The sequence below is a fragment of the Monodelphis domestica genome, chromosome 1 (assembly GCF_027887165.1).
Source record: "Monodelphis domestica isolate mMonDom1 chromosome 1, mMonDom1.pri, whole genome shotgun sequence".
NCBI classification, from domain to species: Eukaryota; Metazoa; Chordata; class Mammalia; order Didelphimorphia; family Didelphidae; genus Monodelphis; species Monodelphis domestica.
This window is the reverse complement of record NC_077227.1, coordinates 376,089,678-376,233,856: the sequence shown is the minus strand read 5'-3', so window position 1 is coordinate 376,233,856 and position 144,179 is coordinate 376,089,678. Positions and strand designations below refer to the sequence as shown.

The window sequence follows — 144,179 nt, the reverse complement described above, 5'->3', positions numbered from 1 at the left end:
TCCTCCTCAAGGCTCCTACTTCTTAGGAAGTGGCAGAATCCTAAAAAGATAGGACCAGGTCTGGGATATAAGGTATGGCTACAGTGATGCCTAAGGATGAAATCATACCAATAGTGAGAAACAGAAAGATCAGTGTGTTAGAATGGAGAGCGCACTGATTTTGGAGTCTGCTAACTGTAATCTTGGGCAGGTCAGACTTCATAGGCCTCAGTTTTCTTATCTGTAAAATGAAGGAATAAATCAATAACCTTAGAATTATAGCATCTCAAAGATGAAAGGGAACATACCCCCTAACTGACGAATATGAATTCCTCAAATAGCATTCACTGACATATAATCATCTGGCCTTTACCTAAATATCTATGGTGGTAAGAAACTCACTGCCTATTAGAGTAGTCCACTCTATTGATGGACAGTCCTAATTGTTATGAAGTTCTTTCTTAAGTGGAGCTGAAATATGCTGTCCTGTAACTTTGGTTCATTGATCTTTGTTTTCCCCTCTGGAGCCATTAATCAATCAAACAATAAGCATTTTACTAAATGTCAATCATATGCCAGGAACCAGACTAAACAAGAGAAGGAACAGTGACATAAATGAAACAAAGAGTCCCTTCCCTCCAGGAGCTTAAATTCTATTATAGTAAGGACATGAACTTTATATACATTTTTAAACAATGTAGTCAAAATGAATACAAGGTCATTTAGAAAGGGAATATGCTGACAACTGAGAGGATCAGGAAAGACTTTCAGAACATGGCACCGGAGCTGAGTCTAGAAAGAGACTAGGGATATCAAGAGGCAGCAGTGAGGTAGGTATGGGGACAGTCAATACAAAGGCACAGAGGTGGGAGTATCCCACACAGAGTGTGAAAGGAAAGAAAGATGTAAGATGACTAAAGCAGTAAGAAGAAGCCAGGGTTTTTGAGAGATTTAAATGTGAAACTGAGTTGTGTATGTTTTATCCTGAAGGCTATAGAGAACCAATGAAATTTATTGAGCAGGGCTGTATATGAGAGAAACAGACACAGATTATCAAAGCTTTACTTTAGGAAAATCACTGTGGCAGCTGTGTGAAGGAAGGATTGGCACAGGGCAAGACTTCAGCCAGGAGGTTAGATTAATCCATATAGGAAGTTATTGCTATAGTCCTGATCATAGGTGAATAGTCCCTGAACTTGGGTGCTGGATGAATGAAAATGAGGAGATATATTCAAGATCTTTTGAAGACAGCATTGCAAGATTTAGTGACTGATATTAAAATGTGGAGCGATTGAAGGAATGACACTGAGGTTGAGAATCTGAGTGATTAGAAGGGTAGTGGTGCCATGTTGGACATATTGGGAGGACAGGTAGGGATTTAGGGGAAAGACAATGAATTCTCTTTTGGTTAGTTGTCATTGAGATGCCTATGATATATCCATTTAGAAATGTCTAATAGACAGTTGGTGATGTGGGACTAGAGCTCATGAGAGACACTAGGGATGGATAAAAAGATCTGGAAATCAGATGCATAGAGATGGTAATTGAATTCATAGGAACCAATAAGCTCATCCTGAGAAAGAATAGCAAGGTAAAAGAGAAGACAGAGCAAAACAGAACCTTGAAGAATACTCATAGTTAGTAGATGTGATGATGTAGATGGTGAATCACCAGAGGAAACTAAAGATAGAAAGAGAACCAGGAAATAGTAGTGTTTTAAATTTTTACAGAAAAAAAGTATTCAGAAAGAAAGTAGTCAACCATGTCAAATACTGTATGAAGGAGAATGAAGATTTACAGAAGGCCATCTAGAATAAATCTAGTACATCTTCTAAATGAAAGGCCTTCAGATATATTTGAAAGCAATTCTCATATCCAAAGGCACTAGTTAATGTTTTTCTATGTTTTCCTTCTTAAAATATGTTTTCCTTCTTAAAAAAATGTTATGTCTTTATAACACTTGTATGTATATATACCTTTTTCATCCCCTTCCTATAAACTGTCCATTATAGCAAAGAATAAAAAAGTGAAAAAAAGAAAGGGGTCATTGTTAATCAAGTACCATATTATATTCATTGTTCTACATCCATAGTTCCTCACTTCTACAGAGAAGGAAGAGAAGTATCATATCATATCTATTCTCAGGAGCCACTCTTGGTTATTTAAACATCATAGGATTCAATTTTAATTATTTTATTGTTGCTATTCTTTCTCATTGTAATAGTTCTTTTTATATATTGCTTTTCTGACTCCACTTACTTCACTTTGCATCAAGCTGTCTTTTTATATTCATTATTTCTTACAATTTGTTAATATTACACTTTATGTACCAAAATTTGTTTATAATTGATAAGTATTATTTTTGTTTCATTTCTTTGCTACTATAAAAAGTGCTGCTTTGGCCTATGTAAGACTACTTACCTCCTTGGGCAGTGTACCTAATACAATGTGTTAACAATCAAAGGTTATGGACATTTTAGTCACTTATTAACCTAGTTCCAAATTATGGCTTCCTGAAAAGCTATCCAGTTCTCTCTCAATTGATTCCCCAAAGTTGGCCTATGATGCCTCCTCCATAAACCTACGAATCCAGGTACATAGAGGTGGTAGGTTAGGATTTAGGAAAATCATTGTGGAAGCTTTGAGGAAGAACTTCATGTGGTAAGGCTTGAGTCAAGGAGACCCAAATTGTAAGTTAGTACTATAGTCTATGGAATAGGTGAATAGGGACTGAATTTGAATGTTGACTGAATGGAAATTTCATCCGATGGTAATTTTTTTCTTGAGCCCCCAATGATAAAAGATGGGATCCCTGAAATACTACATAAAAATACTAAACAATGAGGACCTCACTATAACTTCCAAATAGCCCAGAGATTATGGGGACACCAGGTAGCATCATCCAAGACCTTATGCATGTTCATAATCAAAGACATTTCTCACAAATGCTCAAATATTTTGGCTTTCTTAATTCCCTTTCTCCTTTCTTTAACTTCTTTTTTATCAAACTTTAATAACTCCTAACTTAGAAAGGACATTGATATATTGAAGAGAATCCAAAAAAGGGCAGAGAGGAAAGGAAAAGGGCCTCTGAACACTCAATAATATAGTTACCTTCTTTCCACATGTCTCTCATCTTAAGAATGTATAGAACTGTGTAGTCATAGATCATTGGAAGGGTCAGGAGAGGGCAGGATTTTAGGGTTGTCTGTCTTAAGCTCTTCTCTTTTTGTCTTTCCAAGGTGGATGGCGATATTTTTGTAGCTCTCCTGAAAAGCAGCTGAGTTATCACTTGCTTCCCCCTATTAAATGTTCTAGTTCAACCTCAAATATGTTTCTGTGGATTTTGTTGTGACTTTGTTTTGCTTTAAGAAAACCAGCTAGTAATCCTTCCACCTTATGGATGTTCATTATTTCCTCACACCATAGCCAAGGGAAGGGCTGACTATTTTCTAAATCATGTTAAATAAAACACAATTAGGCTTAATTTAATCCCCAGTCTCTCCTCTATGCAGAATTCTCAATTATTGTAGCCAGACTTATGAAGCCTTGGAGAGTGACCAGCTCCCTTGCAAACTTTCTACAGAGGGTCCTCAACTTGGAGTGTGAAAGGCTGATAGCTCTGAGAATAGCCCTTAGGGTTGTTATACTGACTTAGGCCAAAAAGAAGAAAGGGATCAGAAAAGGGAGAAAATTTCTTGAGTGCAAGGGAAAGGATGCTATCTGTATTTGTGGCTAGGGAGTATTGAATAGGAATCCACTATTACTTATTGTCAGATGAGAAAAATATTCATTCAAAATGAACCAAAAAAAAAAAGGAACTGAGACTCTGGGTATTTGCCAGGTATTCTTTTCACCTCCTGACTCCCAGTGCAGTACTATGCCACATACCTGTAAGTAAACACAATTTACTATTTTTATTTAGCTATTCTTGACTCCCAAGTTCAGTGCCCTATGCTGTCCTACACTGCTCACCACCATAGTGTCTTTGAAACCTTTTCTAAATCTCAGGAGTCACTTTTTACATTGTCACATAAAATGGGACAAACTTTTCCAAAGAACCTAACTCTACAGAAGCTCAGGTCATTGCTCATCTTTTGTTTTGAAGAGGACCAATAACATCATGGGTAATGTATTGACTCACATATTAACTGGATTCAAATGAAGCAGTTTCACAGAGTTATTGACCTCACTCTCTTTTCCTGACTCACCAAAGTCTAGAGGCAAGATAAAAGTCAGAATGACTGGTGATGGCCTGGGATGCAATAGATGTCTTGACATTTTAATGATTGATCAAGTTCTAAGTACCTGACAGAGCCTTCTTTAGCCACTTTTGTGGATGTTGGAACAAATTGTTTTCATGTGCCCCATCTGCCAGGGAGAAAGAAGTCTCCACATGCTCTGGGGTATCAGGTAGAATGGGAAGCAGTAATGAAGTGAATATCCTCTTTCCTGAGGTGGTAGGAATAGTAAGTGGAAAGACATGGAAGAAGACACACAAGATTGAGTTAAAGGCAAAGGAACTATGGGCTTTATACTAGCCCCTTCTTGTATTGGTGCTAAAATGGCAGCTTCTTGTTTTTTGAAACAAGCAAGTTGGAACCATCTGACTGCTTCTGGAGACCAGGATACTCTATTCCCCCACCTCTGCCCCTCCAAGGACTTTCTCTTTTGGGAGGCTGGATGGTACAGTGGAAAGAAATCTGCATTGGTCAACATTCAAATTCTGGATGAATCACTTCACCTTTATGATCCTCAGTTACCCCATCTTAAAGTGGGTTTAATATTCCTTACACTAATCATTTCTTAGGCTATTGAGATAAGAGTGATTTCTAAACATTAAAATACTAACAGAAAAGTCAACAATTCTCATTACTACTATTCAAGAATTCCCTGATCAGAGCAATTCCCTATATCTGATCTAGACCAGACACCTGGTGAATGGAATTGGATAGAAAGTGACAAGAGGTGAATCTCAACAAAGAAACTACTTGGTGGAAACATGCTTATCTGAAGAGTGGTGTATAGAAACACATTCATTTCAAGTCAAGTGTGCCTAGCTACCTAGCAACAAATGGCTAGTTAGATTTTGAAGAATCCTGTAAAGACTATGTGGCATAGGGCAAAGCACACTCAATCTGGAGTTCCAAGTCAAAGGGAAATTTACCAATTCTTAATGTTCTCAACCTGTGCTGCTAGTTATTAAAGAAAACAATTTCCACCACATCACACTTCTCTAAACAGCTTTGCTGGCAAAGCCATTTTATCTCAGGTCTGCCAAAAAGAACAGCTGTCCTGTTTTATTTTCAGAAGACTTTGAGATGGAAAACAGGCAACACCAATACCAGCAGGAAACAATTCAATGTTCCTTTCTTCACTGAACTATTAGGTATTTTTCCCCTCCTAGAATAAAGGAGGCTTACCTATAGAATCTTGACACTCCACCTGAAATGAAATAATTAAAAGGCGGAGTTTTACAAAATCCCCCAGGATCCAAAAGGAAAACATAAAAGTGTGCTAGAAAATTGGGCAAAAATAGGTTATTCACTTTACTGGAGGGTTCAAGATCTCAATAATTCAACCAGTCATTTTTTTTTCAGATATTTCTGAATGGTCAAATTGTTAATGTCTTATCGACCCAAGGGAATGACCATGTTCTTGTTCTCTCTTGATTGTCTGGAATGCTCCAAACCAGCTAGGCTGACAGAAACATGCTTAAATCTGATGGGTTTGAATTCTTTGAATTAGGAACAAGAGACAAATCAGGCAGAAGATGGGTTAAAGATATATAAAGAAGGGGTTTATATTAAACTACTATTTTAAGGGGGAGGTAAAAATTTCTTCAGAGAATATTTTCCATGCATACATGCTAATTACTTCATGAGCACTCATTAATATAAAACAACTCATGAGCTAATTATAAGGAGCCCTGAAACTGAAATTATTTTTATGTGTTCATTCAGGCAGATCTTCACATTCTTTTTCCTTTTGATTCACTGAAGCCACTTTAAAGTAACTAATGAATAAGAGAAACTGCTTGGTATGGTGAATGGAGAGTTGGAACCAAGAAAACTTATGTGTTTGACTATAGGCATGCATAGTCTTTATCTACTACAAGCTGTGGGACTCCATAAAGGTCATGTGGCACTGGTTGAGTGACTTCAAGTCTCAGATCCAAGAACAAATTTCTAAAACTAGAAGTTATAAAGCACACATTGATTTAAATTGGTAAAGGAGATTTATCCACCAGGAATTCCCAATATTATTGAAATCACAATTCTAAGGCTAACAAGGTGGAGTAAGGAAGCCACCTTCCTCAGCACTCTCGAATTTTCCTCCAAACAACCCTAAATAAAAGCCTCACACCAAATTTTGGAGGAAGGAATCAGCTTATTGGACCAGAAGGGTCTGGAGAACTAGCACAAGAGGTCTTTCTCACTGGGGTGAGAGGGGAGCACGATTTGAGCAGGCAGCAGCAAGGGAACACAAAGACCCACCCCTCAGCAGTGAGACCCCAACTTGGCACAAGTCTACATATCCTACAAGTCTCCATACCTGGGATCAATCAGGAGCAGTTATGCTCCTAAGGGCCAAGAAGCACTACAGCCCTCTGGGCCTGGCCAATGAAGTGCCATACATTGGGGCTGGTCAGCAGTGAGCTGGTCTGCCCCCAGAACTATACAGCACTATATACTCCTGGAATTGTCCAGAAATAAGACTCTTCCCTCAGTACAAGTCATCAGTCAGGTCTTCCACCAATGCAAGGCAGCAGTAAGGCTTCCCACCAGTGCAAGCCAGTAGGGAGACTATCTACTAGTAAAAGCCAGTAGCCAGATCCTAAAACCTGATGCAACCCAGAAGCAAAGCCCTAAGCCTCAGCATAAGAAACCTGAAGTAGTACCCTCTCTAATTCACAAATAGGGTTTAACTTTACTATATTGAAAAAAATTACAAAATGAGCTGACAAAAATGAGCAAAAGAAAAAAAGAAAAATATGACTCTAGGTAATTACTATGGGTATCAGAGATATTCAAGATACAAACAAAAATTGACACCATTGAAAAAATAGTTATATACGAAGCATATATATGCTTTATATATATATATATATATATATATATATATATATATATATATATATATATATATATATTGGTCTCAGGCCCAAAAGGACTTTAAAAATCAAATAAGAGAGTAAGAAGAAAAAGTGAAGGAAAAAATGAGAGCAATGAAGGAAAATCATGGAAAAAAAGAATAAAAAACTTGGTAAAAGAAAGGCAAGAAAATGGGGAGAAGATATCCAAAAATTTGCCAGGGGAAAACAATACCTTAAAAAGTAAAACTAACCAAATAGAAAAGGAAATATATATGCTTGGTGAAGAAAATAATTCCTTAAAAATTAGAATTAGACAAACTGGAACATGACTCAATGAGGCTTTAAGCAACAATCAAACAAAAGCAAAAGATTGAAAAAATTGAAGAAAATATGAAATTTCTCATTAGAAAAACAACTGCCCAGAAAGTAGAATTCAGAGAGATAATTTAAGAAGCATCAAACTGTCTGATAAACTAGATTTTTTAAAAAATCTAGAAATCATACTAAGAGAAATTATCAAGGAAAAATGCCCCAACACTCTAGAATTATAGGCTAAAATAGAAATTGAATCTTCCAACCATTTCTTGAAAGAGATCCACAAAATAAGAGTCCCAGATATTTCATAGCCAAGTTCCAGATCTCCTAGAAAAAAGAATAAATGCCTCAAGCAACCAGAAAGAAGAAAATCAAATATTATCAGCCATAACCATGATTACACAAGATACAGCAGCTTCTGCTTTAAAGGACAACAGACTTTGAATATGCTCTTCCAGAAGGCAAAGGAACTAGGATTACCTACCCAGAGAAATTCAGTATAACACTTTAAGGGAAAAATGGATATTTAATGAAATTGAGAACTTTTAAGAATTGCTAATGAAAATAACAGAGTTTTACAGAAAATTTTACATTCAAGCATAAGAAGGCAAACAGAAAAGAGAAAATGTAATGGTTCAATAAGGTTAAATTGTTTAACTATGTATATTCTCATATGAGATCATACTTATAACTACTATCAATATTAGGGCAATTAGAAAGAATATTCATAGACAGAGGGTGTGGGGGTGAATTTTCTATAATTGGAAGATATCCAAAACCCAAAATACAGAGAGGAGAAAGAAGACTGCCCTGGAAGAAGAGAGAAGGAAGATGTAAAATGGGGAAATTTATCTCACACAAAAGAGGCTGGAAACAACTATTACATAGGAAGAAAAAATGGAGAGTATGGCAGGCAACACTTGAACCTTCTTCTCATTGGATCTGGCTCACAAGGAATACTATATATACTTAGATATAGGAATCTATAATACCCTAAAGGGAAGTAGGGACAAGGAAAAGTGGGAAAAGTAGGAATTATAGCAGGGATGCTAGAGGGGACAGCTAGATGGCTCAGTGGATTGAGAACCAGTCCTATTTATTTACAAAAATATAAATTGCCTAGATTAACAGAAGAAGAAATAGAATTCTTAAATAATCCCATATCATAAAAAGACATTGAACAGGCCATCAAAGAACTCCCTAAGAAAAAATCCCCGGGACCAGATGGATTCACAAGTGAATTCTATCAAACCTTCAAAGAACAGCTAATCCCAATACTATACAAACTATTTGACATAATAAGCAAAGAGGGAGTTCTACCAAATTCCTTTTATGACACAAATATGGTACTGATTCCAAATCCAGGCAGGTCAAAAACGGAGAAAGAAAACTATAGACTAATCTCCTTAATGAACAGAGATGCAAATATCTTAAATAAGGATACTAGCAAAAAGACTCTAGCAAGTGATCAGGAAGGTTATTCACTATGATCAGGTAGGATTTATACCCGGAATGCAAGGATGGTTCAATATCAGGAAAGCCATCCATATAATTGACCATATCAACAAGCAAACCAACAAAAATCACATGATCATCTCAATAGACGCAGAAAAAGCCTTTGACAAAATACAAAACTCATCTGTATTGAAAACACTAGAAAGTCTAGGAATAGAAGGTCCTTTCCTAAAAATAATAAATAGTATCTATCTAAAACCATCAGCCAGCATCATCTGCAATGGGGATAAACTAGATGAATTCCCAATAAGATCAGGAGTGAAACAAGGATGCCCATTATCACCTTTATTATTTTAACAATGCACTAGAAACACTAGCAGTAGCAATTAGAGAAGAAAAAGAAATTGAAGGTATTAAAATTGGCAATGAAGAGACCAAGCTCTCACTCTTTGCGGATGATATGATGGTCTACTTAAAGAATCCTAGAGAATCAACTAAAATGATAGTGGAAATAATCAACAACTTTAGCAAAGTTGCAGGATACAATAAACCCACACAAGTCATCAGCATTTCTATATATCTCCAACACATCTCAGCAAAAGGAATTAGAAAGAGAAATTCCATTCAAAATCACCCTAGACAAAATAAAATACTTAGGAATCTATCTCCCGAGACAAACACAGGAACTATATGAACACACCTACAAAACACTTTCCACACAACTAATACTAGATCTGAGCAATTGGAAAAACTTTAACTGCTCATGGGTAGGATGAGATAACATAATAAAAATGACCATCCTACCCAAACTTATCTATTTATTTAGTGCCATACCCATCAAACTTCCAAAATTTTTTTTTACTGAATTAGAAAAAAACATAACAAAGTTCATTTGGAAGAACAAAAGATCAAGGATATCCAGGGAAATAATGAAAAAAATAAAAGGAAGATGGCCTTGCAGTCCTAGATCTCAAATACTATAAAGCAGTGGTCATCAAACCAATTTGGTACTGGCTAATAGACAGAAAGGATGATCAGTGGAATAGACTTGGGGTAAGTGAACTCAGCAAGACAGTCTATGACAAGCCCAATGATCCCAGCTTCTGGGACCAAAATCCACTATTTGATAAAAATTGCTGGGAAAATTGGAAGACAGTGTGGGAGAGATTAGGTTTGGATCAACACTTTACACCCTACACCAAGATAAACTCAGAATGGGTGAATGACTTGAATATAAAGAAGGAAACTATAAATAAACTATGTAAACACAAAATAGTATACATGTCAGACCTTTTGGAAGGAAAATATTTTAAACCAAGCAAGACTTAGAGTCACAAAATATAAAATCAATAATTTTGATTACATCAAATTAAAAAATTTGTACAAAGAAAGCCAATGTAACCAAAATTAGAAGGGAAGCAACAAATTGGGAAACGATCTTCATAACAAAAACCTCTGACAAATGTCTAATTACTCAAATTTACAAATAGCTAAATCAATTGTACAAATAATCAAGCCATTCTCCAATTGATAAATGGACAAGGGACATGAATAGGCAATTATCAGTCAAATAAATCAAAACTATTAATAAGCACATGAAAAACTGTTCTAAATATCTTATAATCAGAGAGATGTAAATCAAAGCAACTCTGAGGTATCACCTCATACCTAGAAGATTGGCTAACATGACAGCAAGGGAAAGTAATGAATGCTGGAGCAGATGTAGCAAAATCAGGACATTAATTCATTACTGGTGGAGTTGTTATTTGATCCAACCATTCTGGAGGGCAATTTGGAACTATGCCCAAAGGGCACTAAAAGACTGTCTGCCCTTTGATCCAGCCATAGCACTTCTGGGTTTGTACCCCAAAGAGATAATAGGGAAAAAGACTTGTACAAAAATATTCATAGCTGCACTCTTTGTGGTGGCAAAAAATTGGAAAATGAGGGGCTGCCCTTCAATTGGGGAATGGCTGAACAAATTGTGGTATATGTTGATGATGGAATACTATTGTACAAAAAGGAATAATAAAGTGGAGGAATTCCATGGGAACTGGAACAACCTCCAGGAACTGATGCAAAGTGAAAGGAGCAGAGCCAGGAGAACATTGTACACAGAGACTGATACACTGTGGTGGTAGTAGTAGTAGTAGTAGTAGTAGTAGTAGTAGTAGTAGTAGTAGTAGTAGTAGTAGTCTCTTGATTGTCTTTGTGCATTTTGAATATAATGGACTTTTCCATTAGTGGCAATGCAGTGTCCCTGAACAACCCAGAGGGATCTATAAGAACACTATCCACATCCAGAGGAAAAATTGTGGGAGTATAAACATTGAAGAAAAACAACTGCTTGACTACATGGGTTGAGGGGAATGTAGCAGTCCACCCCTAGCTATGGGCAAGGGGAACGGTTGGTATGTGCAGATTGCCTTAAAAGAGAGCATGCTCAGTCTTGAGCATGCTCAGTATTGCTCATGGCTGGGAAGGCCTCTGACCCTTGACCCCAGCTTCCCCCAGGTTAGGTGGGAAAACAGGTTTCTTTGTTCTCGCCTGGTTAAGAGAAACCACACCTATGCCTTGTCATTAACCAATGAGGGTCATCCATATGTACTGCGTATCAAAGGGTATATGTAGCCCAGCAAGCTTCACCTCTCTCTCTCTCTCTTTCTTTCAGGCTAGCTGATGGCTGTCCTGGCAGGAGCTTGGCCTCTGGCCAAGCTCCATCTTTAAATCTTCTCTATCTCTCTTTCATCTCTCTGACCTGTGTGGTATTAAATGTGGATCTCTGGACTGGTAAAAGCCTTCGGAAGGGTCCTTTGATCAGAGCTTAGCTGTGGCTCATGGAAATTTAATAAAGACTCATTCTGGCCACCTCATATCTCTACTTTGACTCCGTCATCCCCCTCGTGGTATCTAAAACTTCTATCCTGTCTCTATCTTCCTACCTTAAAGCTTCTCTCCCCTCTGAGGAAGCTTTAGGGAATATGACTGGGGATGTAGATTCTAAATGAACATTCTAGTGCAAACACCAACAACATGAAAATGGGTTCTGATCAAGGACACATGTAATAACCAGTGGGCTATGGGAGGGGTGGGGGGAAGGGAGGGAGGAATAGAAAATTATTTTTGTAACCAAGGAATAATGTTTGAAATTGACCAAATTAAAAAATAATGTTAAAAAAAGATAAATAGCACATATCTAAAACCATCATCAGTCATCATCTATAATGGAGATATATTAGATGCCTTCCCAAAAAGATCAGAAGCAAAGCAATGATGCCCATTGTCACTACTTTTTTCAATATTGTAAAGTAAAACTAGCTATAGCAATAAGAGAATATGATGATATACTTAGAGAATCCTAAAGACTCAACTATAAAACTAGTTGAAATAATTACTAACTTTAGCAAAGTTGCAGGATATAAAATAAATCCACATAAAGCATCAGCATTTCTTTATATTACCAGTGAAGTTCAGCACTAAGATATAGAAAAAGAAATTCCATTTAAATTAAATGGAGATAATATAAAATACTTGAATGTCTACCTGCCATGACAAATCCAGGAATTATATGAACATAATTAGAAACTCTTTTCACAAAAATAAAGTCAAATCTAAATCTGAAACAATATCAATTGCTTATTGGTTGGCTGAGACAATATTATAAAAATGACAATTCTATCCCCACTTATCTACCTATTCAGTGCCACACCAATTCAATTGCTCAAAAACTATATTACAGAACCAGAAAAAAATAATGACAAAATTCATCTGGAAAAACAAAAGGTCAATAATATCCAGGGAATGAATGAAAAAAAAAAACCTGTTGAAACGTGCTCTAGAAATACCAGATCTCAAACTCTATTGTAAAGTTTTAATCATCAAAATAATGTGGTACTGGGTAAGAAACAAGAGTGGTAAATCAGTGAAATAGATTGGTTACAGAATGCATAATTATTTAGTGTTTGAACAACCCCAAGATCCAAGTTTGCAGGACAAAAAATCAGTATTTGGCAAAAATTGCTGGGAAGACTGGAAAAAAGGTATGACAAAAACAGGGCAGAGATCAACATCTCACACTCTACACCAAGGCAAGGTCAAAATGGATACATGATTTAGATGTATAGGTTACTACTATTAGCTAATTAGAAGAGTATAGAATAGTCTACCTGTCAAGATCTATGGCTAAGGGATGAATTTATGACAAATAAAAGACTGAAAGCAATATAGGATGTAAAAGATTATTTTAATTATATTAAACTAAAATGTTTTTGCACAAACAAAACTAATGCAACCAAGATTAGAAGAAAAAGGAGAAAGTAGGGGAAATTTTTTTATGGAAAGTATCTCTGACAAAGGTCTTATTTCTCAAATATATAGAGAACAAAGTCAAATTTATAAGAATAAAAATCATTCCCCAATTCATAAATTGTCAAAGCATATGAACAGGAAGTTTTCAGAGGAAGAAATCAAAGCTATATATAATCACATGAAAAAATGCTCTAAATCACTTTTCATTAGAGAAATGCAACTTAAAACAACTCTCAGATACCACCTCACACCTCTCAGATTGGCTAATATGACAGAAAATGAAAAAAATAAATGTTGGAGGTTTGTGGGAAACTGAGACACTAATGCACTGCTGGTGGGGTTCTGAATTGATCCAAACATGTTGGAGAGGGATTTGGACTATGCCCAAAGGAATTTAAAACTGTTCCTATCCTTTGATCCAGCAGTATGCCATTACTAAATCTATGTCCCAAAAAAGATTTTTGTAAAAGGAGAAAGGACATTTTTGTGCAAAAGTACTTATAGCAGCTCTTTTTGTGTGGCAAAGAACTGGAAACTGATGCTCATTAATTGGGGAATGGCCACTCTAATCATGGGATATGTTAGTAATAGAATACAATTGTGCTATGAGAAATGATGAAAAGGATGATTTAAGGAAAAACCTGGAAAAATCTACATGAACTTATGCAAAGTGAAGTTAACAGAAAACTATACATAGTATCAGCAATATTATATGATGAACATTTATGAATGACAGTTATCTTTAGTAATATAGTAATCTAAGAAAATCCTCAAGTATTCATCATTAAAAATACTTTCCACCTCCAAAGAAAGAACTGATGGAGTCTGAATGCTGACTGAAATTTACTATATGTCAATTTATTTCTTTATTTTTCTTTTGTTTAAGTTCTCTTTCACAAAATGACTAACATGGAAAGATGTTTTATACTATTACACATATAAAATATAAATCAGATTGCTTGCTGTCTCAGGGAGGGGGTTTGGAAAGGAAGAAGAAAGGATGAGGATTTGGCCCAAACTTTTTAAAATGTTTGGTTTTTTTTCATGTAATTAAGGGAAAAAGTAAAAATTTTAAAAAAGAAAAAGAAATCACAGGTCAGACCTAAAACTAGCAACTGATTCCAACTTCATATATGTGTCCTTCCTTTCCCTTAAATGAACCTGACTCAGTGAACCTTCATGCGGCTCATTAGATAAAGGGAGCTTAGAATAGAATAGTAAGATGAGAGCCTGAATCATGAACTAGACATTTATTAGCTCTTTGACCCAGGGCAAGTTAACTTCCCTAAATCTTAGTCTGTAAAATGAGAGTTTGGGACTGAGTATCTACAAAATTTTCTTCTTATTCTAAATTTATACTCTTATGACCCTCGTTAGGATTTTGTTGGGTTTGGGGTAAATCACATTGTGTATTTTAAAAATAAATGGCAAACTGTAAAACTAATAGGCAATGGATTGATTATTAGTTACATGCTGATTTTTGATACTCTGTTTGCTGTGCTCACAAACTATCTTCAGCTTATATAAGCGAAGTGAAGCTCATAAGCGAACTTCTCTTCAGGGCCAGATGCAAGGATGTTAAAGAGACACTTGTTATGAAAAATAAAATATTTATTGAAATATATAAGGATAAGAAGGGACTTCTAACTCTAAGGGATTCTAACTCCACCCAAATAAAACTCCCTGGTTCTACAAGGAACTGCTTCTTCTGTTTCCACAGGCTACACTAATCCTTCCTAATCTGACTAATCCAAATTTTCCCCATTGTAGAATAAACTAACATTCTTATCCTTATAATTCTTAACTTTGCTTCCAAGTTATAAAAATAACAAAGGTTGGCTGGTTAAGTCTCAACAAGAATCAAGTAAGGATTCTGAGAGAAAGTAACTCCTCACTATCTCCCAGAGAGTAACTCCCAACTCCATCAGAGTAACTGCCACACCCAGTGTGTAACTGTCACAGAGTGTGTAACTGTCACAGAGTATGCAACTGTCACAGAAAAACCATTAAACTGTCAACATTTGAAACTGTCATTGTCTTAGATCTGCTTCAAACTCCAATTCTTTCTCAAGCCAACTTCTTTACTTCTTATCTCTAAACTAATATAACAAGACAATTTAAATATCATCCTTATAGTATATATGTACACATATATAGATTTGTATGTATATGAAGTTAAATATGTAAAGAACATACATATATATGTACATACATATATATATATATATATATATATATATATAATAAAAAGAATTGTTAAAAGGAAAAAGGAGAGTAAACTTAAAGGAGACAAGAAGTTACCAAAAAAGCAACAGATCATTGAAATGAGGACTAGCATTATAACTAGCAGAAATTGTGTCTGGGGTAAAATCAATTGTGGGTAGCAGAGCTGAACATAAAGTCACAGGGGACAATTTGATGGGGTTGGATGGGAGCAGGCAGAGCAAAACAAAGATAAGGGGATAGTCAGAGAATGCAAAGTCATTAGAAAGAGGAAGCATTGAAACATATTCCTGAGGAAGAAGAGTACCTCTTTCATTTTGTCATGCTTTTGCAGAACGCAGTTGATTTCTCTTTGGCTATGGCTTTCATGTTGAGGGGAAAGGCCTTAAAGTGAAGAGTGATGACTCCATCTGATTTTCCTTGGATTAAAAAAATAATAATTCCAGCAAGCCAGAGTTATATACTTCTCCCTGATTCCCACTTGCTTTGGCTGCTTCCTTGAGTCACTGTCTAATAGTAAGAAGGAAAATTCTTGAGACAATTGACCTGTGATCCCAAGAAGACACCGTAAATTCATTTTCTTGTCATTATTGAGCAATTAATGAGATTCCCTGATAAAAGTTGCACCTCATCATCCCAATTGCTCATTGTCTCTACCAATCTCCAAGTCATACTTTTCAGAGATATCACAAGAGGAAATTACAAAACTCACTAAATCAGGAAGAGTACTTGGACCTCGGAGAAGCTGAAACAGAAATCAACAATTCCCCCTTAGCCTACTTCTTTTTCTGAAAGGCCTGAGGTTGCTCCACTGTCTGAGTGGCTGTGTAAGTTAACAAATGAACTTCCCAAAAAAGTCCTCCAAAGAAAGGAATAATATTCACAGTTTAGACTAAGTCTCTCTAATGCAAGTCCTCTTCAAGTAATGAAGGGCCACCCAAATCCAGTAAATTGAAACTTTAAATGAAGTTTTCTAGAATGTTGGAAGACTTCATGGTAATAAATAGCATCTATGTTTAATTAGCTTATCTGCTAAAGAACAAAGTCAGGAAGGTTAAGGTTATAGGATCAATGCCCAAAAGTTTAGATAGTATTGCTAACCCAGAAAACTATTTTTACAAAGAAAGACCTTTGACTAAAAAGAAACTCAGGCAAGAGAATTTGAATGGATGGGGAGGGGAAGAACTTTTTTATATTGTCTATATCTACCACAGTTCTTGGCATATTGCTATATGCTTAAAAAATTATTCTTGATTGGACTGGACTGGACTTAGCACAAAAGAAACCCATGTCTCACCGAAGCTCTGCTTAGGTCTTCTTATCTTTCTCTTGCAGATCTATCTCAATTGATTCTCTTAAGTTCTATTGTCATATCTGCTCATATGACTTCCAAATCTATTTATCCAAGTCTATTTTCTCTTCTCAACTCTGGTCTCTTGATACCAACTAGTTGGGACTATGTGACATTTACACCTACATGTTTCATAGCTATGTCAAAGCAGAAATCATTATCTTACCCTGTTAACTTTCTCATCTTCCAAATTTCTCATTATTGTTGAGATTACCTTCCAAGCATCCTAGTTCATAATTTCAAATTCTTCTTTGATGCTTCCCTCTCCATTATCCACCAAATGCAATCACTTCTCAAGTCTTACTCATCCTACCTATACAGTATCTCTCACATCCAAATTCACTTCCAAGATACATAAGGAACCATTAAGATTTATAAGAACAAGAACCATTACCCAATTGATAAATGTTCAAGGATTCAAACAGGTAAAGTTTAAAAAGGGAAGAAATCCAAGCTATCAAAAGCCATATAAAAATGTGCTCTGAATTACTAATGGAAAAACACAAAAAATATACAAATACAAATTAAGGCATATCTAAGTTACCACCTCTGATCCATCAGATCAATATTGTTAACTATCACCCCACAAAAATGAAAATGACAAATATTGAAAGGGCTGTGGGAAAACAGTCAAAGTAAGATACAGTTGATGGAGCTGCATCACTCAAGATTCTGACAGCTGTTACCTACCAGGCTTCAAGTACCTCAGAGGGTTCATTGCCTGGCTCACAGACTTTCCTCTCCAACTCCTCTCCTCATAGTAAGGGATTTCAACATACATATTGTTATTCTTTCAAATATTGTTATCTCCTTTACTTTCTAATTTCCCAAGTCCTCCTCTTCCACCCCAGATAAGCTACACATGAAGATGGTCAAACCCTTGATCTTTCCATAACGTATAAATATTCCACTTCCATATTCTTTTTAAAAATTAATTTATTGATTTATTTAGTATATTTTTTCATGGTTACATGATTCATGTTCTTTCCCTCCCCTCTTCTCACTCCCCTCCAGGAGCTGATGAGCAATTCCACTGGGTTATACATGTATCATTGTTCAAAACCTATTTCCATAGTATTAATATTTATAATCAATTGATCATTAAAAGACAAAATCCTCAATCATTTACTTATCAAACCATATGATCAATCATATGTTTTTCTTCTGCATTTCTACTCCCATTCTTATGCCTGGGAACCAATACACATCTCTGGATTCCACTTTCATATTCTTGAACTCTGAAATTACATTATCTGATCACAACCTGTTGTCATTTTATCTCTTCCTTTACCTTGAAATCCTAAAACTCTCTTCTTCAACCTTACCATAAACTGCAGACCCTCTACCCCTCTGTCCTTTCCAGACCATCAACAGTACATTGTCTGTTCTCTCATCTTTTACCCATCTGGACCCTTTGGTGAATCAGTTCAACTATACAGCGTCATCTTTTCTTTACGTCCTTTGATTCTTTGACCTATCATTGATCTTGCTCTGTGAAACACTAATTAAGATTAATCCTATTATTCTCTATCTTCTCTCATAATGACAAGCAGCTGAAAGGAGCTAAAGAAAATCATGAGACTACACTAACTAGGTCCACTATTAATTTATGTTACATAATCTCAATGGGGGTATCACTATGGCAAGGCAATCCTTTTATAATTTCTTAACTGACTTCATCACCACTTACCAGAGTAGCTTTTTCTCAAATCTCCCATGGTTCCCCTTTCCCCTCCCTCTTAGCTGGGAATCTTGCCTCATATTTTACTGGGAAAAAAATTGAAACCATTAGCTGAAAGCTCCTAATTCTTCTGCCTTTATCACTCAAATGTATTCTGTTATTGTCTTCTCTTTCATTCTTGCCTCACTTGAAGAAGTGGCCCTTCTTTTCAAGGCAATCCCTCTACATGCCTAAGTGATCTCATTCCATCTTGTCTTCCCCAGCAGATTGCCCTCTCTATCATTTCTCTTCCGTCATTTATCCTCAATCTCTTCTTGTCTCCTGGCTGCTTGCTTACTGTCTACAAATATGCACATATTTTCCCCAGCCTCAAAAAAACTCTCACTTGATTCAATCATCCATGCTAGCTATTACCTAGTATCATTCTTCCACTTTGTAGTGAAATTCTTAAAGGTCATCTACAATAGATGCTTTCACTTCCTTCTCCTCTTCTTAATTCTCTACTGTTTTGCTTCTGACCTCATTATTCAGTTGAAATTGCTCTCACCAAATTTACCAATGATCTCTTAATTGCAAAATCTAATGGCTTTTTTCTCAATCCTCATCCTTCTTGACTTCTGTATAGCTTTTGAAACTGTTCATTACCCTCTTTTTCTTGATAATCTTTTCCCTCTAGGTTTTAAGGACACTATTCTTTTGGTTCTCCTCCTTCCTGTGTAGCTACCTCTTCTCAGTTTCCTTTGCTGCATCTTCATCCAGGACATGCCAGGAAATCATTGATGTTCCCCAGGGCCCTGTCCTAAGTCTGCTTCTTTTTCTCCTTCTATATATTTAGTTCAATGTGTCATTAACTCGTATAGATTTCATTATCATCTCCCCAATGATGATTTTCAGATCTGCATATCCAGCCCTAATCTTTTTCCTAATCTCCCAACTGGCATCTCCAATTGCCTACCCTACATCTCAAATTGGATATTTTGTAGACATCTTTGAAAAAAGAAAAACAAACAAACAAACAAACAAAAAAAAACCCCTTACCTTCTGTGTTAGAATCCGTGATGTGTATTGGTTCCCAGGCATAAGAATGGGAAGGGCTAGGTAATGGGGTTAAGTGACGTGCTCAGGGTCACATAGCTAGGAATTTGTCTGAGGTCACATTTGAACCCAGGATCTCCCATCTCTAGGCTTGGATCTCTTTCCACTGAGTCTCTTAGCTGTTCCCTTTTGTAGATGTCTTAAACTCAACACAGTCAAACCTAAATTCATTGTCTTTTCCCCTGACCCTACCCTTTTTATCTTTCCTATTGCTGTGGAAGATACCACTATCCATCTAATTACTCAGGTTCACAGCTTTGTGAATTTTAAAACTATTCCACCCTAATCAGACTACTTTAGAAGATCTGATTCAGCTGTTTCCTGATAGTAACAATGGAGATACTTGGAATAACAGAATCAGGTCTTGGAAACTATACATTTCTCCACCCTTCTTAGTTTAACAAGATTAGGAAGGTCTGCATCAAACTCAAGATTTCATTATCTGAGGAAATGGCCTTCAACAGACATGTGCAGAAAAACCGACAGACCCCTGGGCTGTCCTAAGTCAAGCTAAGAGATCATTGGTACAGATGAGACACAGGAAACTGATGTAAAACCATCCATATAAGGCACATCACTTCCTCTTTCCTCCTATTTCCCTGGAGAGGCGACTCTGGCTGAGAGTGTGCAAGGCATTTTGACATCTTGGAGTGTTGGTGATGAGCTTTGCCCTTGAGCTGATCCAGGTTTGGGCATCTTAGCTGAGCCTATTTGGAGGTCAGGCTGGTTCTTTCCTCTTTCACACTCAAAACCTTACTTTCTAGATCCCCTAATCTTCCTGCCTGGTACTAGTCCCTTCCTTCTTCCTTCTTCTTAATCTCTACTATATCAATTAAATCATCATAAAATTTCCAGCTGATTTTGGGTGTTTCATTAGGATTTTATAAATAAAATCCTTGGTGACTAAATATAATTATTACATTTAGTCTCAACCATAATTTTTACCTTTACAACTTCAGGGTCACCCTTGGCTCCTCACTCAAATATAATCTACATATCAATCTATTGACAGGTCTTACATATAACATCTCTAGAATTTGTGTGTTCCCTTCCCTCCTCTGACCTGCCATCACCCTGGAGGAATTTCTCATCACCTCTGACCTGGACTATTGCAATGGTTTTCTAATTGATCTCTCTGCTTCAAGTCCTCTCAACTCCATTCTGTCTTCCAATCAGCTGTTAAATTGATCTTCAAAAAACACAAATCTTGCCAATTTCACATACATCCCCACTCCCTTCCATTGAATAAATCATAGCATCTCCCTATTACCTCTGGGATCAATGATAAAATTTTCTCCTCATTATTCAAAGCCTTTCATAACTTGCCCCCTTCTTACTTTTCCAGTTTTCTTATACCCTACTATACCTCTTCTCAACTCTCAGAGGCATTGGCCTCATTGCTATTCTTTGAACAAGATATTCTGTCTCCTGACTCTAGGGGTTTTCATTGGCTATATTCTATGCCCAGAATGCTTTATTTTCTCTCTGCCTCCTCTCTCCCTTCTAGTCCTAGCTAAAATCTGACCTTCTGCAAGAAGGTATTTCCTCATTCTCTTTAATGTTAATGCACTTCCTCAGTTGAATAGCCCCAATTTTTTCTCTATATATCTTGTTTATGTATAGCTGTTTATATATTATCTCCCCTATTAGATTGTGAGCTCCTTAAAAACCAGGACTTTCTTTTGCCTTTCTTTATATCTTCAGTGATTTGCTAAGTAGCTTGTTAACTTGACTAAATGTTTATTGACTATATCCTTTGATCTAATCATATCATTAGTAGACCTATTCTCCAAACCAATTGAGGAAAGACAGGTTCATATTCACACTAAAAAAATTCTTTTTTGGCAGTGGCAAAGAACTGGAAACTAAGAGCATGCCCTTCAAATGGAAAATGGCTGAACAAAACATGGTATATCAGTGTGGTAAAATAACATTATACCATAAGAAATTATAAAATATTTATAAAAAATTATACCATAAAAATTATAAAAGGTTTCAGAAAAACCTGAGAAGCTTGCATGGACTGATTCTGAGTGGTGAGCAGAACCAGGAGAATAATTTATATAATAACAATATTGTAAAGACAACTTTGAAATATTTAAGGATTCATCTTAACTCAATGACCAAATACATTTCCAAAAGCTTAATGATAAAGCATGTTACCCATCTCTTGAAAAAGAGGTCATGGTTTCAAAATAACAAAATGACAACATGACAAAAAACACATTTTTAGATATGGCCAATGCAGAAATGTGCTTACTCGAGTATGAGTATTTGTTACAATATTTTTGTTTTCCTCTCTACCATCAATATATGGAAGGAGAGGAAAGATAAGAGGTTGAGAAAATAAATCGTTATTTCTAAAAAACTAAATTAAATTTTAAAAGGGCAATATAGGATTGAGGAACCTGCTATGAGTTACAATTTCATTCATGATAACAGAATCAAGTGCTGAAAGATAAGAACATTTCATTCATTCATTTTACTAAATTCTTTCAGTAAATATATCCAGAACAATGAAGTAGACAAAAAAACAGTGAAAGCCAGATAGTACCTGGTACCCCCTCCGTTGAAATAAGGTGGGAAATATAACTGGTATACATGCAACAGCTGGCTCAGCAAGGATTCCTTTATCCATCCTGGGAAGTGGCTATGTCTGAGGTGATTTTCTTTATCCACTGGGTTTACATTAGTTGAGAGTGTAATATCACTGTTAGCCACCAGGTGGCACTCCCACTGAGTTACCCGGCCAGATCAGCCTCTCCTGGCACTCTCCAGTGCAGTGGAATAGCAACTTAGTAATGGGTTTCAGCATCCCCACTAGCCAGTGGAAAGTTATTAAATCTGTAAATGCCAGACTCCTTCCCAACGGCTCTCCAGCCCCCAAATTACTACTTTTTCACTTGACTAGAAATAAATTTCAGTTGGAGCTAAGAAGTGAAATAAAATATTAGTTAAATATTTAAAAAAATGAAATTTTCTGTTTGTATCTGAGACTAGTCCACAATCCTTTGCAAATATTTCACTCTCTCAAGTGACTTCCTATGGCAGTTAAATTTAGATAGTCTGTTATGTTATTGTATCTTTTTTGATAACATGAAATTTAATGCAAAAGAAAGATGTGAAATCTCTCCACTGTTCTCACTCCCTCTTGAATGATCCATGTAGGCAAGAGTTCTGAACTCAGTTTTTAGGCGGGGGGACCACTCAAAAAACGGGATGAAGGGCATTTATTTCCCTTTCTCAGAATCATGGATGAAAAGAATGCAGGGAAAATGAGGAGAAGAGAAAGATTCAAAGTAGTTCAAGGTTCCCATAAGACCCCAAGTGACACTGATTGTTGACTTGACTGGCTCTTAAGTATTCCACATCCTAGCTGTGTTCATTTCTCATTCAATTACTGCTTCTGCCTCTGTTTCTTGGTGCTGGCATTTCAAAAGAATAAAGGGAAAGAAAAGGGAAAAAAGAACATAAAATGTTTATTTTCCTAGGTAAGAGAGGGTCATCTGGACTCCATTTATATTTGTCTTGTGCTAAGAACTCAATAATTCTCCATTAATCTCTCTAGGAATTATTTCCACAGCCCAGATGAAATAACAATTGAGACAGAAGCCATGTCAATGTCTTCTTAGCTACATACAAATAACATTCAATTTAATAATTATGCTAGGTGTGAAGAATACAAAGACAATGATGAAAGCATTTTCCTTCAAGATATAATAATATTAATAATTATTAACAACATTATTAATAATAATAATTATTAATAACATTATTAATAATAATTAATAACAGAATAGAATTATATAATATTATAAGACAGAATTATAGCCACACCATTCAGAAAAAGGATGTTTAAAAGTGTTACAGGATCCTAGAGGATAAAGAGTTCACATTGGTTGGGGTGGGGGATCAGGAGAGGCTTCAAAATGGAGGTAATATTTGAACATAATTTTGAAGAATGAATGACAAATGTTAGGAAGAGCATTTGAGGGTTATGAACCAAATGAACAAAGGTAAGGAGGTGAGAAAGTATTTGATATTTTTGGGAAATGACAAATAATCCAGATTTTAGGGTACATATAAGGGAATAAATCCAGAATAATAGGTAAGGACCCAGCATTTGGGAGTTTAAACACTTGACTTAAGAGTAGATTTCATATTATAAGCAAATGGAAGATATTAAAAATTTTTGTTTAGCAAAGGAAATACAATGATTGAACTTTGACATATGGTAGGTTACTTTGGCAGGAGTGTAGAAGACAGGTTGATTCATATTAGGATGGTTTCAACATCAATGAGGCAGCTAGAAGGCACTGTGGATAGAGTGCTGGACTTCGAGTCAGGAAGTCTCTTCCTGAGTTCAAATCAGTCCTCATACACTAACTAGCTGGGTGACTCTGGTCAAGTCACTTAACCCTGTTTGCCTCTCTTACCTCATCTGTCAAATGAGCTGGAGAAGGAAATGGCAAACCATTCCAAGAAAACCCCAAATGGGGTCATGAAGAACAAGACATGACTAATTCACTAAACAAGAACAAATTTCTTCTTCAGAATAAATTTATAAAATCTTTTTCATATATTCTTCCACATACTGATATCCTGTCTTGCTTCTCACAGAAGCTTTTCATCTTAACTTTCATTTCTTTTCTCAAGCCTTCTTTGTCCCATACCTCTTCTTCCCCCATGACTAACATGTACTCTTGATCCCATCCTTTCCTGTTTTTCAACAGCATTGTCCAAAAATTATTTCTGAAGGCAAAGGCAGAGAGCCTTATGTAATCAAGAAATGAGCTCTGAATCCCAGTCTTCAATCATAGGATCATGGATTTTAGAGTTAAAGAAGAACTTGAGGCCATTGAGTCCAACCCCCTCATTTCACAGATGAGGAAACTGAGGTTCAAAGAAGTTAAATGACTTGTTCAGTGTCACACAGTAACTTAAGCATCTGGGGTTGGATTTGAATCCAGGTTTTCTTGACTCCAAGTACAGAATCCTGTGTACTATACCACACTATGTGATCTTGTACAAAAAATGTTTAATGTCTATGAGCCTCAGTTTCCTCTTCTGTTTAAAGAAAGTAAAATAATACTTATATTGCCTCTATCACAGAGATGTCAAGAGGGTCACACTTTTTTAAATCATAAAGCATGATAGAAAAGTGAGTTAGTATATCTCTTCTATGATGACTTCTAGAAGGAATAATCACCTGAGATTCCACAAATAATAAAGCAGGATGAACCAGGTTGAAGAGGATGAGTTGGATTGGTACCTATTCAAACATAGAATGGAATAGAATCACAGAATTTTAATTTAAGAAGAACCATAGAGAACATTTAATTTAGGACCCTATTTTATAGAGGAGGAAACTGAGGCCAAGAAGTCACTTGAAGAAAATCACACATTTAGCATCAAAGCCTGGACTAGAATCTGCATCTCCCCTTATTTCTATACACTATACCAGTGGTTCTCAACTTGTGGGCTAAAGTTCCCTGGAATTTCTTGAATCCATAAATGTGCCAAATATAATTTTTCATTTATATTTAGAGCCAACAAAATGTGTAGCATGATTATGATAAAGAAGCAACTATTCCTCTGTGCATTGAATTGTCTTGCACATATTTATATACATATTGATCCATCATCTCACTTCCCATCAAAGCTTTTCCAAACCTTCACTTCTCCTCTTAATCCACCCACACTTGCCTTCCCTCTTTTCACTCTTATCTTAAATGAGGACCTGCCTCTCACTTGACTAAGAAAATTCTTTAAGTTGCTTCTGCTCCTATTCTTTTCATTTCCAGACTTCTTTATTTCATTCTCCTCTCTTCTCTCCCAACCTCTCCCAGTGAGATGGCCTGTCTTCTTCTCCAGGTCAGCCTCTCAATATACTCCATCTCTTCTAGTATGCTCCAAAAGACAGCAACCTAATAATTCCCCCTTTTCATAATCTTCTTTTCCCCTAGCTAATGGCTCTTTTCCTTCTACCTACCTTCAAACATATCCAAGTCTCTCCCATCAAAACAAAACAAAAAGCTTTCACCTTGCCATCCCTGCTAGCTATCATTCTATGTCTCTCCACTTTCTACTGCCATTGAAACTACTCTCTCCAAAGTTACCAGTGGCCTCTTAATTACTGAATTTGATCATCTTCTTTCAGTCTCCAGCCTTCTCAACCCACTGCTATCTACTTCAGTCTTGATTTCCCAGGTAGGATCCCCAAATTGGAAGGAAACTTTTGGTGCTTTTGGGCAGAAAATATCAGATCTCAAGTCATAACTCATCAGAGCTGAAAGGTACTTCAGAGATCAACGTAGTCTAACTCTTTACAGAAGAAGAAACTGGGGTTTGAGAAGGAAATGATTTTGAGAAAGAAGTATTTAACAAAAATAGCTGTTTTTAGCTATATGTGGGAGTTCTGGTTTTTGGCCCTTCTCTTTGCCCTTTAGGCTTTTCCTCCAATAAACTTTTGTGTTAAAACTCATAGCTTGTCTAGCAGTGAAACTAAAATGGGCAAGTCAGTTTCCTGTTCTTTTCTTTTGAAAGATGAAAGATAATTGTCCGGATGTTGCAGTTAACATAGGCAGACAGCAAAAAAGAAAACACAAAGGGGCAAAAATGAGATGGAAATGGGAAAGTGTGGTGGTCAGGTTGAGGGTGGTGTGGAGGAGATAGCATGTAGAATTAGGGAAAGAGATATTTTGATCTAAGGCTTCTGAAGATAAAGGCAGAGCCTGCTTAGTAAAGCCGTGGCTGGGAGATAACAGTCCTAGGGACCAGAAATTTGTATTTTAGTAACCAGAGTTTACAATGTTGGCGTACAAGCCCAAAGTCCTCCTTGACTCTTCGTTCTTACTCAGCCTCATGTTGAATCAGTTGCCAAGTCTCTTAATTCCACCTTTCCAGAATCTCTCCAATCTGTTTCTTTTCCCCCTTCATATTCCAACCATTCTATTTAGATCCTTAGCACTCATCTAGTTTATATCTGCATATATAAATTATATACTTTCATCCCTGAAATTCATCTTCCACACAGCTGTCGACATAATAATTTTAAAGGACAAGTCTAGCCATGTCAGTCACCTTTTCAAGATGCTATAGTGATTCCCTCTAGGAAAAATAACAATTCTTCTGTTTTGTGACAAAAGTCTTTTGAAAAGTAGAACCAGCATGTATTTCTAAACTGACCATACATTACTGCCCTTAAGGCTCTCTACATTCCAGTCAAATTATCATTCTTTCTTCTCTTTGCAGGATAGTTCATTTTCTACCTCCACACTTTTGTGAGTTGTCCCTCATGCCCAGAATTATTTCCTTCCTTATTTATGCCTTTTGGAATCTCTAATTCTTGTTCAAGTATGAATCTGACTAAATGGCCTTTAGGAGGACCCTTTCAACTCTGAGATTCTGTGTAATTTAATTTACAAAAGGTTTTTTTAAAACCCTTACCTACTATTTTAGAATCACTACTGTGTGTGTGGTAAGGGCTAGGATATGGGGGTTAAGTGACTTGCCCATGGTCACATAGTAGGAAGTGTCTGAGGACAGATTTGAACCTAGGACCTCCCATCTTTAGTCCTGGGTCTCAATCCACTGAGCCACCCAGCTTTGCCCCCTACAAAGGTTTTTTTTTTTTTAACAAGTAATATAATGAGATATTTAGGGACCCCCAGCTCTACTAAATAGCAGTCATTTCTCCCACTGGAAAAATAAAAATATTTGGCTTTCTTGAAGAAAACTCAAATGTTGGAAATAGTGAAAAGAAACATTATGGTTTAGGAAAATATGAAGTGCCTAGCATGAAGAAGGATAGGGACTTGTCTAGCAATATCCATGTAAGGGTATGCAAGAGTTACTTAGAGTAATAAATAATAAGAATGATAATTACAATCACAATTTTTTTTTTGCTTTACATTTTATGTTTTGCTTTTCATAATAACTCCCCATGCTCTAGTGGGACTTCAGGGCTTCCAAATCACTCTACCCACAAAAGCCCTGTGAAGTATGATTATTTCCATTTTACAGCTGAGTAAGTTTTATCTCCTTTAATGTTATTCCCACCCTAGGGGTAGGTATCTTATCACTTTCCATCAGCATCCATTATGGAAGCAAAATGGTAGGATAGAAAGCCTGTGTCTGTCTAATCACCAAAAAGTAAGGGCCTGATAATGAGTTGTTAAAGTAACTAATAAAAATGTCAGCAAGTCTAGAGACCCTTTTCTGAAGTCTAAAGAGGTCCTTTGATTGAATTAGAAAGTGAACATAACCTGATCCCTCTATGAATTATGAACAAGTTTCTTGTCTGAATCAGAAAAGGAGAATAGCCATGGGCTGAGAAATAATTGGTCATGCATCATAGGTCCACTGAGCTGCCAAAGTTACAGTCCTGACCAGTTGTAGTGGTCTCCTTACTCAATAAACTCCAGTGCTTCTCTGTTTCCTCCAGGATTAAATATAAAATCTTCTATTGGTCATTCAAATCTCTTAATAAACCTTTCCAAACTTTTCACACCTTTCATCCCCCAATGTACTCTGTGATCCAGTGATCCAGTCACAGGGTCTCCTGGCCTCAAACAAAATACTCTCTCCAGCCTCCAGGCATTTTTTTTTTAAGTTAAATTTAATTAGTTACTTGTTTGTTACATTAAAATATCCCAGTTTGTCCTGTATGTACAATATCTTATTTATAAATAGTTGTTTTAAATGCTGCCCCCCCCATTAAACTGTGAGCTTTTTGGGGATCAGGGCCTGACTTTTGCCAGTCTTTGTATCCGTGGTATTTAGCATGTCTAGCATATCATAGGTACTTAAATGTTTACAGTAGTCCTTCTCTATATCAAGGTTCACTAATCTAATTTTCCAAAACTGGGGGGTTAAAGAACAAATCATAGAAATTATTACTGATTGCATTGAAGAAAAAAAGCTTATTTGCAGGAGTTGGGTTCTCCCATGTTAAATTTAGAGTTCCACATTGGTTTCATCTTCTTCTTTTAAAAGATGTAAATCTATTCCAAAATTCAGATGAAGACAGAATGAGACAATTCCCTGGAAAGCCTGTACCAGATGGCTCCCTGATGTTATCTATGGGGGTGATTGCGTGCGAATGTCAACCATGCTTTAAACATGCTCCTGCCTGAGTTTCATGTTAGTGTTTTTCCTTAAAAAACAGGGTAGATGTCAGTCTTCAAAATACAGTTTTATGCAATTCTATTCATCACAGTGTTTGAGAGGTGCCATAGTTCTGCTTAATCTGAGCATATCTCACATACAGATTACTTACTTTTAAATAATTGATGTACAATCAAGTATACTTGGAATTATATAGAATAAAATTAGATAGAATAATTGCATAATGAGAACAAGTCCATGGATCATGGTTTCAAATCTGTAAGGGATTTTCTAAAAATCATAAAGTCTACCTCATATAATAGGTGATGAAAATGAGGTCCAGAGATGTTGTGACTTATCTGAGATTGCATAGATAATAAGCAGAGCTAGAATTTGAATCTATGTTCTTTCTTTTTAATTTTTAAATAATGAATTTTTCTAGATTATATATCAATACAATTTTAATATTAATTTTCTGATATTTTGCAATCCATGTTGTCTTTCTTTCTCTCATTCTTGCTCCCTTCCCAAGAGGGCAGGTAATATGATGTTGGTTGTACAAATATTATATATAATAGATATTTCCATGTTCCTCATGTTGTGAAAGAAGAATCCATGCTCTTTAAAAAAATAAACAAAAGCCTTATCTTTCTGTCTTAGAATCAGTATTATATGTTGGTTCTGAAGCAAAAGAGCAATGAGAGCTAGACAATGAAGGATAAGTGACTTGCCCAGGTCATATAACTAAGAAGTTTCTGAGGTCAGATTCAAACCTCAGGCCTCCTATTTTTAGGTTTGGCGCTCAATCCACTGAGCTACCTAGCAACTCCTGAGTCTGTGCTCTTTCAAAGGTAGTATTCGTCCTACCTCCCCTCACTGAAGAGAATTACCCAGTGTTGTATGGATAATTAGCAGAAAATTATAGGGTCATAAATCTAGAGCTAGAGACCTTAGAAGCCATGGGATCTGAGCTCTTCTTGTTAGAGTTGGGGAAACCAAGAACTATTGTGATTAAATGACTTGCCTAAGGTCATACAAGTAGAAAGTCAGAAGCAGGATTTGAACCAAGTTCTTTGTCTCCAGATCAAAGTCAACCACTTTCTGTCTAGGTTGCATCATGGCCAAGTACTGCTCAGGGACAGCATGAGGCTGGGACAAACCAATTGAATAATCTGCCTCTAGATTCTTGTCTAGGCTTGCAAATGCTCTGAGGGCAACAATACCACTTTATTTACCCTAAATTATACTTGAAATACAGTGACATTCTAGCCAAAACCAATTACTTCTTGCTTTCAATCACTTCAAAGGATACAGCAACAGGACAGGTTGAGCAATTAGGGATAGTACAGGACCACCTTCTCATCACCTACCTTCAGTAGTAGAGATCCCTGTGTAGAATCTAGAATCATTCCCAGATGGTCAGCAGTTTTTTTGCACTGTTCTTTCCTAATCTCTGTGATAATGAATGACTGAAAAAACCAAATTCTCCTCCCCAATTTTAGCTATTCATTCATTTTCCCTTCCACCTCAATCTAGTCCACTCTGGTACTAGATCTGCCCTTTTATCAAGCTCTCTGGAAGACATTCTCTATAATGAATAAGTTTCCTCCTATCTTACACCATTCATTATCTTGTTGCTTCATCTCCTGATACTCACTGAGACCTAGCTATTTCCTGATGATACTCTAGATACTCTCTCTAGTACTGGTTAAATTTTTACTTATGCTCACTATCATTCACTGGAAGTTGTGGGAAAATTGGAATAATCCTTGTTCCCCATTGCCACTTCAGATACTTCCTCAACTACCATTACTCAGTGCCATCATCTTCTCCTTTAATATTCATTTAATCCAAGTCTATCGCCCAATCTAGATTCTGGTAGCTGCCAAGACATTCTCCCCACTTTCTCAATGAGTTCAGTGTCTGGCTTACAGTTTCCATCTCCAACTACTATTCTCATTTTAGGAATTTCAATAGACATCCAATAGAATTTCAATTTCAATATTTATTTTCCCTCACTACCCTAATTTCCCAGTTGCTCACACTTTACAATTACAGTGATCTGCTCCTCTGACTCAACAACACAAGGGATGGTCATATTCTTGATCCTACCATTACCCACAAGTGTTCAATTTTTATGCCCTAAATTTCCTTCATCATATTTTCTAATCTTTCCATCTATTGGCCTTACTACTTCTAAACATATTCTTTCTCCACACACAATCTCCAATCCTTTCACTCCTCAATATTTTTCCAAGTCATCATCTGTGCTATTTACACTCTCCTCCCTTCCCAGTCTTGACTCTGTGATGAATCATTCCAACTTTACACTATTCACTGCACTTGAAGTATTGCTCTTCTGTCCTTTTGTCACCCATACCTTTGTAGATTGCAACCCGAGATTGCTTCCACAATCTATCTCCTTTGCTTAGACTCATGTACTGCTTAAGAGAATTGGAGAAAACTATAAAGCCATGCTGACTGGGTCCATTGAAAATGTATGCTAATCCAGTGTTTTCACTGTAGCAAGGCAATCCGACTACCTTAATTGAATCCTATCTCACTCACCACATAGACAATTCCAAACTACTTCTTTTCTCAAACCTCTCCTACTTTCCCTATCTCTGCTATGAGACTATTGTCTCATATTTTCCCCAAATTGAAGCTATTTACAGAATTGCCTCTTTTCTTCTCTTCTTTACCTGGCCATTTCTCTGACTTCATCCCCCATTATTTCTTCCTTTACTCTAGTCTTTGATCAAGAGCTGATATTTTTAATTGTCAAGGCTAACTCCTCTCCATGTTCCCCTGATCTTATCCCTTCTCATCTTCTCCAGCAGATACTACCCCCTCCCCTCTTCAATAGTCAATCTTTTTTTATCTACTAGTTCCTTTCATTCCAAATTCTCTGCAATCTAGATTCCAACATCATCATTTAACTGAAATTCTTTTCTCCCAAGTTGCCAATGATTTCTTTTCTTTCTTTTAAAAAACAAAACAAAACTTATCTACTGTCTTAGAATCAATGCTAAGTATTGGTTCCAAGGCAGAAGACTAGTAAGAACTAGACCACTGGAATTAAGTGACTTTGCCCAGTATCACACAGCTAGAAAGTATTCAAAGTCAGATTTGAGCCCAGGTCCTCCTGATGCCAAGAGTGACTCTCTATCCATTAAGTCACCTAGCTGTCATTTCCTCCCCCATGGACCCCCACAAATTTTAAATTGACAAATCTAATAGACTCTCATTGATCATCACAATTCTAGAACTCAGAATTATTTGATCCATTGATAACCCTCTCTTGTTTGTCTCCTCACTGGATTATTATGACTTTCCTTTTTTGATCTTCTCTACCTGTATATATAATCTGTCTTTATCAGGATCTTTTGCTGGATCCCCGTTCAAGTGACACACACTAACTATTACCCCACCCTCCCCCAAACTGGCCTTGACTTTTCTCTTTCTCTCTGTAGTCTCTCATTAGTAACCTTATCAGTTCCATAGGTTCCATAATCATCTCTGAGCAGATTATTACCAGTTCTATTTAGCCAAGTCTAGTTTCCCTCTGAGTTCCAATACATTATTACCAATTGCTTATTGAATATTCTAAACAGGATGTCTCATTGACATCTCAAACTTGACCTGTTAACACAGAATTAATTTCTTTACACTTGCCATTTCAGTGGCATTTAAATTAGAATATACATGTATTTCCTACCCTCCTTCCTCTACTAGTAGTTCTTTCATAGACTCCAGGAGTCTCAGAGATGATCCAGCTGAACCCTTTTATTTTACAGATGAGGAAACCGAGACCTAGAGAGAGAGGTTAAGCAATTTGCCTGAGGATACATATAAGGTAACTGCTAGGTCCTGTGACTGTAGTCATTCACACTGTGAACAAACTTCTATTAAGCACTTCCCATTTTCCATTCACTATTTCTTCATGTTCAATGTTCTTTCTCTTACAATATGCTGCTTTTGTAAGACCTAAAGATCTGTCTTCATTTCTGTGCACCAACCCTTGAATAACTGAACAGCTATTTTAGACACTGAGGTAGACCATGGCAGAGATGCAGTTAGAGATTCCAGGATCAAACTAGGGTACATGACAGCTGTCATTTCATAATCATTTGACCCCAGTTCTCAGAGGTAGGTATCAATCCAAACTGCCAGGGGTTTCAACCCAAGAGGCAATGAGACCAGAGTGAGGTGCTATAGCAGGATTTATTAGAAGCAGCAAGGGGGTCCAATGCCAAGATTAGCAAAAGAGACCCACCTGAGTGAAGAAAGATACAGTGTCTTATAGATTTGGGGGAAGAAAGGAGGTATAAGGAATACCTCTATTGGGTCACCTCTATTAGTGGTTTCTGGGGAGGGTGAGCTACTTGGATTAACTTTATTGGATGTCTCTGAGAGGGGTGAAATGTTGTTGGCAACCATTAACCATGACAACCATTAACCATAGCAACAATTAATCATGGAAACCATTGTGTTTGTTAGCTTTCTGTTGCTTAGCTGGTTTGTCAGTTTCTCATCACCTAGCTAGGGTTTGTTGGCACTGTTGTCTAGTTGGGGGTTTTCAGTTGCCAGGTTTATCAGTAGGTCCTGAAGTCCCTTAAAGCCTCAAAAACTATGGAAAGCTATAGTTTTTAAGAGATGGCAGAACCTCAGTTCAATGCACCTCTACTAGAGGATTGGGGTGCATTGTTGCAAGGTACTAGGAGGATGGTTGAAGCTACCCTAAACTTGTATCTTTAAATAAATTGTATTATCCTATTCTTAGTGTCTGAGAAGACATTGTACCACTGCTTACAATAGTCTTACTTTCCAAATAATGTTCCCTGTTATATAGCTTTCAGTAGTCACATGTCTGCTTTAGTGTTTGAGGTGGGTATAGTTCAGGCTTAGTTACTACACAGTGATCAAGTCTTGTGATTTAAATTAATTTTGGGTAAACTCTCCAAATTAACTCTTGTGTTGGAAGTTTGGGATTTTTTCTTTTTTTCTTTTTAATTTAATTTTCTTTTTTTTTATTTAGTCAATTTAGAAAATTATTCCTTGGTTACAAGAATCATATTCTATCCCTCCCTCCTCTACCCCTACCCTTCCCATAGCCCATGTGCAATTCCACTGGGTATTACATGTGTCCTTGATCAGAACCTATTTCCATATTGTTGATGTTTGCACTGGGATATTAATTTAGAGTCTATATCCTCAATCATATTCCCCTCAACCAGTGTAGTCAAGCAGTTGATTTTCTTTGGTGTTTCTACTCCCACACTTTTTCCTCTGAATGTGGATAGTATTTTTTCTCATAGATCCCTCTGGGTTAATCAGGATCACTGCATTGTCACTAATGGAGAAGTCCATTACATTCGATTGTACCACAGTGTATCAGTCTCTGTGTACAATGTTCTCCTGGTTCTGCTCCTTTCACTTTGCATAAATTCCTAGAGATTGTTCCAGTACACATGGAATTCCTCTTTGAGCACAATAGTATTCCATTACCAACATATATCACAATTTGTTCAGTCATTCCCCAATTGAAGGGCATTCCCTCATTTTCCAATTTTTTTGCCACCACAAAGAGCTCAGCTATGAATATTCTTGTACATGTATTTTTCCTTATTATCTCTTTGGGGTACAAATGCAGCAGTGCTATGACTGGATAAAAGAGCAGATGATCTCTTAGCACCCTTTGGGCATAGTTGCAAATTGCATTAATGTCCCAACTTTGCAACATCCCCTCCATAATTCATTACTTTCTTTTGCTGTCATGTTAGCCAATCTGCTAGATGTGAGGTGATACCTCAGAGTTGTTTTGATTTATACCTCTCTAACAATAAGAGATTGAGAACAATTTTTCATGTGCTTATTAGTAGCTTTGATTTCTTTGACTGAAAATTGCCTATTCATGTCCCTTGCCATTTATCAATTAGAGAATGGCTTGATTTTTTGTACAATTGATTTAACTCTTTATAAATTTGAGTAATTAGAACTTTGTCAGAGATTTTTGTTATAAAAATTGCTTCCCAATTTGTTACTTCCCTTCTAATTTTGGGTGGATTGGTTTTGTTTGTACAAAACCTTTTTAATTTGATGTAATCAAAATTATTTATTTTACATTTTGTGATTTTTTTCTAACTCTTGTTTGGTTTTAAAATCTTTCCTTTCCAAAATATCTGACATTTATACTATTCTGTGTTCACCTAATTTCCTTATAGTTTCTTTATATTCAAGGCATTCACCCATGCTGAGTTTATCTTGGTGTAGGGTGTGAGATGTTGATCCAAACCTAATCTCTCCCATACTGTCTTCCAATTTTCCCAGCAGTTTTTATCAAATAGTGGATTTTGGTCCCAAAAGCTGGGATCTTTGGGCTTATCATAGACTGTATTGCTGAGGTCACTTACCCCAAGTCTATTCCACTGATCCTCCTTTCTGTCTCTTAGCCAGTACCATATTGTTTTGATGACTACTGCTTTGTAGTATAGTTTGAGATCTTGTACTACAAGGGTACCTTCCTTTGTATTTTTTTTTCATTATTTCACTGGATATCCTTGCTCTTTGGTTCTTCCAAATGACCTTTGTTATGTTTTTTTCTAATTCAGTAAAAAAGTTTTTTGGTAGTTCAATGAGTATGGCACTAAATAAGTAAATAAGTTTGAGTAGGATGGTCATTTTTTATTATGTTAGCTCATCCTACCCATGAGCAGTTAATGTTTTTCCAAATTTTTAGATCTATTTTTAATTGTGTGGAAAGTATTTTGTAGTTGTATTCATATAGTTCCTCTGTTTGTCTCAGCAGATATATTCCTAAGTATTTTATGCTGTCTAGGGTGGTTTAAAATGGAATTTCACTTTCTAACTCTTGCTGCTGAGATTTGTTGGAGATATATAGAAATACTGATGACACATATGGGTTTATTTTGTATCCTGCAACTTTGCTAAAGTTGTTGATTATGTCAACTAACTTTTTAGTTGATTCTCTATGATTCTTTAAGTAGGCCATCATATCATCCACAAAGAGTGATAGCTTGGTCTCCTCATTGCCAATTTTAATACCTTCAATTTGTTTTTTCTTCTCTAATTGCTACTGTTAGTGTTTCTAGTATGATGCTAAATAATAAAGGTGATCATGGGCATCCTTGTTTCACTCCTGAGCTTATTGGGAATGCATCTAGTTTATCCCCATTGCAGATGATATGTACTGATGGTTTTAGATAGATACTGTTTATTATTTTTAGGAAAGACCCTTCTATTCCTATACTTTCTAGTGTTTTCAATAGGAATGAGTGTTGTATTTTGTCCAAGGCTTTTTATACATCTAATGAGATAATCATGTGATTTTTGTTGGTTTACTTGTTGATATGGTCAATTATGTGCATGGTTTTCCTAATATTGAACCATCCTTGCATTCCTGGTATAAATCACACCTGATCATAATGAATAACCCTTGTGATGACTTGCTGGAGTTTTTTGCTATTTTCTATTTAAGATTTTTGCATCTATGTTCATTAAGGAGATTGGTCTTTAGTTTTCTTTCTCCATTTTTGACCTGTCTGGCTTTGGAATCAGTACCATATATTTGTCATAAAAGGAATTTGGTAGAACTCCCTCTTTGCTTATTATTTCAAATAGTTTGTATAGTATGGGGATTAGTTGTTCTTTGAATGTTTAATAGAATTCACTTGTGAATTCATCAGGCCCTGGGGATTTTTTTCTTAGGGAGTTCTTTGATGGCTTGTTCAATGTCTTATTCTGATATGGGATTATTTAAAAATTCTATTTCTTCTTCTGTTAATCTAGGCAAGTTATATTTTTTGTAAATATTCATTCATATCACCTAGATTGCCATATTTGTTGCCATATAATTGGACAAAATAGTTTTCAATGATTACCCTAATTTCCTCTTCATTGGAGGTGAGGTCTCCCTTTTCATCTATGATACTGTTAATTTGCTTTTCTTCTTTCCTTTTTTTTATTAGATTGACCAGTACTTTGTCTATTTTGTTTGCTTTTTGTTCAAAATATCAGCTTCTAGTCTTATTTATAAGTTCAATATTTCATTCACTTTTGATTTTATTAATTTGTCCCTTAATTATTAAGATCTCTAATTTAGTTTTCATCTGGGGATTTTTAATTTGTTTGCTTTCAAGTTTCTTGATTTGCATGTCCAATTCATTGACCTCTGCCCTCCCTAATTTGTTAATATATGAACTCAAGGATATAAATTTTCCCCTGAGTACTTCTTTGGCTGCATCCCATAGATTTTGAAAGGATGTCTCTTCATTGTCATTTTCTTCAATGAAATTATTAAGTGTTTCTTTGATTTGTTCTCTAACTAACTGATTTTGGAGAATCATATTATTTAATTTCCAATTAATTTTTTAATTTGGCTCTCCATGTACCCATACTGATTATTATTTTTATTGCATTATGATCTGAAAAGGTTGCATTTATTATTTCTGCTTTTCTGCATTTGTATGCCATGTTTTTATGCCCTAGTACATGGTCAGTCTTGTGAATGTACCATGTGCTGCTGAAAAGAAGGTGTATTCCTTTTTGTCCCTACTTAATTTTCTCCATATATCTATTAACTTTATTTTTTTCTAAGATTTCATTCACATCTCTTACCTCTTTCTTATTTTTTTATTTGATTTATCTAAATTTGATAGTGGTAAATGCAGGTCTCCCACTAGTATAGTTTTACTATCTATTTCCTCCTTCAACTCCACTAGTTTCTCCTTTAGAAATTTGGATGCTATACCATTTTGTGCATTCATGTTGGTTACTGATATTTCCTCATTGTCTATACTGCCTTTTATCAGGATGTAGTTACCTTCCCTATCCCTTTTAATCAGATCTATTTTTACTCTGGCTTTGTCAGATATCATGATTGCAACTCCTGTCTTCTTTCTATCAGTTGAGGTTCAATAGTTTTTGCTCCAACCTTTAATTGTAACCTTGTGAGTGTCTATCCGCCTCAAGTGTGTTTCTTGTAGACAGCATATGGTAGGATTTTGGTTTCTAATGCACTCTCCTATTTGATTTCGTTTTATGGGTGAGTTCATCCCATTCACGTTCAAAGTTATGATTGCCACTTGTGTATAACCCAGCATTTTGATATCCTCTCCTAGTTCTGTCCTTTCTTCTTTTGCTATATCCTTTTAAACCAGTGGTTTGCTTTTAATAAGTCCCCCTAATCCCCATCCTTAATATGTTTCCCTTTCTTCCCCCTCCCTTTTTGTTTCCTTCTTATTTTTTAGGGTCTGTTAAGCCCCCCCCCTTCCCTCCCTTTTGGTACTCCCTGCCTCCCTACCACCATCTTTAGTTTTCCCTTCTCATTTTCCCTGTAGGGTAAGATAGAATTCAATACCCCAATGGATCTAGATGCTCTTCCCTTTCAGAACTGATTTCACTGAGAGTAAAGTTTAAGTATTACCTATTAGCACTCTCTTCCTCTCCTTCTTATAAGAATATACTTCCCCTCCCCTTCCCATGTGTATCTTTGTTTGATAAAGATTATCCTATTTATCTTATTTCTTCAAGTATCTCTTGGTGCTCTCTTTGATTCCCCCCTCCCTTTTCCATTGTATACATATCATCTTATAGCATTTATTACCCCACTCTCTTCCTGTGAATGATTTTTTAATTACTATAAAGTGAATATAATTTTTGAGATTTACAAATAATGTTTCCCTATATATTAATATAAATAATTTGATCTTATTGAAGCTCTTAAAGAAGAAAGTTTGAATAAAAAACCATTTTCCCCTTTTCCCTCTCTTTCTTATTTACCTTTTCATGTTTCTCTTGATCTTTGTGTTTGGATATCAAACTTTCCACTTAGTTCTGGTCTTTCCTTTATAAATACTTGGAAATATTCTATTTTGTTGAGTTCCCATACTTTCCCCTGAAGTATATAGTTAGTTTTGATGGATAGGTAATCTTTGGTTGAAGACCCAATTCTCTCGCATTTCTGAATATCACATGCTGAGCCTTACAGTCCTTTAGGGTGAAAGCTGCCAGATCTTGTGTAATCCTGAATGTTGCTCCTTGATATCTGAATTGTCTCTTTTTGGCTTTTTGTAAAAATTTCTCCTTAGCTTGGAAGCTATTGAATTTGGCAATTACATCCCTGGGGGTTGTCTTTTGAGGATTTAGTGTAGAGGGTGTTCTAACTCTTTCAATGTCTATTTTCTCCCTTGTTCAAGAACATCAGAGCAGTTTTCTTGGATAATTTCTCATAGTATGATGTCAAGATTTCTGTTTATTTCTGTGTTTTCAGGTAAACCAATGATTCTCAAATTGTCTCTTTGCCCTATGTTTTCCTGATCTGTCATCTTTTCAGTGACATATTTTATGTTTTCTTCTATTTTTTCAGTCTATTGATTTTGCTTTATTAATTCTTGTTGTTTTGCAAGATCATTGTCTTCCTATTGCCTAATTCTGGACTTTAAAGAGTGGTTTTCCTTTTCAGTTTTATCTATCCTCCTTTTTATGCCTTCTAGCTGTTTCTCCAATTGGGAGTTCTTGTCCTTTAAACTATTATTTTCTTTTTGAACTATTTCCCACTTTTCTTGCCAGAAGGCTTCTATCTTTTTGATAAGCTCTAATTGAAATTCTTCAAGAGCTTATGGACAATTTCCCTTTTTTGGAAGGTTTTGGTGCATTTATTTGTATTTCCTCTTCTATTTCCTCTGTAGCCTGAGTTTTCCCTCCATAAAAATTATCCAGGTTCAACCCCTTCTTCTTGTTTTTCTTGGTTTTGGGAATTTGATGTTCCCGGGCACTGTTTGCCATCACTGTGGTAGTTTTTCATTCCCTTTCTAGTCAGAAATCTGAGTGAGATGGGCAGGCTCTCTGTGTATGGAGCTAAGGAGCAAGGATTTTGCCTGAGGCCAACTCTCAAATCTCTGCAGCTTCTGCTATTTGCTGCCCTCCTCTGTGCTATATCCCTGCAGGCATCCATGGTCTGTGCTCTTCAGCCTGCTGGGGTTTCAGGTCTAACTGCTCTCAGGGGTAGGTCTTTGGTGTTTTTAGTCAGCTGCCTAGGACCTACAGGTGCCCCCCACTCACTCTAGAGCTGCCCCTCACTCACTGATTCTAGTGTACACTGGCTCTGACTCTGTCTCTGTAGGTGGGGAGGGGGAGGGTAGATCAGTTCACATTTTGATGTGAGCTTTTTCACCCCCTTTTAGTGTATAAATGCCCAAAGACCATGTACCTTCAATGCTGCGCCCTACTGTAGAATTCCTTTCATTCATATGAATTTGTTTTTTGGGGAGTTTTTTTGGTCTTTTGAGGTAGTCTATATTGGTAGGTGCTGAAGAGAGGAAGAGTTTAGAATGACACCATGTTTACCCAGAAGTCGCATATCAAACTCTTAAAGAACAGTTGGTACTCATTCACAAAATATTCTCAAAAATTCTCAAATTGCTCACCTAAATGATTGAATCAGATCACAACTCCACCAGCAATGCATTCTTATTCTAGCTTTCCCAGCTTTCCCAAATCTCTTCCAAGTTTTGTCATTTTTCTTTTCTGTCTGATAGTCCTATAGGTGTGGGGTGGAAACTCAGAATTGTTTTAATTTGAATTTCTCTAATTAATAGTGATTTAGAGCACCTTTGCATGACTAGAGAGAGCTTTAATTACTTTGTCTGAAAACTGCCTGCTCATATCCTTCGACATATTCCTTCATGGAGATAAAAAGTCCAGAAAGGTTACATATTTCATCCTTTAATACTTTTTTAATCAATGTGCTGAGTTTTTTTTCTCTATCAGATGGGATAGTTAAGGGGAGGTAGAATAATACATTTTATAGTATGGTGATATAAGAAACAAAAATATAAATAAAAAATTTTAAAGATATTTATTAGTTCTTTCTATAATATATTCAAATACCTAGTACAGACTGTGAAGGATACTTTTTCTTTTATATTCTGACATAAAAGAATCTATAAAATTGTTGCCAAATCTTGTTATTTCTATCTCTGCAGCAACTCTTCTATCTGTTCCTATCCTTCCCACAACTATTGCAATAGCAGCCTAATTAGTTTTCTGACTCAAGTCTCAAGGGTCCACCCACTGTAATCCCTTTTCCATGTAAGTGCCAAAGGTATTTTCCCAGGTTGAGGTCTTTCCTGGTCATTCTCCTAGTCAATAAACTCTAGGAAAGAGAGACACAGAGAAATAGAGATAGAGAGGAAGAATGGGGTGGGGGGATGAAGATTCCCTGGAGTCAGGAAGACCTTAATTCAAATTTCTTGAGCAAGTCACTTAACCACTGCATATATATAGTTTTCTCATCTTTAAAATAAGAAAAGTAATAGTACATACTTCCTAGGGCTATTGTGCAAGTAAATGATATACTTATTTGTAAAGCACTTTGCAAACCTTAAAGAACTATAGAAAAGCTAGCTATTATTAGATAGATAGATAGATAGATAGATAGATAGATAGATAGATAGATAGAATACATGTTAATTATATGTAATACATAAAATGTAAACTGGTCTGTTTGGCTTTTAAAGCTTTCTCAATGTATTCTCCCAACCACATACTCTCCTCCCAAATTTTTCAGTTCAATCCAATTGGCATACTCTCTGTCCTCATATAGGATAGTCCTTCCCATGACTTTCTTTCCACTGTTTTCCATGCATCCCTCCTTACTTCCTCTTCATACAATTCCCCACTTCCTTCAAAGACTCAACATAATCAATCAATCACTCAATAAATATTTTTTTAATTAGGAAGACTGGCAAGATTAGGTACCCAACACTGAGGTCCTTTCTTGAGCTGAACTGCCAAACATTCAGTTTGTACTACAAAGAATGCAACTCTGATGGGCTGGCCTGTTATTGAAATGCCAAAGTGCACATTTCCCTAAAAGAGTATTTTAGAGAACTCACCCAAGGGAAGAGTTCACAAGGAGGTCAGAAGAAACAATAGAAGGACATTCTCAAGGTCTCTCTGAAGAACTTCAATATCAATTATGAATCATGAGAGACACTGACACAGGATGGACCTGCATGGAGTGACCACCTCAAAGAAAGCACTCTTTTCTGAGAGTGAAACAGAATTACAGTAGCTCAAAGGAAACATGTCATGCACAAATTTGGACACTTCCTTCCCAGTTATTCATATGGTTTTTTTGTGCCCAGCCTGTGATAGTCTTCTGAGCTCATATTGGTCTAATCAGCTACAGTAAGACACACTCTACACTGACCCAACATAGTCACGTCATTTTGGTCCTCATCCAATACAAAGGACAATAACTAACCAACTAATTAGTTATTAAGTACCCCCATATGCCAGGAAAGCACTCCCTCCCCAACTTCCTTAATAATTATGTTGCATACACAGCATCATAGATTTTGAGTTTGGAAGGGGCCTTAGCTCTTCTGTACAAAACGACTGACTGCATGTTCTTTCGGAGTAATGTGTTATCTCCTCCAATACAATATGCCTTCCTTGACGGCAAAGACAGATTTTTATCTTTTTATTTCCAGCAATACCTGGTACATAGTAAGTACTTATTAAATCATTGTTTAAAAATTGTTAGGGGGTATGTAGGTAGTTCACTGGATTGGAAACTAGGCAGGAGGTCCTGGGCTCAAATCTGACCTCAGGCATTTTCCTAGCTGTGTGACCCTGAGCAAGTCACTTCACCCCCATTTCCTAGCCCTTGCCACTCTTCTTCCTTGGAACCAATACACAACATGGATTCTAAGACAGAAGGTAAGGGTTTAAAAAAAAGTATTAGCCAAAGAGAGAACTGTTGTTATCTGAGTGCAGATCAAAGAATGTCATCTTCCACTATATTTCCTTCATTAAATTTCTATCGTATGGGTGACATATATCTTCTATCATGACATGAACAATATGGAAATATGTACTACATGAAAGTATGAGTAAAACCTGCATCAATCTATTCACTACATGGGGGGGGGGGTAAGGAGGAAGAAAATTGGAATTGTAAAATGTCAAAAAATTTGTCCAATAGTGTTTCTACATGTAACTGAAAAAGATATATAAATAGATTGATTGTTAGGAAGAATTCTTTTAGGGTGGGGAGATTTTCTATCATGTTTCAATCCTTCTATATAAATGAATGAATAAAGCAAACATTTCTTGTTTTTCTATTTGTATCCCAAGTGTTTAATATAGTGTTTTGTATTTAGTAAGTACTCAATACATGCTTTAAAAATTATTCATTTGGATTTCTAAAAGATGATTGACAAGTCCTGTCCTTATCAAAGTAGGAACAATAGAACTTTAAGATTCAACTGCTTCTAAAGTGTAAATCGATACTTAATTATTTGTGGAACACCTTTGCTGTTCCTAGTATGGAGTTAGGCATTCATTTATGTCTAATCTGTTGATTCTTCTATAATCTTCAAAGAGGTGACAGCTCAGTGTTCATGTCAGGAGAGGCCCTTCTCTCAAGACCAGAGCAGTCTGATAAAACCATGATATTTTCTTGGTTCTCATGCACAACTAACTTCCTTCTCTGCTCCCTCCACCCAATCAGGTCATTTATTGGATCCAAACCATCTTCAAGGCAGAAGCAGCCCTCTGGAAGGGATGGATAATTCCCTGCTTCCCAGATAAAAGCAGGTTGGGAGAATTTCCTCAATGTCAGAAATAGTCCACTCACATCCCTTGGGGACAAACAAATCTATTACTCTCATTATCTCTTTCCCTAAGGCATTCTCCTTTACCTTCTGTGCTCCTGCTTAATAAATAAGGAAAAAATCTCCTAATGTCACAGGATCACAGATTTCAATCTGGAAGAGATGTTAGAGGTCACTTAGTCCTACTCCTTCATTTCACAGAGAAAGAAACTGAGACCCAGAGATGAAGTGACTTGACCATTGTTATACAGGTTATATAAAGTGGACCTTTTTACTGACATTGGAAATGGGTTCTTCTGACTTCAAAGCTGAGACACTTTCCATTGTACTTTACTATGTGCTGGGCTTTCCTTCAACTCCATCTTATTGGACAGTTTTGCAGAGTCTCAAGATACCTCAAGAGACCCAGATCTCTTCTCTGTAAAAGAGTACAGGCCAGAGAGATTTCTCCATTAGGCTGTGCTATAACTTAAAAAGGACCATAGCAGCTGTGATGACACCTTACATTTATATAGCCTTTAAGTTCCAGGAAATACTGTGCATATATTCTCTTACTTGACCCCCACAAAAATCTTAAGTAGTTACTACAGATTTTATCTCATTTCAACAGAGGAGGAAGTTGAAATGTCCTTCCCATCATCAAGCAGCTAGCAAGCATCAAAGGCAGGATTTGAACCCAGTTGCCCTCCCTCTAAAATCTAGTGCTTCAGTATGCCATAAATTCAAGCCAATTCAATAAGCATTTATTAACTGGCTACTCTATGGCACCATGCTTCAAAGACAGAAACTTAGCAGTCTAAGTTCTCTAGGAGCTTATGTCCTATGAATACAAAGAGATGGATTCAAAATTGATTTGAAAGATCAGACCTAAAGTCTGGTGCAAAATGGCTGTGTTAAGTCAATAAATCAGCATTTATTGAGAACTCACTATATGGGAACCATTGAGGATAACAAAAAATAAACAAACAAATATGAAAGTCCTTTTTTCTTCAAGGAAAACATATTCTATTTTACACATATACATATGTAAGTATTTAGAAAATAAGTACAAAAGAAGTGCAAGGTGATGGGGGAGAGTGAAGACACTAACAGCTGAGTAGATTAGGAAAATCCTCAAGGGGTCTTGAACTGAGACAAAGGAGAAGTCCTTAGTGAAGAAACACAGGACTCAGAATTTGTTACTATTCTATTCAATAACTTTTAAAATGACTCAGATGGGAGACATAGATGACATGCTTATTAAGTTTATGGATGACATGAAGTTGGGAGGGATGGATAATGTGTTTTATGAGAACTTCTGCAATTCATTTTTACATGAATCCACATGATAATAAAGTATGGTTGCTGTCAAACCCATTTTCCTAAGAAGAGGACAGAAGTAATGGAGGCCAGTTGAGTTATTTATATCAGCTAGGCATTAAAATCTAATCAGAGCCATTCCCCAATAGATAAATGGTCAAAGGATATGAACAAACAAGTCTCAAAAGAATTGTAAAGTGTTCTCAAGTACACAATAAGATGTTCCACAACACTAATAAGGAAAGCAAACCAAAACAATTCTGAGGCTTTACCTCTCACACAATGCAAATTGACAAATAATAATAATAATAATGGCATCAGTCAATGTTGCAAAGGTTGTTGGAAGATAGACAGTGTTGGTGCAGCTGTGAAATGCTACAACCATTTTGAAAAGCAATTTGGAATTATGCAAATAAAGTGAATAAATTGTTCATAAAATTGCAACTAGAAATTCAATTCACGGGCTTAATTACAAGGAATCTATTAATAAATTATAAACTCTTTTTGTCTGTCTTTTGTCTCTTTTTCTGTCTGTCTTCCTCTCTCTCACACATTTGATTTATTATATATATCAGCACTTTTTGTGATAGTTGAGAATTGGAACTTATTGTGGAACGTAAATATAAAGGAATATTACTGGTCTATAAGAATAATGTGCTTAATGCATGTGAGAAAGGAATTCAACTCTCTTTGTCTTAAATTAATAAATCAGGGACCTGGAGGTCCTTTGAGATATTCAAGAATACACATGCCCACAGTGAAAGGAAGTTGAAACCAAAGAGGCAGGAAGTTGATACCATAAGCACTGCCCCGTGGGCGGTGCCAGGCAAATTAAGGAACTGTGATTAGTTCCTGAGATGTGATGTGGCAGAGATAAGGTAGAGAAATTGGCTTATAAAAGACAAGAAAAAGGATAATGAACACATTTGGATTGAGATTCAAATTCTAGTGGAGATTCTGAAGGGATGTTTTGTTTTGTTTTTCTCTCTCTCTGGCTCTGGTTCTTGCTGAAGGGACTCTCTGACTCTGGTGCTTATGACCTTGACTGAAGAGACATTATTGCTCTGGTGACTCTTGCTAAAGAGACTCACATGGACTTCTGGCTGGAAATTGGACCGGAAGATTGGACCCTGTTGGTGGTAAGCTGGATTCCATCAGAACCCAATTAGGACATTTAGCTTAACTGTTCCCTACCTCTTTCCTATATTTCCCTCTCTTTACAATCTCTAGTTTGATTAAACTAAATTGTTAAAGCTACTAATAGACTCATAATTTTTAATTATTATAATTTGCCAACTCTTTAATTATTACATGCATTATTAGTAGAGTTGTGTTCTGATCCAACCATTGTGGAAAGCATTTTGGAAGTATGCCTAAAGCGGTTCCAAAACTATGCATGCCCTTTGATCCATCAAAACAACTGTATCACAGAGATTTTTTAAAAATCAGGGAAAAGAAAGGACTCATTTGCAGAAAAATATTTATAGCAGCTCTTTTTGTGATGGCTAGAAATTGGAAATTGAGGGGATGCCCACCAACTGAGGAATGGCTGGACAAGTTGTGGGATATGATGGTAATGGAATACTATCATGCTATAAGAAATGATGAGCAGGATAATTTCAGAAAAACCTAGAAAGATTTACATGAACTAATGCAAAGTAAAGTGAGTAGAACCAGAAGAATACTGTACACAGTAACAACAATATTATTTGATGAACACATGTGAATGAACTAGCAATTCTCAGAAATAAAGTGATCTAAGACAATCTCAAAGATTAATGATGAAAAACTCCATCTCTCATCAGAGAAAGGAGTCTGAATTCAAATCAGAATATTTCTTCCCCTCCTCCTCCTCTTTGTCCTCCTCTTTTTTCCTCTTCCTCTTCTCCCTTTTCCTCCTCCTTCTTTCTTCTCCTCTTTCTCCTCCTCCTCCTCCTCCTTCTCTTTCTCTTCCACCTTCTTCTCCTCTTTCTTCCTCTCCTCCCCCTCCTCTCCTTTTTCATCTTCTTCCCATTTCTCTCCTTTCTTATTTTCCTTTTCCTGTTCTTCTCCTTCTCCTCCTCCTTTCTCCTCCTCCTACTTATTCATCTTCTTCCTCTTTCCCCTCTTCCTCCTCTTCCATCTCTTCCTCTTGCTCTTCTTCCTCTTGTTCTTCTCCTCCTCCTTCCTCTTAGTTCTCCTTGTTCTTGTTATTTTTCTTCTTCTTTTTTTTTTTTGTTCAAGATCTAAAGAAGATGGAACAAACTGATGCAGATGGAAGTAAGCAGAGCCATGAAAACAATATATACCAGTGCTGGTAAACATTTTTGAATTTGTGTGACCAAGCTACAACTTCAAGCTGCCTGTAAGCCCCTCACATTATCCCAGAGAGTAGAGGGAGGAAGTGCTCACACTGAGCAGTTGGACAGAGGAGTGAGGCATGCAAAAAGTGTCCTCAGGCCCTGGGAAGAGGGGGAACAGAGCAGCTCCCCATGCCAGCCTGGCACACATGCCAATACTTCACCAAAGTTGATATATATGGTAACTCCATGTTTGTCCTTCATTTTGAAAGGGACCAATTAACATTACAGGCTATATCTTAACTTGCTTGTGAATTGGATTTAAGTAAGACAGAGTTGAACAAAGTCATCAATCTCGCTCTTTTTTCTAGAGTCATTGAAATCTGATGGCAAAACAAAGGTCAGGGTAATGGCTTGGGTTGCAGTGGATGACTTTGGCATCTTCAATGTCTGGCCAGGATCCAAGTGCTTCACAATGCCTACTTTAGTCTCCTTCATGGAAATTGGAACAAATTATTCTTATCCTCATATTTTGCCAGGGGAAGTTTTTACATGATTAATTCACTGTCAAGTTTTCAGCCTATCAGTTACCCTTAACCTGATTTAGCCCATCTGCTGAGATGGTTTTATAAGGGTGTGACTGCTGCATATGCTATATAGCTTGTTGAAAGCACAGGTGAGAGTTGTGGGACAGGTAGACACCAAAGATGGATGAACAGCCCTGAAAAGGGCTCAGCAAGCCCTCACACTAGAAATGATTGTCCTTCCTGCATCCCCCCCACACACCCCACGTTAGCTACAACAATGTAAGTGTAAAGAGCAATGGCACACCCCTTCCAAATCAAAAGAAAATGCAACAAAATTATAAAGATCAAGTGGGACTCAGGTGAAGAGATAAGAAAAGATAGGCTGAAAACATACCTTTGTGTAGATGAAAAGTGTTAAGGATAAATTTTAGGGCTGAGACTGAATATATTTTTTTTGTGGTTGCCAGGGATTTAAATTCTAAATCCCAATGAAATATTCAAGCCAGGATGGAATTTTATGGTGGTTTATTTACAATAGAAGGAAGAAATTAGGAGTGAGAGAGAGAGAGGGAAGGGAAGACAATATGCTCCAGCCTAGTCTGAGCCAGGGGGAGTTCAGAGGTCTCAGTCAAGAGTCCTTCTCAGAAGATTAAAACTAGCTCGGTTTCCAACCCTGAGGCCTCCTCCAAGATGAGGGGCCTCCTTGGCGGCTGGTGACTTCAGAAAGGTCAAGAAGAAGGGGAGTCAGCCTCATCACTCACCATGTGGTTATCTAAGGGAAGCAGTCTCAGGTCCCATCCTCCAACCCTTCCAAGCAAGTACCACCGCCAAGTCCCTCTCACAGGAAGTGACGTGAAATATAAAGGCAGTTCTTTATATTACTTCCTTTCACATGTACCAATGGTGGCTTAAATGAAGACAGCCCAGGGGGTCAGTCAATTGTTTCTGATTTGTCACTTGCTAACACGTGGATCATAGACCTTCCTCCCCCACACTTAATCCTGGTTGCTAAAATTATAAGACTAAGCAGGGTGGAGTAAATCTAAAATTTACAAAGTCTATAGAAGTTACACATTGCACATATTTTTGGACTTTTTCAATGAATTGATCAGTTGTGTTAACTTTGTTTTCTTTCTAAAATAAAACCATATGTTATATGGGACATATCTCAGGGAGAAGAGGGAAGGATACTTGAGATGCCATAGTGATATAAGAAACAGAAAATATCAATTAAAAACTTATAAAAATTGGAAAAAGAATCAAGAATATTTTTCCTTGAAGTACTTGGAAATATCCACTTTGATCTTTATGGCCATATTAACCTTTGGCATAGCCTGTTTTATACTAAGAATTTGCCATAGGTTTTCTTCAAAAGTAATATATAATACCTCAAATCTTGGGAATGAGATGTCTATCCGCAAAGGAATATTTGTTAAATACTGGAATCCTCACAGTCAAGAAAGGTCCCAAAAGAAGTTGTGAAGGAGGCAAAATTAGATTGTCTAGTAGCTAGCATCTTGGTTTTAAAGTCAGGAAGATTGTAGTTCAATTCTAGATGTGTGACTTTGAGTAAATCACTTAATGTCTTTCTGCCTCTGTTTTCTCAACTATAAGATGAGGATAATAATAGTATTTACCTCTCAGGGTTCTTATGAAGATCAAACAAGATATTTTAAAGTATTTAGAACAGAGAAGGTACTTAGTAAATGCTTGCCCCTCCTCTTGATGTGGCTGTGCAGTGGTAAAGGATGAGAAAGGGTGCTTTAAATAGGATGACTTTGAAATCTTATTTTAAATGATACTTTGAGATCTTATGCTTCTTACTAGTTAGCAGATATTGTCAAATAGAATGCAGATTCCAACCCTATGCCCTTGCTCCCAGATGGTAAGGGCTTGCCTGATGTTCCAAGCCTGAAGAGGTGGGGCTTCCGAGCTAACCTGAAGCTATTATTTTCTCCCAGTTGGTAAGAATTTGCAAGGCTGAGAAAGGACACCAAAACAGCCTTGAAAGGCCAGACAGATGATGTTAAGCAGGAAAGGTGGAAACATCTTACATGTTCAGTTAAGCCTGGAACTCCTCTGGAGCTCCAAGGGAAGAAATAATCTGAAGAAAGGTAGATAATTCCCTAGAATGGGAGGAGGGAATTTCCCCATACCTAAAAAAAATCTAGAAACCTGAATTTTAGCAGTGCAAGTTTGTGGGGTATGTGGTTCTAAATCATTCATAGACAACCTGCTTTCCTTTGTTCCCTCCCCCGGTTTCAGCAGTGAGGGTAGAGGTGGGGGGCCTCAGAGTCCAGCACCAGACCAGTGCATTTTTTCCTAAGAGCAGTTTTATTTTGAGCAGTTCCCCCCCCCACAGCAGGTTTATTTTTTTTCCCCATCATCCTAACCACCCTATCTGTAGCATCCTTGAATAAACACTTTTATGCCTTCATATGAATGGGTCTGAGCTGCAATTCTTTGGGTGAGAACCAGCTTTTGCTCTCTCACCACAAATTCTCTATTCCACAACACTCTTACTGTCTCCCTTTCCATGTTGCACACATACTCACACACACACACACACACACACACACATTCACCACTATAACCATGCACCTATGAAAATCTGCACTCAGGGAAGAACCTAAGTAGATTTCAAGTAAGGCATCAATGAGACTTAAAGTTTTACCTCTGTCAGGAGTTTTTCACATTTTACCAGGGATCAAAAGTTCTATATGGTTTAAGCCAAAGTAAAAATCAACAACAAACCTCTAATTGAGACATTTCTTCCAACAGGAAGCCATATTTTTATGTCTGGGGGATGAAGAGGAACATGTCAAAGTAACAGGATTCTGGGATAAGGATGTAAAGATCAGGTAGAAACTGGAAGTCAGAGCAGGCTAAAGCTGAGAACTGGGTAGGTCAGTGAGAGCCACAAGTGATAAAGTCAAAGCCTCCAGCCCCCAGTCGAAGAGGAATGGTACTCTATCTGTCTGTCTGTCTGTCTGTCTATCTATCTATCCATCCATCCATCCATCTATCCATCTATCTATCTATCTATCTATCTATCTATCTATCTATCTATCTATCTATCTATCTATCCATCCATCCATCCATCTATCTATCCGTCCATCTATCTATCTATCCATCCATTTATCTATCTATCTATCTATCTATCTATCTATCTATCTATCTATCTATCTATCTATCTTTCTATCTATCTATCCATCCATCCATCTATCTGTGTGACTACACCAAGTTTACAGTTCCCAATTAAAGAACCCCTTCTCTAAAGGTAGTGACCAGTCCCTCCAAGTGGATGCAGGCAAGGACTGGGAATATAGATTGAAAGTTTCTGGTTGGGGAACAGTGGGGTGAGGGATAGGAGGATAAGTTAGGGCAACAAGAACACGCCATTTCCTTATACAATGGGGGAGATTTGGCAGGGTAGGTAGGAGGGGTGTGTCTTTCCTCTTGCTCCCAAAATTATACCACAAAGGCAGCTGCATCCCCCCCAAAAAAGGTGAAGTCTATGGAAACAAACACATCTATTACAGTATAGATCTGTCTTTTCCTTCCCCATAGCTATACTCTTTTTGTAATTCTAATGATTAGTCCAGTGTCTGACCCCTAGTAGATATTTCACAAATGTTTATTGATTGATTGACTCCCCTGTATTAACTGATAAGAGAAAGATTCTTTCTCAACACATATTATATATAACATATATATATATATATATGTTATATATAATTGCTTCCTCTCAGTTCCAATTTGTACCCTTTGGTACCCATTTTTCAGTAGTAATCTGAAAGTTACCCTAGATAGTTGAGATCATCTGAGAAGGCCAACTAAATTTAATGAACACTTCAGACAAGGGCCCTGTAAGGAAGTCCAAAAAAGTACTTCCTCCCACCCACTATTCACCTATTGAGTCACCTCATTTAAACTGTTATAAAAAAAAAATGAATGAGTGAGTGAATGAAATACGGAAGTGTGACCAAATGGAAAATATTACTCTTTGTTGCCCCCCACAAATCTGGCTTATGTTTTCCTTGTGAACGTCCAATCTCAGGGTAAAGGCAACTTGCCTACCAGTTGTATTTCTAAGTACTAGCCCCAGTTTACTTCCTTACTAAAAGAAAGAAGTTTAGAGAAAAGATTTGGTGCTTGCATCAACCAAACAGAATTTAAGCATTCTTAAGCCTTTAAAACAAGCTAGGTGGACAATGGGTAGTGACAATCAGGGAGTCAGGAAAGATGTAGGTTTAAATTACAAGAATATGTTAATATATTGTAAGTTCCTAAAAAGAGGCAGCTAGGTGGCTCTAGTGCTGGACCTAGAGACAGGAAGACCTGGGCTCAAATCCAGTCTCAGACATTTTTTAGCTATGTGACTTTGGATAAGTCATTTATTCCTGCCTGCTTTATTCCACTGAAGAAAGAAATGGCAAATCACTCCAGGTTCTTTGCCAAGAAAATAGATGATTCTGGAATGCTATGGTCCAACTGAACAACAATAACAACAAAAAGTACTCAATAAATGTTAATTGAGTGATAGGTCTATTTTATCTTTTTATCTATATAACCAACCAACTAGGCTTTATTAGCCCCATTTCACAAATAAGGAACCAGAGGCCCAGATATTAAGGAACTTTCTCTAGGTCATACAACTAGTTAGTAACAGATAAAGGCTTCCATCCTTGATTCCTAATCCAATTCCTTTCTTTTACACTATACTACCTCCTGACTGAACTCAATAAGCTGTCTAAACTGATCAGATTTACTGGATGATTGCTGCCAGCCAGCCCCATTAAACGCTGTTCTTTCCACACATTTAAATGTGTTAAAATGTAATCCTAATGCATTATATAGACATGGAAATTAAGACTCAGTTTTGCCTTTTCCATGGAGTAAGCAATATTCAAACAGTGATCTTTCAAAGGCGAGTACCACCATCAGTTCCCAGAAGCACCAGGAGTATCAGACTTGCTGAATAGGACCAGGACTTCAGTGTTGAAGTTGAAATGAATTTAATCTAAATCATAGTGAATCTGTTTAGTATGTATTCTTAATCAATCAATTAAGGAATCAATATACACTTATTAAGTATCTACAATACATCAGACACTGTATTAGATGCTGGGGATAGAGATACAAAAGAATTACTACCTACCCTTAATGAGCCTATATTTTATTGTGGGAAACAACATAGGCATATATAAGCCTATTTAAAATAGATATGCAATAAATATAATGTAAGGTAATTTGAGGAGAGAGAGGTAGCTGTAGAAATTAGGCTACCTACAGAAGGTATTGCTTGAGTGATTTATATGTCAATACAATTTTTAATAATCATTTTCTGACATTTTGTGATCCATGTCGTCTCCTTCCCTCCCATTCATATATATGTAAATATATACATATATTTATACGTTCATAATATTGTGGAAGAAGACACATATTGCTGATACTAGAGAAAAATTCATGAAGGAAATAAAGTGAAGATTGGCATGCTTCAATCTGCATTCAGACTTCATCAGTTTCTTCTATAAACCATGGATAACCGTTTTTGTCATGAGTCCCTTGGACTTGTCCTGGATCCTGGCATTGCTGATAATAGTTAAATCATTCACAAGTGATCATCATCATCATGGTACTTTATTGCTATTACTGTGTACAGCAATTCTCTTGGTTCTACTCACTTCACTTTGCATCACTTCTTATGTCTTTCCAGGGTTTTTTGGTGATCGTCTTATTTGTAATTTCTTGTGATGCAACAGTATTCCATTACATTCATATACTGAAACTTGTTCAGTCATTCTCTAATGCTTGAGTGAAGTCTTGAAGGAAACTAGAAATCCTTCAAGGTAGGGAGAGAGGGAGTACATTTTAGCCATGGAGGCCAGCCAATGAAAAAGGACAGAGATGGGAGATGTTATTTAGTTGTATAAGGAATGATAAGAAGTTCAACTTAGTTTAACTACTGAGTATGTGAAGAAACAATAATAACCCTGGAAAAGTAGTATAGGGTTAGACTAGAGGAGCTTATATTGGATTCTGGAAGTAAGAGGAAGTCTTTAGAGTTTAATGAGTAGAAAGTGGTATAATCAGACCTATACTTTCCAAAAATGGAAAGAGCTACATGAAATTATGCAAATTAAAACAAGCAGAAACAAAAGAACATTATATACAGCAATAGAAATATTGTTTGAAGAATAATCTCTAGAAAGAACTGATAAATAGAAATAAGACATAGTTCTAAAATATACTTATATCTTTTTGTTAAATGATGCCTTATTTAGTATGGGGATTGGAAGAAGGGAGGGAAATACCTGGGAACTTTAATGTAACAAGCAAACACATTATTTAAAAATGGCAAAAACTGATGCAGCTGTCACATTGGTAGTTGTGTTGTAAGGATAATTTTAGGGATGTGACCTAATCTAAAATAATTTGGTCGCCAGAGAAAATCCCAAATAAAATACCCAAGTCAGTTTGGAATTTATGGTGATTTTAATTAGTATAGAGAGAAGGAATTAAGGAGAAGAGAGAGAAAGAGAGTATAGGATTTCTCCCACCTGCCCTGTGCCAGGGGGAATTCAAAGACCTCTGCTACAAGATCTTTGAAGAAGATTAGAGGCTTTTCTAAGAGGATAGTATTTGGAAGGTAAAGGAGAAAAAAATCAGCCTAAACTCTGAGAAAGCTCAGTAAAGATGCCTCACCTGAACTAGGCTACTAAGCTTCTCCCAGTATAGTGTCAAGGAAAACTCACCACCAACCCCAGACAATAGCTGCCACTACACTAAGATGCTGAAATGCTCAGCAAGCAGCTGCCAGAGCCACCTCTCTGCTGAAAGAGACAAGAGAAAGGAAGTGACGCAAAATACATAGATGGTTTTTACATCACTTTCCTGTGTCTCACATGTACCAATGGTAGCTTAACCTTGACTTAGGACAGCCCAGGGGTCTGTCAGTTGTTTCTCATTTGTCATTTGCTAGCACATGTCTGTCATAGGCCATCCTCCTAAATATTTAATCCTTAAGTGTGGGTGTAGACATTCCTGTTTTTGTTAGACTAAGTAGGGAGGAATAATCTAAAGTTTACAGTATGGAGGTATGCTTTCCTATTTTGAACAATTTGCATCACCCACCCAGAGTGATGGGAGCTCCTGAGAGTCCAAAGGCATCTCACTTTTGCATTTTCTTCCTCAGTGCCTAGAAGAGGTCAAGTATTTAATAAATATTTTTAAAATGTTTGTTGATTGGTTGAAAATTTTTGGTTTTTAGTTTCTACAATGTGAAAAGAATTAGATGAAGGAATCAACAGCATTTAAAAATTTCAGGAAGTTGAGCTGCAGTGTGATGTGAGCCCTCATCTTTCTCATCTTGCTATCTCAGAACCAGCTGGTGTCTCTGGTGAAGAAGGATCAGTTCCTTTACCCTAATGACCTCTACCTTCCCTTCAACTTAGCTCTTCAGCCTCCTTTTGAGAAGGAGAGGTCTAGATGTGCATCTGACTCCCAAAATTCAACTCAAGGGGCTTCTACTCTATGTGCACATCTCTGACTTGGAGCCTGACACAGACCTGTGCCTTCTGGTATCTACTGACCTGACCAAGAAGATTTCTTCTTCATGGTTTCAGACTGCTGTCACCATTTCCAGGGCAGGTGAAAAATTCATGAGTCCCATTATGTGCCAAGGGAGGCACTATAAACCCCCTTCTATAGCATGACCCAAGTAGTGTATGGATTAAAATTGGGGTTTGACTCAATAAGAGTTATAAAGTAATATTATGATTGCTGATTTTAAAATATTATCACTTGTCAAAATGACATTTAGTAGCTTTTATTTACAAAGAGGTGGAGAGAGTAAAAGTGGGAAATGTAGATAAAGAGACAGACCAGCCCTAAGAGCTTCTCCTTCAAAGTGAAGTCCAGTTTAGCTCGCTGACAGGAGGCTTCTTCAGGTCTCAATTTCCATGTGGACTCTTCAGCCAGAAGTCCACCAGCTCAGCCTCCTCTATAGCCTGAGCCACTCACCCAGCAAGCCTACACAGAATCCAGGGAAAGTGTCTCCTCCAATGGCAAGGCAGGAATCTCAGCCAATCTCTCCACATGCCAGGAAAGGAATGGTAGAAGGCTATGCTTTCCAGCCCATGTTATACCCCATTTTCTATGTCATTTCCTATTTCTCCCCCTTCTTCACAGAAAACAATTGCAGTTTTTCAATTTACTTAGTCCTACCCAGGTCTGGGCAATCCCCTCTGGAGGGGAGTGTTTTTGACTTGTGAACTCTCTTACTTAAGTGTTAAGTAGGGATGCTTTGAATTCTTAATTGATTGAGTTAAAGGTTTCTAATTGATTTCATTAAAATAAATAAAGAGAAAAAATTCTATCTTCACAGTAAGCATCCCAGACTTTCACCACTTCATCTACAGTCCAAGAACTCAGGGCTTCTCAGCAGCCCAGAGATCAAGGGTTTGCATGCAAGTGAGGAGGAACAGGAGCACCTACTGGGTCTCTGCTAGCCCCTACACAGCTGCAGGGGGCTGTCAAGCCACGATGTCTTGACACAGTCACATGTGGAGTCCAGGAAGTCACAAAGTGGCTCTTTGGCAGGATGGAGATATCCACTCAGTCCCACTCTATGTGACTTCTCTTATTAACATCCCTTACTAATGGAATTGCTATGATTATTGTTCTCTCCCTAGCTTCAGGGAAAATAATATGAGAGCAAAATACTTGCACATTATCCCCCCCAAGAGTACCACCAAAAGATCATACTCACAAAACCAAACCCAAAAGACTATCATGGGTTAACTTCTGTTTATGCATATAACTCTTAAGAAAGCTGTGCTCAGAAATTCCCCACTCCCATGCACAGAACAAATTCTCCTAAGCCAGTATATCAGCTTGTACACCATGCCTCAGTAACTTGATTTACCAACTGAAATCCATCTTGGGAACTCCCCATGAAACTCTGAAAAAATTATTAGTTTAATATTAAAACTGAGTTGTGTTTCTATTACCCCTTTGAACCCTCAACTTGGCCACAATATTTGTTGATTGTCTCTAGAACTTCTGATTGATTATCTATTTTTACTAAAAGTGACAAATGATTTTCTTTGATAGTACACAAGTCCAAGTATCTCACAGATTAATGAAAAAACTGACCTCTAGCTACACCACCTGTGACAAAGTCATTTATCTTTTGTAAAAGCTTTGTGTATGCTGTCAGAATCAACAGTAACAATATAAGTATATAGAATGATCACAGAATGTTAATCAAATGATTTGTTAAAAGTTAATGTATCACTTATCCATTATATGCCTTGAACATGTATGTTGAATAATGTAGCTGTATGCCAAGAAAATGTGTATTCATTGGGGTATAAAAATAAAAGCCAACTCTGGGCCTGGTAAAGCAGTTCCATGCAAAGTGTGGCTCCAGACTGACATACACAGCTGTCTTCCATCCTTCATTTATGCATTTGCTGACACACCTGTCTGGGAATCCCTGAAATCATGAGCAAGGCAGGCCCTGAGCTCACGGCACACATCCATGCCCACAAAGTCATGTCCCCTCAAAACCATCTACTACAAAGGTCCCAATGAGAACCTCCTGGTTTTGATGACAGGAGCCTTTGGGCTGTACATGTGCTATGGCCCCTTAGGTGCCAAGGCATCCTCCATTAATGCTATGCACAAGATGATGTGTTGAATACAAAAAGGAAGAGAACTAGATATTCATTTTCACTCCTCCGAAGTTCTGGTGGACATTGGAGTTAGCTGAGACCAGCTGGAGAAGAAATACTGGAGGTGAGCACAAATGGAGGCTGAGAAGGCTGGGAATCTTCTAGGCTTGGGAGCAATTCCTGTATTTAATATTTGCATTAAAGAGTGGATCCTGGGAGAAGGGGGTAGGCAGCTAGGTGGTTCAGTAAATAGAGAGCCAGGCCTAGAGATGGGAGGTCCTAGGTTCAAATACAACCTCAGATACTTCCTATCTATGTGACTTTGGATTCCCTTACTGTTTTTCTGCCTTGGAACCCATAGCTAGTATTGATTCTAAAGACAGAAAGTAAGAATTTTTTAAAAAATAAAAAAGAGGTACTGCAAGAAAATGGAATTATAACTGAATTATAACTCTAGAAAACTGGATTATAAAGCCTGAACCACATGGAGTTTACATACATGACCTGATCCAACCTCCCAATTTGGTCCCTTTCCACTTGCTCAGCTCTTTTTTTCCACTATTATTCTCACCTACATGAAGCCTCCAACCATTCCACAAACATGCCTTGAAGTTTTCCACCTCCACGTTTTTCTCATAATATTGCCAATGTAATTTCATCCCCTATCAAAATTACCTATTGAAAGCTGATCCTTCTTTCCATATGCAAATTTCATTAAAAAAATTTATGAACTCGTTCCTAATTATCCCAATGGGAGTAATGTCTTTCTCCTCTGGGTACCCATGACACTCAATATCTGGATGATATATGCGCACATCATATACAATCTTATTTTAGTGTCATTTGTGTACCTGTCTTATCTTCCTTTTGACACTGAAATATCCTTAGTCATTCAGCTGAGTGGAGTGGCTAGGTAGCACAGTGGATAAAGAGGCAGGTCTGTAGTCAGGAGGACCTGAGTGTTCAAATCTGGCCTCAAACACTTTGTAGCTGTGTGACCCTAACCAAGTCACTTAATCCAGTTGCCTAACCCTTGCCACTCTTCTACCTTAGAAGCGGTTTCTGTATTAATTTTAAGATAGAAAGTAAGAGTTTAAATTTTTTAAAAGCTTACTATGGGATAGCCCCTGTGCTAAGCACTCAAAATATAGTACTTGTCCTCAAGGAACTTCCATTCTTCCATTCTAATGGGAGAAGACAACACATAAGAGGAGATCTGGAAAGGGGCTAAGAGTTACCCAGGTGGATAAATCTAGGAGAATAAAGACTCCTGACTGGTTTTGGATCCTTCCTCAAAATAGAGGTTCCAGGAATAACTCACCAAAGGGACCAGAGACAGATGACTGCTAAGGCAAAGTGTAACAAAGAAGGGATGTCTAGTCTGGGACCCTTCCTCAAAACAGAGGTTCCCACACTTGGGATCTATTCCTGTATTATGTTCATCCTTGTATTATTTATGTACCCCAGTAGAATAATCCATAACACAAGTTCTCATAGGCATCAGGTACTTAATGATTCTTAAGTTTCTTTAAGAGAGACTTATTGTCAAGAAGAAAGGTAGCTCTTATATGTTTTCTTTTGGACACCATGCATACTGAAGGATATTGGTAAGTTAAAGAGCCTCTAATAGGAGGGCAGCAAGAAGACCTTCAACTGATGTCATATAAAAATCAGTTCAAAGACAGAGATGCCTCAGTCGGCTAGTTTTCTTCAAATATTTCAGTGTCTTGCCATTGGAAGAGGTAGGAGACTTGGGAAAATTTAGATTTGATATAAGAAAAAAAACTTTCTAACATGTAAAAGTGTCCTAGTACAGAAAGGAATATTTTGGGTGATGTTGAGATCCCTCCTATTGTAGCTCTTTTAGCAGAGGCCAGATAGCCAGTTGCCAACTCTGCTATTGAGAAGGATCTTTTCCAGTTATGGGTTAAACCAGATGGTCACAGAATTTCCGTCTAACTCCAAACAAATGTAGTTTGTTTGTGATATGTAGATATGTAGATGTGATATGTAGAACTTGGAATGTGTGATTGATTTCAGGAAGGCTTCCAGAAGTGTCACCCTCACATGTTTGGCACTGGAAGGGATATTAGACATAGTTCAATTCAACTTCAATTTATAGATGGGGAAATTAAGACTTAAGATATCTTGTGTTAGTTCTTAGCACAATTTCTGCTACATAGTAGGTATTTAATAAATGTTTATAGATTGATTGTTAGCTCTAAGGAGGAGTCAAAGGAATCTTGAGTTATCATGGGTGGCATGTTTCTTTGATAAACCTTTGGGGAGTGTCAGAAATCATAAAATAATAATTTTCTCTGCAGATTTATCAAATTTATCACTATTTCAGGTAAATTCTCAGAATAGATTATTATTTCACAAGCCATTGCCTACCTGGGACACATTTGTGTGAATATCCATAAACGTGTTAATTAGTTTGCATTTGTGTTTTTTTACTTTTTTGTAACCTCAGAGTAAGCCCTTTAATAGATGATCATTGACCGACTGCCCTCTGTTTATGCATATGTGCATGTGGCTTAGGTTAAACAGAAAAAGGCTCAAGTTAATATTTAAAAGCATGTGTAAAGTCTTAAGCCCTTTAATTGCTCCTCCCATCATAACTGGGGAGGGAAATTACCAGGCGAAATGATGAATATGTGTTCCAAATTTCAACATCCCCCCCCTCCAGAGTTGAACTTCCTTGTTTACTTATTTAGAACCCAGCAAAGGAAGTGGTAAAGGAAACGAGCTAGCTGGTTTTCTGAGAAGAGACCATATTTGTTCGTAGAGGAAGCCGTTGTTGTCTGGGCTACAACTGCCTTGCAATGCAGACACTGGGTAGTCTTGCTTCATGAAGAAGAAGGCACTGGCGCTGGCTGGAAACTAGGACTCTTTGACTTGCACTATTATCTCGGTCCATGGGTGTCCCACTCATGGCCTGGATGTGAGGGTCCTCTGAAGAGCTCAAAAGAAATGGCTTTAAGTAATGTACCTTACCGGTCTGAGGTCCTGGCCTGGGGCCCTGATGAACTGGCAGAATACTTCAAGAAGGTGAGAATTTTTTACTTTTGGTGGGAGGGTCTTTCCCCCAAAGTGCTACAGAATAAGAATGTGCCCAGGGAAGGAAATGAAGCATGTCCCGTAAGACCATTGTTGGCCCTTGAAGTTGATCAATCAATAATCCTCCTTGAATTCTGGACTTAGGCAAGGCCTGATCTTTGAGAAATCCAGAGATCTCAATCCTATCTTTATCTTATGGCCAGTCAATTTTTTTCCTAAACTGTTTGATATGACATCATACAAATTCTAATGCAATGGGATACTCTCTGAATATCTCTGATTCTCTTTGGAATTAAAGATTTTACAAATTATTATCGGGATTGGAAGAAATTATAAAATGTCAGAGCTGAAAGGGATTGTTCTATTCAATGAACACTTAACAAAAGAGGAAACTGAGGCCCCAAGAGGAGAATAGATGACTTGCATAAAACCATAGTTAATTAACGGCAAAGTAGGCTTTAGAACCAGGTCTCCTGAGTCTTAGACTAGGCTTCTGGTGAGCAATCTGTGGTCTTTAGTTTCCCCATGGGGAAATGAAAGACTGATGGGGGCAGGTAAAGAGAAAGAAGTGCCTATCTTAAATGGGAAACGTTTAATTCTAAGGAGCAGGGAAAGCATTGGCAAAACCTATTGGTGACTCTCATCTTCTAAAGGCAGACTCCCACGCCTAGAAGACAAAACCAAGTGACAAAGTGAACCAAATAATGGTCAAATCAGCCTCTAGGGTGAAAGGCTGGGAATGATCCTGGAGCCAATGAAACTATTAAAAGATATGAGTTGGTAGAATCTGGGCTGTTTTAATCATGGAAGATAGAGGGGGAGAGAGAAGAGTAAGCAACATTTCCTAAGGAAGAAGCCAGCAAGAGACTTCCCCAGCCCCCGCCCCCAAAGAAACATTCATTAATCATGAAATGAGATAATATATGTAGATTACTTTGCAACTGTTAAGGCCCTCTATAAATGCTAACTATTATTCACCCGAGAAAATAGAGGAGCTTTCATGCCCCCGTTGGATTGTTTTATTGGCTTAGTCTTGTCTCCCAAATTTAACAGTAAACTTGAAAGCTGGGAAGAGTTCTTCTATTTCTTGATAATTCCCTTTCTTACCCGTCCTCTCCCACAAAGCCTCTGTGGTAGGTACATCATGTTTTTTGATTGGTTTTCACTGGAGAAAGTGGAAGCTAAATGCCTTCTAAGGTTAGAGTGGTCCAAGAGCACTAGAACTAGAGCTATCTCTATCAGTAACTTCCTGTGTGACTTTGGGCAACTTTCTTCATTGTTGGGCCTTATTTTTCCAATCAATAAAATGGGAGGAAGAATTGGGTCAAATGATTTTTAAAATCCTTCTCTGAATTTTTTTAACTCAATGGAATTCATGGGAGAGACATTTTTGGTTTTTGGATTCCAATTGGTAGGACTCTCCCTTTACAGCTCTAGAATTACAGTGAAAGCCAGAATTATGCTTTATATACTATTAGATGCTATGTACTATTGTATACTATACCCTTTAGTCATTGATGATGCTAAGTTAGAAGAATTGAATTTACTTTCCCCAGAATATAAGGCTGACAAACGTCATTAGGCATATGTCTATAAGAGAAACAACTTGCAAAGACCCTGAGGACATGAAAGCTCATCTGAAAAGTTCAGTTTTCATTAGCTAGTCAGACAGTGATACCCATTTCTTAACCATAAACCAATGTGATAGCAATCTCCTTCCTCATGGGCTTGGCCCTCTAACCCTCTACAATGGAGAACTAGTCATTACAGCAGTTTGAGAGGTAGTGAAAGCCTATTAGAGTAATCTGAGAAGTCCCCAGCATTTGGGGAAGACAGGGCTGGCTCTGTTGCTGCTTCCCCCATTGCTAGGCTCCTAGGCTGATCTGAAGGTGAAGGGAGACAAGCAAAGGACAACTCGTGCCTGTTCATGACCCTGCTTTTCCCTTTCTGTTGTTAGCTTAACTACAAAGATTGTGAGAAGGTTGTGAAGAAGCACCACATAAGCGGTCCAAGGTTTCTGGTAAGTGTGGGCAGTTTTGAGCCTGGATTTCTCTTTGGAATTGAAATATCTGAATGCTTCTCTCCCCACGATCGATCTCACCCTGCTGGCTCTGCAGTGCAGTCAGACATCCTGGACCAAGCTGAGGCAAAATGGAGAAGTAGGAAAATTCTATTTTCAATGCCCTCATCCCTTCTCACTCCAACTCAGCATCATTGGTTCAGTGCCCAGTGCTCTCTCTCTGCCCTTTCCGCTATAAAATGTTACTTTCAAATTTTGCACTCATACTGAGCTACAATTGACTGATAACAGCTAAATTAGATATGTTCTAGGGGCAGCTTGGTGGTATGGTGAATAGAGCATTAGATTTGGAATCAGGACAATCTGTCTCCCTAAATTCACATCTGGCCTCAGATACTTAGTGACTATGTGACCCTGGGCAAGTCACTTAATCATATTTGCCTCAGTTCCTCATCTGTAAAATGAGCTGGAGAAGGAAATGACAAATTATTTCATTTCTTTGTCAAGAAAACCTCAAATGGGGTCACATAGAGTCAGATACAATTGATTTGTCTGAATAATCACAGCCATGTTCTGGAAATATAGGGATGAAGATACTCTCATCCTAAAGTGATTATAAGGTTATTTTAGATCAATATATGTGAGTCACTAGTATAATACTTATTCAAAGCAATGGGAAGTGTTCACTAAATGCCTGCTCTGTGCCAATAACTGTGTTATGAACTAGATATGCAAAACAAAATGAAATATTCTTTGTCTTCAAGGAACTTGCATTCTATTAGAGGAGACAAGAGCATATACAAGCAAAAAAAAAAAGAAAAAGAAGAAAGGTAATAGGGAAGGGGTCCGAAATTAGATACTGAAATGCAATGAAGATCCATTCTTTACTGCACTGCCATACCTAGGCCAAGAAAAGTTGCATTTACAGCTAACAGTCCCAGGAAAACAATTTGGGCCAAGACTGATTCTGGATGGCCTGCAGCTGCCTTGTGGCTGTAAGGTTTATATACTAGGCTAGACCAAGGTAGCTAGATGTTCTAATTTAGGATCAATCAATTGCAGATGTCTTTGAAGCCTGTGATGATAAATTTAAAAACTCAGGGGTTGGAAGATCTTTTTTGGAGTCAGGACCTATACTTGTGGATATTCGCCAATTTACTAGGTAGACATTCTCTCTCTACTGTGGATGAAGGAGGTTAATAGAACTTATTTGTACTAAAAGTTTCTGGTTCCTCTTCTGGGCAAATTTTCATTTTTATAAGGATCAGAGCCTTGAGTTATAATGATAATTCCAATGATACCATCTCAAGAACTGGGAACCTAAGTTTGTAGGAATTACCACTGAAATCACAAAAGTAACCTAGTCTAATCTACTTACTGACAAGATTATCTATGATTGTACTAAACCCTCTTTCCAAACTCTTTATTTCCCCCTGACAGTTGTATATCTAAGGATGAATTGTTTGCTTGTTTGTTTGTTTTTGCCAAATAGGAAACCTCCCCCAAGTTATCCAAAGAGCATGTGTATCCTCCTAGAATTTGGGACTGGGAAGTTTCTTTAGCCCTAAGCAACTTGTAAATGGATCAGTCAATAAATATTTATTAAATGCCTACTATTTACCAGGTGCTGCACTAAGCTCTAAGAGGACAAAAAGAGTCTCTGCCTTCACAGAGTTTACAATCTAATGAGGGAGAGAACATACAGATATATACAAAGTAAGCTATAAACCAGATAAATAGGAGACAACAGAGGAAATGCACTAAGAATTAATGAGGATTTTGGAAGGCTTAAAAGTGAAAGATGGGATTTGGGGGAGCAACTTAGTCATGGAATCCACATCAGAAAGGATTTTTAATAATTATAAACTCCAAACTCATATACCCTTTCTACTTGAATGTTTCTCCCAAAACGACCCTTTTCATTTCTTGATAGCTCTAGATGTTCACAGTTTGGGTTTTTTTTTTCTTATACTGATCCCAAACCCATGATACAGAGTGGGTTTAAGCAGATTGAAATATATCACAAGCAAGGAACTGTAAAGGAGAAGCAATGTTCAGGAGGCCATTAGAGAAATGAAACATCTAATGAGAAAAAAAATGATGGGAAAAGAAGAAAATCCAGGTTATGTGACAAGAGGAATACCAATGAATAGTTCACATACTCTACTGATATACTTGTACACCAGAAAGGCTCCCAGATGTTCAGGTAGATTCTCTGTTAAAATTATGGGAAGAGACATGAAGAAAAGTCAGTCAGAATAGAAAGGCATGAATGGATTGAATTCAGCCCTGAAAGGAATATTCACATAGATGAAATCAAAGTCCTACCAGAGTATTGGAGTATTAATAGTTAATAGCTAACATCGATATTGTACTTTACATATACATATGTGTGTATATATATTTATGATAACTCTCTAAGGGAGATTATAGTCCTCTCTATAGATGAAAAAACTGAGATAGAAGTTAAGTGACTTTCCTAGCTAGGGTCACATAACTAATAAGTATATGAAGCAAGATTCGAATTTAGATCTTAAATTTATGACCCATACTCTATCCGCTACAACAAAACAGAACAACCCTCTCTCTTCCATATAACCCTACATCAGAAAAAAGGTATCGTCTATTCTATGTCCTTTTTTCTTCTGCTGTCTCTACTAAATGTTGCTAGTTCCTACACCAGAATATATCCAAATCTTTCATAAATGTGGCACCAGGATTGAACCTAATCCTTACCAAAATAGACAACGAGACTGCAATTTGCTATGATTGGGGCACTGTATTTTTCTCAATGCAACCTCAGTCTGTTATTTGCTTTAGCAGCTCCATCACATGACTGACTCACACTGAGTGTGTCATCAACTAAAAACCCCAGGCTTTTCCCCATATAAAATGCCTTCAAACCAGATTTTCCCCATTCTAAGCCTCATTCGCCATCTCCCTTTCCTTAGTCTCTCACATGTATTTTTGGGGTTATGCTGGTATAGCACAGTGTTGTTTAAAGAGATAACTAGACTTTGGAAACTTGTCTTATCTCTTCTTGACCATAACTAGCTGTGTGACCCCCTAGACACTTATTCTTTCTAAGCCTTAATTCCCTCCCCTGTGAAATGCGGGGTGATCTTTAAGACATTTCCCATAGATAATTTAGTCTCCAGAAGTCCCTCTCTGGCTCTCAGCTCTCCTTTAGACTCTTCTATGAAGACAAAGTTTCCTTTGCTACTCTGAGAGCATCAAGGTGTTTCTGATCTTTTTGTCTCTCAACTGTTACTTGAGTTTCTATTGGCTCTGGCCACCTTAGAAAATATTCTGGCTGCCCATGAAATGAAGAAATTAGGGAAGGTAAAAGAGGGAATGAGAGAAATGGATGATGGACAGAAGATTTTTGTCCAAGAAAATACTTAAAACTTCGATTTATGTGTGTGTTCTTTGGGGGTATGTTGGTGTTGTTATTAGTTGAGAAACATTCTCAGACAACCTAAAATGTGAATTCCCATAGTCTTTGGAAAATCTTTGTAATTCTCCACATAACTTTGTCGACATTTAAGGAAGACTCAGTTCCTTCTCCTTCCAGCTTGATAAGAATTATCTGATAGATAGCTATTCCACCACTGCTTTGAAAAGCAAGATATATCCATTCACTGGCAGTCAATCAACTGAGTTGATGGAAAATGTTTTTCTATTCTCTAAACAGACTGGCTAAATGACACAATGGGACCTGGACACTAAACACTAATCTTACATCTCCACCCTTCCAAATATATATACCACTCGTCTCCCTAGTTCAGAAATGAGCTCCATGTTTAAAGATAGCTGCCACAAGGATGAGGGTATCCTGAGAGATTATAACATCTGCAGACCCTAAATTACTAGTGGCCAGGGTTTAAATGGACAAAAAGTCCATGCCCCCTTTCCCCAACCAATGGATACTGAGATAGTATGAGATATTAATGCTTGTGATTATTATTTATCATTATTGCTGTGATGTATAGTATAGTTATTCACCATGTTACAGTTTACAAAAATCTTTCTTCACAACCATCCTTTCAGAGAGATCATGTGAGGTATATTAATACCATTTTGCAAATGAGAAAAGTGAGGCAGATTAAATGATTTGGCAATAATGATCCAGCTTTTAAATGTCAAACTATGGACTCAAACTGCTGTTGCTATGTACAGTTTTTTGAAGAGCCTCAAGATCTTTCTGATGCATGATGCTTTATAGATATTAGCACTCTATGATTCAACCACTCTCTTCTCTTCATGACTATTCCAACGTGTTTCCTTCACAAGTTATTATTCTAAGTTGGAAATTCCAAATAATGGCTAGGAAAAGAAGCTGCCATATACGCCTTCTCTTTACTTCAACTTAAGTGTGGCAGGCATATAGAGGTAGTTTTTTAAGCTTAAAGTGATTTTTAATGATCATATAATCTAGCCTCCTTATTTTACAGAAAAGAAAATTAAGGTCCAGACTAGGGAATCAATCTATCAATAAACATTTATTAAGTGTCTACTATGGGCCAGGCACTCTGCTAAGTGTTGAGGATATAAAAGGAGGCAAAAGACAACATTTACTTACAAGGAGCTCAGACCATATAGGAATTGCCTTCCTTCACACCCTCTACTTTCAAGCTTCTTACACTGTCATCTGTGGCCCTTTCAGCTACTTCTCTGCTTGGTATACATATATTGAAGATACAAACTATTTGAAAATTGGAAATCACTTAAACTTTCTTTTGGGAGAATTTTTGGTATTATATTTTATTTTAACATTTTTATTTGATTAAGTATTTCCCAATTATATTTAAAATTTTTTAAACATTGATTTTTTTTTAAAATTTGAGATCCAAATTCTCTTCTTTCTTCCCACTGCTCCCTCATTCATTAAGAAGGCAAGCAATATGTCAATTATCCAAGTGAAGTTGAGCAAAATATAAATTCCATATTAGTTACAATGAAAAAAGATATATCCAAAAAAGCAAAAAAAAAATGAAAAAAATATTCTTTAATCTGCATTCAGAGTTCATCAATTCTCTTTCTGGAAGTGAGTAGTATTTTTCATCAGAAATCTTTTGGATTTGTCTTGGATTGTTGTCTTGATCAGATTAGTTAAGTGTTTTACAATTGATCATCATTGCAATATAGTTGTTCTGATTACTTCACTTTGTATCAGTTTATGTTGGTCTTCCAAGGTTTTTCTGAAACCATCTGGGCAATCATCTTTGTCATTTTTTCTTTCCAAAAATTTTGTTATATATTTTAATTTATTTTCCTTTAAAATTAGTTCTAAATTCTCTCCCTCCTTACCACCCCTCCCCTACCTACTGAAAAGGAAAGCAAAATTATATCAATTATACATGTGAAATCATGAATAACATATTTTAATACTAGGCACATCACAAAAAATAGAAAAAAATGAGAAAACTATACTTCAATTAGCAGTCATATTTTATCAGTTCTCTCTATGGAAATGAATAGCATTTTTCCTCATGACTCCATTGAAATTGTTTTGGATCATTGTACTGATTAGAGTGGTCAAGTCTTTCACAGTTGATCATCATTACCACATTGCTGTTAATCTGTATGATGTTCTCCCCATTTTTCTCATTTCATTTTGAATCCATTCATGCGAGTCTTGTTAAGTATTATTTGTGAAACCAAATCTCCTCTTCCATTTCTTATGTACTGCATCACAGACATTTTCCATAGCCTATTCAGTCATTTCCCCTACTGATAAATAACCCCTCAATTTCCAATTCTTTGCCACCACTAAAAGAACTTCTATAATTGTTTTTGTACAAATAGGTTCTTTTCCTTTTTCTTTGATCTCTTTGTGGTATGTATCTATTGCTGGGTCAAAAAGGTATGCAAAGTTGTATAGTCCTTTGGGCAGCATAACAAATTGTTCTCCAGAACAGTAGAACCAGATCACAAGTCCAATAATAGTTCGTGAGTGTAAGTATTTTTCCTCATCCCCTCCAGAATTTGTCATTTCTGATATTGTTTTAATTTGCATTTCTCTAGTCAATTGTGATTTAGATAATTTTTGCATATGACAATTAGCTTCGATTTCTCCTTCTGAAAACTGCTTATTCATATTATGTGAAAATTTATCGAATTGGAAATAGCTTGCATTTTTTGTAAATTTGACTTCAATTTCATGTATATTTGAAAAATTAGGCCTTTCTCAGAGAAATGTAAAAAATTTTGGTATCACTTCACTATCTATGGTATGTTTTAGCAAAATATAGCTTTCCTTATTTTTTCTTTTAATTAGATCTATTTTTATTTTTGCTTTGTCTGAGGTCACAATTGCTATCCCTGCCATTTTTTACTGTCTTTATTTTAACTGTGTGTCTTTCTGTTTCAAGTGTATCTATTGTAGACAAAATATTGTTGGATTCTGGTGTCTAATCCATTCAACTTTCCTCTTCCATGTTATGGGCTAGTTCATCTTATTCACATTCAGTTATGAGTGCTAAATGTATTTCCCTCCATCCTATTTTTTTCTGTTTAATCCTTTTCTCTCTTTTTTAAACTATCCCTCATTAAAAGTCCATTTTTCTTCTGACCATTGACTTCTGGTCTTAAGGCAGTTAGAAGAAGTCTAAACAGAGGAAAGGAATGTCTGAATCAATTATATTAGGATGATCTCAAAAAAATGAGGGGATGAGAAAGAAGGATGCACTTGGAGAGGGGGGGAGAGAGAAGTAGAATAGAGAAAAATTTTCTCACAGGTTCACAAAGAGCTTTTATAGTGGGGGGAAAGTGGTGGGCAATTCTCAAACCTCTTATGAAAATTGGTTTGAAGAGGGAAGGCTGCATACATATATATGTACACACATATCTACATACATACATACATATACATATGTATACATATATTTTTGTACACACTCTTAGTTTGGTATAGAACTCTATCTTGCCCAATACTGAAATAGGAAGAAAGGGGGATATAAGATATGGGGAGAGGTGGAAAATAATAAAAGGAGAAATTGATTAAAATAAAGTCTTAGGAGTTATTATTATCATCTTCCCATATAGGAATATAAATGGGTTTATCTTATTGTTTCTATTATGATTTCTCTTTCATGTTAAACTTTCAAGAACTTAGTAGCCACATCTATAAAATGAGTATTATAGTAGCTGCAGTACCTATCTCACAGAATCATTTTGAGTGTCATATGAGAGATCATACATATGATACCTTGAACATCAGGTACCTATTGTTGCTACTTCTGCTGTTCAGGTATTGTCTTCTCTCTCTTATTGTATTTGGTCACCTGATCACATTGCTACCTAAAAAGCAGAGTTTGGGGCCTTTAATTCTGGCAGACCAACCAGCAGTCAAATTCATATGGCAAATGTCTGGGACTCTGCAAGAAAATTGGAAAATGATCTGTGTTCCAAACAAGCAATCATGTAAGGGGAAGGAGGGGAAAGAAACTTCCATGATCACTCTACACATAAACAGAACTCCAGTCATGCAAAGAGTTGAGGGTGAGTTTGGCCAGAAATGGGTACTTTCTCAAGTCCAGTTCTGCATCATCCCAGCCCAGGGCACAATATCACTTTTGGGGGGCAGTAGGCTAGACAGAGTCCAAACTTGTGGTACCATCTTTATATAGAACTTCAAATGTGGAAACTCCCACCAATGAGGATGGATAACAGAAGCAATTTATATTTTTACAGATTTGCCTGTAGCAATAAAAATTTAGGGGAAGGTAGTTATGTATCATCACTAAGCTAGTATATGTCAGAGAAGGGATTGGAACCAAAATATTCCTGAATCTGAGATCATCCCATTATGGTATTAGGCTGTCTCTTGTACTATGAACAAATACGTGAATGAATAAATGAATGAACGAGGCACTATGTATAGGAGATGCTTAATACCTGTTTCCAGAAAGTCTCTGTGTGTTTTCAAAAGCCTGGAACCCATTCTCCTCTCACATGCCTGCCTCTTAGAATTCCTAGTTCTGCTCAAAATTTAGTTCAAGCACCATCCACAAGGTGTCTTACTGGATGCCCTCAGGGGCTAGTATCTCTCTGCCCTCCAAATACTTTGTATTTATTTTGTAGGTATAAATTTTTTCTCCCTTTGTAAAAGATAAACTCTCTGAGGGCAGGACTATCTTCATTTTTGTCTTTGTAACCTTAGTGCCCAGAACAGTGCCTGGCACATTATCGGTGCTTAGTAAATACTTTTTGATTGATTGACTGATTGAGGATGAATAGTTCTGGGTCAATAAGGCTGACTCTTCTGGAATATAGCCTCCACCAGCACCAGCCCCTGTTATTCATTACTGTTAAAAGTCGACAGAAGACACAGCAGTGACACTGTACTTCATCTTTCCATTGACCTGATGGGTATTGATTTCCGTAGGATACAAGCATAAAGAACAATGCACAAGGAAACATAGGACCAGAGCTGCAGTTCAGGCTCTGCCAATTCATTATCATTATGACCTCTGCCCAGTTCCTTAACTTCCTTTATCCTCAGTTTATTCTTCTATAAAATGGAAACTAGAGTATCTGCTTAATTCACAGGACTTGTAAGAGATTTAAATGAGAGAGTAAAAGAGAAAGAAAGTATCACATGAAAAATAAAGCTATGCTAATATTAAATATTGTGTCTAGCAGCTGCCTCTTCCAAAGTGTGAATGCTTGGTTAAAGGGGTTGAATAAGTGAGAATTTTAAGTGATTAAATGTTTTTCCATTTACTCAACAAAAAAAGGATGGAAATAAACCGTGGCAGCAAGGTCAGGGGAAAGAATGTAGGATCTGGAGGTGGAGGAACTGGATAAAAATCCCAACTGTGTCACTTTTTATATGTTAGCTTCAGCAAGTCACTTCCTTTCTTTGGGCCTCTGTTTTCTCATCTATCAAATGAGAGCGTTGAATCAGAAGATCTCTAAGATCATTCCCAAATGATCTATGATACTAGTCTTCTTAAAGTGCTCTTCCTCCTCCAAAAGTTCAGCATGTAAGACAAGGGTTGCCTCCATAAAACTATGAGGGGAACACTATATCAATTTGAGGAATATTCAAATAAATAAAGCATTGGAGTTTTTCTTGATGAAGAGAATGATAAGTCAATCCTTCTTCAAATCCTTCTGAGGATTTATTCCACTACAATCAAACCTCGTATGAAAATTGGTTCAAAGAAGGAAGGCTGCATACATATATATGTACACAAATATATACATACACACACACACATATATATATACACACACATATATTTTTATACACACTCTCAGTTTGATTGTTTTTCTCTGGCAAAAGAGTAGAGGTTCCTAATGTCTTTATTCTGCACTAATTATATTCCATTTATATTTTTGTTTCAGAACCTGTCTGAAAATGACATTCAGAAATTTCCCAAGCTTCGGGTTCCGTAAGTACTCACATCTTATCAAATGGCCCAGTCAGGTTGAATTAAAAGGGAAGCCATTTTAAACTATGGTGAACCATAAGATTTTTGTGTTTATTTCTGAAAGGGGAAGAATAATTGGAGGATGGTAGAAGGGGGAGTAACTAATATGCAGGCCTCTATGACCTCATAGTGTGAGCTTGTTTGGAAGATAGAACATCTATCACTTATTTGGTTAATGATGGTTGTTGGATTTATGGTCTATCAAATCCCAGGTTGTTTTAGGGTTAGGCAAACCCTACCCTTTGTGTCTTGAGTCATCCTTGTTTTTTTTTTAACCCTTACTTTTTGTCTTGGAGTCAATACTATGCATTAGTTCCAAGGCAGAAGAGTGGTAAGGACTAGGTAATGGGGGTTAAGTGACTTGCCCAGGGTCACACAGCTGGTAAGTGACTGAGGCCAGATTTGAACCTAGGACCTCCCTTCTCTAGGCCTGGCTCTCAGTCTAATGAGCTCTCTAGCTGCCCCCTTGAGTCATCCTTTTGGAGTTGGAGAGCTCTCAGATCGTCTAGTAATGGAATCAATAAATGGAAATGAGACATTGTTTTGAGTAACTAAGGTAGATTTAGAACTAAAAAGACGTTAAGAGGTCACCTAGTTCTACCTTCTCATTTTACAGGTTTTGTAACTAGGTCCCAGAAAGGTAAATGCCTTGCCCAAATATCACAGACAAGATTTGAATTCAGGTCCTTTAATTCCAAATCCATCAATCTTTCTATTGTTCCTCCTATTAAGTAAAAGGTCAAAGAAAGTCATAGACAGAGATTTACTTGAACTATATTCATAGTTCGTCTGCCATCAACAAGGGTGAATCTAAAATTGGATCCTGTTTTATCCCCCTCCCCCCTTTTTAGTCTACACTAAATAACAATGGACAGAGAGCAGGAGACTTAGATATGGAATTTTGGGCAAGAGAACATTACCTCTTTTGGCCTCAGTTTGGTCTTATGTAAAATGAGAGAGTTATCATTGATGATTCTTTCTTGAGGATGAGAAAATGCAGTTTGGAATCTTGATGTTGATGTGGTGGGGACTAAAGGAGAATGAGCAAGTCAGCCAAAACTGAAGTAAAAGTTCTTTCCAGGAGAAAAGTCTTAAAATGTAGAGTCAAATCCAACTCAAAAATAAAAACAAAATCTGTGAATTTAAGGCCAATTTAAGGTTCTATTAGAGCTTTTTTTTTTTTTTAATCCTTACCTTCCAACTTAGAAGCAATATTAGGGATTGATTCCAAACCAGAAGAGTGGCAAGGACTAGACAATGGGGGTTAAGTGACTTGCACAGGGTCACCCAGTTAGGAAATGTTTGAAGCTAGATTTGAACCAGCACCTCTAGCCAGTCTCTAGGCCTGGCTCTCAATCCACTGATCCACTTAGCTCCCTCCTGCCCCAACTAGGTTTTTGTGATTATTTTTATTAAAGAGATATATGAAAGAGAAGAAGGACCACTTGGTAGACAAACCAAGCAATACAAATTTGATTAAGTTGTGAAAAGTAGAATTTCTTCCACTTTGTCACCATGAAATAATTAGAATTCTTACCAAATATTATCCTGAGCAACAAAGTAGTTAGAAATGATGAATCCATGTTCTATATGGGGAAACAAAAAGATTTAAGAAGTTTATCCAGGAATATAGGGAGAAGTACCAGGGAAAGGGGCCAAGACTAGAATTCTGAACCTCTCACTTTTTAGTGCTTTCTTCAGATTTTCTGGCTTAGTTATCAATAACCCTAAGTTTTAGTAATCAAGAAGCAAGGAAATAATCAATTGACAAACATTTATTATATTCCTTCTTTGTGTCCAGAACTGAAGTGGGTGGGGGGGCAGGTCTGGGGATACAAGGGAAAAAGCAAGAGTCCCTGCCCACAACAAGCTAGGGAAGGTGAAATCAACATGGATATCTATATCTATCTATCTATATTTCTATCTATCTATCTATCTATCTATCTATCTATCTATCTATCTATCTATATATATATATATATATAGAGAGAGAGAGAGAGAGAGAGAGAGGGAGAAAGAGAGGGGGGGGGGGAGAGAGAGAGAAGTGTCTATTTAAAACATTCACAATAAATACAAGATAATTTTGGAGAGTACGATGATAGCAGCCTGTGGGATCTCGAAAGGTTTCATGGTATCAACCTGGAAAAACACAGAAAGACCAAAGTAGCTATAAAAGAACAAATCTTTAGTTGAGATAAGGGAGAAAATACTCTTATGATCACCACACAGAGTCATAGGCAGCACTACACAGAGCCAAGCTCTGGGAGCACTGTCTTTGAGAAAATCCACCATGAATGGGAATGTCCATCATGGGACCCAAGAAGATGCTTAGTTCCAGTAAACTAGAGAGTGTAAGGAAGGGGATTAACATGTAACAAAGCTGGAAAAGTAGGCTGGGTTAAGAAGAAAGTGAACGGAGAGAATAAAAAGAGATGAGGTCTAGGCAAAAATAAAATCACGAACCTCATCCCCAAAGTCTTAACTGTCATCTTAGTCATATTGATTGAGTGCCTAAAGGGAGAGAGACGCTCATTTATTCACTTTTTCATTTAACCAGAATTAAGTACTTATTATGTGCCAGACACTACAGTAGATGCTAAAGATACAAAAGCAAAATTAAACTATCCCTGACCTCAAAGGGCTTAGGCAACATTAGATTCGTATCTGGTATGCAATCTATGGCATTTCTAATATGAGGACCCATATTTCCAGTACAGAACTAATTTCTTTGGTATGGAATCCACATCTCAGATAGAGAACCCAATTCTCCAGTACAGGGTCTATAACTCTTTGCATAAGTGAAAAAAGAGACACTCAGGAGAACTCGAGATAGTTAAGCCACACCAAGAACTCTGTATCCCATTCTGGGCACCATATTTTAGTATAGATAATAACAAACTGGCAATCAGAATGGTAAAAGGATTGGGGAGGATTATTTCTTACTGTGGAAAGAATGAGACTCAGTGGGATCTGAGGGCCCTTCTAAGAGCTTTGGTGACTAAGCACCCCATCTCTTCTCCTAACTGCTCTGTGAGTGTGTCGGCTGGGGAGGGAGGTGGAGACTTTGCTCCCCAGTAAAGTAGAAAGAGAGTCAAGCCAGAGGCAGGAAGATAACACTTCTGTAGTTATTTAAAAATATGAAAAAAAAGATGGGCCTGTGGTATGAGTCACCACACTCAAAGCTTCAGCTCAGAAGACAACATCAAGGCCTGCAGCCCTCAATGCAGAGAAGGAAGCCTAGGGAGCGGAAAAGGGATGTCACAAGAGGCATCCTCCCTCAGCTACCCCCTCCCAAGCCCATTTTGGGATCCCTGAGCTCACTGGTATAGAAGTGAGACCAAGGAAGTGGGGGCTGAGAGGCTCCCTACGCCCATCATTGGTTCCTCTGGTTTTACTTCCAAATTATGAAAGCAGGGACCTTTTTCTTTTTTCCTATTTTCTGTTTTCAGAACTTTTCTATATTCTACCTTTCTATAGATGCCTTCCCATCTATAACCCCCATCCAGGTACCTAGCCATCATGCTGTTAAGACTGCTCCCATCTTCCATCCCTCTAAAAGTACTCCAACCTCTAGACCCCATGGATTTCTTTCCCATAGTCAAAGGACCTCACAAACCTATTCATGCATGCTAGGCACTAATGATGGATATAATGGATGAATACAGGGAGTTCCCCAAAAGTCTTAGTGCAGTGTTAAACAGTTGAAGCCTAATACTGCATTAAGACTTTTGGGGACATCCATTATTGTGTCATTGCATCCAGGAGAGTGGTATTCTAGCAGAGGATTGTGCCTGTCCATCAAAGGAGTTTAGCTCTAGAGAGCTGAAAGGGATCTCAGAAGCATCTAGTCCATTGCCTTCATTTCAAAGAGAAAGAAACTAATGACCAGGGAAATTAAGCAACCTGCACGGGTAGCAAGCATAAGAGCTAGGATTTGAATCTAGATCTCTGAATTGATCAAAAGGGCTGAATTTCTAATCTAATTTCAGGCTGATTTAAGACTTGCAAGAAGAGGCATTTAGGGGGAGTAGGAGGGCTCGTTCCATACCCTTAAATCACACTGTGTAGACACTGCCCGCCTCACAGACAAGGAGCTCTCTGTGAAAAGGTAAATTCAACAGAAGGGCTCTGCTGAAGACAGCTGGTCCTCTGGGCTGACTCTTGAAGAGCTCCTTTGATGTCATAAATCCTTGCTTTCCATCTCCTTTGGCTTCTGGGTAATGACAAGAAGGGAAGGGTTTGGCTCTTTAGGCTAGGCAGTTTGCTTTTTAAGTGGACAGTGGTTTTTATTTTTATTTTACTGGAAAAAGTAGTGTCCTTGTCTGTGAAATGAGGGACTCGATGATCTTTAGGGTCACTTCCAGTGCTGAGGGTCCAGGATGGTATATTATAATATCTGTATTGCTTAGCCTCCTCTCTTCCTGGCTGAATGGGGAAGAGAGATGTGAGAGAAGAGGGAGAGAGACAGACAGACAGACAGATAGACAGACAGAGAGGGAGAGAGAGAGAGGCACAGAGAGACAGAGGAGATAGCCCGGGCAAGATGGTTAGTGATAGAGATGCAGATGTTGTGTGGTGTAGAAGTATACCCCTGGGGTTCAGGAAGTATACTTTTCTCAAGAATGCAAGACTCCAATACTTAATTTAAAAGTAAAGAGAGAGATTTATTAGTAATGTTGAATTTCTGGCCAGCAAGACAGCAGGAGTGGATCAATCTCTCCCAGAATGCCTCCATTCTGGTGTTTTTATATTCTTCTACAGCATCTGGGACCTGACTCTGGAGCAAGGGGTTGGGGAGGGGGAGGTTAGCCTGAGGGCATGGGATGGTTCTCGAGATTTGGAGGATGAGTGAATGAGGTCTGTCTCTTTGTCCATCTCAATTCCATGGGGCGATCAAAGGAGGGTAATCTCCCTGGTCAGGTGTTTTGGGTTGGGAGTCTGGAGGACCTAAGGGAGCAGAGGAATTTCCCTGATAATAGTTTGATAATAGTTTGGGGGCGGGGTACAACGCCCATGCCACAAAGACAAGCACAGAGCAGTGTTAGAAAGAAAGGGCATGGAGTTACTCCCTTGATAAGTAATGACGGCTCCCAATTCGCAGAGAGTGCAAGATATACTGTGGCTATGGGGAGGCAGCCAGGACCTAGACCAAGCTAGGGAATATTGTAGCCATTCTTGGGTGTCAGATTTCATGCCTTCCCACCACCCCACCCCCAACATTGGAAAGAGTGATAGATGTGAAGTCAGAAGAACTGGGCTCATGTTCCTTTTCTGGATATGATGGGCAATTCAGTTAATCTCTCTGGATCTCAGTTTTTTCATATGTAAAATGGAAAGAAGGGTGGTTTAGGTCATTTCTTGAAGGTCTGGTACTGAAATTACAGAGTAAGATTTATAAGGTAATGGGAATAGATTTCTTCTTTTTTTCTGTACATTCTAAAGTTTCCCCATTATGTAAAGCGAGGGGGTCCCTTCTTTCTCTCCATTTATGATCATATTGTCACAGTGACCTCAGTGGCTTCTTCTATCTGCCTGTCAGATATGGTACATTTCAGCCTTCCCCCAGAGCTCCACACAACCCTTAAGTGGGGATTGGGAATGACTGTCTCTCTGTCATTGGATTAAACCCCCAATAATTTTGTTCCCTTAATTTTAAGGAGTCCAAGAACCCAGTTCTATTTGACCACTTCATGGTCAGAGTAACTTTATTTATTTTAAAACTTTACCTTCTGTCTTGGAAATAATACTATGTATTGGTCCCAAGGCAGAAGAGTGATAACAGCTAGGCAAATGGGGTTAAGTGACTTGCCCAGGGTCACACAGCTAGGAAGTATCTTGAGACTAGACTTAAAACCAAGTCTTCTTGACTCCAGGCCTGATTCTCTATTCACTATGCTACCTCGTTATCTCAAATATATGGCTGTTATTTTTAAACTCTAAAATAGAAGAGTGGCAAGGGTGGCAAGAGAGGCAAATGGGTCAAGGACTTGCCCAATGTTACAGAACTAGGAAGTTTCTGAGGACAAATTTGAACCCAGGACCTCCTATTTCTCAATCCACTAAACTACCTTGATGCCTCAGATTAGCTTTTACAAAGGAATATTTCTTTCAAATGTATAGCAAAAACAAACATAACTGTCCCTCTACCCACATCCCATCCTGGGGAGTATAAACCACCCCCTCCCTGTGTCTTGGGTGGAGTAAGAGATTAGGTTCAGGGCTGAACTCAACTCCTATGTAGCATAGTCCCACCAGGTCCCAAATTCCAAACTGAACAGAGCTCCAGTGCTGGCACCCTGGCTTCTATGCAGCTGGCAGGAAAATCTGATCTTTCATCCTACTTCCACAGTTTCATTCATCTGCTACTGGGTCAGCAGATCCTAAAGACAGATGAAACAATCCAAAAAATCACAAACTCTATTTATTCCTGGAGCTCCCGAATCTAAAAGGGAGAAGTGGGGAGGCAGTCCTTCCTCCATACTGAGACTGAGACTGAGTTTGCTGGTTCTAAACATGGCAGCCAGTTCCAAGTTCCAAAGTCAATGCAAAGAAGCTAATCCCCCATTTGCATGGCAGGAGAACAAAAGGTATCCTCTCCCAGGAGTCAGACCCTGCTGTCTCTAACATGATTTCCTCCCCTTTAGATGATGGGTACAAGCAGCAAAACCATGTTACCTACTATGATTCTGCCTCTAACTAAGGGAAGACATTTGTGAAATGCCTAGAGCGGACTAAGAATTCAGATCCATAAACCATTAGAGCTAGAAGGAGCTTTTAAAATAATTTAATCTAGAATCATCACTAGAGGTAATTGTGCCTAAGGCAAATTCAATTAAATGTGTATGAGGTGCTTGTAAGAGTGTGAGGGAAGGGGGAGGAGGCACAGGAGTTGTGGCACTTACAGCTTCAATCATTATCAGAAAGGGACTATAACCCATTCAGCAAAAATCCTGACCTTTGGCCCTGAGGGTCTTAAGTAGTAAGGTGGACCCTGGGATAGGCCCAGGGACAGTTGAACCACATTGCCACCAGAGGAACTTAAGACAAGCCATGGGGACAGTAAAAGTTATTGATAAAAATAAGGCTCCTGCCTGGTGCTTAACCTGTACCAGTACCCTTGGGTCAAAGGCCCCCATCTACCTCTTCTGTTCCTTATGGGCCGGATCTAGTCCATCTTTTTCATTTTACAATGCAGCGTTAAGGCCAGAAAAGAAACATAATTTGCCTAAAGTCACCAATGAGTTAGCTTAAACACTAAGTCTCTTGACTTCCAATATTGTTTACAATTTGTCTGCCTTTTTCTGTTCCCTCATTTTCCTCCATATGCATTACTAACAATATCCAAGAAAAAGAAAAAAAAAACATTTTCTTCTTTCTTGAACCAAAGGCAAAACAGGTAGGCAGCCTCTGGACTTCCTTTGTCTTTGGTGCCTTCTCTAACCCACACTATATACAATATTCCTAATATAGTTCAGTTCAAAGATTTTCTCTGTGTAAAGTTACATAGCCCAAACAGAGACCATTCCTTTGGCTTTAGTTATAGCATTTCTTTCTTTTTTTTTTTAAACTTGAAATATTTTAATTAATTAATTAAGAATATTTTTCCATGGTTACATGATTAGTGTTCTTTCCCTCCCCTCTCCCACCATATTCCTATAGCCAATGCACAATTCCACTGGGTTTTACATGTGTCATTGATCATTTTGGTCATTGATCAAATTGATCATGACCCATTTCCATATTATTGATAATTGCGCTAGGGTGATCATTTAGAGTCTACATCCCCAATCATATTCCCATCAAACCATGTGATCAAGCAGTTGTTTTTCTTCTGTGTTTCTGCTCCCACAGTTCTTCCTCTAGATGTGGATAGTGTTCTTTCTCATAAGTCCCTTAGAATTGTCCTGGATCATTGCATTGCTGCTAGTAGAGAAGTCCATTACACTCGATTGTGCCACAGTGTATAGGTCTCTGTGTTCAATGTTCTCCTGGTTCTGCTCCTTTCACTCTGTATCAATTCCTGGAGGTTGTTCCAGTTCACATGGAATCCCTCCAGTTCATTATTCCTTTGAGCACAATAGTATTCCATCACCAACATATACCACAATTTGTTCAGCCATTCCCCAATTGAAGGGCATCCCCTCATTTTCTAATTTTTTGCCACCACAAAGAGTGCAGCTATGAATATTCTTGTACAAGTCTTTTTTCTTATTATCTTTTTATTCACAGCATTGCTATTCCTGTGAGTTTATCTGGAACAATAACTCCATCCCTACTCTTCACAATTGTCTGCCTGCTCTTGCTATTGAGACATCTTATGCTATAATCCAACAAACATACAGTGTGTGATAGCTAGCATTTGTTGTGGTTTAGTCATTTCAGTCATGTCCAACTCGTAGTGGCCCCATTTTGGGTTTTCTTGGCAAAAATACTGGACTGGTGTGCCATTTCCTTCTCTAGCTCATTTTACAGATAAGGAACTAAGGCAAATAGGGTCAAGTGACTTGCTCAGAGTTACACAGTTAGTAAGTATCTGAGGCTGGATTTGAACTCAGGAAAATGAGTCTTCCTGATTTCAAGTCCAGCTCTCTATCTACTACACTATCTAGCTGCCCTAGCTAGAATTTAGATGGCATCTTAAAATTGGTAAAGCACTTACATATTTTATCTCATTTGATCCTTACAAGGCATCAATGAAAAGAAGAAAATAGGTATTTGTGCTCATTTATATATGAATAATGGTGGCTCAATGGATAATGCTAGACTTGAGAGATGAGTGTTATTATTTCCATTTTAAAAATGAAGAAATTACAATTTAGATAGGTTAAGTGATTTACTCAAAATTACACAATTTAATGAACGTCTGAGGATTTGAACTCAGGTTTTCCTGATTGTGAGCCAAGTGTGCCTCTGACTAGCTCAGTATATAGAGAGAATCTCCTACAGGACCTTGCCTGTGCTAAGGGTTATGGTGGATTCAAAACAGCAGAAATATTAGACATTTTCATCTGGGCTCAAGAGCCTATACTCTGCTCAGGGAGACAAGATTTAAATATAGGAAGCTAATATAAAACAAGAGAGAGTATGGGATTCCTGGGATAACTGGGGCTTGAGAGGGTCTTAAAGGAGGCTAGAACAGGGGGGAAAAATTCCAAATTCTGAGGCTGGTCAACTAGTGGGGATTACCAGAGAATGTGAGGGAGATGGAAAGAGCTAGAGTTACCAGAGGAAACCTTTTTTGGGGACTGTTTCAGGAAAAGGTATTTTCTTGAAATTAAATTGTTACAGCTTGAGGAATAAATAGTAAAGAAGAGCCCTCCAGAGGGACATATTTGGATTTGTACAAGTACAAGGCTCTGCAGAGGCTACTGAGTCTTACAGGGATTCTGTAAATCCCTTCACTATTTTAAAATTAAGTTTAATGGATCAAGTTGACTCACAAGGATTGGTTGTTGTCAGCTGTTTATTAAAGGACCAGCATTCATCTGGAAAATACAAATGATGCTTTCAGAATAACTGAGTTCATTTCCTCATCCATATGGAGGAATAATTGAAGATAGGAATTTTTCTAAATGAGCTGTGAAAAAAAGGATGGAAAAGCTGGAGGAGCTATAAGTATAATAGATTAGAGTAAGCCACTTAAGTATGAAAACCAAAGAGAAGAGGACTGGGAGGGACTGGTTTTAGATGCAGGCTCTTCTCTTTCCTGTCTATGTGACTTTGGATAATTTATTTCTTGGGGAGAGAAGTCCTGCTGGGAGGAAATGTCTCTAAGAATAATAACTAATATTCTTAGAAAACTTTAAGATTTTCAAAGCTCTATAATAATAATAACAGTGATAACAATTGCTAGCATTTATACAGTACTTTACATGAATGGTCTCATTTAACCCACACAACAATCCCATTACTGGGCAAGTCATTAAATCCCATTTGCCTCAATTTCCTCAACTGTAAGATAAGCTGGAAAAGGAAATTTGTATTATTAGACCCATTTTACAGATGAGGAAATTGAGGTTAAGAGAGTTCATCAGGGTCATTTCTATTATGTCTCAAAGGGAGAATTTGAACTCAGGTCTTCTGACTTCAAGTCTAATACTCTATTTTGTCACTTTATTGCCTGTTCTTTACAAACTGTCTCATTTGAGCCTCACAACAATCCTGTGAACTGAATTCTATGGTTCTTACTGTCAGTATTGACATTTTACAGAAGACCTGAGGCTAAGTAAGCTCACGAGACTTTTCTGATATCATACAAGCATCTCGTTTGAGACTCAAGCCTAGGGCTTTCTGATTCTACTTCCAGCTCTCTATCCACAAAGGCAAGGCATAGAGAAAAAGAGGGAAATGGTCATTTGTGTTCATTTATAGATGAATAAAAGTGGCTCAGTGGAGAATGCTGGACTTGGACTCAGGAAGACCTGAGTTCAAATCCTCCATCAGCCATCAGTCATCAGCCATCTGGGGAACTCATCCAACTTCTCGCACCGTCAGTTTCCTGATCTGTAAAATAGCAGTAATAATACCTCCTTCAAGGACGTTGGAAGAATCAAATGAGATAACAAGTAAAATAGTTTACAAACCTTTAAATACAATATAAAATTGAGACATCATAATAACTCATAAAATCATCCTGGGAGATATAACTCCTGACCTTATATAGGCAAAATCGAACCACAGATATATCTCTTCCACATCACTGAGGTTAGGGGCACAGCACCCCCATGATGTGGAAGCTACATAAAAAAATGTTTGGCCCTCCCTTCATACCAGAGAAGCCTGAATTTTTTTTTCCTTTTCTTTTATAAGGGATTTACAGTACTTTATTGTAAAATTTGGGTTAAGTATTTGGTCACAAGCTATTTTATGCATTTCTGAGTTTCTAAACGTTGTCTGTGTCATCTGCTGGCTATTGCTTGTTGTCTGCAGCCTCTCTAAAACTCCCCAAAGAATCTCATTTAATTTCTTATGCTGGCTCACAATATAGTGAAACTGTGATGGGGAAGACATACCTGTATTGTCCAAGAAAACATGAGGGGAAAATGTCCCCAGTATCCTTTTCTTCACTCCTACACAGAGCCCTTCTAAGAGGGATACTGAGCGCTGCGGGAAAGGCGTATGATTGAAGTGGCCCTGCTATCTTAACACTGGTCCGACATCTCTGCGGCTTAAAAAAAGTTTCATGTATATTATGCTACTTAAACCTTAATGATAGCCAGGTCTTGTGATCTCCATTTTAAAGATGAGCAAACTGTGATAACAAGAAATCCACTGACTTGTTTAAGGTTCCCTGTGTCAGTAAAAGGGCTAGGATTAGGACATGAATAATCTTTTGATCTTTTTATTCAAGTGACTTACACAGCTTCCCAAGAACTAGTCAGGACCTAGATGGACCTTAAGGCAGCTGAGTGGCTCAGTGGATAGAGTGCTGGGCTTAGAGTCAGAAAGATCCATTTTCCCAAGTTCAAATTCAACCTTAGACACTTATTAGCTGTGTGACCCTGGGCAAGTCATTGAATCCTATTTGCCTCAATTTCCTCAGCTGTAAAATAAACTGGAAAAGGAAATGGCAAATCATTCCAATATCTTTGCCAAGGAAACCCCAAATTGGGTCAGGAAGAGTCACACTGACTGAAAAACAACTGAACAAAAATAGCCAGTCTTGTTCAGAGTTTCTTCTTATTCTGCTTCCCAGGGAATCCAGAGGAACACAGAAAACTACTGGCACCATCTTTTTGACTCAGTAGAAAAAGAGGGATTGCTGCCTTCCATGTACTCACCAGTCCCTACACCCTGCCCCAGCCTCTTTCTCTGGTCTCCAGGTCTTGAATTTGCAGGGGAGGAGGGGAAATGAGTCACCCCCAACTATTTACTGTCCTTTAAGGCAAAGGGAAGGGAATATCAGACTGGCTGTTGCTAGTTCTCAGGGGAAGGCTTCACCAAGCCAGCTTCAGAAAGGACCAGCAGGAAAAATGTCACCATACCTTAGCTTAGCAAGCATTCTTGCAGATGCCTTGGATGTTCCTGAATAGGTGGAAAACTTGGGCAAGCAAGGCTTCTGAGAATGCGATCCTCTGGCCTAATTCTAATTCTGTTAGCCCCTTTGGTTGCAACACTATGTGGCTCTGTGGTTTGCTACTTCCTTCCTTGAGTACTTACATGAGCCCTGGCAGCCTCATGATGTGACATTCACACATACAATCTCCCAACACTTATACATGACTATGTGGTGCTACGATATTTATATATATATATATATATATAATATATACACACAGATATGTAGAGACATAGTTATATATACATGCACACACATGTTAACACACATACTACATATATGTGCATAAAACAAACGTTTTAATGTAAGAACATGCCGTTTTTCCAAGAAGCATTTTAATTTGAATTGGCGTTTAACTAGAAACTCCCAAATAGTAGTCATATTGGATATAAAATTAAAGTGGAATGGAGAAAAAGCTTGTTGGTGGTGGAGTCCTGCACTAAGGTTATATGAGAGCTTGTCAAAATGAATGGTGATTGGGGCAACTGGGTAGTTCAATGGATAGAGAGCCAGAACGAAAGACAAGAGGTCCCAGGATCAAATCTAGCCTCAGACACTTCCTAGCTGGGTGACCCTGGACAAGTCACTTAACCTCCATTGCCTAGCCCTTAACACTCTTCATTGGAACCAATATTTAGTATGGATTCTAAGATGGAAGATAAGGGTTTTAAAAAAATGAATGTTGAAGTTCCCAGGCATATGGCAAGAAAGTCCACAAGTCAAGTGCTAAGGTAATGGAGAATAGGCACAAAGATCTGGAGAACAGTGATAGGAAGGGTATGATAGTTAGTGCAGGAGCAAAGTCATGCATCTCTCCTCCTGTCTCTGAGGCTGGGACAGTGAAGGAATGGCTTCCAACGGAAATGACATGAAGAGATGCCATCTGGTCACTATTTTGTTGTTGAAGGGTAGTTCTAACAATGGCAACAAACATGAACTTGGACAAGCTTGGGGAGAGAGCGGAGGATAGAAGCCTGGTGTGCGATGGTGCTTGGGACCACAAAGAGTAGGATAGGATGAAACCATTTAAGAACAACAGAATCTGACAATAGCAACTAGTTTTCCAGGTCTGTTCCTTAGAGCACATTTATGTCACCTTCATAGAGTTTTGAGGAACTCAATCAACAAGCATTTTAAAAAAACCTAACCCTGATAAACCCCCAAAGTTTATTTACACAAGATAATTCTAGCACTGGATCTTTCACATAGCAAAGACAACTTAGTATATACATGCACATACATATAGATATAGATAAATAGATGGATAGAAAGACATGCAGATGGATAGATAGATAGATAGATAGATAGATAGATAGATAGATAGATAGATAGAAATTACACACACAGAGCAAGGAATGGGGAGCAAGGCTGAAACAAGGGTGCTTTGTCATTGTCAACAGTTAATATAATTTCATAACTATGGATCTACTGCTTCACTTTCATTTGGAGAGACTTTGCTTTGCTCCTGACCCTCAGTGTACATTTCTGAGACTGAGGTCAAAAGTGTTCTCACTGGATAGCACATGAGGGAAAGGGTAAATGGAGGGGAAAAGAAGCCTCAAAATATTACTTGGTGTGGTCTGATGTCCCATCAGCTCTAGCTCTTTATTAACTATTAGCATGGAATTGGTATAAAGAATATTTTGTGGTTTTGTTGCTATTCATTTTTAAAAGGCAAGTTATTATACTTAGTAACAAATTTAATGCAAAATTTCATGTAAAAAATCTGGGAAAGTTTCTCTTTGTCTCACCTACTATTGTCTGCTATGTGAAAAAATAGCTACCTTTGGTACAGTCAACTCTACTCAGGAACCTTGACTATTAGAATAAAGGAAGACAGGGAGGAAGGAAGGAAGAAGGAAGGGCAAGTGTTTAATTTTCAAAGTCAACTTTCAAACTAAAATTACATGCAAGTGAGTGAGCTGGAGTTAGATTTAAGTCACCAAGACATGATTCATATTGAATGGAGATTTTTATGATCTGTGTGCACTTTGGATAAGTTTTCAATATCTATTAGATTGCATTACATTGGTTGGGCCAGTGTACCCTACTGCTCCTCTGGACTTAAAGTGATTGAGGTATTACTGTGAAGAATTGGGTTCTCTTCCTCCTTCCCCTTCCTTCCTGCTTCCCTAGAAAATCTGTATTTTGGTAGTCTCTGGAAAAGAGCACAAAGATACCACATCTCCCAAGGTGTGGGTTGGTGGAGGAGAGATGGTGAGAACTGGAAGAGATTTCCAGCTAAATGCAACAGCCAGGAATTGGGTTGGTTCATCTTTAAAGGTTCTTGAGATGAAGAGTTGGGATTAGGATTAGGTTGGGGAGACTCCTCCATGAAATATTCTGTCTGCAGGTAATTTGTCAGGTAACCCCCTGAGTTATAAAAAAATCAGATATAAAAAGAATAAATCAACTTATGATAATTTTTTATAATGACAACTACTATATATCCACAAGAAACTATTCAGACACAGCACCTCCAAAGTGTTTCATCCCCTCCCCTGGCATGCAAAAATCCCCATATTGGAGGTGGCTTGACAGTTCAGTGGATAGAGGATAAACCTAGAGTGAGAAAGACCTAAGTTGAAATCCTACTTCACACCAATATTAGTTGTATGACCCTGGGCAAGTCACTTAACCTCTGACTTAATCTACTACCAGAGTATAACAATATTTGCCAAGAAAACCTCATGGATAGTTTTGGAATGATTTGGTCCACAGAGTCAAAAATAATTTATACATGACTGATTAACAAGAATACATATTGTGTTAGGTTCTGAAGGTACAAAAACCCGCCACAAATTAATAGTCCCTTCTTTTTTTTGGGGGGGGGTAAATTTTCATTTAATTAATTAATTTAGAATATTTTCCCATGGTTACATGATTCATATTCTTCCCCTCCCTTCTTGCCCCAACCCATAGCTGACATACAATTCCACTGGGTTTTACATGTATTGTTGATCTGATTTCCATATTATTAATATTTGTATTAGGGTGATCACTTAGAGTCTACATCCCCAACCATATCCCCATTGAATGTAAGCACCTTGAAGGCAAGGATAATATTAGGTGCAGCACAGTATCTAGCACAAAGTGCTTAATGCATTATTTTTGCTTCCCTTCAAAAGATTTACATTCTATCAAGGAAGGTATTGTTCTTATTCAATCTTTTTTCAGTCATGTACAACTCTTTATGACCCCATTTGGGATCTTCTTGACAAAGTGGAGTGATTATACCATTTCCTTCTCCAGATCATTTTACAGATGAAGAGACTGAGGCAAACAGGGATAAGTGACATTTCCAAGGTCACATCGCTAGTATTTGAGTCCAGATTTGAACTCAAGAAAATGAATCTTTCTGACCACAAGCCCAGTGTTCTAACTACTACACAACTTAGGCTGCTCCATCAAGGGAAATAACATATATATATATATATATATATATAATGCAGAAAAAGATAAATGCAAGATAATTTTGCAGAGGAAAAAGATACAAATCCCAAAGGGGATCATGAAAGGTTTCTGTGCTTAAATCGAGCTTTAAAGGTGTTGAAGAAAAATATTAATACTGTACTTACACACAAGGCAGTCAGAAATAATTTTTACTAAATTTAACATTATTTGAAATCTAAGCATTATCCTTCTCAGAGAGAAATGTCCAAACTGGCAGAATTCCTTCATACCTTTAGATCTCTTTGTATAACAAATTTAAAGTAGCACTTATTGAAATGTTGAACAAAAAAAAGCTACAATATAACTATTAAAAAAAATTGAGACAGAAAGTAAATGACCTCAGTAAGCTGGTGTTCAAAAATCCCAAAGACCTCAGCTTTTGGGACAAGAACTCACTGTTTGACAGAAACTGCTGGGAAAATTGAAAAATAGTATGGGAAAAATTAGGTTTAGATCAACATCTCACATGTTATACCAACATAAATTCAAAATAGGTAAATGACTTAAATATAAGAAGTGAAAACATAAATAAATTAGGTTGAACATAGAATAGTTTACCTGTCAGATCTATGGGAAATAAAGGAATTTAAGAGCAAGCAAGAGATAGTGAATATTGTAAAATGTAAAATGAATGACTTTGATTACATCAAATTAAAAAGGTTTTTTTACAAATAAAACCAATGCAACCAAAATTAGAAGGAAAGCAAGAAACTGGGAAAACATTTTTATAACAAAACTCCCTGAAAAAGGTTTAATTTCCCAAATTTATAAGGAACTAAGTCAAATTTACAAAAAATCAAGCCATTCCCCAATCAACAAATAGTAAATGGATATAAATAGGCAGTTTTCATACAATGAAATAAAAACTATCAATGAGCACATGAAAAAGTGTTCCAAATCCCTCCTGATTAGAGAAATGCAAATTTAAACTACTCTGAGGTACCACCTTTATGTGATTTTTTTCTCTCTCCTGCATATTGTTTGCTGATTGATGATGAGCCTACTTTCTGCTAAAAGCCACAGATTTTTTTTTTCAGACATTGCTAGTAGGGACACTACTCTATTTTGTATTTGTGAAGATTTTATTTGTTAACTTAAGACTTTTATATGTATCTCCATTATTAAGTTCACACTGTAGTTTCATTCTTTTGATATCTTTTTGGATCCTGATTCTGAGATTTGATATGTGAATTATCCCAACTTTATATGTCAGTTATAAATTTTATGAAAATGACATCTCTACAATTCACCCGTCATTAACTAAAACATTAAACAGCAAAGATGGTGGGGTCAAATCATTAGATACCTCCATCCAAGTTAACATTGAGACATTAATGACTACATTTAGGTTCCATTCTTTTAAACAGTTCCAAATATATCTAACTCACTATCATCTAGACCATGTCTTACTATCTTGTTAATAAGATTGGCTTCATAGAATTAGCCAAATGCCTTGATAATATTTCCAGTGCACATTGAAGACCTTGAAAACTAGACTGAGAAATGTTTTATCAGTCTAATAACATCATCAAAAATCAGAAAGAGGTTAGTCTAACAAGACCTGTTCTTAGTGAAAACATGCTGGCCCTGAGTGGTTGTTGATTTTGTTTGTAAAAAATCACCAGCCATCCCTTTAGTATTACCTCTTAGAATTTTACTAGGAAACCAAGATCAAGTTCAACAACCTATTGTTGGAATTGCCTTTTCTTTGTTGAAAAGTAAGACATTTGCTCTTTTCCAATTTTCCAGTATTTCCTCTCATTTCTTTCAAAGATTGCTGACAATGACTCCATAAGCTGATCTGTAAATTGTCTTAGTAACTCAAGATTTAGTTTGTTTAAAAATTACTTCTGACTCAAATATAGTTAAATACTCTATCTGTTCCGTTATATTGAGTTTCAAGTCTAGTTAACCATTTTTTGTTCTGTCCTTTCCAGGCTGAGGCTCAGTGAACTTTGCAAAAATTAATTCATGATTGAATATATCTGCCTTTCTGTCATCTATTATGATGGCCCCATCTCCCTGGAGAGATATTTCTCTTTTGATCCTCTTCTTTTTTTCCAAACTAACTAAAAAAAAAAACCAACACCACCTTTCTCTTGTCTTCAATATTCACTTCCAATTATAGTTTACTCTGAATATTAGTGATCCTGGCTCAGTTATTACAGGGTCATAGCAAGATTTTGTATTCATCATTTATTACTTATCCTTGCTTTTAGTTTCTCTATTTGCACTTTTAAAAATCTAAATTGGAGAATGAGCTCCCAGTTCATCCTCTTTGGTCACTTTCAACAATTCTTTGTTTTCTTCCTCCTGCGACGATACTTGTGTTTTCAAAATTCCATTCTTGAGTGTTTTCCCATTCTTCTTAGGTCTATATTGCCTATAGAGTTAAGGGTTAAGTACCTAAAGGCCTGCCTAGCCTTTCTTTTTTAAATTTTTTCTCCCCAAATCTAAGTTATCTCTGGCATTGCCTTCCCTTTTTTGTGATTCATTCTAAGACAGAATGATCACTCCTCCTTCAAAACACTTTCCTATCATTTCCACATCAGTGACTAGTTCCTTTGTTGATCAGAATCAGAGCAGAATAACTGTTCCCCTTGTCACTTCCTCTTCTTTTTTTTTTTTTTGAAGTATTACATTGTCATTGAGGCAAAACAAGAATGCATTGTTTCACTTTTGGTAGAAAGAACTCTAGTAGAAGATTTTGGATTATGTCCCTGGGACTAGGGGCTCTGGTCTTATCTTGCCCAGACCAGGCCATTTCCCAGTCATTTCCAAGTCATTCTGATTCATGTTTAAGAACCTGCCCCTGAAATACTCAAACAAATCTAGTTCCTTTTAAAATATTGTCTTCTCCCATTAGAATACCAACCCCTTAAATGTAGAGGCTATCTATCTGATATTGGGGCAGATTCTTAGCTTGAGTTTCTTGAGAGCTCAGAAAGAAGCTCTTTCACCTGCCAAGGTCTGCATACTGGATGTCAAATAAAGAGAATACTAGCCAAGCTCACGTTATAAATAAATAAATGTATAAGCTCACATCAGAGCAATGCTCAGGGGAGTAGCAGTATTAACTTCTCCAGGTAGAGATTGGATTTTTATAGCTTCTTAGGCTCACCTAGAATACACAGATGACTCAGAAGAAATGAAATGGGGGAAATGCAGAAAACTTTGGGTGACAGGAGTTGCTAACAGTCAGGTTAGATCATGTGGGAAAATGCATTTCTCTGTGGTTCATCTTATTAAAATTCCCTTTTTTGGCAGGTAATTTTAAAAATGGCAGAGGCTTCTTTTAAAATGGAACAAGTCTCATTCATTCTGTTACCAATAACGAAGAAAGTCAAATATGAACCCCAATCCTCTGTTTCCTTGGTCTCAGAAGTCACTTTTTTTTTTTGAGAAATTTCCCTAAAATCTTACTCAAGTTCATCCTCTTCTTCTACCCTTACTTGTATCTTGTATGTGTTCTAGGTAGAGTTTCTGGCAAATAGTATGCACTTAATGGATGCTTTTTAATTTGTGCATTCTTTTATTCATGTATAAATAACTGAATTCCTCCATCCCTATACAGCATGCCTCCATGTTAAACTTAAAAAACATTATATAAGTAGGAGTTTTTGGCCTGGTGGTGGTGGTGACTGTGGTGATTGTTATTGAAAGAGGACTAGGACTATATTAGACATGTAAAATATAACGGTTTGTTTGCTATCTCAGAGAGAGGAAAGGGGAGGGAAGGAGGGTGAGAATTTAGCTGAAACTTAAAAAAAAGATTAAAAAAATTTTATGTAATTGAGAAAAAATTAAAATATAATTAAAAAAGAAGTGGCAGGATTTAGTTAGGTAAAGAATAGAGAAGGATTATTCCAGGTCAGGTGATACCATGAGAAAAATATAGAAGTGGTATATCTTGTCTGTGCTGACTCCTTTTCCCATAGCCAGTCTATTTCATCTTCCTCTCAGGGTTCCAGTGGTTGGAGCATCTCCATTATTGGTTGGTGTCCCAATGGGTTGTGTTCCACTAATATTAGGGGCTGACTAATACTCAGTTCCATTTAACCACCTGACATCAATTAGATTTTGCAATGTGATATTTACTGAGAAGATACAGTAAAGAATACCTTTAGCAACATACTCACCTCTAGAGCATCTTGGTCTCAGGGGAAGCTTAGGTTCCAGCCCAGTTCCTACATAGCACGGGCAACACCCAGAGGTAGCACTGACTAGGATGGGGGCCCACAAGTTATTATTTCTTGATCCTCAAGATACTGCTTGCCCAAATGGACTCTGGAATGCCAAGATACTGAGGGATAACATTTTCATACCTTAAACACCAAAGCTGTGTTGGCTATAAACTCTGGAAAGCCAGGATGCAGAGATGCTGTCTGGCTGCACCTTTCAAGCACATGTAGTCATAGGCTCCTCTTCTCCCTTCTTCAGGCTTCACTCCACTAACCCTTCTCAGTGATAAGTGAAGTAGTCACTAAGGTCCCTTGAGAGCATTGAGGTTATAAAGAAGTGGTTGTTGGGGGGCAGTGAGGTGGCTCACTGAATAGAAAGGGGAGATCTGGGGTTCAAATCTGCCCTCAGAACAGCTGTGTGAGCCTGGGAAAATCACTTAACTCTCACTGCCTAGTCCTTACTGCTCTTCTGCCCTGGAATCAATACACAGTGTTGATTCTAAGAAAGAAGGTAAGGGTTTAAAAAACAAAAAAACAAAAGGGAGTTGAAGTTGAGAGTCTTTATTGAATATTTCTTCAACCAAACCAAGAACCACTTTTGGACTGTGATTGTAGTTGACTAGAACCAATTATATGATGTTCAGACATGCTCTAGGGTACACATCACGATTCTCCCAGAAGCAGAAATCAGGGTTCCTTGTGTCTCCAGAGGGGAGATGCCATCAGAGGTACCTATACTAGACCCCCAATTACTAAAGGAATGTTTATGGCATATTTGGGGATAAAAGGTTAAAAATGGTTTGACAAGGATGGATGGATCCTGCTAGGGAGCAGAAAGCTGTGATGGGATAGTAGAGAAAGCAATCATCCAGCAGCCAGCAGACTTGGGATTTCATCTTTGCTACTCTTTTGTCACATGGTCTGGAGCAGATCTTAACTTTCTTGGATCTCAGTTCCTACAAAATGAAGGGATTTGATTAGATGGTGTCTCATGTTCCTTTTAGTGCACTCATTCTCTAAGGCTGGACAAATAAAATAGGTTTGGACTCTCTTTGGACACTCTTTGGAGTGTTTTGAATGCCAGATAAAGTCTGCACCTCAATCTACTTGGCAACTTTTCCTTTGTACTGTCTAAAGAGTGGGACAGCTAGGTGGCACAGTAGATAGCGAGCATGTCCTAGAAAAGGGAGGTCCTAGAATCAGATGTGGTCTCAGACTCTTCCCAGATGTGTGACCCTGGCAAAGTCACTTAACCCCCATTAACTAGCCCTTCTTGTTCTTCTGCCTTGGAACTAATATTTAATATTTATTCTAAGATGGAAGATAAGAGTTTAAAAAGTAAAAGAGTATAATGAAGCTAGTTACACAAACTGAGTTATTGAGTGATCTATAAACTCTGGATTTGTAGTTTTTATGTTTTATATACATATATGTATTTTTTGTTTGATTTACAGAATTTTAAGCAAGTTAAGTCAAGAAATCAACAAGAACGAAGAAAGAAGAAGTTTATTTGCAAGAAAGTGAGTTGTATAATAATGATTTTTTATTTCTTAAAATAACCTTTCTTTAACAAAATAAATGTATGCCAATATACACATACAAATCACAAAAGAACACTCCTCCAAAACAGTTTAGCAAAACAACACAAAACTGCAATTGTAACTGATTTTATTTACAACCATTTTGTTGTTATTCACTCATTTCAGTTATGTCTGACTCTCTTGATCCAATTTGTAGTTTTCTTGGCAAAGATACTGGAGTGGTTTGCCATTTCCTTCTCCAGCGCCTTTTACGGATAAGGAAATTGAGGAATTAGGGTTAAGTGGTTTGCCCAGAGTCACACAACTGGGAAGCATTTGAGGAGAGATTTAATTTAGGAAGATGAGTCTTTCTGACGCTGTTCTCTCTGCTGCACTAACTAGATAAAAAAATAACATAAAACCACATATTTTTGTAATTTACCATTTGTTAAAGGAAAGGAAAACTGAGAAGGTTTAGACTTTTACAAGCTACATTGTCAATTGTTATTTCATTTGTGTTTGGTTGTCATCTAATATCTCCATGTATATTATTGTAATTTATCTCTTAAAGTTTTTTAAAACTACTTTTTTCCATTCTATATCATTTCATGTCTTTCTATATTTCCTCTAATTCTTCATTTTTGTTTGTTCTTATAGAATAAAATATTTTATTATATCCATATGCCAGTTTATTCAATCACTTCCCAATCATTGGGCACATAGTAACTATTTGCTATTATATTCATAGTTATGAATATTGCTTACTCAGAGAGCTTTATCCCTCTTATTAATAAACTAATTGAGGTATAAATTCAGTAGTAGAATCAATGAGTCACAAGAAAAAATAATTGCTTAAGTTTTATTGTACAATTCTATATTATTTTCAAAAACAGACTAATTCACAGCATTACTGGCAGTTAATTGCTGTTTCTGTTTTCTGCCAAACTTGCCAACATTGAAAATATTCTTCTTTCACTATTTTGACAACTTAATGACTATCAAGTGATACCTAGGACTTTTAATTTGCATTTTTCTCATTATTCACATTTTGAACACATTTTTTCTTAGCTGACTGATAATATTATGATGATAGCTTCTGTTTTTTTTTTTTTAGCTGACTGAAGAACAACAATAAAACTGTTGTTTTACTTATGATGGTTTCTGTTCTCTGTTTTTTAGCTGACTGGTGAACTTTGATGATGGTTTCTGTTTTCTGTTTCTAAAATTTCCCATTCACACCCTTGACTACTTAGTCGTTGAGGAATGTATCTTAGTCTTATAGATTCGTAATAATTCCCTGTTGGTTTTGAATGTCAGAATTGCTTCAGAGAAATTTATGCAAATATCCTCCCCCCTCAAAATATGCATATTTTTCTCAATCTGGATGTACCAATTTTATTTGTACAAAAATATTTTGTTTTTATATGATTGAAATTGTCTTTCATATTTTATTCTAAAATATTATTTATGAAGAGCATGATAGATGAAGTCACTGAGGAAACAAAGGTTCAAGCTTCAGAGTATTTAGATTTGTTTAGCAATGTGTACCACATAGCCAACAAATCAGAGGACTAGCCTCTTTCTCAGTTTAAAACTGGAACTCAAATACAGTGAGAAACAGACTTTTATGCATTAAAAAATTAATCTAATAAAACAAATTAATTAAAAGGAAGTGATACAACATTAGGTAATCTGATTTCTAATTGAAAGAAAGTTCAGGGAGTCAGTGAGTGAAGAGGTCCATTTCCCTGAAATGCGAAAAAGAAGCATCCTGTCCCCTCTAAGTGACTGTAAACAATCCAAGGGACATGGAAACAACAATTGATTGATTGGTATGGGGTCAGTTTTTAGAGGAGATATATGGTTTGCCTGAGATAGGCAATTGTCAGAAAACTCCTTCTATCAATATTTGGAGCTGACTGGGTTTCTGGTCAGCATAACCTAGGTCCTTAGTTAAGGGTCTCTAAGTAGCAAGGAAAGGTGGTCCAATTTCTCAGCCACACAGGGCTAGATTCAAACAATGCAATAAGGTTTTCTTCCAATTCCCACAATTGAATAAAGTTTTCTTACAAAGAGGAAATTGGACTAAACCCATAATTGAATAGAAACTAAGCTGGCTCCAGAACCGAGTCATAAGGTGGAGTCAGTGTGGTTCACTCAATTCCCACAATTAACCACTTGCTGTTCTAATCCCTTCAATTCCCTCAATTTCCTGAGTTAAGAATTATTCCCCCACTTGCAATTATGAAAGTTATTACATGGCATTCTCTAATTTTATGGCCTGATTTTTAAAATCTTTAAATAGTTTTATCCACTTGGAATTTAGTGTTGTGTATTATATAAATGCTGATCAAAACACAATTTTAATCAAACTCCCTGTTCAGTTTTTCTTGAATAATTTCATTCCCCAGGAATTTGTGTTTTCATTTTATTGAATTCTAGACTGCTGTGAATATTTGTAGCTAAATCTTCCATAGCTAATCTAAGCACTAGATTTCTTTCTTCTTTTTTTTAAATCCACTATCTCTTTGGACAATTACTGCTGTATAAAATAACATGAGAGGCTGACATTCTATCTTCCCTTCTGTCCTACTTTTACTTGCCTCCATTATTTCCTTTGATTTTCTTAAATATTTGTGGTTTATGATCATATTATAATTTTGTTTAATTCTAAAAATAACCTCATTGGTATTTTCTTAATATAGCATTAAATCTGTGAATTCATTTGGACAGTTCCATCATCTTTACCATAAGATCATTGACTGGCCAAGGACACTGAATACCTTTCTACTTATTTGGATTTTCTTTTTTTTTAATTATACAGTTGGATTTGCATGTCTTGTGTATATGTTGGTAGGTTAATGACCACAAATTTCATGCTTTGTTATTTTAAATGGTATTTCTTTTTATATTTATTACCAATGTTTGTCAACAATGTAGCATGTAAAAATATGGATATTTTAAGGAATTTCATTTATATACTAGACTGTGCTGAAGGCATTTATTAATATGTTTAGTTATTATTATTGTAGTTTCTTCTTTTAGGTTTTCTTACTAAAGTATGTAGTACCACAAATGAAAATATTTATGCTTTTCTTTGTCAATGATTATTCCCTTAATTTCTGTATTTCATTTATTCCTAGAACTAATATGTCATGTCAAAGAATAATTATGCTTTATGGGAAATTTTCCAGTATTTCTCCATAATAAATAATGCCAGCTCTTTGTTTTAGATAAATGCTTTATTATCATATTGAGGAAATACCATTTCTTCCTTGCATTCCTCATCTAACTATAACTTATTAATAATGAACATTTTTGATAGAATTCCATAGTCTTTTTTCACTTTTCCCTGCGTTTTATATATATATGTTTGCATTAATTTTGATTAGTGATATTTGTTTGCATATTTCTTTTTCTCATTATCCTTTCTCGGTTTAGTGTAATTCTATATTTAATAAAATATTTTATAAAATTACTTTCAGTTTAACCATTTAAAGATTCAAACAGCTTAAATGGAAGGAGGGCCTCTCTTACCTTCTTATTTATGGTTTTTTTCTGTAACAGCCTCAAACTATGGCTCACCCTACCACCAGACTGGCATTTTTTAAAGTGGCAGCCAGAAGACATATAATACAAACCTTGAGCAGGTCCTTTATTCCTGCTTAGTTGGATTCAAGACATAGTGGTTTTCTATTCATGAAAATAGAAATGTTAATATCCATGTCATTTGTCATTTCAGGCCCCATCCACAAAAATTTGCTGACGAGAGAGGTAATAATTTATGATTTGAGTAACTCTTTGATTTAATTGGCAATTAATATTTAAGTTACAGTTTCAAGTTCTTAAAATGGCTATCATTTAAGTAGCTTTAGTGGTCTAGTTATCAAATTGCTTCCCTAAGTAAGAATTTGGGCAGAGTTTGGTGAGAAACGTAAACTTGCCATCCAAGATTCAGCCTTTCATCCTTCTAAATCTCTGCTCTCAGGTAAGTTTCTTTCTTGCATTGATGGTCAATCCCCAGAGGAGACCAAAGTGGAAAATTATGTAGCTACTGAAAGGCCAGAATCCAGTCTCATATTTCCATCTCCTCTCAGAGAATTGTTTTGAAATTATCTCCCACTTGGCTTAAAATATGGAGATTCAGGGTGAAATTTTAATTTACCTTCTAATTGAACTTTAGTTACCCCCTAGAAATTAGGAGTGGATTTATATTAGACTAGGATGCCATTCTCCCGTTTCACTAGGGAAATGATCTCAGGAAAATCATTTAATTTTTGGGCTTTGATTTCTCCCTTCTAGATGGATTGAACTAGATAACTTGTAAAGTTTCTTTTTGCTCTAAAATGAAGAAACAAAACAGTTGAGAAACAGCATCTGGATCTCAGGAAGAAAAACCTTAAAGCAGTCCTAGATGACTGAATTTGGCCTTTTTTCCACCTAGTTTTAGGACCCCAAATATCTGCTGCTACCCTGTAAACTTAAGCTTTATTATGTAATATTATGGAAAGAACATTAGCTGAGAAGGTAGGAGCCCTGGATTCTACTTCTTGCTCTACAACTATAGGTAACTATCTAGTAGACCTTGGATAAATCTCTGATCTTGTTTCCTCATTGGGAAGAAACAGAATGATCCCTATATCTCTAAGTGAAATTTCTATTATTCTTCCTGAAGTTCTGTCTTCTACTTTCACCACCCCCATCCTTAGCAATTGCTTCTTGTATTTGACCATCAGTCCTTGCCCTGGGCATTTTGAGGTTTACCTAGTCTCCAATATGCTCTCCTCCTCTGGACTTCTCTTTTCTGTGATCTCTCTCAGCAGCCCTACTCAGTTAATGTCCAATCAACAAATTGTTTAGTAAGCATTTGAGTAAGCAGAGTGGGAAATACAGAGAAATAAAGGATGCTGTCCAGGATGCCCTGGAGCGTTTTTCAATCCAGAAAGGATGACCATATATACCTACAAGACTACATATAGTAAAAAATATAGTAAAATTCTGGGATTATATATATATTTATGTGTGTGTAAAGTGCTGTAAAAGATTGAGGCAAGGGGATTTGGGGAGAATAAGGAGTAGTAAAGAGGGGAAAGGGCTCCCAAAAAAGGTTTCATAAAAGTGTTTAAAAATAGACTTTAAGAATTTGAAGTTTTTATGAAGGCACAAAAAATTATTTTAAAGAAAAATATTATTTTCTGAGAGTTGAGGTTTTTTTCCACTAATAGGAAACAAATAGGGAGAAAGCATTTCCCCCATTTTTTTTTAGTTTTTTTCTTTATTACCTTCACATTTTTACATATACTGAAAATGATCATTTTAGGAGCAAATTACGTTACACACAATGTATTTAAGCTCCAAAGCTTAAAAAGTGGCTGATACTCTTTTGAAAATGGTCCCTAAAATAATTACATCTAGTTAGTTAGTCATCAAGCATTTATTAATGCTTACATGCCAGCCACCATAATAAGCACTGGGGATACAAAACACTACAAAATACATTTTTTGTCCTCAAAAACTCATAGTGCAATGGTAAAGAAACTATGCAAACAACTATGTGCAAGATATAAATAAGATAAATTAGAAAAAAAACAATAAATTATCTTCTTCAGTTTCCTCTGAAAGTCTTAGAACAACATTGGAGCCAGGCCAGGAGATGGGAGGTCCTGGGTTCAAATTTAGCCTCAGACACTTCCCACCTATGTGACCCTGGGCAAATTCACTTAACCCTAATTGCCTTGACCTTACCGTTCTTCTGATTTGGAGCTAATGCTTAGTACTAATTCTAAGACAGAAAGTAAGGGCTTTTTTCCCCTTGATTAAAAAAATTTAGGGGCAGCTAGGTGGCTCAGTGGATAGAGAGCCAAACCTAAAGATGGGAGGTCCTGGGTTCAAATGTGACCTCACACATTTCCTAGCTCTGTGTCCCTGGGAAAGTCACTTAACCTCAATTACTTATCCCTTACCACTCTTCTGCCTTGGAAACAACATAATATTGATTCTAAGATAGAATGTAAGGGTTTAAAAATTTTATTTAAACAAAGAACTACATTAGAAAGGACCTCAATGATCATCTAGCCCATCACTTTCATTTGAAAAATAAAGGATTCAAACTTGGAAACTTTGGCTCTAAATTCAGTGTTATTTCCACTGTACCATGAAAGTCTTTATCACCTCCCAAAGCGTTGTGTATTCCCAATTTCTAGAAATTTCATCTTTCTATGATATCGTCCTCCCTTTTATATTGAGCCTCGAAGCAAGGGAATGTCCTGAATAATCCAAGGAGACACCCTAGAGATATTTATGAATAATTTCCAAGTATATTTGGGGGGAGTGAGCCAAAACTGGGTGAGTTGGGAAGTGGGTGAGGGTAGGATGGGAAGACTGACTTTCCTTGCTATGTTTATTTGATGCCAATGATTTATATTCACTGTTCCTCCAGAGTTCCAAGAAGAAGAAGATGGTGGCTGGTCATCCTTTGTGAGTATTACAAGCAGAGCTTTGCATGGAACAGGCATTTTAAAAGGTTGCTTTCTCACTTGCTTGCTATCAATTATTGTCCTTAGTCTTTATAAACTTCTTGAGCAATGTACAATTTTTGTTGGAAGAGTTTTAACTCCAAAAAGGGACAAGAGCACAGGCTCAGATGAATGAATGTTGTTAGCACCACTTCCCAACACCCAACATGAACTTAAAAAGATTATAATAGGTGATACATATAGAGAGAGAGTGGTCTTAAGTTTTTAAAAGTGATTTGTGTATTGTTCAATTAGCAAAAATTTAAACACTTCATCTAAATGCTAAAAATACAAAGCCAAAAGTAAAACAGTCTCTGCCCTCAAGAAGCTTATATTCTAATAGGGGAGACATCATATACATTCATAGGTCTATACAAGACACAGACAAATGGAGTACAGGTTCCCTTGGATAGGGAAGGCACTAGCAGCTGGAGGATCTAGGAAAGCCTTTCTGTGGGAGATGCTGCTTGAGTTGAGTCTCAAGGAAAACCAAGAGATGGAGGTGAGGAGGGAGAGCATTCCTGGGACAGGAGACAGATAGTGCAAAAGGTGAGAGATGGGAGATAGAATGTCATGTGTGAAAAAAACAAATGCCCCAATATGCCTAGAATGTAGACAGTGTGGAGGGGAATACTATGTAAGAAGAGTAGAAACACAGGCAAGGGACACAATGTTGAAAGCTTTAAATATTAGACCAGAGTAGTTTCTAATTGACTCCAGAAGTGATAAAGAGGGAGCCATCAGAATTTAGGAGGGATAAGAGGGTTAAACTTGGATTTTAGGAAAATCATTTTTGAAGTCTGAAGGAGGATGGACTGAATAAGGCAAGATTCAGCAGAGTCCAAATAGTCTAAGAAAGAGGTGATGAGAACTTCAAACTAGGTTGGTGGTAGCTTGAGTGAAGAGAAGAGGACATCTGTGAAGAGATTTGGACCTGGAGTCGGAAAGCTTATCTTTATGAGTTCAAATCTGGCTTCAGACACTTACTCTGTGTGACTCTGGGTAAATAATTTAACCCTATTTGCCTCAGTTTCCTCACCTATAAAGTGATCTAGAGAAGGAAATAGCAAACCACTATGTATCTTTGCCATAAAAACCCTAAATGAGGAGACAGTTAAAGTCACTGAAATAACTGAAAAACAAATGTTTAAACACTTAGTTGTTATATAACACAACAAGTAAGGGGATTCTGGATGCTGGATTCAAGCAGAGATCCCTGCATCTCTGAAACAGAGATTTTTTTGGTTCAGTCATTTTTTAAGTAAATAAGCTCTTCAGAAGAATTTTCTGTTGGGAAATACCCAGTTACATAAACTATTCAGATCACTGTCAAGTATCCTTGAGGATAAAGCTTCTATAATTTCTAGTCCTAAACTGCTATCACCAACGCATCCATTTCCACAAACAAATCTAAATTATTTAATTGTTTTGTTCTTTTTTGATATGTTGTTGATTGATTTCAAATGAATGTTACCTATTTTATTTATTTTATATTTATTTATTTTTACTTACATCTTTTTTTCATTATATTCATTTCCAAATATGAAAGACATTTTGATTCTATTCTTGTATTTTAGGCTCTATCTGGAGATAAACTACTTCCACTTATATGTGACAAAGTCAAGCATGTGTTTGTTATTAGCCTTAGTTATGGCCCATATCTGATAATATATGCTTATTCCAAAAGTGTTCCCATAACTTTTTGGCTTTTTAGCTTATTTATTTTTATATGGTTTATTATATTTGTAGCCTTCCTTTGCTTAACCAACTTTGCATTCTTGACATAAAACTAGCCTGATCAAACTGAATAATATTTCTTTTATGATATGGTAGGCTGCTTGCTAATATTTTACTTAAAATTTTTGCCTCAGTTTTTATTGGGATATTAGCCAGTAGTTTTCTGTCTCAGCATTTTCTCTTGTGTCAAGACAATATTTATATCAAAAATCAAAATGATATTTTCTTCATATTGCAAACAGTTTATATAGTATTGGAATTATTTTTTGAAGGTTTAATAGAATTCACTTGTAAATCCATCTGGTCTTTAAGTTTTTTCTTTGGGGTTATATTTATGGCTTGTTCATTTTCTTTTTTCTGATAATTGAGTTATTTAAAGAGTATCTTTCTTTTTTAGTTTATCTAAGTATTTTGTATTTTTGGAAGTATTCTCCTTTTCCTCCAACTTATCAATTTTGTTAGCATGTTTCTAAGCAAAATCATTGTTGATAATTTCCTGTATTTCTTCTTAAATTGTTGTTAATTCCCTTTTTGTCATTTTGGATATGAATAATTTAGTTTCCTTCTCTCTTTTAAAAATAATAGGATTAGCTATTTGTCTATCTTAGTTTTTAAAAATAGTTCATATTTTTGTTTATCAATTCAATAATCTTTGCACTATGAATTTCAATAATCTTTTCTTATTTTTTAAGAATTTTACTTTGTTTAATTGAGGATTTTTGATTTGGTGTTCATTTTTTTTGCTATATGTTCAATTCTTTGATTTGCTTTTGTCTTTTTTGTTGAAGAAAACATTTTGATATTTAAAATTTCTAATAAATCACTTTAGCTACATTCCATACATTTTATTATATTGTTTTTCATTGTTGTATTTTTCTTTGATCAAATTTTAATTGTCTCTGTAATTTGTACTTTTACCCAACAGTTCTTTAAAATTATAGTATTTAGTCTGAAATTACTTTTAACTTATTTCTTAAGGACCCTTTATTTAATATAATTCTTATTGCATCACAGTCACTAAGTGATTTGATTAGTATTCTGACTTTTCTACATTTCAGTGAAGGTTTCTATGCTTCAATACATGGTCAATTTTTATAACTTCCCAGTGTACAGCCTGTACAGAGAAATATATAAATTCCTTCTTATTCCTAGTCATTAACTAAATGGAAATCTATCAGATCTCTAATGTTTCTGAAGTTCTATTTAGGCCTACAACTTTTTTTTTCTTTTTTAACTTTTGGCAAAATTTATCTAGATCAAAAGGGATACATTATTTTAGTTGTACTATCAGTTTCTCCCTCCAATATCATTAGCTTTTTCTTTATTATTTTTAGTTGTCATGTTATTGGGATATGCATGTAAGAATTGATATTGATTTTCTATAGTGCCATTCGGATAATGTAATTTCCCTGCTTGAAGCAGCTAGATGGTTCAGTGGATATAGAACACTGGGCTCACAGTAAAGAAGACTTGAGTTCAAATCCAATCTGACATTAGCTGTGTGACCCTGGGCAAGTCACTTAATTTCTATATGCCTAAGAAAGTTGTATGTGATTGAACAACTTAACAACCACAAAAATTTCCCTGCGTATCTCCTTTTATCATATCTACATTTACAGTAAGTTTATCTGAAATTATAATGGCTAACCATATTTTTTTTTTAGTTCAGCTGAAGCATAATTTTTGCTCCAGGCCCTCATTTCAACTATGTGTGAGAATATTTATATTTCATGTGTGCATCTTATATACAACATTTTGCTAGATTATGTTTTCTAATCTATTATGCTGTCTCCTTCTGTTTTATATTTGAGTTGGTCCCAATCTTATCCTCTATTAATTTTTTAGATGTGTTCTTCCCTCCATTCTGTCTTTTCTTTGCTCCCTCTCCTCTTTGTACAAATAAAGTGATAAAGGAAAAAAAGTTTGCCTAAAATTTAATGATCCATAAATGAAATACTCCATTTCCCCATTACAACTCTTCTCTTCTCCTCAACCTGCCCCTGATCTAAGGCTTTTGCTCTTCCCTCTTTTTCTTTTATTCTCCCTTAACTCTTTGAATTCCTCTTCCTGGCATTCAAGGTTCTTTTCCTTAAGACTATTCCTTTATCCTATCTTTTCTCCCTGTCTCTTCCCATTTTCCTTTTGAATTTAATGTATTTTTATACCAAAATTTCTATGTGTGTATTTATGTGTGTGTGATTTGTTCAATCTTCCTTTATCTAGATCAGAGGAAAGTAAAATTCATGGAAAACAAATTTCTCACTCCCTTTCCTCCATGATTGTATAATGCTCACCTTCTCATTTCTCCTAAATGACAGTGCTTCTCCTACCCCTTCCTCTTCCTTTCTTCCATAGTATAGTTGCCTGTCCCTCCTGTTTTTGTTTCTTCTTAAACCATTAAAACAGAACACAATGCCTACAGACCCTCTATCATTTTAATCTCTCTCTATGGCCCTTAAAGCTATTAGGATTTAATGTGTTTTTCAGTGGAAACATAGTTTGATATTACCCATGTACATCAAATGATCAATGTGATATCTTTATCCACCTCTCTTTAATTTGAAAGTCACACTTAATTCTGCTAAAACTGCAGACCCAAAATTAGCTTAACTTGTCTTCCTAAAAAGTACCCTATTTTAAATCAGTTAGTCTTTACATTATTTTTGACATTTTAAATAGAGAATAGTTTTCCCAATAAATATCAAATATTCTAGTATTCTCATAATTCATGTACTTATTTTCATATATATATATTTTTTAATTTTATAGTATTTTATTTGATCATTTCCATGCATTATTCATTAAAGACAAAAATCATTTTCTTTTCCTCCCTCCCACCCCCCGTAGCCAACGCGTGATTCCACTGGGTATCACATGTGTTCTTGATTCAAACCCATTGCCATGTTGTTAATATTTGCATTAGAGTCTTCGTTTAGAGTCTCTCCTCTGTCATGTCCCCTCAACCGCTGTAGTCAGGCAGTTGCTTTTCCTCGGTGTTTCTACTCCCTCAGTTTGTCCTCTGCTTATGAATAGTGTTTTTTCTCCTAGATCCCTGCAGATTGTTCAGGGACATTACACTGCCACTAATGGAGAAGTCCATTACGTTCGATTATACCACAGTGTGTTTGTCTCTGTGTACAATGTTCTCCTGGTTCTGCTCCTCTCGCTCTGCATCACTTCCTGGAGGTCGTTCCAGTTTCCATGGAACTCCTCCACTTTATTATTCCTTTTTGCACAATAGTATTCCATCACCAACATATACCACAATTTGCTCAGCCATTCCCCAATTGATGGGCATCCCCTCGTTTTCCAATTTTTGGCCACCACAAAGAGCACAGCTATGAATATTTTTGTACAAGTCTTTTTGTCCATTATCTCTTTGGGGTACAGACCCAGCAGTGCTATGGCTGGATCAAAGGGCAGACAGTCTTTTATCGCCCTTTGGGCATAGTTCCAAATTGCCCTCCAGAATGACTGGATCAGTTCACAACTCCACCAGCAATGAATTAATGTCCCTACTTTGCCACATCCCCTCCAGCATTCATTACTTTCCATAACTGTCATGTTAGCCAATCTGCTAGGTGGGAGGTGATACCTCAGAGTTGTTTTGATTTGCATCTCTCTGATTATAAGAGATTTAGAACACTTCTTCATGTGCTTATTAATAATTTTGATTTCTTTATCTGAAAACTGCCTATCCATGTCCCTTGCCCATTTATCAATTGGGGAATGGCTTGATTTTTTTGTACAATTGATTTAGCTCTTTATAAATTTGAGTAATTAAACCTTTGTCAGAGGTTTCTATGAAGATTTTTTCCCAATTTGTTGTTTTCCTTCTGATTTTAGTTACATTGGTTTTGTTTGTACAAAAGCTTTTTAATTTGATGTAGTCAAAATTATTTATTTTACATTTTGTGATTCTTTCTATGTCTTGCTTGGTTTTAAAGTCTTTCCCGTCCCAAAAGTCTGACATGTATACTATTCTGTGTTTACCCAATTTACTTATGGTTTCCTTCTTTATGTTTAAGTCTTTCACCCATTTTGAATTTATCTTGGTGTAGGGTGTCAGGTGTTGATCAATTCCTAATCTCTCCCACACTGTCTTCCAATTTTCCCAGCAGTTTTTATCGAATAGTGGATTTTTGTCCCCAAACCTGGGATCTTTGGGTTTATCGTATACTGTCTGGCTGAGGTCACTTGCCCCCAGTCTATTCCACTGATCCTCCTTTCTGTCTCTTAGCCAGTACCAAATTGTTTTGATGACTGCTGCTTTGTAATATAGTTTGAGGTCTGGGACTGCAAGGCCCCCCTCATTTGTGTTTTTTTTTTCATTATTTCCCTGGATATCCTTGATCTTTTGTTCTTCCAAATGAACTTTGTTATTGTTTTTTCCAAATCAGTAAAGAAATTTTTTGGGAGTTCCATGGGTATGGCACTAAATAGATAAATAAGTTTGGGTAGGATGGTCATTTTTATTATATTGGCTCGTCCTACCCATGAGCAGTTAATGTTTTTCCAATTGCTCAAGTCTAGTTTTAGTTGTGTGGCGAGTGTTTTGTAGTTATGTTCATATAGTTCCTGTGTTTGTCTTGGGAGATAGATTCCTAAATATTTTATTTTGTCTAAGGTGATCTTGAATGGGATTTCTCTTTCTAGTTTTTGCTACTGAGCTGTGTTGGAGATATATAGAAAAGCTGATGACTTATGTGGGTTTATTTTGTATCCTGCAACTTTGCTAAAGTTGTTGATTATTTCAATTAGCTTTTTGGTTGAATCTCTTGGATTCTTTAAGTAGATCATCATGTCATCTGCAAAGAGTGATAACTTGGTCTCCTCCTTGCCTATTTTGATGCCTTCAATTTCTTTTTCTTCTCTAATTGCTACTTCCAGTGTTTCTAGTACAATGTCAAATAGTAGAGGTGATAATGGACATCCTTGTTTCACTCCTGATCTTATTGGGAATGCATCTAGTTTATCCCCATTGCAAATGATATTAGCTGATGGTTTTAGATATATACTGTTTATTATTTTTAGGAATGGCCCTTCTATTCCTATGCTTTCTAGTGTTTTTAATAGGAATGGGTGTTGTATTTTATCAAAGGCTTTTTCTGCGTCTATTGAGATAATCATGTGGTTCTTGTTGGTTTGCTTGTTGATGTGGTCAATTATGTGGATGGTTTTCCTAATATTGAACCAGCCCTGCATCCCTGGTATGAATCCTACTTGATCATAGTGGATGACCCTTCTGATCACTTGCTGGAGTCTTTTTGCTAGTATCTTATTTAAGATTTTTGCATCTATATTCATTAGGGAGATTGGTCTATAGTTTTCTTTCTCTGTTTTTGGCCTGCCTGGCTTTGGAATCAGTACCATGTTTGTGTCATAAAAGGAGTTTGGTAGAACTCCCTCTTTGCTTATTATGTCAAATAGTTTGTATAGTATTGGGATTAACTGTTCTCTGAATGTTTGATAGAATTCACTGGTGAATCCATCAGGCCCTGGGGATTTTTTCTTAGGAAGTTCTTTGATGGCCTGTTGGATTTCATTTTCTGATATGGGATTATTTAAGAATTCTATTTCTTCTTCTGTTAGTCTAGGCAGTTTGTATTTTTGTATATATTCATCCATATCACTTAAATTGGTATATTTATTTCCATATAATTGGGCAAAGTAATTTTTAATGATTGCCTTAATTTCTTCTTCATCAGAGGTGATGTCCCCCTTTTCATCTTTGATGCTGTTAATTTGCTTTTCTTCCTTCCTTTTTTTAATTATATTGACCAGTACTTTGTCTATTTTGTTTGCTTTTTCAAAGTACCAGCTTCTTATCTTATTTATTAAATCAATAGTTCTATCACTTTCGATTTTACTAATTTCTCCCTTAATTTTTAGGATTTCTAGTTTGGTTTTCTGCTGGGGGGTTTTAATTTGGTCACTTTCGAGTTTTTTATTTGCATTTCCAATTGATTGATCTCTGCTCTCCCTAGGTTGTTAATATATGCACTCAGGGATATTTCATATATTTTTTTACATTTTCAGTACATGAGTAACCAGTGAGGGTAGAACTGACTCAAAGACCATCATTATAACATTACTTTTACCCCTCCTCTTCTTTCTCTTCCTCCTCCTCTTGCTACTACTACTTCCTCCTCCTCCTCTTGCTATTACTACTTCCTCCTCCTCCTCTTCCTCCTCCTACCACTGCCACTATTACTGTTACTGCTACTGCTACTGCTGCTGCTACTGGTTTCTGGTTTAAATGAATTGGCTTTTGATATTAACTAAAAGCCAGGTGTCACACCAGGGCTATCTCAATGAAGAATTAACTTTCCTACTGACTCTAGGTAGATTTTTTGGTCAGTAACAATTGGAACAGATAACTGATGGTATCTTCTGACCACTGGTGGCTACTGGAATTACTCCTCTATTGAAAAAAAATAAAATTCTCTTGCTTTTGAGATAATTGAGGTCTATGAGAAATGATGTGATATTCAAGAATGTAGAAGTAATGGTTATTCTGTTTATGACATCTTATATTTATACAGGTTTTCTACTGTTCAAATACCCATCATGCATATCATCTCCTTTGACAAAAAAAAAATTATCCAAAGTAGGTTGGACAAATGCTATTTCATTCAATGGAGATGTTCCGTAGCTAAATGAAAGGCACACATATAGAAAGGCTAAAATGTATGAACCCATTTGGCCTTCTTTTTTATTGTATTTATAGTTTGAATATTTGTATTTTTTAGGAAGTATGGCTTTATGAGTTCTTTTTGTAAAACTACACTCTTGGAGATTACTCTGAGAGGCCTTTAACCTGACAGGCATGACTCAATGAAGACAAAATACTTTTACCTTCTTTAGTAATAGAATATAGTAGAAAGTATTAGACCCGGAGTCAGAAATCCCTAGTTTGAATCACAACTCTGAAATAGCCTAGGAAAGTGACTTCATGCCTCTGAATTTCAGTTTCTTTATATGTAGGTCTTTCATCTACATTTCTAATATGACTTTTCTTATCTATAATAGTGTAATCTTCAAATTGTAGGCAAGTGAGTTTAATATCAACTAATAAAATTCCAAATTATATGATTAAAATACTTCTATGCAACTCCTCTTTTGATGATGCCTTCTCTTGACAAACAGGTGCTTTTGGTGCTTTTTCAATCAATTCCAGCAGATAATGTCATCTGTCAGATTCTTTCAAAGTTGAAAGGCTTGAAAAGACAAGTGTCTGCTGTTTGAGGATCAGCCTAGTTGTCAGAGAGATTCTGCACCAGCTTGGTCACAAGATGATAGAATTCCATCCATAAAAACTATCAAATGATCTGCTAAGCTGCAGAAAGGTGGCAGTCTGTGTTGGCCCAGGACAAAGTCCACATCATTAGAAATCCTCAAAGTAACCAAGCATTATTAAAGAGATGGTGTAAAGAGAGAAATCACGAACATGAAAAGTCAGAAAGATTTTTTCAGCTTCAGGCCATATAAGACTAATCTCTCTCTACCTCTGTTTCTGTTTCTCAGTCTCTGTCTCTATCTTCTCTCTCTCTTTTTTCTTTTGACATTCACACTTTGCCTAAATACTACCAAAGGATATAACAAATTTTCTTATGCTATTTTATATGCTGTTGTTGTTTGGCCATATCTGACTCTTCATGATCCCATTTGGGGTTTTCTTGGCAGAGATACTTGCCATTTCTTTCTCCATCTCATTTTATAAATAAGGAAACTGAGGCAAACACAGTGAAGTAACTTGCCCAGGGACACACCACTAGTAAGTGTCTGAGGCTGGATTTGAATTCAGGAAGATAAATCATTCTGACTTCAGTCCCAGTGTTCTAGCCATTATGCCATTTAGCTGCCCAAGTTATCTTATGTACAATATGACAATTAGGTGAATTCAGAAATAACTGAATAAACAGGCCCAAAGAATAGTAATTAGTGGTTTGATGCCAAGTTGGAGGGAGGTCTCAAGTGAAATGCCAAAGTGACCTATCCATCCTCTGTATGTCATTAAATTAAGGATCTGGATTTGATGCCTGTAAAGTTTACATATAAAACAAAGTTAGGGAGAGACAGTATGTTGGATGAGATTAGGGGTCCAAAAATATATCAGCAGGCTAGGATGAAATTTAATTTAATGAAGATATATGTAAAGTCCTAAAGTTAGATTGAAAAAAATTCTGAAGTACAAGATGGGGTATAAATGGCCTGATAATAGTACTTGTAAAAAAAAAAGATTATGAGAGTTTTAGAGGTATGAATCATCCACATGACATGGCAACCACGAAGGCTAACACAATCTTAGGCTGTAATCTATTACTGGCCTTGTGTCCAGAGAGAGGGAGATAATAATCAGGCTGTATACCATCATGGTCATACCAGATCTGGGGGATTATGTTCTATTATGAATATAAATTCAATATGTTAGAGATAAGGTACTATGCAAGAAGCTGGTATGTATCACAAAGACAAAAACTAAACCGAGCTTGTTCTCAAGGAACTTATAGTGTCCTAGGGGAAACAAGTTATATAAGTAATAAGTAAATATAGGGTAACTTGATAAATAAGGAAGTTTTAGCAACTTAGGGAATGCTTCTGGTGCAATGTGATACCCAAATTTGAGCCATGAAGGAAAATAGTAATTCTAAGAGCTAATAGTAAAGAGAGAGTGTGATTTGAAGGACTAGGGAACAGTGTAATCAAAGGCATGAAGATAGAAGAATATCAAGTTTGGCAACAGATACTAAACCATTTTGCCTGGAACATCCAATCAGAGAAGTGTAATATGAAACATCTCTGAAAATGTGGGAGAAAGCCAGGTTGTGGAAGACCTGAAATGCTTGGCTTAGGATTTTGTGGTCTATCCTAAAAATAATAGAGAAGCATTGAAGATTTTTATAATGAGCAGGGGAAGGACAAATTCAAGCCTGTGTCTCAGAATTATGAATTTCACAGTGATAGGAAGGATGGATTTAAGGAGAGACATTCGAAGCAGAAAGATAAATTAGGAAAATATTGCATTAGTCCAGAGGAGAGGTAAACAATGTAGTAGTTATGGAAATGAAGAGGAGATAGAAGTGAGAAATGTGGTGGAGGTAAAAATCCACAAGATCAGGGAAAAAATTTAATATGGGGATGAGTTAAGGAAACCTCCAAGGTTGTGAAAGAAAGTTATTCCCTTTGTATAAAGAAATAATTCTGGAGGAAGGGTGAACCTAGGAAGGAATGCCATGAATTATATCTTAAACATTCTGAATTTGACATCCAGTTGGAGATATCCAACAGGCAGTTGATGATGGGTAACAGGAGTTTGGGAGACAGAGTCAGTCTGTATGTATAGATTTGGGAGTAGATAATACTTGAACTCATGGGTCTAATGATAACGCCCAGAGAGGAGAGACAGACAGACAGACAGAGACAGTACAGGGAGAAGGAAATAAAATGATAGCTTCAAGATACCTGTGCTTAATGCAAAGCTAGTGAATGATGATGAATCAAAAAATGATGAGAAACAATGAAATAGGCTGAGGAAAACCAAGACAGAGCAACGTAGATAAGTGGAGGGAGAGTGATGAATGCTACAAAAAGCTGCATAGAAGTAAAGAAGAGTGTAGAATGAGGGGAAAATGGTACTAGTTGATGGTTACCTCTGAGAGAGCAGTTTCAGTGGAATGGTAAAGTCAGAAGCTAGATTTTCAAGGCATTGCAAAATGAAAAGGAAGTGAGTAAGCTCCTTGAGAGCAGAGACAGGCATTCTTTGTCTTTATAATCTCCAGCAATTTGCTCAGTGCCTGGTCCAAAGAAGGCACTTAATAAGAGTTTGTTGATTAATAGAGGAAATGCAAGAATTAGAGGGAACATAATAACTGTCTTTAGGCTTTTGAAGGGTTATGTGCAAGAGAGATTAAGACTTGTTCTACTTGACTCTAGAGGGCATTGACTAGAAGTTACAGCTGGGAGGTGTACTGAAGTTGATTTTAGCTTCATTTTAAGAAAAAGCTTTTTAAAAATGGAAGCTTTCCAAAAGTATAATGACCTGCCTCAGGAAGTAATAATGATAATAATAAAAAGTTACAACATTGGTATTAATAATAATAACAGCCAGTATTTATGTTGCATTTTAAGGTTTACAAAGTATTTTAAATATATTATCTCATTTGATCCTCTTAGCAATTCTGTGAGGCCATTATTATCTCCATTTTAGCAACGAGGAAATCAAGTCTAAAAGAAGTGATTTGCTCAGGCTCATAAAATAAGTGCCTAGGATTCCTCAACTTCCTCAAAGTCCAATACTCTATCTACTGCACTGCCTCACTTTCTCATTCCTCTCTTGCTCAGATTGAAATGTTTTATATCCTTGGAAAATTGACCAAGATACGTTTTGAACATACTTTCCATTCCCCCTTCTAGCACAGTTCTCTGGGGTCTTAGTGAGGAAGCAGGTCTTCAAAGAGGGGTTGGATTCTCACATACATGAGTTACTGTCAGAGTTGGATTAACCAATTTCTTAGATCTCCCTTATGTCAGCTCTTACATTCTGTGAATCTGAAACCTGAAGATCATGCTCTCCTGACAGCAAAGGATAACTATAATATCGTTTTATGCAATTTAAATTTCCATGGTATTTGAATATGATATATATCATTGCTCTTATTTTTCAACCTCCCAAGTTTTTCTTATTCATTTAAATTTGTTTAGGATATTTCAGATACCATTCTCTGAATACAAGCCATAGTGAATGCCACTCTCATGGCCAATTTTATATAGCCAACCTAAGCCATGTTTCACATTCATCCATCTTCTTGCCATCTGCCCTCCCATATCTTCCAGTCTCCTCATGCATACGCTGCTTCCTCTGTAATCTTAATCAACTCCATCCTACTAATGTTTCTGGATGTTTTTTAACTTACTATTCCTGGAACTTTCCAGAGAGCTAACCATTTCTGTATATGTGTTGTCTTTTCCTATTAGAATGCAGTCTTCTAGAAGTCAGGAATTATCCTGCTTTTCTATTTGTATCTCTAGCATTTAGCATCATGCTTGACACATAATAAATGCTTCATCCTTTCTTTTGATCATTTAATTTGTAACATCCTCAGTATTAGTACTCTCTCTGCTTAGAGCTGATCATAATCTGTTCACCTTACTCAATTCTTGCCCAGGTATTCCATAGTTCCTCCACAGAGGGTCTATTTGACAAATGAGATGCCTTCCATTAATTCCTTTAATAATTTGAAAATATTCATACAGTATTTTAGTTATCTATATTTTCTCCTTCATTCTTACCACATGACTAGCCCCCATCCATTTCTGGTTGAATTTTTTTAAATATTTCTCACACATAAGCAATTATTCCTAATAGATCTAATTAGAGCCTCCATTTACAACCAACTAGGGATACCTTTGGGTCAACCATAATTCTGAGTCTCCTAGAATCCTACTGGCTTAAGAATCTTAGCCTATTATCATCAATGGGAGATATTAGTGTTACAAAGACAGAATTTTGCATCAGTGAAGAGGTTGGGATTCTTAAAAAGTGTTGCACGATTGCTCAAATGTGATTTACTCTTTCCCTATTCATCTCTGGCTCCTGTTCACTCATATGAGACACATAGCCAGAAGACAGATTTTCAAACTGAATTTCCCTCTGTTTAGTCAGATTCATTTCAGTATTCACCAAGTAGTGTTGTGTTCTCTCTACCACTTAGTGAATTGTGAGATGATGAAAATGAGGTCAGCTATGCAAGACTATCTGAAAAACTTTCAAGTCCTGTCTTGTGTTTCTACCAAGAAATTGTGTTGATGACATTCATAAAGATTTAATAAGGATGAGATAGTAGGCAGATGGGTTGGTTCTGAGTCTTTAAGTGTAAAACATGCATTGCCATCATTGGCAGGATGAGGATGACGACTATGAAAGCCCAACTGAGGATGCAGATGGAGAGGAAGATGGAGACTATGAGTCCCCCAATGAGGAGGAGGCACCTGCCCTAGAGGATGAGGCTGATTATGAGCCCCCTCCCTCCAATGATGAGGACACCATGCAGAACACAATCCTTCCTGCCAAGATCCCTTCTGGCTCCATGTACATAGGTAATGGGTTTCCTTTTCCTGAATTCTTGCAGGTAGAATTAAGACATCTCAATTAAGCTCTTAGTTATTATAGAAGAGAGAGTATGACAAAGGAGACTGAGGGTGGTGGATGGAGGGTATCCACTCCTTGGAATAAAAAATACTTAGCTTCATCTCTGAGACACACTAGCTATGTAAATATGAGGAATCACCTAATCTTATAGAACCCCATACAAATCTTTAAAATGATGACTCATGATGGAGAAAAGCATTTCTATACCCAGAGTTCCCTAGACCACTGAAATTCTTCTTAAAAAACTAAAGAAAGTAAATCTAATAGTCCTGCCATCAATCCATTTTGTGACTCAACCAGGTTATTCATTTCTCTTTCCCTCTCTAGCTTTCTCCCCCTCCACCATTTCATGGTTCCTCAGATTTGTGAGATAGTGCATAGTGCATAGTGAATAGAGAACTGGCCTGGGTGGTAGGAAGATCTTGCAATCCTGTCTCTTCCATATGTGGGTTGTGTGACCCTGGGCAAGTTTCTTAATTTCTCAGGGCTCTGAGGCAGTTCTCGGACTACAAATTGCAAAGGAGGTATCAACCTGCATACCTACCAAGAGAAATTTAACTGAACTCCCTACAATAAAGAAATTACTGGTCTAATTCATATTCTTTCATGCTACTCCAATACCCTAAGGTCCTTTGCAAATATTCAAATATAAGTATAGAAGTTGCATATGGAAGACAAGGGGACCCAATTGGGCTTTCGGGGTCACTCTATTTCATTTTAAGGAGCTTTTTAGCAAAAGTTATTATTCATTACTTTTTTACCTTTTATTGTGTTTCTTCTAAGACATTTTTTTGTTCTCTTCAGACAGGCCCCTAACTGGGAAAACCCCTCAACAACCTCCAGTTCCTCCTCAGAGACCCTTACCAGGCACTGGTGGCCGAAACAATACAGTAGGTTTTCTCTGCTTTTAACCGACTTCATCTTCATTCTGTTCCAAAGATCTCCTTAGTCTTAAGTAATGCACAAATCCCCTTCTGGGTCACAATTTCCCAATATTGAAAATGAATGGGAAAATTTACTTTAAAATAAATATAAATGGGACCAGCTTAACATAATAACAATATATGGAGCTATCTATATGACTTATCTTCAGGAACACCAGGAAAGTCCCTATATTCCTCTTACAGGTACCTCCATTTCTGGCTGATGCCTGAAATTCTTTGTTAAAAGGAGATAAATTGAGGTGGCTCAGAGGATAGAGAACAAGTCCTGGAGATGGGAGTTTCTAGATTCAGACACTTCCAAGCTGTGTGACCCTGGGCAAGTCACTTAGCCCCAATTGTCTAGCCTTTATCACTCTCCTGCTTTGGAGAGGATATTTAATGTTGATTCTAAGTTATAAGGTAAGGGCTTAAAAAAATGAGCTAAAAATGTTCACTTTTCAATTAAATAGGACATGAAATGTATATATGTATTTGGGGAGGGGAATCATTTCCTCTCTATAGTTCTTGTTTTTCTCATCTGTAAAATGAAAGACTTGGACTAGTTAAATCTAAGTGCCCTTATCACAGGTATAAATTTCTATAATCCTGTGATTCTAGTTAACACAGTCTTGTTAACTACTTGAAATTCCTACTGAGGTACAAATGTCTGGTAGGTATCCTTGAAAGGAGATATTAATAGAGAGACTGGAAATGGTTGAAATGTAGCTGTTCAGATGAGGAATGGGGGAACGGAAAGAAGATGCTAGGTTGAAGACAAAGTCAAATGTCAACATGAGGCTTGGCTTAAACTAAATATAAAACTTTCCCCTCCTCTGCCTGCCCACAAATGTTGCTTGTCTTCTTTTCTGAACAGCCTCCTCATCTTCCACAACCCAGTCATGAAGAGCCCATGAGAGGCAGAAACCATCGAACACCCAACTGTAAGTACAAATCCTTATCTCTCTACAGATCATTTTTCTCCTCTTCCAGTGACTAGATCTATTTAGCTGACCACGTTTTTCTTTCAGTTCCTGCACCATCCATAGACAGAAGTAAAAAACCCCCATTGGATCGTACATTACCTCAATTTGAAAGAGATTCTTTGGCAATAGGTGAGTTTATATCATGTGTTATAGATAAAGGTCCTTTCTACAATTCTCTATACACCTTTGGTAGGGTAAAACAGACTCAGGTCATAAGTCAGGAGACCTGGGCTCTTTGTCCAGTCTCTTACACTGAGTGGTCTTCATCAAATCACTTCCCTTTCTAAGACTTGGTTTCTTCAGTTGTAAAATCAGATTGGGTTAGATTCAACTTAATATAACAAATGATTTGTTGTTGTTTAGTCATTTTCAGTCATGCCCAACTCTTTGTGATCCCATTTGGGGTTTTCTTGGCAGAAATACTGGAGTGGTTTGCCATTTCCTTCTCTAGCTCACTTCACAGATGAAACTGAGACAAACAAGGTTAAGTGACTTTCCCAGGATCACACAGTTGTTAATTGTTTGAGGCCATATTTGAACTCAGAAAAATGGATCTTCCAGATCCAGGCCCAGGACTCAACCCACTAAGCCACCTAAATACTCTTAGCATATGGTTACCAAGTAAGTGCCTAATAGGCAGCAAGGAGGCACAGAGGATAAAGTAGTAACCTTGGACACCTATCTTTGAATCCTGCCTCAGATATTTACTGATTGTATGACTCTTGCTAATCACTCAACCTCTCCCAGTCTCAGTTTCTGCAATTGTAAAATAGGAATAATTATAGCATCTACCTCCCAGGATTGTTGTGAAGATCAAATGAGATAATAATTGCGAAAGGCTTAGCATTACCTGGCACATAGAAAACACTATATAGAAAAAAACCCTATAAATACGTATATATATATATATATATATATATATACACACATATATTATCTATGATGATGATAATTGATGAGTTTTTTTAAAAGTCTTAGAATCATTTAAAATTAATAAACTTTAACATCTTATATATAAAGCACTTTGCAAACCTCAAAGTCCTAATAAATACTTAGAGAATACAAAGAGAGATATGCCCTGTCGTCAAGAAATTTACAAGTTTAATCTCAGGGAACTCAAATACTCATTATCCTAGGAAAAGTGGTGTACGTGCATATAGACAGCTCCAATCACAGTCCTATGGGAAATCTGAGCAGGTAGACATGGCTTTCACCAGGCAAATGGGTGTCAGCTGGGACAGAGGAAGAACTTGGATTAAGTCTTGAAGGAAGGGAAGGCGCTTTGTCAGAGGTGACAAGAGCCATGTGAACAAAGATATGGTATGAGGAGGGAGAAAGATGATAATGGTGTCCTTGGGTACTACTGTCTCACTTTCTTCTCTGATCTACTCTTCATTTGCCTTTTGCCCACTGATGGTCTGAAAGCACTGGTTTGATCAAACCACCTTCTGCTTAAGAAGCTCCTGTCTTTCCCTCTTGCTTCTAGGATAAAATACAAACTTTTCTGTGTGACTTCCAACATCCTTCATAATTTGGTTCCAGCTCCCATTTTCAAACCTACCATATTGTTCTCCTTCATCTACTCTGTATTATAATCAGTCTAACCTACTTGCTATCACTTAGAAGACTCCATTTCCCATCTTCCTGCCCATACATAGGCCTATATCCCATGATTGGAATGAATTACCTTGACACTTTTGTCTCATAAAAGCCTTCAAAATTCAGCTCCTGTCATTTCCTGTGGAGAGCTTTTCTCACACTCCCAATTAAGAGTGTTCTCCTCACCCAGAAAGTAAATGTTATATATTTTGCATTTAATTTTATATATTCATGTTTTTTTTATTTTTTTTAAAGTAAACCCTTACCTCCAACCTTAGAATCAATACTGTGCATTGGTTCTAAGGCATATGAGCAGTAAGGGCTAGGCAATGCTGGGTAAGTGACGTGCCCAGGGTCATATGGCTAGAATGTAACTGAGTCCAGATTTGAACCCAGGACCTCTAGAATCAAAGCCTGGCTCTCAATCCACTGAACTACCTAATGCCCCCTCTACTCTTCTTCCTAGAACAGAAGTTCTTCAATAACTGGCCTGTAGTAAGTGCTTAATAAAAAGTTTGTTGAATACTATTCAATTGAACAATGGTGGTTGCAGTGAGAGATGAGATGAAGGTATGGATGTGAGATATGGCAGAAATACAGTCAACCAGACTTGTCAACATATAGGATGTGAGGAATGAAGGAGATGAAAGTCAAAGGGTTATGATCCTAAGTTCCTAGAAAAAAAAAAGGTGACACCATCTATAGAAACAGAGATTTGGGTTGGGAAGGGGAAGATTTTGCAATCATGCATTTGCTGTTAGCTATACATACTGAAGCCATGGCAAGCAATTGGAAGTATACGCCTGAAGCTTTGAGGACATGAAGCTACATTAGGGGTTCCTTCCAGATGCACCATTCCATGATTCCATGATTCTATCCTCTCTAGTTGAAAACATTGCCCCTGGAAGAGATGGCTGTCATCTCTTCTCTCTTCAAGACTTCAACTCTACTTTCATTCACTTCATTAATCTTCTCCACATTTCCCTTTGGCCTGATGTAAGATTTCCTCAGGGATAAGGCTCGCTCTTCCACCTGTGCTCCTGATCCCCATCCTCATTCATCTCCCCTCTGATTGTGCTTCATCAGACATCCCATTTCTAATGCATCTTCTTGTTTTTAAACTCTTACCTCATATTTTAGAACTGATACTAAGTTCCAGTGCCATGGCAGAAGAGTGATAAGGGGAAGGTGTTTGGGATTAAGTGATTTGCCCAGGTGTTTGGGATTAAGTGACTTGCCCAGGGTCACACAGCTAGGAAGTGTCTGAGGCCATATTTGAACTCAGGACCTCTTTTTTCCAGGCCTGGTACCCTATCCACTGAGCCACCTAGCTGCCCTTTCATGCATCTTCTGTATCCCCCTCTCTGCTAATGCTTTCATTTTTAACTTACAAAAATGTTTAGATGTCCCCAAATATGGGACAGAAGGGAATCTCCCTTTGACCTTACTATCTCCTCAGAGTATAGTTCTTATTCTTTTCTCCCCATAACTACTAAATACACTTTTAGAAGGCTCCATTGTCTCACTTCAATTGCCTGTAAATTGGCTTCCATCTCCACCATCCTGCTAGATGATTCACTGGCAAGTAAAACTCAATGTGTCCAAAATTGAATTTATCACCTTTCCTCCACTTTCTCAAGTTCCAAGACTTTTGTCTCCACTTAAATTTTCTCTTTCATGGTACCATCATTCTCTTCATCATCCAACTTCAAAATTGGTCATCTTTGACTCTTGCTTCCTTTATCTTCATGTTTTAATTGCTTGCAAAATACTGTCCATTCTGTCTCTACAATATAGCTTGTGACTCTCCACCCCACCCCTTATCACTCATGGAGCTCCGCTATCTTACTTCAGACCTTCATCACCTCTGGCCAGGACTATTTTGTCACAATCTCCCCACTGCCTTTTCTGCCTCTGATGGATCCCTTGTCTAATCTGCTCTTCCCATCTTCCTAATGTATTGTTCTGATTAGGTTACTCCTCTGCTAAAAAACCTTCATTGACTCTCCATTGCTTTCCAAATACACTTTAAACTGTAACCTGGCATTCAAGGCTTCCACAAGTTATTTCCAACTATCTTTCCAACCTTGTTTCAGGTAGCTTTTATCTTCCTTTCAACTTTATGTCTTAAATGGAATATTTGGAATGAATGAATGAAAAACATGAGTTAAGTGCCTACCATATGCAAAGCATTGTGTTAAGTGTTGGCTATACAAATAGCAAAATACAAAAATCTCTTATTTCAAAGAGCTCACAGTGGGAAACAACATATATGAGTGGTTTTAGCTGAAAGTCAGTGAGAAAGGTTAGTGGTCCTTAGGGTACAACAACAAAGAAGATAGTAAGGCTTCTTCTTTCATGAAATTTCCATTAATAAAACCATATCCGAGAGCAGCAAGGTGGCTCAGTGGATTGAGAGCCAGGCCTAGAGATGGTTCAAATCTGTCCTCAGACACTTCCTAGCTGTGTGACCCTGGGCAAGTCACTTAGCCCCAATTGCCTAGCCCTGATCACTCTTCTGCTTTGGAACCAATACACAGTATTGATTTTAAGGATGAAAGGTAAGGTTTAAAATAAAATAAAACCATAAACTCTTCTGATGTTAAACTATTTGATGGTGTCAAAGGCTTTGGCATCTACAATTTGTTTTTCTAGGGCTGTGCTATCAAGGAAGTAGGGGCTGTAGTTCTTGCAGAGGTAGTTGCTTAGCTTCCACATGGGTTGCTTCCTTGGATAATGGCTGTGGACCAAGTTGGAATCAAGGCCAGTGGCATGAAAGGGGGGAGAGGTTATTATTCCCCAGGGCTGATAAGTAGCTGTTGGTTGGCAGTTGATGGAAGTGGAAGGAACAGTTGGCCCCTTCTCCAAAGAGGCTGGCCCCTTGGATGAAACCCCATTTCTGACCATTAAAATCTTGACCTTCCTTCAAAGTCCAACCAATGCATCAATTTCTCTATTATTTTTCAGCTCTTCCCAGGTAAAAATAACCTCTTCTTGCTCTTGAAAAGTTTCATAGCACTCTGTCTGAATTTACATTTTACAATATTTAAAATGTGCAATATTACATTCTAGAATTATAGCAATATACTTTGAATCATAATTATTTGTGTATTTATTCCCCAATCAGATTAGAATATTCTTGATGCCAGGGAATGTCATTTTTCATCTTCCTATCTCCAGTGTGCATAGGGATTCTTACTTAAAAGGCATTCAATATATATTTGATTCATTTACTTAAACTCTGTGGGACTGACAAAACTAGTAGTGGACAACACTCTCCATTGTACTTGAAACGATGGCTCCCAAATGAGAGCTATTGCCTAAGAGCTAAGTACCTAAGGTTTCAAACATCTTGCATGGACCCTAGCCATTATGGTTTAATGGAAAGAACGTTGGTTCTGAATTCAACAAGACTTGAGTTTGAATCCTACCCCTAATGGTTATTAGCTATATAACTTAGGGCAAGTCATTTAAATTTCCTTGGTTTCATTATCCTTCTCTAAAAATGAGGGAGTCTAACTAGATGGTCTCTGAGTTCCCTTCCAACTCCTGAACTAGGATTCAATTATTTTTTAACCCTAACCTACTTGCTGCCATTTCCCACTTGGCTCATAGTTATGCTGAGGCATTTAAAGAAATGATGAATATCTTGAATGACACTAGGTTGGGGCTACAGAAATTACACAGGTAAGAAGGCAAGTTGATTTATATTCAAATTTAAACTATCCTCTGAAATAACTTGACTCATAAATGATTAAGCAATGACATTTCTTTACAAAAAATAGCTTTCCCAAGGAGCTTCTCTTGAGTAAAAACAAAACAAAACAAAACAAAACAGTTCCTATCTAGTACCTAAACTCAGGGCTCTACACCCAGACTCCTACCTCTATAGTTGATGTTTTAAGTATGCAAATATCTCCTTCAAAATGTAAAATTTTAGAAAACGAGCTGCTGACCAGGAACAGGGGCAAATCAACAGACTTTTAATTAAAACTTATTTAAGAAGAGCAACTAGATGGCACAGTGGGTAGAGAGCCAGGCCTGGAGTCAGGAGGATAGGGGTCCGATACTTCCTAGCTGTGTGATCTTGGACAACTCACTTAACCCGGACTGCCCAGCCCTTGTTGCTCTTCTGTCTTAAGAGTTAATACAAGGGGAGAAGGTAAGGTTTTTTTTTTTTTTAACTCATTTGGGCCACAGGGTACAGGCTATGTCAGTTTCTTTTTATTTTTTGGTATCCTTGGTATGGTGTCCTTGGCAAGACCCAACCAAATTAGAAAACAGATTTTATGAAAAGAAAAAGGAATGATAGAACAACAAGAAAAAAACAAACTAAATGAAACTCTGGGCATTTGGCTTATCACCCTGAGGTCCTGGTAGGTCCATTTCTAGGGCCCTGAAGCCTGGTGACTATTATTCCAGAACAAGGCTGCTACAGCCTTCACACAAAATATCAAAGAAATTTCACTGAATGGTTTTTAATATACTGATCCTAACCATTATTCTTATAATCCCATACTTATCCAGAGAGCCTGCAGGTAATGGAGAAGTAATTTCCTGTTCCAAAAGAAAACCAAATTGGAGCTATGCAAAGTGTTCAGAAATAAAGTCAGCTTTAGGAAACTAAGATAAAAGTCATACTAAAAATCATATTGGTTAACTCAGTGCCTTGGGAGCACAATGCAAGGGAGCATTAGACTGGGAGTCAGAAGACCTAGGCTTGAATCCTCACTTGTTATTGATATGGCCTTAGGTCTTACATCTGCTACACTCCTCTATCTAGACATGACTTGCTTCATGTGCAAAAGGAAAGGATCAAAGGTTGGGTTTTCCAGCTCTGACATTCTCAGGTGCTATGATACAATTGGAAAATCAAGATTGCTGCCTAGAATGGCATAAATTAAACCCTTTCTTCACTAGATCTCTCAGAAGCAAAGAGCAAACTATTCTTCCAAATCTGAGAATCTGATTTTTTTTTTCCTGAGGGAGAGGAGAATTGAAGAAAAGGAAAAGGGTAGGTGGGAAAAGGGGAGATAGTCATTTCTACATTTTTAAGGGTAAAATTGCTAGGGTTTTTGTTTGTTTAGGAGGGTATTTTTTTAAAGTTCTTTCATTCTACCTTTACATTTTGACCAAATATTTTAATAAAATCCTATTTCCCTCCTTTTCAGCATAGAAAACTTTTTTCACTTCCTGTTTTAAGAGGGAACCAGAAAGTTAGAAATTCTATTTTTAGGGAAAGAATCCTTATGATTCTGTAAATAATGGAGATAGTGCTGCTAAAGCATTTTTTTCTCACCTAAGTATTCATCACTATAGACATGAAGGATATGTTGAAGATATGGACAGAAAAAGAAAAAAAGACTAATCACAGATATAGAGCTGGAATGGATTGTAAAGGTCATAGATTCCAACCTTCTTCATTTTACAATGAGGAAATTTGAAAGAAAAGTTGTGACTTGTGCAAGATCACACAAATAATAAGTAGCAGATTCAAACTCAGATTCTATAATTCCAAGTAAAAGAAGGAAGGAAGGAAGGAAGGAAGGAAGGAAGGAAGGAAGGAAGGAAGGAAGGAAGGAAGGAAGGAAGGAAGGAAGGAAGGAAGGAAGGAAGGAAGGAAGGAAGGAAGGAAGGAAGGAAGGGAGGGAGGAAGGAAGGAAGGAAGGAAGGAAGGAAGGAAGGAAGGAAGGAAGGAATGCTTGTTGTATTTATTACTTGTTATGTACAATATGAAAAGGAACTCCAGGAACCTCAATGTTCTTTGCATTCATATAAAACTATGTGTCCTTGGGCAAAGCAGTTCCCTCTGGATTTCAGTTTTCATTTTAATAAAATGAAGAAGTTGGATGAGTTGACCTTGAAGGGCCTTTCTTACTTGTTTCAAAACCTTTTTTTTTAATTCTTATGTTCTATCTTAGAATTGATACTGTGATTTGGTTCCAAGGCAGAAGATCTGTAAGGGCTAGACAACTGGGGTTAAGTGACTTGCTCAGGGTCACACAGCTAGGAATTACCTGAGGCCAGATTTGAACCTAAGGTCTCTCATCTCTAGTCCTGGCTCTCAATTCAATGAGTTACCTCACTTCCTCATCTAATAATTTTAAATTGAAGGAAAACACATCTATTCTGGAAGTCTTCATAACTATGTGTTGCTATTTTTCACTTCTGTCCAACTTTTCATCTAGGGTTTTTTTGGCAAGGGTACTGGAATGGTTTGTCATTTCCCTCTCCAGCTCATTTGATAGGAAAGGAAACTGAGGCAAACAGGCTTACATGACTTACCCAGAATCATGCAGTTAGTAAATATCTGAGGCCAGGTTTGAACTCAAGAAGATGAATCTTCCTAGCTCCAGACTTGCCACTCATCTATTGCACCAACTGACTGCCCCTCACAAGTATGTGGTTGCTGAAAATGCTTAACTATGCATTAGACTATTTCTAGGATTCAGAGTTAAAGAACTGTGAACTGAATTCAATCCATTAATGTTTTTTTTTTCCATTTGTACTTTGCAGGGAAGAAACCACTTTTTCCTGACAAGGTAAGACATCCCTTACTCTAAGACAGCACATTACACATTTATACAATGAAACACTGCAAAAATTCTGATATATTTTTATGGTATTTTTCAGCCTTCAGCTCCTGCATTAAGGTAAGGAGAAGGGAGTATTTGGGGAGATTAAAATGATCCACACTGTAGAACTCTAACTTATAGGATTCAGTTGATTTTCTTTAATACATCTGCTCTCTTAAATACCTCAGGCCTGCTGGAGATCACTTACCTAAGATACAAAAGCCTCCTTTGCCACCTGGAGAAAGACCGGAGAGAAATTTTAAGAAGCCACCTGTACCAAAGTAAGCTCATCTCTCTAACAGAGCATGAGAATCACATAATAGCTGAGACACATTTAAAGAAAATAATGGAAGGTATTTGGTAGTAAATGGTATGGTTTGAGGTTGGGAATTTAGGAATGTTCTGACTCCAAAAGGTATTCAGTCATATCAATCATTTCTGACTCTTCATGATCCCATTTGGGATTTTCTTGGCATGGATACTGGTTTTCCATTTCCTTCTCCAGCTCATTTTATGGAAGGGGAAACTGGGGAAAATAAGGTTAAATGACTTGCTGTGAGCCACACGACTATTAAATGTCTGGGGCTAGATGTCTTCCTGACTCCAGGTCAGGAACCCTATACTCTATTGTACCAATTAGCAGTCTTGGCTTAGCTGGGGATTTGAGGGGATGAAGACAAAGAAAGATGAAAAAGAAATCCCTGTCAGAGAAACAGTCTTACTCAATGTAGTAAGAATTACTGAGTTTACATTTTTCTCAGAGTATTTCTAGCACAACATCCTATCCTCAGTTCCTGAGGACCAATTTTCACCACCATTTTCTCTTCCTCTAGTGGTAGAAATAACTGGGGCACATTTCTTCCTCCCATTCTCTACAGGAACCTTTTCCACTGTCCAACTTGCAGTATCTTAGAGCACATTGGGGTGGTTTTATTGTCCTCATTTGTTGAAGAGAAGTTTTTGGCACATTTTCCAAGGGAAGGAATGGTAAAGAAGAATATAAACCAGAGGATCACAGAGGGAAGAACACTCAATGATGAGCTCTTATAACTCCCTCATTTTATAAATAAAGTTATTGAAGAGGGGTCAAATAACTTGAACAAGGTCAGGAAGATTTCTATAAATGTGAAGAAAATTTTGGCAGAGCTGAGGCCATGATGTTTTTTGTTTCCTAATCCAAAGCTGCTTCTACGGTCTCAGAGCAGCAATCTCCACTGAATGCAGATGTCAGCAACAACTTTTAGGCAGCTGGTATAAAATTTGTTATGCTGCAGGGTTGCTCTGGGAAAACCAGGCTAAGTCAGTGTGGAAAATCCCTTGTGCAGCAGCATTTTCTTAATTTCTTCCCTTCACAATGTAAGGGAACATGGTCTGGGACTTAACAATGTTAAGGAAGGAGAGTGCTTATTTTTAAATCTTTTCAATTGTTATGAGGGCCATCTTTTCTGTGTAACTTGTATGCCCTGGCCTAGAAGTCATGTTGCCTACTTTTGGTCCTCACTCGAATACTACTAAATGCTTGACCTAAGGCAAATCATTTGACATTTCTTTATATCGGTTTTCTCTTCTAAAATAAGGTGGTTAAATTTAGATGATCTTTAAGGTTCCTTTCAAGCTCTAACTTGACACGATTCAAATTCAATAGCAACTATACATAAGGTTTGCTGAATAAATAGCTTTTTTTCCCCCATTATTTCTATTCATAGCAAAAAAAGATAATTTTCGTCTTGTGGCTCATGATATTGACAGAAAAATTAATTGCTGCAACTCTCTTTACACAGCAATTCCCTACATCCTTCCTTTCCCCAGTGGTTTTATTTCACATTTTAACTAATTTTAAATGGGCTATCTTTTTGGTGATTTAAACTTAAATATCCCAAAACAAAAACGTAATGATTCAAATTTCAACCAGTTCCAAAGGGGATGAAGTTAATTCTTTTTATTCTTCCTACTTCATTTTCAGACATGGATGGGCAGCAGACAGAAGAGATGTGAGTACAAAACAAATTGCTGTCAATAAGATGTGCAGTAAAATATACCATAAGTCATTGGAGGGTAGGAGTTGGGGAGGGCAATCAGTCCATATGAGACAACACAAAAGAATCTCCATGATCCTAGGCCATATTCCCCAGTTTTCAAAATCTTTGCTATGCCCTCCTGACTTCTGGAAATGCCAGATATACATTTTATACCAAGGTCACCCAGAGAATGATTAATTTAATTAATCAATAAATCAAATTTTATTGGATGCCTACTATGTCCCCAGGCTATGCTTTATACTGGGTAGTGGGAAAGGGCCACATACAGAGTATTAAGTCAGTATCTCTACTGTCAAGTAACAGACAATCCATCTGAAGAGACAAGACAGAGGCACTTAAAACAATTAAGGAACATCATGAGTTTTAATTTAAGTTCTGCATTGGGATACAATTATTTGGGGGCTTAGAAATCAATATGTACTAGAAGAGTTGTCTTCAACTGCCAATGGAAATAATGGTCAAAAATACTGTTTAATTAGGAAACCATATATTTATTTGCTATTGAATTAGAATCATATCAAGTTTGACCTAGAAAGGGACCTTGGAGATCATATAAAATTTACCCAAATGAATGGCAGAATTATAATTAGGAATTTTGGGTGGGAGGGAAGGTGGAAGTATGGTTGCCAAGGGAAAAGGAAACATTACTTGGGTCGCCATCTTTGTTACTAAACACTGGCTGGTTGGGAGGACAAAAACATGTCTTGGTATAATACTGTTGACAGCTTCTAAATTTTAGTATTTTGAGACAAACCTCCATTCTCCCCAACTTAGTTATGGCTCTGGTAGTATGTCTTGAAAGATTGGAAGGATTTCAATAAAGAGTAAAAACAGGCTGAAAGGGAAGCATGAGCAAAAATAGAAATGAGTATGGCGTGTTTGTGGAAATATTTATAACCATAGCAACATGCTATGTGTGCTGGGGGTAGGGAGCAGTGGTTGTGGGAGATTAGGTTTAATAAATCTTAATATGATTAGGGAAGACACAGACTATGAATCTAAAAAGAATGTAAACAATGTGGTAGGAAAATATGAAGCAAATATGTATTCTCAAGTAAGGTGTTAATAGGATGAAAGGAAGAGTGTGTTTTAGGGAGTCCTATCATGTCCTAAGGGGACATTTGAGGTCTACAACTTTTCCCTTGCCTTTTCCTGAGAACTACATGTGATCTAGAAGGAGCTGGGTGGTGCAGTGGATAGAATGCAAGATCTAAGTCAGGAAGACCTGAATTCAACTCTGGCTGGTTCTCACTAGCCCTGTGACCTTGGACAAGTCACTAAATGTCTTCTATAAACAAACCTTCTTAGCCTTTCTCAATTGTAAAATGGGGATTATAATAGCACTTACCTCCCAGCATTGTTTTGAGGATCAAATGAGATAATATTTGTAAAGCACTTAGGATTGTGCTGAGCACATAGTAAATAGTTATCTTCAATATTCCCCTGGTGGGCTCAGTGATAATGTTTGGGACAATTCTTTTCTTTAATGCTCAATATAGAATAGGACTACAGAAAACACTTCTGTTGGCTGGTTCAGGTTGGTCTTTATCTACATACAACAAGAAAATGAGGTTGAGAATGGCCAGAGTATTGCTTTTAAAGATCAATAAAATATTGGAAAGAAGATCAATATCACTATCTAGAGCTATATTTGCCATGAAGCCTGGCTAGAGACTATTTTTACCCTGTTACTATCATTTGCTAGATCCTGCCTTTTCTCAGACTAAATTCATTCTCCTTACCTAATTAAAGATATAACAAGGAATGAAGGAAGCAATAATTTATTAAGTACCTACTATGTGTTTCACAAATCCTCACAACAAAACTAGGAAGTGTGGGCTATAATTTCCCCCATTTTATAATTAAGGAAACTGAGACAAATGGAAATTAAATGCATTGCCCAGGATCACATAACTAAGAAATATTTGAGGCTGGATTTGAACTAATCTTCTTGTCTCCAGGCCCGGTTATTCTATCCACTGTAACTATCATTTAGCAACTAGTAACAACAATAACAACAATCATTAATTTTTATTAAAGCTTTCTATATAAAAATAATAATAGTAATGCTAACAAGAGGCAACCAGGTAGCACAGTGGATAGGTCTGGATGAACCTAAATTTAAATTTAGCCTCAGATCACTTAACCTCTGTTCTCAGTTTCCTCAAACATAAAATGGCAGCAATTATGGCACCTATCTCCAAAGTTGTTGTGGCTCTCAAATGAGATATTTGTAAAGCACAGTGTCTGACACATAGTAGGTACTATAGAAATGGTAGCTATTATTAGCCCTTATTAGAGGAAAAGTCAGGAATGGAGCCCAGAGAAGAAAGAAAGAGATATTACAAGCATTGCCATTCCCATTTTCTAAATTTTATAGAGAATCCTACCATTCATCATTATACATTTAATATAGATTAATGCGATACTGATTTTTTTTTAAAAAAAGACAAGTCCATATTAGATATAATAAAGATGGCAATGCCTTGGGCATTTCATACCACTGAAAAAAATAACATCTTATTCTTTTTTCTCCCCATTCCAGGAAGAAGATGATGGTACGTAAAGAAAATGCCACTTAAACCATTTCATTTATTCTTCCAACTTATCCCTCAAATGAAAATATTTAATGTAGGCAAAACAAAGACCTGATGATAGCCACATAGTGTTTTATATATGGATATAAAATGAACTCTGACAAAACCATATCATTATTATTTTAAGTGAGAAAGCAGGCTGGACCTAAAATTTCATCAACAGAGTGATTCTCTGTATAGAAATTATCTATACCAATGCAGATCTCATCAGAAATTTATAGACTTAGAGAGTTACCTAAGGCAGAGAAGTGAAGTGATTTGCCCATGGTTATATAGCTGGTATGTGTGACCTGCCTGATTCCAAGGTTTCTTTTCAACTTACTATATCATGCTGCCTCCTGTAATTAAGTCAACAAGAAAAAAACAACTGTTGAGTTCATACATAATGTAGTCCAATGTGATTTCTGAATTTTACAATGTAATTATTAACATGAATGCACTGGTTGGTAGTTAAAACAGGATCCCAAACTCCTACATTTATCCTAACACATATGGAAAGAATGAAGATAAAATCTAGAAGTATAATAAATTTTTGAAAAATTATTTCTGAAAATAGGTTATTTCTACCAACCTAGCGTCAATAGAGAAACATGTCATGTGATATAATAATAACAATATAATAATAAAACTTGCAGCTTGTCAAGAGAAAGCAAAATCAACTTTTATATAAAATGTTATCTTTATACTTATATCACATAGGCATTCCAAGAGGGAGAACTAGCCAAAATGTTTTTTGGAGGATGAGCCAGATCTTCAGAACCATCATCTGATTAGAGGCAGGGCTTCCTCTTATCACTTTCTACACCCATCGTGTTTAAATTATAACCCTTCAAGCAGAAATGTTAATGTGTGATCATTTAGGTAACCCCTGTGAATCCATTCATTCCTGACTATCTTAACTCTTCTTTTTTCTTCACCACAGTACAACAAAGGCCACTGCCTCAACCAGCTCTTCCCTCTTTCACTTCCAATACTTTCCCTTCAAGATCTATCAAGCCACCATCCAGGTTTCCCCAATCAGGATCTAACAGTATGCCTGGGCCAATGACAACAAGGTTTGTCCCCATCATTGCCTATTCAGAGGTCTCAAGCTAACACGATATCTGTTGCCATTTCAGAGCATGGTGAGGCACAACTTCCTGGGCCAAGAAGTTGTGCCAGGTGGGTTAATGGGGGAAACAGATCATAGCTAGGGTCAGCGAAATGAAATCTTGACCAGTCCCGCTCTTTCTGCTTCCCCACTTGGCAATGCTGATGGCCTCTGTCATCAGCCTAACAATAGAATCAACACCTGGAAAAGAATTGAGGAAACTTAAAAAAAAAGGTAAATAATTAGAAACAGTTGAAAATTTTACACACACACACACACACACACACACACACATCAGGAGCTTGGAGATATCTTGCTTTTTTTTTTAAACCCTTAATCTCCCATTTTTAGAATCAATACTGTGTCTTAGTTCCAAGGCAGAAGAGCAGTAAAAATGGGCCACCCTAAACAAAAGCATTTTGAGTAATCATAATCCCTTCCTTACTGTTGTAGCAGTTAAATTAGTTTCTCTGCTAAAGGTATTATGAGTGTGAGTATTATGAGTATGAGGTTTATTAAAGATTAAGAAATAAAGAAAATACAAAATAAGAAAGGCCATGGCTAGGAGGGCCGAAAGGCCATGGCTAGGAGGGCCAAAAGGCCCATTCAATTTCACTTACTACATCTTGGGAGACGTGTGTCCCTAGAAGCGGAAGCCGAGAGAGAGAGAGAGAGAGAGAGAGAGAGAGAGAGAGAGAGAGAGAGAGAGAGAGAGAGAGAGAGAGAGAGAGACAGACAGACAGACAGACAGACAGACAGACAGACAGACAGAGACAGACAGAGAGACAGAGAGAGAGAGAGAGAGAGAGAGAGAGAGAGAGAGAGAGAGAGAGAGAGAGAGAGAGAGAGAGAGTGTAGGCAGAGAGTCAGCCTAAATACAATTTCTGTTCTCTGCCCAGGTGGGAATTCAGGTGAGGTCACAAAGCATTCTGAGGAGTGCCCAAGGACTTCTGGGAATTGAAGTCTGGGGTTCAAATCTCCATTTTTACATTCCTTGTTTGATTGTTTGGGAAAAGATTTTCCCCCAAAAGGATCATGAAAACATAATCAACTTAAGGATTACAATAATTTGAGGATAAGAGGAAAAAAGAAAAAAACAATAATTGCTGGACACACTGACAAAAAACCAGTTAGGGGTCAGTCCCCTTTGGCATGAAAGTATACATACAAATAAATGTTCAATCAACCACACCCAAAGTTCATTCTTGATCTTCTCGTGCAGCTTGTGGTCTGGAGGCATCTTCATGGTGTCCTCTCCAAACAGTTCAGTTCTGTATTCCCCTGGATTTAGAGTAAGCAGATACTTAAGAAGAAGAGTTTTTACCATTTCCCCTACCTCCACACTGACAACCCCACTTGTTATTTTATGGATCTCTATTTCTTATCTCCACAGTATTTTTCCTTCAAGTTCAACCCTCCCACCATACTTGTCAAAAGGTGAGTATGTGGTTTAGAGTTTCTTTTGTAGTTGTTGCCAAACCTAGCATATTTCTGAACTTACAGAAGACCTTTTCTTAAAAAAATAAAACAAAAGAAAAAAAACTATAGTGTAGCATTGCAACTTTAGTGACAATTTTTCTTTTAAAAATTATTTCAACAAAAGGCTTCCTGGCAGACTGAAGTAATGTTATATTAAAACTAAGAAGGAGACTTAAATATCCATGAATCCACAGTGGTTTGGGTTTGATGAATTTTTACTTCCAAATATCTTGACCTGGTTTTAACGTCACATTTAACCTATACTATAGTAAGTAGGCATTTTGTGCTAAGCTTTTTAAAGAGATCTGGGTATTCCTGCCAACAGTGAAAGAGCATTATCATATGAGAGAATCTAAGTGGTATAACAGCCACTGCTGTATTGCTATACCATACATGCAATGTGTAATTTTACATATGACACGGGATAACATACTGCTAAGGGTTAGACCTCACAGTATACTAGATAAAGGGTGGGTCTTGGAATCAGGATGATCTTGGCTCATCTTCTGCCTCTATGACCCAGGACAAGTCCCTCAGCTCCATAATTCCTAAGACAAATCTCTCAGATTTTCAAGTAGAGGACTCATTGATCTTCATTATTAGAGGGAATTTCAACATCAGATGCTGCTGTCCACACTGATGAAATCATGGGTTAGTGGGTGGAGTGGAGTGGGAACCAGTAAAAACTGAATACACTTGTTTGGGGGAAGCAAGTGTTTCTTTTTTAGCTGTAGCCCCCTCAGTATCTAGCACAATTCTAGGCAAACAGTACCTGTTGTCTCTTTGTACCTGTTATATAGCACACAAATTCGATTTTACAGTTATGAACACAATTTTTCTTTTTTAATTAATTTATTTAATCAATTTAGAACATTATTCCTTGGTTACAAGAATCATATTCTTTCCCTCCCTCCCCTCCCCCCCACCCTTCCTGTAGTACTGGCTATATTTTAGCCGTTGAAAAAATGGAGAAATTTAGGTCTGCTACAGAATACTGAGTTCCTAGCCTAAACTCTGCTATTACTGAACCTGAGCAAGGTTCTTAATAGCTCTGTGCCTCAGTTTCTGCTTCTGTAAAATAAGGGTGTAGAGTGTAGCAATTCCACTGGGTATTACATGTGTCCTTGATCAGAACCGATTTCCATGTTGTTGATGTTTGCACTGGAATGTTCATTTAGAGTCTACCCCCCCAGCTATATCCCCTCCATCCATGTGATCAAGCAGTTGTTTTTCTTCTGTGATGAACACAATTTTTCAAAAGTCAGAGTGCTGTTGTAGAAAGACCATTGAACTTGACAGGATCCAGGAGAGCTGGGTTCTTTCGAGCTTACTAGCTATATGATCTTGGTCAGGTCACTTAACCCGAACCTGTGTTGTCATCTCCAAACTGAGGCTAATACAACATTACCTGTTTCAGAGGATGACGAAGAAAATGACATGAAAGCAAGTTATCATTGCTACACTTGCATTTTGTAAGCTATACACATAATTGTATGTTGAATTGTTAAGAACAGTTGCTAATGTCAAGGATCTTATAATTTGGTGGAGAGTAAAGACTTATCTATGTAAAGTAACTAGGAAACAATACAAGATAATAATGTATTCCAAAAACAAATAAATAAATAAATAAATAAATAAGGCCTAGCAAGGGATCTTGCTCTCATTCAATGTTTATATAACTAGTTTGTGTAGAACTGGCTATATTTTTTATTTTTTTATTTTTTAAATTTTATGTAGTCAATTTAGAACATTATTCCTTGGTTACAAGAATCATATTCTTTCCCTACCTCCCCTGCCCCCACCCTTCCCATAGTACTGGCTATATTTTAGCCGTTGAAAAAAAGGAGAAATTTAGGGCTGCTACCAGAATACTGGGGTCCTAGCCTAAACTCTGCTACTTCCTGAACCTGAGCAAGGTACTTAATACCTCTGTGCCTCAGTTTCTGCTGCTGTAAAATAAGAGTGTAGAGTGGAGATTACTGTAAAGTTCTTTCCATACAGTTCTGAGATTCTGTGTGAATATAGGACCTAAATATCTAAAGATGGATACGATTTCGATTAGTAGACAGGAGTGAAATTTCCTGAGTAGTAAATATGAATGGCAAAATTCTAAAATGAAGGTTCTCTGAAATGCATCTGACTGTGAGGTAACCCATGTCATTTTCCCCATCATATGTGCATTAGGAAGAAACTAATATCTCTACTGAATTGGTTATTCACATTCCATACAGGAAATTGCTTAGATACTTGATCTAAATCTCCTCTTGCTTTAGAAAGGAACAAAACAGCATTAATTAAGCATTTACTACATGCAAAATATGATGCTAAGTCCTGGGGATGTAGCTAGGAAAGCATTGAGAAAGACGAGAAGGAAGGGAAAAGAAGGGAAGGAAAAGGAAAGAGGAATCACAGATAAGCAGGAAAACTTTGAAAGTAACATGTTGAATTTATTATTTATTTAAAGAGAATAATGAACTGAAATGTGGATTCATGATTTCATAATAGAGATGTGCAATTTCATGTGCAACTATCTCTGTTCTTCCACATATATGGAAGTGCTCATTTTAGTTGATGTTATTGAGTACATTTTTTAAATCCATGAGAGATTTTAAAAGGTCTTAAATTTCCAAGATACTTTTTAATTTATTAATATATATTTACACATATATATTTCAAATTTCTTAGTGCCATTTTAAACCTTAAAATGGCACTAAGACATTTGGAATACTCTATATTATCTCATTTGATCTGTACAACAACCTTGTAGAGGAGGGAAAATGTTATTTTTTTTGTGTGTTGTCAAAAATTACATGTCATTTTAGACCTATAGACATTGAATAATGATGGTAACAATAACAGCAGTGATAATAATGACAATAACTGCATTTATGTAGCACTTGAAGGTTTGCAAAATGCTTTACAAACATCTTATTTTATCTTGCCAATAACCCTGAGAGATGGATGATATTTTTATTTACATTTTACAATTGAGAAAGTTGAGTGACTTGTCCAGGGTCAGACAGCTAGTCAAGTTGGGATTTGAATTCAGGTCTTCTTGACTCCCAGTCTAACATTCTATTTATTAATCCATCTAACTGATAAATTTAGAGAAGAACAAGTTGATAGCCTTGGTTATATAAAACAGAAAAATTAATGTCTTTGAAATACTCCGTCAAAAAACAATTTCATGCTGCTTTAACTAACAACTTTTTATTTGGATAAAATAAGGAAAAATAATTTAAATATCATTACTACTATAATATTTTAAAATCTATATATTGTATTATACAAAATGTAAATAGTATTGTACAAAATATATGTCATACAAATTTATATATAATGTTAAACAAAAGACTAGTCCCCTAAATAATTCTGTGTAATCTTCATTTTCATGTGATCAAAATGAAAAATAGCTTGTATTAAACATTAGTAGCTTTAAAACATACATATCTAGGAAATCACTGAAAATTAGATTTTCTTTATTCTATGGTGAGTAGAACTGTACTGTGTCATTTGAGCAGATACTATGGTTTCTGATTTATAGAAAATATTTTTATCGTTGACTTCTGGAAGTATTCATCAGAATAGTTAAAATGGCATTTGGGGGAAATGAAATATGATTTGACAGAAGTATTAAAATGTTATTGTGAATGGACTATCTTGACAAGTTTTAATCTGTAATTTTGTAGGTCCTTTCAACAGACCACCTTCTAGAGGTCCAGCTGAGGGAAGACCTTTGCCAGTTCCAGTTAGACAACAACATCTTGGGGATGAAGAGGTAGGTAGCCAGACCTTCAAGTCATTCTTTGTAGAGAGGGATTCACCAACAAACTATTTTTGAATACATTTTAATTTTCTAGAAACAAAATGTCAAACACACTACAACACTTTTAATGTTCAGAATCAGATTAAAATGAAATAGGAAATATTTAATAATATTAGTAAAAATACAATAAAACATAATGTTAGTATGTGATTTTCTCAATCAATATGACCCCACAAGGATCCATATGCATAATTTAGTAGCCCCCATTTCTATTTGAGTTTGATACCACTGTTCTAAGTCTTGAAATTATTTTATGGGTAAAATTTTAAAATAAAATAAAATTAATAAGGGGTTCCAGATAAGAAGGTAAAAAATGAATTCTTCTCTATCTGGACTCCTTTAATTTTCATCCAAATTTTGATGAAAAAGCAAAGCCCTTCTGATAGAGGCTTCTAACCCTGTTCTCCCCCCCCCAAAGAAAAATAATTCCTTACTTCTATACATTTTTAGGCTTGTTCTATTGGAAAAGATTCTTAATTCTTTACACCAATTTCATCCTCTTCTTGGCTATCATGCTTGTCTGTACCTGATTGTACATGTGTCTATACAATATGATCCTATATGTTCTATATAGAGTGAGTGCTAATTCATCTTTATGTTTGTTATGGAAGTCATGATATAGTACAGATGAATTGCATTCTGTTTAATTCATTCAAATTCTTGAAACTGACAAATATAGTTTTGTGATTTTGTTAACTAAGCTTTCCTAAGAGATGAGAATTTCTGAGGATGTGGGGACCATGATATACCATATATATATATATATATATATATATATATATATATATATATATATATATCCATATATAAGCCTGTCTTAGTATTCCCTCAGTCCTGAGAATAGTGCTTTATCCCGTATTTCAAAAATGAAACAATTCCACATTTGTAAACAAAACATTTCAATTTACATGGAATTTTTGTGATGACTCACTTGCATAAAGCTCAGTGTGGGACAAAGTACCTTTTAAATGCTCATATTTTTACTCTGTGGTATATTAGCAACATCAGATCAACTTATTCATCTGTAACATTTTCTTTAAAATTTCAGAATTCATTGAATAATGAATGGTATGTCTCATACATTACTAGAACAGAAGCAGAAGCTGCTCTTAGGAAAATAAACAAGGTACAGTGCTAACATTGGCTGGGGATGGGGTTCAGATGGGGGAAGAGCATACATTTAGTTAAACCATGATTCAATTTGTAAAAATATACACAAATAGAAAAATAACAAAATTCTAAACTGTGTCCACTCATAATATTCCCAGGTTATTTCAGTCAAAATTACTGGTTTGACTAATTTTCCATTGGAAAATTTCATTTACATATTTATATTTGACTATCCATTGGGATCATATATAGACCAATAAATAGACCAAGGTAACCAGTATCTTTTCACAGGCACAGACACACACAAACCTCCCCAAAACAAACAACAACAATAAAAAACACTTGACTTATGGGACATTTGGAGGGGGGAGGAAGCTGTCAGTATTATCCTGGGACTTATTAAAATTCTTGACACCCTCACAAATATATAGTGTCATTATTTTATTGATTAACTAGTAGGTAAGTTCCCTTAAGGGATTATAATTTCCTTGGATACAAAAATCATGATATACTTATGTATAAAACACATGTATTAATATTCTCTCCATCCCTAGGACAGTTCTTAGCTATGACTAGTACTTAATAAATGTTTGATCAATGAATAAGTGAAATGTTTTTTGAACCTTCTCCATGAGCAGGAAAGATCTTTTCTTTAAAACAACAACAACCCTACCTGTCTTAGAATCAATACTACAATTTGGTTCTAAGACAGAAGAGTGGTAAGGGCTAGGCAATGAGGGTTAAGTGACTTGCCCAGGGTCACACAGCGAGGAAGTGTCTGAGACCAGATTTGAACCTCCTATCTCTAGACCTGGCTCTCAATCCACTGAGTCACCCAGCTGCACCAAGGTCCTTTCTTCACATCAACAAAAGTCAAAGCAACTGAACTGAGTCCCTGAGAGATGCTTTTCTCTTTAAATCCTTCTTGGGTATAGATGCAGATTTCCATCAGCCAAAAACTTAAAGTAAAAAATGTCATGAAAATGCCTTATTCAAATTAGATTATTTCTAATGGCTGAAATCAGGATCAATTTGCTGCTCCTTCTTGCCTCTTAATCTCCTCATTCCCCAGCTAAATTTTTGCCATAATTTTTTTTTAATGGGACCCTGTTGACAAAAAGATTTCAAGGGGACTGGTTATGTCATTTCCTTTACAATCATTTCTACTATATATTTTCCACTGGAAAAATGAATCCATTAATGAAAGACATAAAATATTAGGGATTTTACCTACCAGTTCAGGGGGCTGAATTTCCTAATTCATTTCTCTATTGACAGCTTCTGCTGACTCCTAAGTGTTTGTTCCTTAACATCAGTGGCAACAAAAACACTGACACCTACTCCTAACATCATCATAAAAATTTTCGTTTGACATTTTCTTGTAGGATGGCACTTTCCTGGTGAGAGACAGCTCTAAGAAAACAGTTACCAACCCATATGTACTCATGGTGTTGTACAAAAATAAAGTTTATAACATTCAAATTCGTTACAATGAGGAGAGCCAAGTTTACTTGTTGGGAACTGGACTTCGAGGGAAAGAGGTAATAAATGCTTTTTTATTTAAAAAGTAACTTTTCAGATTTTTTCCTTTTCAGATGAATTTTCTTGAAAAATGAAATACACATGGAACCACAAAATGCAAAACCATTAACATATTCTTTGACATTTATGCTGTGAGCCAAATATTAGATTAGATAAAGTATTTATTGTGCTTACTATGTGCCAAGCGGTGGGCTACTAAATAAGAAACTTCTTTTTGTTTTTAATCAATCTTCTTAGTCAATAATTATGCTACAGCAAAAAGAGTTTTAGATCTTCTCTCCAAGAAGATCAAAGGCACATTAAAAGGCATTGGAAAAGGACTTGGGGGAAGGACATATGAGTATGATGGCATAATTGCCAATTAAGTAATTATGAAAAATGCTCATTTCCCCAGAAAAATGGAGATTTGCCTATTTTAAGAATATCATTTGGGGTTTTCCTTTCCTTACAGAAGTTCCCACATTTGTCACTTATCAGAGGACCATGGAATTAGAGCTGAAGAAATATTAGAAGCTCCAGAGCCCAAACCCCTTTATTTTATTCAGCCTCCATTTCTTCATTTATGAAATAATGGGGTTAGTGTTATACTAATCTGAGACAGGGTTGGAAATCAGATCTTGCTGACTCTGTACTGAGTAACTTGATTGATCCTTCCTAGAAAGGTCAGGTTCCTTTGTTAATCAGCTATTTGTAGTAAAGGAATTGATGGGTTTGTAGAAATTGAATTTATCCAGTTTAGAAAGTGTCTCACTCTCCCTTCCTCCTCAGACATGTCAGTCTTTTCCAAAAGGTGATGAACACTGAATACTTTGGGATATAAAATGGTATGCCTATAATACTATTAAGTTGCCCCAGGGATATATTTTCCACTACCATGCAGATGGACTTCAAGGAAAATCTGATCAAATATCTGAATCCATGAGTGTTGTAGATTACCTAAATGGTTTTCGTGCAATAGAATGGCAATAATAGAGATAGAACTATCACTATTCCTAATCTAAGAATAGACAAGTAAGACAGGGAGGCCAAATAATTTGCTCAAGGATATATGTCCAGCTAATGGTCTCTAGTTTCAGAAACCTGGTTTCCTAATATCCAGGCAATCTATCTTTCCCCAGAACCACACTATTATAAGAAGGGGAAATAATAAATAGCTGTATTACAAGGAATAATGGCCACAAGCTTCAATGACACTAACAATTTAGGTAGAGTTAGAAAGCATTTTCTCTTTTGTATACAATGAGTGACTTGTTTTAGAATGATGAAAAAATAAGATTCAATTGAGATGGTCTACTAAGAGTTCAATGTGAAACAGAAGACTTTTTTTTTGTTTTGTTTTTATTTGTTTTTTTTTTACTGCAAATGTGACAGGTTCCCTATTACTAGTACATACTGAATCATTTTACCTCAACTCATGGTATTAATCCTAATCCTGAACATGTTTTCGTTTTTAAATCCTCAGGATTTTTTGTCAGTGCCTGATATCATTGACTACTTCAGAAGAATGCCACTTCTGCTTATTGATGGAAAAAATCGAGACTCCAGAAACCAATGCATGCTAATATATGCTGCAGGGTATCCTTAGGAAGCTATCAAGTAAATATCAGCCTCTTCCACATCTGTCAGCAAAGAAAGATGATCTAACGAGCAAAACTATGGACAGAGACTTCAAACTAAACAGGAAATTTTTTTTGGAAATAAGATTCTATTCCTTTCATTTAAAGATGTTTTTGAAAGGACAACTGTTAAGGATGAGATCTCCAATTATTTATTATTCTTTAATGTCAGTGAAACTATATAAATGATGATGCTAACACTTCAAGTGCATTCTAATAATTCAATTTATACTGATTTAATGTAGGTATTCTTGAATACCTAGTTAATGTGTATTTTACACATAAGTTCCAACAAATATTAATACTTAATTACATTGAAAGTCCAAAAATTTTTATATCACAAATTTCTGTTATAGATAAAATTTATGCCAATAAGTAGCAATCATCAATATTTGGAAATAAACTTTACTTTTATCAGTAATTTCAAAAACTTGAAACATAGATCATTTGTTGTTGTTGTTAAAAGATAAAAAGAGTCTTTTTTTTCTCTGTGTTTGGACTGAATTTGTTCGTTTGATTTATATTGTTCTTTCTATATATGCTCAGTCCACAATCCTATGTTCTTGGTTTTAAACAAAATGTTAGGATTAAAAACACAAAGAAGAAACTCCAAGATTATTAACTATATTTTGCTTGTGTAACTAAAAATAGATAAGTTGAATTCTGAGTTGCATGTTATTCTTTTTTTGCAAGCACATAATTCATGAGGATCAGGGATTCCCCTCTGACCTGGTGTCTAATCTCATTAAACAAATGTTTTTCAACATATAAAGTATGCAAAATGCAAAAGGAGGACTCAGATTAGTCCTCTGGTAATTTAGGTCTGGAACAAAATGAAACACTTGTAAGTCAGTCAACAGTTAATTGAGGGGAGCCAGTGGATAGAAAGCCAGGCCTGGGAACAGAAGATCCTGGGTTCAAATATGACCTCAGACACTTTCTAGTTGTATGACTGGGAGCAAGTCCCTTAATCCCCATTTCCTAGCCATTACCATACTTCTGCCTTGGAACTAATACTTAGTATCAATTCTAACATAGAAGGTCACAGTTTAAAAATAAAAGTTAAAGAAAGCTACTTTACTTAACCATAGCATCAAAAGGATAATCATAAAGGACATAGAATTCAGTTCAGGTAGACCTGTTCCTCCTTCCCTCCATATGGAAACAAGAGTAAGCTGGGCAAGAAGTGGGTGACTCAGGAGTATTGGGACCTTATTTTGTCTGATCTGAGGTCAGCAGAAAGTTGCCATATAGCCAGGTGACTTGAGACTCAGCCCCTTAAGCCAGTTAAGTGTTGGAGAGAACTTCTTTAGCTCTTAGAAAAGGAAATAGCCTATATTATGGTGGAGTGGGGGAATGAGGAAGAATGGGAAAGAAAGAAGGGTATACCCTACTTTATCATCATGTGAAATACTATATAAATAAAAAGAAACATTGTCACTATGAAAGTTGGACCTTTAAAAACTACATACTTCATTTTAATGATAGTTCTATGATCTGTGCTTCTACTGTGATTGGTATGCAGTTTTGGCTGCTATTCCACTGCACAGCAGCTATAAAAGATTCAGTGAACACTTTTAAAACAGTAAAATAATCTCTTGTGCCTATACTTTCTTATAAAATCTTTGGAATATTTTAGAAAAATTTTAAAAACTATTCTCTTAATCGTAATACTTCATTTTCCTTCCTAGAAATTTTGTTTGCTTACATTATCTGCATTATTATTCTTTCCCTGGACCTGTAATTTTATTGGTAGAGAGAAATCACCAGGTAGAAACTCCCTCTATCAATGCTCATGAGCAACTGCTTGGCAATTGACCATATTAGAATTCCCTGGTACCCTGAGAAACTAAGCCTCCTGTTCTGGACCAGCTCTGTACCCTCTATACAATGATTCCAATGTAAAGCCCTATTTTCTTATTTCTAAAATTTCTCTTTCAGAAATATATATATATGCATATATATAAATACACACATAGATGCATATATACACACAGAGTGTGTAGGGAGGATTAACACTTCTGGTGTGAGGACTTGCCAAGCCTTTTTCAGGGCTGTTCATCTACCATCTAATCTATTCCCCAAGAGTCATCTGTGACTCCAAGAAGTTGTAGCATAGGCGGTGGCTATATCCCAGTAAAATCATCTTCAAAAATGGCCTAAATCAGATTGAGGGTAACTGACAAGCCTCAAACCCTTCAGTGGCTAGAGGAATATCTAACCCAAGCATGTGAAGGCATCCCTCAGTAGAATAGGTAGATAAGAACAATTTCTTCCAATAGCTATATAAGTGGCTGAAGTAGGCACTATGGAGTGCCTCAAGCTTGATCAGATGACAGACATGTCAAGGTCATCCCCTGCATCTTGGGCCATCATCAGTTGTCCTGACTTTTGTCTTCCCAATGTATTCTGATAACTAGAAAATAGGGCAAAGCTAATAATTTTGCAACTCTGCCTTACTCAAATCCAATTTACTTTCAAGATAACACCCCATAATACCATTGTTCCACTTTGAAACAAGGGATAAACAACAAATATAGAGAGGTTTTGAATGAAGATGTGAGAAGAAAAAAGGAGACTTTCACAAAGAATATTCTCTAGCACACCTCCTCTTTACTCTCATCCAAATAACTGAAAAGTATACTACAACATCCTAATATTTTTCAGACTATTAATAAAAGGCACTTCATTTGGCAAAAAAATGAAATCTTAAAGGCCTTTCTTTAACAAGATTTTACTCATAAGCGTGTTAAAAGTACACAACATACCTTGAAGAAAATAAATAATTTGTTTGCCAACAAGAATTCTTTCATCTCAAACAAGGTATAAACATGGAGACATTATGGTCAATGTCTAGCATGGAATAGTTTCAAGATGAATTTCCTAGATATAGTCAGGTCCTTCAGATGTTCTTTCTTTATGAATGACGTGTTAGTTAAGTCAAGTCCTATTACATTGTAGTTCTTTCTAAATTATATATTCATGCCTCAAAAAGTTCATCTTAACTATGCACACTAGGGAAAGTAAGGTAATGAAGGCCTCCTGTCTAAAGTAGATTGTTTCATCAGTTTCTATATCTTAGACTTTGAAGATATACAATGAAATGGGACTAGAATTAAATAAGAAGAGGAGAATGGGCTAGATAGCATTTGGGAAGTTTCAAAGTGCTTTTAATTATGTCAAATTTCTCCCCTAAAACAAAAATCCATCTTTTTTTTTAAATCAACATTCTACCAGTGATAGTTTATGACTAAAAAAAAAGAAAGGATGCCAAGGTCTTAAAAGAATTAAAGTTTCAAGTCACAAAAGGACAATAATGGGGTTCAAGATATATATGGTTAGACTGTACCATGGTATGAAGGAATTACAGTTTGAGATAAGCAGTGTAAAAGTCATAGAGATGTATGAACAGAAAAGAAAGTGATGGGCCAGTCATGTCAAAAACAGGAAACTGATTATCCTCATATTCTAAATTGATATTCACAAGACACAAAAACATCTAGAGCAATAGTTCTTATCTGGGGTCTGGGTACTTAAAAATATAAATAAAAAAACTATATTTCAGAAAAAATTTATTTCCTTTGCAATCCCTTATAAATAACTGTATTGTAACATTTTTATTATCCTGATGAGTCTAGGCTTGATGAGACTGATCCCCCACAAAGGTTCCATAGGTCATGGTATGAATCAAACAAGATGAGATGTAAATACATTGTATTAATGGTTTGAGTACTCATATTCATGAGATCACAGATCCATCAAAGCATAGTATTTTTACAAGTTACTAGTGTATTGAAGGGTATTTATTAAAAGATGATCTCATTGTGCTATAATTTTTACCTCTAAACCTCAGTATATAGCCACAAAACTTGTTTATTCCCCCAAGTTTAAGATAAAGTATAGTTCCAGCAAATAAAGTCCTAATCTAATCCCTTATCATGGCACAAAAGTGACTCTGGGTTCTTAAAGCTTTCCAGGATGATCATGGAACAAGTTCTGGAAGGTCTTGGATCTCCAATCTAGCAAAATTTTAATTATAGTCATCCTTTATATCCATATATATATATATATATATATATATATATACATATATATATATATTCCCTTAGAAGTCCAATCCTATTTGGGTTCATAGAATCTAATTTAACAGAAAGACCAGGAGTTTTTCTGTTATTTCCTCATGTTCTTAAAAGAAGAATGGAAAAAGTGGGGAAGAATATATCTGAAGAGAGAAGAAAAGAAAAGAATATTGGGAAAGTTATCTTACATAAAATGGGATGTACAAGCATAAATATAAACTAAGAGGACAGCCAATGGCAGTTAAACTTCACTTTTATCTGAAGTGATAAAAGGTGTGAAGAATACATATGCATACATAGTATAGTAGGATACAGAAATATATTTCACCCAACAAGAAAATGAAAGGTGAAGGGATTATGGGAGGGTACCTTAAGAATAAGAGGAAGAATAGATTGAGAAATGGATTGTTTAGAGGCAAAACAATCTCTAAAAGAGTAAAGAAAAGATAGGAGCCAAGATTGCAGCTTAATGGAAAAGAAAGCTGAAACCATGCTAAAAATACTTCCAAACCTACCTTCAAAAAAGCACCTCAAAAATGACAAGAATCAAAAACCAACAAGACAGATTGAAGGTGCTTTCTTGTGGAAAACAACTTGAAAAGTAAGCAGAGAGTTGATTTTCATGTGATAAGAGAGAACCAGCAGTATAACTGCACACAGAGGACTGTAGACTATCCCTCTCCCCCACTGTAGCAGGTTCTGAACCTGGGCATAGGCCAGCTTCAGAATCCCCAGACCTTGCCTACACCAGTGAGTACCCCATACCCACCTCTTTAAGTCTCAAACCCTGGCCCCAGTCTAAAGTAAGGCCCCAAAGTCCTTAGCTCTTGGCCCTTTCAAGCCTGAGCCATGGTGAAGCCTCTAGTCTCAGGGCAAAATAGCTTACAGTGCTATGAACTGCAAGCCATCAGCAGAGGAGATACAATTTACAGGCAAAACAATTTTTTAAAAACTGTGAAAATGAGCAAAGAGCAAAAGAAAAGCCTAACCAAAGAAAATTTCTATGGAGACAAAGAGCAAGGAAAAGCCAGTAGGAGATGGTAAGATCCAATAACCAGAGGCAAAACTTCAAATAAAAATGGCAATTGGTCTCAAGCTCTGAAAGAACCCAAAAAGGAATTCAAAAATTAAATGAGAGAGGTGGAAGAAAAATGGGGAAAAGAAATGAAAGTAATGCAAAAAGAAAATACGTTAAAAAGTAAAATTGGTAAACTAGAAAAAGAGACTCAAAAATCCAATAAAGAAAAGAGTCCCTTGGAAATTAGAATTGATGACATAGAAATAGAGGCAAAAAAAGCCAATGAAGGAAAGAATTCCATGAAAAGTAGAATGGATCAAATGAAAAAGAGGATTAAAAAGTCAAGGAAGAAAATCATTCTTTAAAAATTAGAACTGAGCCAATAAAAGCTAATGACTTCATAAGACATCAAGGAATAAAATAAAATCAAAAGAATGAAAAAATAGAAGAAAACATTAAATATCTCATTAAAAATTGCCCTGGAAAATAGATCCAGGAGAGACAATTTAAGAATTATTGGACTATCT

At 36.7% G+C, this 144,179-nt stretch overlaps 1 protein-coding gene and 1 pseudogene across 1 annotated transcript; both read left to right on the top strand.

The window, feature by feature from the left end:
* The first annotated feature begins 51,572 nt into the window (after positions 1-51,572).
* On the top strand, positions 51,573-57,206 carry LOC130457216 (vacuolar fusion protein MON1 homolog A-like; annotated as a pseudogene).
* A 2,573-nt stretch (positions 57,207-59,779) lies between these two features.
* On the top strand, positions 59,780-139,042 carry LCP2 (lymphocyte cytosolic protein 2). The gene is made up of 20 exons (XM_056816694.1): positions 59,780-60,092; positions 62,059-62,121; positions 71,476-71,522; positions 92,708-92,773; positions 96,516-96,547; positions 99,213-99,250; positions 112,929-113,124; positions 113,981-114,066; positions 114,974-115,040; positions 115,128-115,211; positions 123,198-123,223; positions 123,315-123,334; positions 123,445-123,537; positions 125,220-125,469; positions 128,754-128,947; positions 130,376-130,419; positions 134,151-134,239; positions 135,336-135,413; positions 136,783-136,938; positions 138,402-139,042. Exons 1-20 carry the CDS (start codon positions 60,015-60,017, stop codon positions 138,522-138,524), a joined length of 1,830 nt encoding a protein of 609 aa, XP_056672672.1. The 5' UTR covers positions 59,780-60,014; the 3' UTR covers positions 138,525-139,042.
* Positions 139,043-144,179: the final 5,137 nt, after the last annotated feature.

Coding starts and splice junctions, on each gene's coding strand:
- LCP2 (XM_056816694.1), top strand. CDS start 60,015: ATGGCTTTAAGTAATGTACCTTACCGGTCTGAGGTCCTGGCCTGGGGC. Junction 99,251..112,928: donor ATGGTGGCTGGTCATCCTTT/GTGAGTATTACA, acceptor CATCATTGGCAG/GATGAGGATGACGACTATGA. Junction 123,538..125,219: donor AAGAAGCCACCTGTACCAAA/GTAAGCTCATCT, acceptor CTTCATTTTCAG/ACATGGATGGGCAGCAGACA.